General features: G+C 35.7%; 8 protein-coding genes and 3 pseudogenes across 14 annotated transcripts; 4 read left to right on the top strand and 7 right to left on the bottom strand.

The window, feature by feature from the left end:
• Positions 1-37,096: 37,096 nt before the first annotated feature.
• Positions 37,097-44,612, top strand: LOC120124296 (transcriptional corepressor LEUNIG-like). 3 transcript variants are annotated; one of them, XM_039143001.1, is made up of 19 exons: positions 37,097-37,185; positions 37,402-37,526; positions 38,000-38,097; positions 38,257-38,366; positions 38,860-39,297; positions 39,372-39,460; positions 39,792-39,870; positions 39,942-40,017; positions 40,183-40,232; positions 40,387-40,680; positions 40,819-41,010; positions 41,417-41,662; positions 41,746-41,890; positions 42,398-42,507; positions 42,631-42,780; positions 43,132-43,287; positions 43,393-43,521; positions 43,648-43,854; positions 44,232-44,612. In XM_039143001.1, exons 2-19 carry the CDS (start codon positions 37,495-37,497, stop codon positions 44,385-44,387), a joined length of 2,757 nt encoding a protein of 918 aa, XP_038998932.1. In that variant the 5' UTR covers positions 37,097-37,185; positions 37,402-37,494; the 3' UTR covers positions 44,388-44,612. The 3 variants fall into 3 exon arrangements, with proteins under 3 accessions (XP_038998932.1, XP_038998931.1, XP_038998933.1); XM_039143000.1 differs by lacking the exon at positions 37,097-37,185 and having other exon boundaries at positions 37,250-37,526; XM_039143002.1 differs by lacking the exon at positions 37,097-37,185 and having other exon boundaries at positions 37,251-37,526; positions 41,773-41,890.
• An 11,227-nt stretch (positions 44,613-55,839) lies between these two features.
• Positions 55,840-59,501, top strand: LOC120124237 (annotated as a pseudogene).
• A 512-nt stretch (positions 59,502-60,013) lies between these two features.
• LOC120124136 (dnaJ homolog subfamily B member 4-like) lies at positions 60,014-65,171 on the bottom strand. Its single transcript, XM_039142871.1, has 4 exons — positions 65,032-65,171; positions 64,742-64,941; positions 60,774-61,174; positions 60,014-60,504 (listed from the first exon to the last, which is right to left on the bottom strand). The coding sequence occupies exons 2-4, from the start codon at positions 64,904-64,906 to the stop codon at positions 60,066-60,068; spliced, it is 1,005 nt and encodes a 334-aa protein (XP_038998802.1). The 5' UTR covers positions 64,907-64,941; positions 65,032-65,171; the 3' UTR covers positions 60,014-60,065.
• Positions 65,172-65,541: 370 nt separating this feature from the next.
• Positions 65,542-69,229, bottom strand: LOC120124135 (putative pentatricopeptide repeat-containing protein At1g12700, mitochondrial). Its single transcript, XM_039142870.1, has 3 exons — positions 66,734-69,229; positions 65,970-66,599; positions 65,542-65,691 (listed from the first exon to the last, which is right to left on the bottom strand). Exon 1 carries the CDS (start codon positions 69,013-69,015, stop codon positions 66,844-66,846), a length of 2,172 nt encoding a protein of 723 aa, XP_038998801.1. The 5' UTR covers positions 69,016-69,229; the 3' UTR covers positions 65,542-65,691; positions 65,970-66,599; positions 66,734-66,843.
• Positions 69,230-86,796: 17,567 nt separating this feature from the next.
• Positions 86,797-89,586, bottom strand: LOC120124168 (polyadenylate-binding protein-interacting protein 5-like). Of its 2 annotated transcripts, XM_039142894.1 has the most exons (4): positions 89,477-89,586; positions 88,283-88,719; positions 87,116-87,322; positions 86,797-86,962 (listed from the first exon to the last, which is right to left on the bottom strand). In XM_039142894.1, the coding sequence occupies exons 2-3, from the start codon at positions 88,709-88,711 to the stop codon at positions 87,134-87,136; spliced, it is 618 nt and encodes a 205-aa protein (XP_038998825.1). In that variant the 5' UTR covers positions 88,712-88,719; positions 89,477-89,586; the 3' UTR covers positions 86,797-86,962; positions 87,116-87,133. The 2 variants fall into 2 exon arrangements, with proteins under 2 accessions (XP_038998825.1, XP_038998824.1); XM_039142893.1 differs by having other exon boundaries at positions 86,797-87,322.
• A 921-nt stretch (positions 89,587-90,507) lies between these two features.
• On the top strand, positions 90,508-94,417 carry LOC120124125 (annotated as a pseudogene).
• Positions 94,418-97,756: 3,339 nt separating this feature from the next.
• LOC120124291 (arf-GAP domain and FG repeat-containing protein 1-like) lies at positions 97,757-110,745 on the top strand. 2 transcript variants are annotated; one of them, XM_039142995.1, is made up of 14 exons: positions 97,757-97,895; positions 106,004-106,146; positions 106,742-106,803; positions 106,974-107,061; positions 107,141-107,202; positions 107,281-107,371; positions 107,466-107,930; positions 108,393-108,962; positions 109,097-109,258; positions 109,331-109,438; positions 109,533-109,607; positions 109,898-110,069; positions 110,157-110,199; positions 110,343-110,745. In XM_039142995.1, exons 2-14 carry the CDS (start codon positions 106,042-106,044, stop codon positions 110,467-110,469), a joined length of 2,130 nt encoding a protein of 709 aa, XP_038998926.1. In that variant the 5' UTR covers positions 97,757-97,895; positions 106,004-106,041; the 3' UTR covers positions 110,470-110,745. The 2 variants fall into 2 exon arrangements, with proteins under 2 accessions (XP_038998926.1, XP_038998924.1); XM_039142993.1 differs by having other exon boundaries at positions 110,154-110,199.
• LOC120124294 (syntaxin-32-like) lies at positions 99,041-103,298 on the bottom strand. 2 transcript variants are annotated; one of them, XM_039142999.1, is made up of 6 exons: positions 103,105-103,298; positions 102,693-103,023; positions 101,413-101,660; positions 101,117-101,289; positions 100,398-100,595; positions 99,041-99,531 (listed from the first exon to the last, which is right to left on the bottom strand). In XM_039142999.1, exons 2-6 carry the CDS (start codon positions 102,934-102,936, stop codon positions 99,372-99,374), a joined length of 1,023 nt encoding a protein of 340 aa, XP_038998930.1. In that variant the 5' UTR covers positions 102,937-103,023; positions 103,105-103,298; the 3' UTR covers positions 99,041-99,371. The 2 variants fall into 2 exon arrangements, with proteins under 2 accessions (XP_038998930.1, XP_038998929.1); XM_039142998.1 differs by having other exon boundaries at positions 102,693-103,007.
• Positions 110,580-123,309, bottom strand: LOC120124292 (transmembrane 9 superfamily member 11-like). Of its 2 annotated transcripts, XR_005516266.1 has the most exons (3): positions 120,950-123,309; positions 118,228-118,233; positions 110,580-110,590 (listed from the first exon to the last, which is right to left on the bottom strand). XR_005516266.1 is itself a non-coding variant. In XM_039142996.1 (2 exons), exon 2 carries the CDS (start codon positions 122,957-122,959, stop codon positions 120,995-120,997), a length of 1,965 nt encoding a protein of 654 aa, XP_038998927.1. In that variant the 5' UTR covers positions 122,960-122,979; positions 123,121-123,309; the 3' UTR covers positions 120,741-120,994. The 2 variants fall into 2 exon arrangements, 1 of the variants encoding a protein (XP_038998927.1); XM_039142996.1 differs by lacking the exons at positions 110,580-110,590; positions 118,228-118,233 and having other exon boundaries at positions 120,741-122,979; positions 123,121-123,309.
• Positions 110,824-111,795, bottom strand: LOC120124236 (annotated as a pseudogene).
• On the bottom strand, positions 112,292-118,455 carry LOC120124293 (adenylate kinase 5, chloroplastic-like). The gene is made up of 19 exons (XM_039142997.1): positions 118,250-118,455; positions 118,049-118,150; positions 117,510-117,638; positions 117,280-117,414; positions 116,684-116,830; positions 115,850-115,924; positions 115,681-115,771; positions 115,261-115,313; positions 114,864-114,992; positions 114,507-114,542; positions 114,345-114,425; positions 114,128-114,266; positions 113,736-113,815; positions 113,590-113,655; positions 113,334-113,363; positions 113,021-113,130; positions 112,608-112,745; positions 112,482-112,511; positions 112,292-112,398 (listed from the first exon to the last, which is right to left on the bottom strand). Exons 1-19 carry the CDS (start codon positions 118,427-118,429, stop codon positions 112,374-112,376), a joined length of 1,776 nt encoding a protein of 591 aa, XP_038998928.1. The 5' UTR covers positions 118,430-118,455; the 3' UTR covers positions 112,292-112,373.
• Positions 123,310-125,972: the final 2,663 nt, after the last annotated feature.

The following is a 125,972-nucleotide window of genomic DNA, read 5'->3' as shown; positions in this document are numbered from 1 at the left end:
AGTTAAAAATGATAAATTATATATTTAGTATTTAAATTATCACTTTTGATTCGTTTTAGTACTTAAAATTTTAAACTTAACGTTGAATTTTGAACGGGGTATTAAAATTAAACAAAAGTTAAAGTTTTTAACTGTGGCGTATTAAAATGAAACAAAAATTAAACTTTAAGTATGTTTTTGAAAAAAATTGAAATCTAAGTATTAAAATGGACAAAAATTGATAATTTAGATATTAAATATGTAAAATGAATTAAAACTGATAATTTATGCACTAAATATGTGTTTTACCCTAAATAATTATTGATTAAATTGTATATGAAATATAAATATATATATATATATATATATATATATATATATATATATATATATATTGTGTGTGTTTTTGGGGGTGGATATGTATATCCAAAGAAAGGGGCAAATGGGCATTTAAAGAGGTGCAGAGTGGTAAGCAAAGGTCTCGTCCAAAATTCCTTCTGGTAGACGTAGATGGATGCATGCAGAGCTGATCTGCCCAGCTGCTGGATTCCGTTCGGTTTCAAGGTCAAGGGGGACCCTTCTGCCTTTACTATTCTCCTTAGGATATGTTAATGTCATCTCACATTTCACAATACTCTCGCTCGCTTGTCATCAAGGATGGGTCTCGGTTCAAAGTTCGACAAGTTATGATTCGGTTATATAAGATTAATTATTTAAAAAACATAAGGTGACCGAACACCACCTTCGGCCGCTGATGACTGTAGTAGATGGTGGTCGTTTGGTCTCAAATTTCATAGGTCGGTTCGTATCGACCCCCTGGGTTCGAATTAGGTCTTTATTTTGTCGGAATTTACTCCGAAGTTCACGAATTAGATATTGAGAGTGAGGAAGCCGAAACGTTTCAGACGAGATTCACGGGGTTTGAGACATATTTTCAACTTATTCACTAATTCTGTTAGCATATTAACTGAACATATATGTATGAATCACAATTCACGTAATAGTTAGAAGTTGATTCTTACCATAGTAATTCCGTCACTGGCTCATCATAAGCCAATGTTTGTTCGATAACACAAATACGAATTAAATATGCACTCACCAAGTGTCCTTAGCTTGTAAACCTTCCTAGCACTTCACATTACGTCCTTAAGGTTCTCCTTAACTTTAACATTGCTTGATCTTGATTTTAATCATAATCTAAATGAACAACATTTACAAAACATACACATTTCAAACCATATATGTTAGATTCTTACTAACATAGGCACACAACATAAAATAAACTCCTAAAAAAACCTTTCGATGCTCATTCGATATGAATTTCATATCACATCATCAATGTTGACATTAAAACTTCAAATTGACCAATAAATCCCTTTTTATCCAAATTCACCCAAACTTCACATAATATTTTTCAACTTTTCATTTTAACTATCATTTATGAATTCTTTTAGAATCCATCTAAACTTTCCATTTTATTCTAAATAATCCTTTGTTTTTTTAGCTTTAATTCAAGTTTTAAACAACTTAAATAAAATTTCAGCATCTAATTTTTAACCCAATACCTCAATAACTCCACATTTACCACTTAAGTCACTAACTTTCTCAATATTTTCCATTTAGTACTCAAACTTTTCCAACTTTCCAAAATAGTCAAATTTCACATTCTAACATCAAATTCAATATTATAACTTTCAATTCCAGCATAATACATCATCTTTCTAACATTTGCACATAAACGCCATATTTTTTTCATAATTTTCAAACAGGTCCCCCAACTTTCATAAAATTACAAAATGAACCAAATAACTTTCTAGAGCTTGTAGAACTTTTCAAACATCATTTCTAAGCCTATGGAAATTATATGAAATATTTGAATCTTTAAATATATGAAAGGGATGGGTGTGGTGATGAATAGTAGTTGAGGGTCATATTTATAACCCTTCTCGTATCTGGGGAAGCGCGGTTTTAATTGCAACTCGCGTCCTGCAAGATGCGAGTTACACGAAATTTATTTCGTTCCCAATACCTCGTTGTTTGCAAGACGCGAGATTACTACCAACTTTTATCTTTTAAATTTCAAAATATATTATAATTATAATATTATTAGTTATTTGTTATATTTAATATTTTACACATATAATTTTTCATTATTTCAAAATTTATAATTTTTTTAATAAAATATTTATTTTAATTACTATATTTATATATTATTATATTTTAATTAATTATTATATTTAATAATTAATATTATTATATTTATTTATTATATTCATTTAATTTCTATTTTTCAAATTAGGTTGCTATGCCGAATTCGAAAGAACCTCGCGCTTTGCAATCTGCAAGATCCCCACAAATCTCGTGATATTTTGGATCATAGAGGCGCTATATCGCGCTTCGCAATGCGTAATGTCATTTTATTCAATTGTTTTATTAACTTAACTAGAAAGTGCGTATCTCGCGTGTTGGAGGGTGTGAGGATTTAACACGTGATTTGCAGGTCGCGAGGTCGTATGATGTGGACAATTTAGGGATTATTATTTCAAATAATTTATGGAGGGTGCTATTTATTTAAATAATTATTTATTTGAGGTTTTTAATATAAAATTGCTCATTTAATCCATATTTAAATACGTTCGAGCCCTCTCGAACTAGACTCCTACAGATAGTATTTTTTACTATTATCTGATCATTGAGGCAATGATGGAGCAATCTGACCTCTCCTCCATATACATTATATGCATACTGTCGGAACCGTCTTTCGGTTGGACCCGGAATTGGGCTTCGACTTGAATGAATGGGTTAGGAGTCGCCACCGATCATTTATTTTAAAACAAATGGGTTGATCGGATACCTTATTCCTTACCTGATCTGCGTCTTACCAGTGATATGTCGGATTCGGGAGTCGGTTACAGTCAAGGAAGGGTTAGCACCCTTGTACTGCCCTTTCGGTACTGCGTAGTTTCCAGTTGTCTTTAATTAAGAGAATTTAAAGTTTAACTTAAAAGGTAAAATAGCGATCCGAATTGCTTACCTTAGATTGATTTGAAATCATCCCTTAAAAAAGTGTCAAGAAACGTATTAGATAAAAAGGCGATGGAAATAACTACGATATAGAAAATAAAGGAGACAACGAAGTAAGACAAAAATTGAAGGAAAGGGAAATAAAAACAAAGATGCGATGACAAAGAAAACATATCAAATGAAGGACATAAGAATAATATAATAAATAGGTGAATAAAAATAAAAAATAAATAAATATTAAAAAATAAAATTAAAATAGTAAATATATATATATGTAAATAATATCGATAATAAAAAAGAAAGAAATAATATATATATATATATATATATTAAATAAAACGAATAAGGGAAAGGGAAAAATAAATAAGTAAGGAAATATAAGAATATAAATAGAAAAATATATCTAAATATATATATAACATAAATATGAAAGAAAGAAAACAAACTATAAAATAAAAAAACAAATAATAAAACAGTAAGAATAACAAGAAATGGAAAATAATAATAAAAGATAATAAAATAATAATGACAAAATAATAAAAGGTAAAATTAAATATATAATAAGGGACTAAAACGAAAAAAAACTAAATTTAGGGACCAATATAAAGATGATTCGGGTTTTAAAGTCAATTGTGGGATCAAAATAGAGGTTTGAGGAGCCAGGGGGACTAAATGCGTAGTTTACTCATTTAATCTTGAAAACGTGTGGATCTGGGTGCTATGGGTCGGATCATGGACAAATTCGGGCCTGCTATAAAACTTAAAACATTTTTATGTTTCTTATTTCTCTTACTTGCAAACCGTATGCTCCCCCCTTTTTCATTCATTTCTCTGTTCTGTGTTCATCCAAGGATGAACGGTCGCCTGGGTTCTTGATGAACCCAGAATCCGGCCATCGCAGCGCCGCCTCGTCGTCGTCGTCGATCGACGTCGGCCTCCAGTCATCAGCGGCAAAACACAAAAAGGTAGGCTTTTTCCAAAAGCTTTCGACCCCCCCCCGGTTTCAAAAATAAACATTGTTTTTGCAAAATGGCCTCAGAGGAGACTAGATCTGGGTTTTAAAACCCCGAACCTTCCTCTAGAGTTCATCGGCCGAGCCTCCTTGGAGGTGTTTTCTTTGGTTTCAAATGAAATGAAAACATCAAGCATGCAACGAAAGCCAACTAAAAACGAAGGTAAAAAAAATACCTTTCTCTTTTATTTATCGTTTCAACGAGTACAAGTATTTTAGCCTTTGGTCGATTTGTTTGCTTGTATTCTTGTGCCTAATCCTCTCTGTCCCCCCTTTTACAACCATTTATGTGTTCTATTTATAGTACAAAAATACCTTAAGTTTAGCCTATTTGATTCCGAGTGAAACTCGGTTTCTTATTGTTGACTAACACACGGCGTTGCTTTGCGTTTCACGTGTTGGTGACGAGCGAAACGACCGGCGGAGTCTTCGGTGCGGAGGAGTCTGTAGTGGAAACGGCGCTAGAACGAGGAAGGGGCATGCGGCGCTAAGGTTCCTGAAAACCCTAGGTTTGGCTTGAGAGCTGATATGCACGTGGGTTTGGGCCTGGTGCTGACTTGGGCCACTGTTTGTTCCTGTAAACGGGTTGGGTGACCTGTACAAAATGTAAAATAATAAAATTAAATAATGTATATGTATATATATATATATATATATATATATATATATATATATATATATATATATATATAACACATAAATGGATGAAATGGGGGTGTCTACAGCTGCCCCTCTTTGCTTATTATCGTGCAACGAAAATTGAGAAAAGATTAATAGACACAAATTTCATCAGTATCGAATGTCCTCTATCGTAGAGTTGAAATCCGATGTTGAAACTGGTTTGTCAAATTGAATCGCAAAATGACTCCCTCGTCGTGAGGTTGAGTCAAAAACTGGAAAATTCTGAGCACGATATCCTTCGTCGTGAAGTTGAAATCGAACTCAAACTCTTGGCAAGTGCCTCTGAATCATCTTTTGGCTCAAGACACTTCGTCGTGAAGGTGACACTTGACCTGAAGACTTTGGTGTTCTCATTCGTCGTGAAGTTGATCCTGAGAATTGGATATCCTTCGTCGTGAAGTTGAAATCCAAATATTGTTCCGAGTCCAATATCCTCCGCCGTGAAGTTGAAATTGGTCCTGGATTTGGGAAATTGTTTGTTGACAGCCAGCCCCCCCTTCGCCGTTGAGCTTGTGCTGTCTCGAGTCCAATATCCTTCGATGTGAAGTTGAAATTGACTCTGAATGAAACTTTGTTGACAACCAGCGGTCCCTTCGTTGTGAAGTTGAACTTGCGTTGTCTGGAGTCCAATATCTTTCGCTGTGAAGTTAAAATTGGCTCCAAAATTGGGAAGTTGTTGTTGACAACCAGCGGTCCCTTCGTCGTGAAGTTGAACTTACGTTGTCTGGAGTCCAATATCCTTCGTTGTGAAGTTGAAATTGGCTCTGAAATTGAGAAATGTTTGTTGACAACCAGCGGTCCCTTCGTCGTGAAGTTGAACTTACGTTGTCTGGAGTCCAATATCATTCGTTGTGAAGTTGAAATTGGCTCTGAAATTGAGAAATGTTTGTTGACAACCAGCGGTCCCTTCGTCGTGAAGTTGAACTTACGTTGTCTGGGGTCCAATATCCTTCGTTGTGAAGTTGAAATTGGCTCTGAAATTGAGAAATGTTTGTTGACAACCAGCGGTCCCTTCGTCGTGAAGTTGAACTTACGTTGTCTGGAGTCCAATATCCTTCGTTGTGAAGTTGAAATTGGCTCTGGGTAAAACCTGCAAAGATATGCATATATGTGATGTTATGGATGTCATGCTCTTAGGTATGCCTAAAATGCATATGCAACATATGTTATTCTGAGCTCTGGAGAGTAATCTCGATCTCCGGTGGCCTGTCGTTGTTGACTCTTGAAGTTCCGATCTCTGATCTTAAATTCTTCAAATGTTTGATGATTTTTTTTTGAAGATGCTCCTCAACCATCTCAAGCATGTGCATGAGCCTTGATTGGCTTCTGAGTACCTGTACTTTTCAATGAATCTTTGTACAACAATATGCGATTATCTTTCATAAAAATAAATAAACCATTAGGTTTAAATCTAATTCAAGATGCTCAAAAGGTATTGGAGGAAAGATGGTCTTTATTCATAAGGGAGGAGAAGAACAAATAATACATGGCAAACATTCTAGAAAACGAATACACAATGATGTGTAAATGAATGTCTTAGATCTCGATAACGGGGGCACTTCTGAGTTGAAAAGCCGGTTGGTGACTTTGAGTGCAGCCTTTGCCAAAGGATCTTTGAAAATGCGACAACGTTTGGGAGGGTGCAACACTTCTCCGATTTGTTGGGTTCGTAGAAGATTCATGTGCCGGGATGTTTCCACCGTTGATATCCAAATTGCCCTTTCCGGGTTTTCAACTTGGACCCATCCTTAGTTACAAGACGCCCTTTGCGGGTTTTCATCTTGAACCCACCTTATTTTCTCTTCTTTTTTCCTCTTTTTTCTTTTTTCAATTTAGGGTGCCCTTTCGGGTTTTCACCCTAAGCGTTCTTTTTTTTTTTTTTTTTTTGAACTTAGGACTCCCTCTCGCATTTTCATCCTAAGCGAAGTATTTCTTGACTGCGTCCGAGTTAATGGGATGTGGCAGCTCAGGTCCGTCCATTTCAGCCAGGATAAGGGCTCCTCCGGAGAAAGCCTTCTTTACGACATAAGGTCCTTCCCAATTTGGCGTCCATTTTCCTCGGAAATCTTTCTGGACTGGCCAAATTCTTTTTAGCACTAGATCCCCTTCACGGAATATTCTCGGGCGTACCTTTTTGTCATGTGCTCGGATCATTCGTTTCTGATAGATTTGACCATGATGAATGGCTTTCAGTCTTTTTTCATCTATCAGATTAAGCTGATCATATCTGGATTGTGCCCACTCTGCATCATCCAGTTTGACTTCTGACAAGACTCTGAGAGACGGAATCTCAACTTCAATGGGTAGCACTGCTTCCATTCCATAGGCTAGTGAAAATGGAGTTGCCCCAGTCGAAGTTCGTACCGAGGTTCGATAAGCGAACAAAGCAAAAGGCAACTTCTCATGCCAGTCTTTGTAAGTTTCAGTTGTTTTCTCCACTATCTTCTTAATATTTTTGTTTGCTGCTTCTACTGCTCCGTTCATCTTTGGTCTGTAAGCAGTGGAATTGTGATGTTTTATGTTGAATTGTTCGCAGGCAGCACTCATCATCTTGTTGTTCAAGTTTGTTGCGTTATCGGTGATAATCCTTTCGGGTAGACCATACCGACATCTAATTTCTTTCTTCAGAAACTTGCAAATAGTGGATTGAGTGACACTGGCGTAGGACGCAGTCTCTACCCATTTCGTGAAATAGTCAATTGCTACGAGAATGAAACGGTGACCATTTGAAGCCTTCGGATGGATTTGCCCGATAACGTCCATGCCCCACACAGAGAAAGGCCATGGTGATGTCATTACATGAAGCGGATGGGGTGGAACATTTATCTTGTCTCCATAAATCTGACATTTATGACATCCCCTAGCATAGTTGATGCAATCACTTTCCAGCGTGGACCAAAAATATCCGCATCTCATTATTTGTCTTGACATCATATGCCCATTTGCATGTGCTCCACAAACCCCATCATGTACTTCTTCCACTATCATTTTTGCCTCTTCAGCATCAACGCACCTTAACAGAACTTGGTTATGGCTTTTCTTGTATAAAACCTCTCTGTCAAGGACATATCCAGCTGCCAACCTTCTAAGGGTTCTCTTCTCTATTTCAGTGGCTTTTTCTAGATAACTCCGATGCTTGATATACTGCAGAATGTCGTAGTACCAAGGCTTAGTGTCTTTCACTTCTTCAATTTGGTAGCAATGAGCTGGGTACTCATACGACTGCATGTTAATTGGCATCATTTCAGACTCCCCACCAACCCTGAATGCGGCTGCCAATGTAGCTAAAGCGTCAGCCATCTGATTTTCTTCTCTAGGCACGTAGTGGAAGGTGACTTCGTCGAACTCTTCGAGCAGATCCAACACTAGTTTTCGGTACTCTAACAGCTTTATATCTTTGGTTTCCCACTCTCCTCGGAGCTGATAGATTACCAAGGCTGAGTCTCCATACACCCGCAAAATCTTTATATTTTGCCCAAATGCAGCACGAATTCCCAAGACACAGGCTTCATATTCTGCCATGTTATTGGTACAATCAAAGTTTAGTCTGCTGGTAAATGGGTAGTGACTCCCTTCTGGGGAGACTAGGATTGCCCCGATGCCATGTCCTAGTGCATTTGATGCCCCATCGAAGTGCATTCTCCAGGAACCATCCGTTGAAATGCTTGCTTCCTCTAAAGATATGGCCATTAAGTCCTCGTCTGGGAAATCAAAGTCCAGCGGCTCATAGCTCTCATCAGTTCTGCTTGCCAAAAAATCGGATATGGCGCTGCCTTTTACCGCTTTTTGGCTCACGTATTCGATGTCAAATTCAGACAAAAGCATCTGCCATCGGGCTAACCTTCCGGATAGAGCAGGTACACCCATCATGTATTTTAGAGGGTCTAACTTGGAAATCAGCCAAGTGGTGTGATACAACATATATTGTCGAAGTCTTTTTGTAGCCCATACCAGGGCACAACAAACCTTCTCAATAGGAGGATATCGGACCTCACAATCGGTGAACTTCTTGCTTAAGTAGTAGATGGCTCTTTCCTTCTTCCCAGACTCGTCGTGTTGACCCAGGACACACCCTATGGAGCTCTCGAATATGGAGAGATACAAGAATAGAGGTTTTCCTGGGATAGGGGACATCAGGACAGGAGTGCGAGATAAGTACTCTTTTACCTTCTCGAATGTAATCTGACAGTTTTCATCCCATGCCCCAGGGCTATTTTTTCGAAGAAGGCGAAAGATTGGATCACACTTGTCGGTTAACTGAGATATAAATCGAGCTATGTAATTTAATCTACCCAGAAAACCTCGGACTTCTTTTTGGGTTCGTGGTGGAGGTAGATTCTGGATAGCCTTAACCTTATCAGGATCGACCTGTATGCCTCTCCTGCTGACTATAAAGCCTAGTAGTTTTCCAGATGTTACCCCGAAGGTACACTTGCTAGGGTTTAGTCTCAGTTGGAACTTTCTCAATCTCTGGAAGAGCTTCCTCAGATTCTTGACATGTTCACTCTCGGTCTGTGCCTTGACAATCATGTCGTCGACATAAACCTCGATTTCTTTGTGCATCATGTCGTGGAACATGGTCACCATAGCTCTCTGATATGTTGCCCCAGCATTCTTTAATCCGAAGGGCATCACTTTGTAACAGAAAGTTCCCCACATTGTGACGAAAGTGGTCTTTTCCATGTCTTCGGGATGCATCTTGATCTGATTGTACCCCGAAAATCCATCCATGAATAAAAGTAGGCGTTCCCGGCCGTATTGTCCACCAGAGTGTCTATGTGTGGCAGAGGAAAGTTATCCTTGGGACTGGCCTTATTAAGGTCCCGGTAATCGACACACATGCGTACTTTCCCGTCCTTCTTCGGTACAGGCACTATGTTGGCCACCCACTCAGGGTATTTGGCCACTTGGAGAAAACCGGCCTCAAATTGCTTCTTGACTTCCTCCTTGATCTTAAGGAGCATTTCTGGTCGCATTCTTCTCAGTTTTTGCTGCACAGGTTTGAATTCTGGTTTGATTGGCAGTTTGTGAACTACCATATCTGTGTCTAGTCCCGGCATGTCTTGATACGACCAAGCAAACACATCTTCGTACTCCTGAAGTAAGGCTATCAGGTTTTTTCTTGCTTCAGTCGAAAGAGTTGTGCCGATTTTAACCTCCTTTCGATCTTCCTCAGTGCCCAAATTTAAGATTTCGATCGCCTCCTCATGCGGCAGTATTTGCTTTTCTTCTTTTTCTATCATTCTCAACAATTCGGTAGGTAAGTTGTACTTTTCTTCATTATCGCATTCTTCAAATTCCCCAAGACAAATGGTTGATTCAAAATCCACCTCCGGATCAGGGTCATTAGTGCCCACATTATCGTTATCTGGGAACCTGAAAGGAGGAAGATGTGTATGTGTGAGAGGATAATATCCCACACGGAATGGTCAAGAACTAACTTTGAGAGTAACTGGAAATGAAATACTGAAGGAGATAGATAATGAATAAGAGAAAACTTTGTTTGCCATGAAAAAGAAAAATGCATCTTTTATTAAACTTAAACAAAACATTTATTCACCCTTACAAAAGATCACCTATTGCCCCGGGTATAGGCAAATAGGGATAGTTCGAATATTACTCTGAAAGATTCTTGTAAACCACAGGTAGTTCTTCCACCGACCAACTGCTAGGTACGAATCCATGCAGCAGAGGGCATATCCTGGATCTATCTTCGTTGTCAACATCTTCTGTGGTCACGGCATTAACGTTCAGATCTTCCAGAGCCGTTTGTAACTCGGACATGGTGGTCTCAAACTCATAACCACCTGACTTGAATGTTCTGAAGAGCGGCGGGAATGTCATAGGCTTCCATTGGAGTTCGTTTCCAGTCAATCTGGCCAATCTTCTCTCCCGGTTCTTTTGGATCTCCTTTCTTTTTTCATGATAACTGGGCTGAAAACCGAGCCCAAATTGGTCTAATTTTGAGATAGGAATGACAGGATTGATCATCCCTTGCAAATATTTCCCAAAACCTCTCCCGGTTCTGGCGCCTCGGCCTAGGGTTTGCTTGATCTCCATCCTTGTGCACTTGGAGAGTCGAGGTCTTGGGATCCTCTTTCCTTCTGCCACGAATGTGGCATTCACAAATTCCAAAGAGCGGAACGAACATTCTACCGCTTCCTCGTCTACTTCGATGTACGGAGCCTCTGTGGTCACGCTTGCCACGATATCTTCCTCAGCGTTGACAATTACTAAGGCCCCATCAATGACAAATTTAACTTTCTGGTGCAACGTGGAGGGTATTGCACCTGCTTGATGAATCCACGGCCTTCCCAAAAGACAGCTATAGGACGGCATGATATCCATCACAAGGAACTCAACATCATAGGTGGCTGGTCCAATGGTCAATGGTATCTCGATCTTTCCGATTACCTCTCTTTTGGTCCCATCAAATGCTCGGACCACATTCTGACAAGCTCTCATATGAGAGGTATCTATTGGTAGCCTCTTCAATGTAATCGAAGGCATCACGTTCAGGGCTGAACCATTGTCGATTAAGACACTTGGTAAAGCGTGCCCCTTACAGTAGGTAGTAATGTGTAACGCCTTCGTTCGGCCTCTTCCTCCTGATGGAATCTCATCATCTGAAAATGAGATGAGATTATCAGCTTGAATATTGTTCACCAGTCGATCCATCTTGCTGACTGGTATGTCTTGTGGCACGAACGTTTGACTAAGGACATTCAACAACGCTTCTCGGTGTGCTTCCGAGCTTAAAAATAGTGCTAGCATTGAAGTACGTGTAGGTAAGTTGTGGAGCTGTTCTACAATGTTGTACTCGCTGTGCTTCAAGATCTTGAGGAACTCTTTAGTTTCTTCCTCCTTTATAGGTTCATTGACGACTAGCACATCTTCTTTGAATGGCTCCAGTGGTCTTTGCCCCACTTTACTATTACCTCCTCCGGAAGTACTCACCTGACATTCGTACTTCCATGGCACTTGCCGATTGTCCTTATATTGAAAAGGCCGCGGTGCGGAGATTACCACCTTGGCTGGTGTTGTCACTGTCATGCTTGCCTTAGGGGTAATTATCAAAGGACTACCCCTACCAAATTTTCTATCTGATGATTCTCCGGTGGCACAAACATCTGCTTCCAAAGAATCTTGAATTTCTTCGTAAAACTCCAACTCCTTTCGATCCATCATGAGCTGGACTAACAATCTGAACTCTGGGCAATCTTGCACTTTATGCCCTTCTTTGTTGTGGTAACAGCAATGGATACCATCTTCATTTTCTGTCGTATCTGGATATGGTGCAAGAAATCCTGCCTTTACTATTTGGCTCCATACCCAAGCCAAAGGAGATTTAATTTCCGAAACACTTAATTTAATTCTCCTTCCCCCTTCAGTAGTAATGGCATTGATTCCTGTCTCCTGATGATTGGGCAAGGGATTCTGGGCGACGTTTGGTGCTCCGGAGTTGAAAGTGATCCAATTCTTGTTTCTCATTCGTTGCACAAGTCTCTTGAATGCGAGACAACTTTCAATCGAATGCCCCTGCACACCACCATGGTACTCGCAGTGAGCGCTCTCGTCATACCATTTCGGGTAGGGGGGATTTATTGGATTCATAGGATAAGGCGACACTACATGAGTGTCGAAGAGCTGTTGATATAATTCTTTGTACGTCATGGGAATGGGGTCAAACTGTTCCCTTTCCCTTTCTCTTCTTGGTTCTCTCTGGTTCTGTCTAGAAGTACCGGATGGTACAGCTGCTGACATTGTAGGTGTTCACATTGTTGATCTCTCGCTCCTTGTTTTTCGTGGGAGGCTTTTTACTGGAGTCTCCTCCCTCAATCTTTCCTTGTTTAATGGCCAACTCGATCATTTCGCCGGCCATGACTAAATCTGAAAAACTCCCCGACGTGATTGCTACCAAATGCCCGAAGTAAGGTGCCCTCAGGGTCTGTACAAACAGCTTTCTAGTTTCCTTTTCATCCAAAGGTGGATGAACTTGCACAGATAAATCCCTCCATCTCTGTGCGTACTGTCGGAAACTCTCATTGTGTTTCTTCTCCAGGCTTTGTAACATGACCCGGTCTGGTCTCATATCGTTGATATGCTTATACTGCTCCAAGAAAGACTTGGCTAGGTCTTTCCACGTCTTGATATGAGTTCGGCTAAGCTGGTTGTACCACCGAATAGCTGAACCGGACAGGCTCTCCTGAAAACAATGGATCAGGAGTTGATCATTCCCTCCATATCCTGTCATCTTTCGACAGAACATAGTGATATGGGCTGAAGGGCAACTGTTCCCGTCGAACTTCTCAAACTCAGGAATTTTAAACTTTGGTGGAAGCACCAAGTCTAGAACTAGGCTTAGCTCCATTGCGTCCACTCCATAATAATCATGGTCTCCCTGGACCATCTTTATTTGATCTTCTAATATTTTTATCTTTTCTTCCATCTTTTTGGCTTTATCTTCCTCGTCAAAGTCTGGGACATTATAATCATCCGGATGATCATCAGGGATGATTGTAGAAGTTTGTATCTTCACAGCAGGTGCAACTTTCGCTTTGGTAGCGAATGAGTCCCCGGGTAGTGCTGCTTTCCCTTTAGTAGCAGATGCGTCCCCGGGTAATATTCCGGGTGAGAGAACCACTTGCGGGGTTGGTGGTATGGCTACCCCCTCGGAAGAGATGCCCTCTGATGCACTAGCTTGCTGTAGACCTGACAACTTGGCTACGATTTGGTCGACCAAGGACTCCTGATTTTTCTTGATGGACTCAAGAGTACTTTCACTGTTCTGAGCCATCTTATCTTCTAGCTCCTTTTGAAGTCTTGCCATGTGTTCTTCGATCTTCTCCATTCTGGCTTCCATTTGTCTCTTTTTTGCTCGAGTATTGTGCGGGTGATGTGTATCTGATGCTTGCGGTGGTAAGCTCGGTGTCTGAGACATGTTCTGTTAGTTAATATGAATGTAAAAACATGGAAAATATAAAATAAACAAACATGAAATATAAAATGCAAGAAATGCAATGTATGATGTATGCAATTGGAGGCATTGATCCAGAAAAGTGTTCATTATTATAAATAATCCTTATTCAGACAAAAATGTTTTATCTTTTTAGAGACATAAAAACAGATTAAAGGTACATTCGGACTAAATCCTCTAGACCCCGAACAGCTTCCAATAGGTTGACAAGTCTTCTGCCTTCATCTGTCACTGGTTGAATGCCTTGTCGAACCACACCAGCTTCCCTTGCTAGGCCGTGAAGATGACGGGCCGCTTTTTGCACTTGATCCAGGAAATCTCGGATGGTTGCGTCTCGGGCCCTCACCCTTCGCTGTGCTTGTTCCCAACGAAAACGCCATTGTAATCCTCCGTCGAAGGGCACCATCTGAAGCTCGTTTGCTTGCCTCTTGAACCCATCTACAATAGCTTCTAACTCAGCTATTGTCTTGCCATCTTTCTCGTGTTGTTTTTCTAAGTCAGCTACCCGAACTCTCAAGCGCTGGTTCTGATATTGACTATCTGCCAAGCGTCTTTGGGCAGTCTTCATCTGTTCCTTCCAAGCTTTCTCATCAGGCCCCTCAAACTTCCTTTTCAGGCTATGAGCTTCGTCTTTCCAGTATTCAGAGGTTACCTTCAACTTGGAGTTATCATTGACCTTATCTTGATACCCCTTTCTCAAGTCTTCAAGCTCAAAACGGACTCTTTTTTGTTCTCTTTCCAGTTTTTCTGCCCGATCTTTCTGAGAGTCAGCATCAAGCTTCCACTGATAACGTTCAGCTTCAAGTTCCTTTATTCTTTGCTTCAGCTCATTATTCACGGCTTCAAACTCGGTCTTGGCTATCTCGAGTTCAGAAGGGACATGCCTGAGATGTTCCTCCATGGTCCGGGTGTCATCACAGTCTGGCACAGGGATATTGTCATTCTTTCTCAATCTTCGCCACTCCACATAATCCGGAGTGAGCATGCTTCTGGCAGCTACAACATCCATCCGGAATACTTTCCTCCACGAATCGGCTGCTTCTTTGATCATCTTTTTATAACTGTCGCCGTGATACTCAAACTCTGACCTAGCCAACCCGCATGTTGCTGGGACAAACTGACGTGCTCCATATTGTCTAAGTGCTAATAGCGGAGCATACCCGACTGCTCCCCAAAGTCCAAGTAAGGTCACAGTGTCGGAGTCACCACATCGGAAAAGAACGTCACTGAGAAATAGCCAGGGGGGCTCTCCAGACAATATCCCGGTCCTGAAGATGCGTAAAGACCTTCATCCATTTTTCTTTCGAAGCGCATTCATGCCATTTCAAGGTGATGAATTCACCTAGAGGTGAATAGGTGGTGCTGAAACGGCGGTAGGCAACTCCGTTAGTCTTCCAGAAGTGGCTGTGAATCCAGACCTGAAGGAGTTGAACACACCCGGAAAATCTTTCTCCGCCAGTTCTCCGGCAATGATTGAGAGATCGAAAGGTCTCAGCCAAGATGGCTGGTGCTGGATTGAATCTTCTCGAGAGTTGTTCGAATAGCTCCACTACGGTGGCATCGATGTATCCTAAGGTCTTTGGAAATAAAATTAGACCATACAGACCTAATGCAAACAGGTCTATTGTCTTCCACTCATCGGGATGGTGCTTCATTAGTTGTTTGATATGAAGCCAAGCGATTCATTCTCCACTACCCTTACATCGAGCTCGGTCAGTTACCCATTTTTCATCAACTCCGGCAACCTTAGCTAGTGCATTTTTGAAAGGTTGACTTTTAATGTGCTTAAGGTAGGCCCGCTCGAGTTTGATGTTTTCACAATGCAGCAGTGTAGTGTACTCTTCTATGGTGGGCACCATGTCTTCCCGGTTAAAGGTGAAGCAACTGTATCCCGGGTTCCAGAATTGAACCAAAGCTCTAATTAAGGACTCATCAATCTTAACATGAAGCAAAAGTGCAACATCACCGTACCGTTGGCTGAACTTCTGTTTCACCTCATTCTTCCAACTATCCCAGATGTCCCGGAGCTCTTGTACGTCATTCTGCTTTAGGCTGATCGAGGCGTAGCTAACCAGCTCTGACACATAGCTGCCTTGAAGACTGTCTCCCTTTTCCTTCTGAGTCTTCTCGGACCATAGTCGTACCTCAGGGTTTTTAATCTCTTGTATTACAACACCTTTATCCATTAATTCAGATTATTTTGTGTGTAATGAACATCTTTTTAGGGATCAATGGCCTCTTGTTATGATGCAAATGCTAAAAAAAACAAACACAAAGGTAACAAGTTAGTAAAAGTAGAAATAAATAAATAAATGAAAAAAGAAAAAAACGTCAGAGGGGAAAAAGCATAGGGACAAAAACATGGTTAGGAAAACAATGCCCTAGGTTTTGGAATGTGGTTTTGGGGTAGGCTTTCTTCAAAAGTCTCCCGGTTTAGGTTCTAAAAGGTACTCGAGTTCTCCTTGCCGGTGCCCCCTTGGGCTTACCAGACCCTTAGTCCTAAACCCATCACAGGCTTGTGTGGACTAAGTTAAACTCGAGGGGACACATTCCCTTATGTCTATGCGGAGAATAAATTCACACGAAGACATAAGGTATATGAATCCCGAAGGCTACTTGCTAGGCATATGCGGTGAATAAATTCACACGAATGCGTCGCTTTCACCCCCACTTAAAGGGTTCGGAGCTCGGGTATAGAGCCTTTGGATGAAAACGTTTGGAAAGCTGAAATCATTAGAAAACGGTCAGTCCAACTATTTACTCGAAAAAATATATAACCAAAAGTAAGTAATAAGGATCGAAATGTTACCTTAAAGTTCAAACTTACCCTTTTCATTAAAAAAGACAACTGGAAATTACCTTAGCCTGACTCACTTACCTGTGTCCCCAGCGGAGTCGCCAAGCTGTCGGAACCGTCTTTCGGTTGGACCCGGAATTGGGCTTCGACTTGAATGAATGGGTTAGGAGTCGCCACCGATCATTTATTTTAAAACAAATGGGTTGATCGGATACCTTATTCCTTACCTGATCTGCGTCTTACCAGTGATATGTCGGATTCGGGAGTCGGTTACAGTCAAGGAAGGGTTAGCACCCTTGTACTGCCCTTTCGGTACTGCGTAGTTTCCAGTTGTCTTTAATTAAGAGAATTTAAAGTTTAACTTAAAAGGTAAAATAGCGATCCAATTGCTTACCTTAGATTGATTTGAAATCATCCCTTAAAAAAGTGTCAAGAAACGTATTAGATAAAAAGGCGATGGAAATAACTACGATATAGAAAATAAAGGAGACAACGAAGTAAGACAAAAATTGAAGGAAAGGGAAATAAAAACAAAGATGCGATGACAAAGAAAACATATCAAATGAAGGACATAAGAATAATATAATAAATAGGTGAATAAAAATAAAAAATAAATAAATATTAAAAAATAAAATTAAAATAGTAAATATATATATATGTAAATAATATCGATAATAAAAAAGAAAGAAATAATATATATATATATATATATTAAATAAAACGAATAAGGGAAAGGGAAAAAAATAAGTAAGGAAATATAAGAATATAAATAGAAAAATATATCTAACTACATATATATATATATATATATATATATATATATATAACATAAATATGAAAGAAAGAAAACAAACTATAAAATAAAAAAACAAATAATAAAACAGTAAGAATAACAAGAAATGGAAAATAATAATAAAAGATAATAAAATAATAATGACAAAATAATAAAAGGTAAAATTAAATATATAATAAGGGACTAAAACGAAAAAAAACTAAATTTAGGGACCAATATAAAGATGATTCGGGTTTTAAAGTCAATTGTGGGATCAAAATAGAGGTTTGAGGAGCCAGGGGGACTAAATGCGTAGTTTACTCATTTAATCTTGAAAACGTGTGGATCTGGGTGCTATGGGTCGGATCATGGACAAATTCGGGCCTGCTATAAAACTTAAAACATTTTTATGTTTCTTATTTCTCTTACTTGCAAACCGTATGCTCCCCCCTTTTTCATTCATTTCTCTGTTCTGTGTTCATCCAAGGATGAACGGTCGCCTGGGTTCTTGATGAACCCAGAATCCGGCCATCGCAGCGCCGCCTCGTCGTCGTCGTCGATCGACGTCGGCCTCCAGTCATCAGCGGCAAAACACAAAAAGGTAGGCTTTTTCCAAAAGCTTTCGACCCCCCCCCCGGTTTCAAAAATAAACATTGTTTTTGCAAAATGGCCTCAGAGGAGACTAGATCTGGGTTTTAAAACCCCGAACCTTCCTCTAGAGTTCATCGGCCGAGCCTCCTTGGAGGTGTTTTCTTTGGTTTCAAATGAAATGAAAACATCAAGCATGCAACGAAAGCCAACTAAAAACGAAGGTAAAAAAAAATACCTTTCTCTTTTATTTATCGTTTCAACGAGTACAAGTATTTTAGCCTTTTGGTCGATTTGTTTGCTTGTATTCTTGTGCCTAATCCTCTCTGTCCCCCCTTTTACAACCATTTATGTGTTCTATTTATAGTACAAAAATACCTTAAGTTTAGCCTATTTGATTCCGAGTGAAACTCGGTTTCTTATTGTTGACTAACACACGGCGTTGCTTTGCGTTTCACGTGTTGGTGACGAGCGAAACGACCGGCGGAGTCTTCGGTGCGGAGGAGTCTGTAGTGGAAACGGCGCTAGAACGAGGAAGGGGCATGCGGCGCTAAGGTTCCTGAAAACCCTAGGTTTGGCTTGAGAGCTGATATGCACGTGGGTTTGGGCCTGGTGCTGACTTGGGCCACTGTTTGTTCCTGTAAATGGGTTGGGTGACCTGTACAAAATGTAAAATAATAAAATTAAATAATGTATATGTTTATAATATATATATATATATATATATAACACATAAATGGATGAAATGGGGGTGTCTACACATACATGAAATAAAGTGTAGGAAGTTCTGATAAACCGTAAACGGATTGACAACTCTGCCTCTTTCCTCTATTTCTTCACATTTCCGTGACATTTCGTCCATTACACATTGCTGATGCAATCGTAAACGCAAATGCTGCCGCTGCCGCCATGAGACAACTTTCGATAAGAATGAGAAGTGAAATTCTACATAAATCAAAATTCCTTAACCACAAGAGTTGATTTTTTTTTTTCCTGATCGAGAAAATCCCTATCAGACGCTTCCGGTGCGGGCTTTACGGTATTCAGTCACTTACGTTACTCTTTCTTTTCACTGACATATTCACAGTCAGGTGGCACGCAGAATTTGAATGGTTTAATGATCAAGCAAATGAACGCCTTTTTGGTACACGCACTACCTTTTTTGGGTACTTATCAAAAGGGTGGCGCGTGGGAAGAACTCGCTGGGAGGTAACGATGAAGAGGGGAATGTCTATTCCAAGTATAGATTGTGTAACCCCAGACCACTGTAAAAATAGCGGAAAATTTAAAACTTTTATTGAAATATGTAACTTATAAAATCAGTTGTCACTATTTAAAAATAAAACAGATTTCTAGACTCGTATATAAATCAAAATACAATTACATGCCCCCTAATCACATGTACCATACTCTGCAATAACGCCGGAAGAACTCCCTTACTGAAGTCGATAGATGCACTGGTACAATTCTTTTAACCTGAAAAAGGTGAGTAATAGAGTGAGCTTCGAAAAGCTCAGTAATACAGAACTACCAGATGATGCTGATGAACGTGCAGATACAAATAAATATATATTTCCTTATTGTTTCCGAACATTTATAGATTTTTATGCTGAGCAGAGATCATACTGATATTTCAGGTGGTAACGGACAATGAGCTTTCAGTTCAGAGAAATATTTAGGATGACTGAGTTCAGGAGATCAGAATAGGTTTTCTAGTGTGTTCCCAAAAACCATGTAACTTTTCAGATCTTTTTAAAACATATATATATATATACATATACCCCCATCCCAACACAACATAATGTGTAGGTTCCCCAGAACCATACACCCAACCCAACACAACATATAAGGCCCTGAGCACAAAGCCGAGGAACCTGCGAAAATTCTTCCTTCAACAATACCCCCCAATTAAAACATTTTTCCGTCATTAAACGGAGATATCAGAAATCAAAACAGAATTCAGAACAGATATTAGAACAAAATCCATATCAGAAATCAGAACATAATTCAGGTCATGTATCAGAACAGAATTCAAATCGAAAATCAGATAAAATAATTATATGATTAGGGAACACACCAGAGTTTACAATTATTATTCGGAGGTACTGGATAATCTTATCGGGCAGAGAAACGCAAATATTCAGTTTACTAATAGAATGCCGGAAATTAGAATCACTATTAGAAGAGTTTGTTAACTGACAAAATCATCGGTTATTCAGGATATGATTCATCGGGATCATCTTATTCGTACACTTTTCTGAAGCTCTATGAAATTTGAAGGTATTCAGAATCTTTACAATCTATGACGATTAATCCGATTATCGAACAACTCCAGATTAATAGCTTCTAGAACCAATACTTACCAACTTGTCAATTCATTAACCTTTCAGGGTATTTACTCTTTAATACCAAATATTCTTATCCACAAATCATCATCTGAGTCATCACTGAATAGATCTTAAGGAGACAAGCAAATATTCTAATGGTCTTTATTTTATTTCCATGTTTCAACTATACCATGAAATGCTGACGTACTTGATTTGTGGTTCATAATCTATAGGGATGATACATCATATAAGTTCATCCGAGTTTCCAAACTTATTCCAATCTCTTACTTAATCCTCAGTCATTGAGGTTACTTAGTTCATTTAACATTCAAGTCCAATCCAGTTACTTCAGGATTTTCCAGAATAATTTAAACGTTCCTGAATTTCAGATACATGTTGTACTTCCATTCCATTCAATTTGGTCTTCGTGGTTGATTTGTCGAACAAACGTCCAATTCTTAGTACTGAATACGATCAAGATCTTAGCTGAACTGAATACTTCCAAAATTTGTCATCGAGCCAAACTTGAGAAGACGAACACATATTCTAGTAATATCTATGCCATTCAGGTATTGACATAGCTTTAGGGTTGATCTACTCACTTAAATTATTTTCCATTACCTTTAAAGGTAGTCCAATACCTATGCTTACTTGGATTCCTTAATTAATCCAAGACATTTACTAAATTTAGGCCATAAGGGTATTTTGGTAATTTTGATGTTCAGTTTTATTCCATTCATTTCAGAGCTCGAGGATATTCAATCATTCCTGAGCTTGGTGATATTCTTGGGTCATTTCCATTACAGGGGTATTTTCGTCATTTTACAGATATACAGTATTTCAATCTTTTCCTTCCATCTGATCTTATTATTTAATTCAATCTTATCATTTACTTCAGTCATTTCGAACAATTCTGACGGCAGAATACCCCCGATAAATTACTCTTCAAGTATTTACTCATTATTCAAATATTTTCAGGTCAAGAGTCTTCTCAGACTTTACAAACGGAATATCAGGAATTTTCCTGCACTAAGTCGGGATCTTAATAATTAAATTCGTACTTAATCGAGTTAAGTACGAATCCTCTAAGTATTTTCTCATTCAAAGTCATCTCAGACTATTCTACCTCTTAAGGGCATTTCCGTAATTTCTTAACCAGATAAGTTCGATATTAGCTCTTAACGAAAATAATATAATTTAGAGATCCTATGATTAACTGCTTTCTTGAACACTCTCTGATCTTGAAATAATTCCCTTAACACACTTCTAGTATCTTGTATAAACCCTCTTGGGGTTAAAAACCATAATTTCTAAGTATAATTATCATTTCTTATGCACATCAATATTTTTATCGTATCAATATGTCTTTTCAGATTTATTAATCCACTTCCAGGGATAACTCTTATCATTTTCCAATATAAGGGTAATTTCGTATTTTTACCATACCGAAGTATTCTCATAATTTCCCATCCAAGTACCTTTAACATTTAACCTTTGATGATATAAAATATAATTTACAAATCCATGTCTGATTTCTTTATCACTATTCACAAACTTGTAATTTAATTCTAACAATCTTTCAATCTCTTATATTAGTCATTCGATCTGTATTCAGTTACAAAATTTCTACCACATTCATATTGAGTGAATAAATTATTCAACTCCACAAAAGTGACCAACATTATCTTATTCATGCATTTACCAATATCAACATGTTCCATAAAGCATAAAGAGGTAGTAAAGTATTATCTTGATTTCCGTGCAATACTGATCGACCATAAAATTCCATTCGAATGCCTTTGATCTTCAATTCAACTTCCAATAATCCCTCAGATACATATCAACATAAATTATATCAGAAACGGAGCTTAATTATGATAAACGGATTGAATCGGGTGATAAATCAGTGAAAGATGGCTTACCGGGTTCGAATTTGGTGAAACGGACTTCGGATTCGGATTTAGGACGTCGAAAGCATAAAATATGACTTTTTGGAAATTTGGAATTTTTGGTCAAAATCAAAGTCAACGGGTTTGACCGGCAATTTCGAGGCCTTTGGGTTCAAATTTCTAAAAACAGACAGCGTAATCGGATTTGGAACGTCGAAAAATGTCAGGATAGGTATACTCGGTCGAAGTCAAAGGTCGTTTAATACCCGGTCAAAGCCGGTCAAAGTTTTGGTCAACGGGTCAACGGTTAACGGGTCGGGTCAACGGGTCGGGTCGGGTCAACGGGTCGGGTCGGGTCGGGTTGTGACCAGTCAAACCGGTCAAAACAGTTCCAAAACCGGTCAAACCGGTCACATTTTCCTTCCCCACGCGCAGTGGCGGCGCGTGAACAGTGATAAAATCCCGGAAAAATTTCTAAAAATTATTTTGAGCGATTTCGAGATACTTACAAAGCTCGGTTCATAATTTTGAACGGCGTAGAGCTCGATTTCAACAAATCGGAAACTTTGACCGCTTCACCTCCTTACGCGCCGACGTCGACGGAGACCAAGGATGACACCGGCGAACTCGGAACGATGCAACGAACACGATGGTGCGGGAGGTGTCGTAAACGGATGACCCAATCGTCGCGAATCGATAAAAAACCAACTAAAACCGAGTTATTACCGACGATACTTCCGATTGAAATTTACGACGAACGGCGACGATTCACGACAAAAGGTTTGAGGGGTTTTGTTCCTTGCTCGACAACGAACACGATTGTGGTTTCGGCTCGTCGATCGGATGTCGGACGGTGAGTAAATCGGAGTTGAAAGAAGGGTTGATGAAGGGGAAAATCTGGAAAATTTTCCAGAAAACAAACGAGAATGGGGGATTTATAATTCAACTCATAATAAAAATGGCTAAACCATGAGTTTAGTCACTGAACTTCCTGCATTTCTTAAAATGGTCTGCCAACTTTAAAATATTACAATTTAACCCATTGTTTCTTTCAAAATACCAAATTAAATCCACCACTTTATAATTTATTAATTTTAGCCCCTAATTTGGGGTGTTACAATTCTCCCCTCCTTAAAAAGAATTTCGTCCTAGAAATTCATTCATGTCACATAATTGCATAAATGAAACTTCCAACAGTTCTTTCAAATCTTTCAATAGCTTTTACAAAAGTATGATTCCTCCACTTATCCTTAACCAGTTGAGTATACATTCTTATCATAAATTTTCAATATTTCAATAAAAGAATCCGAACGAAAATTTCCTTGAGTAATCAATTCAGTCTTTGTCATGAGAATAGGCTCATAGAGCAGTAGCATATCCCAATTTCATTTCCGAAGTCAAGTCAGAATTTTTCAGATAAATAACTCTCACATGGATCGTGAGGTACTTCACAGCGTTTAAACTGATGTTACTGGTATTACTTTTTGTACAAGTATAGCCTTAACAGATAGAAACTTTGGTTTATTTGTTACAGATAGGGACTCAGCCTTGGTGTTCCGGCTCAGAGAGGTATGATTGCAGTCTAGGGGCATGTACTGATTAGACATATTTTGACATTCGACCGGCCGGTCTATCTTGAAATTTTTTTGACTCAAACCATAGCTCTGATACCACTAAATGTAACCCCCCAGACCGATGCGGGTAGCCCGATCCGATCCGGGAAGTCACATTAGGGCCACCGGAGCGACCCACTGTAAAAATAGCGGAAAATTTAAAACTTTTATTGAAACATGTAACTTATAAAATCAGTTGTCACTATTTAAAAGTAAAACAGATTTCCAGACTCGTATATAAATCAAAATACAATTATATGCCCCCTAATCACATGTACCATACTCTGCAACAACGCCGGAAGAACTCCCTTACTGAAGTCGATAGATGCACTGTACAATTCTTTTAACCTGAAAAATGTGAGTAATAGAGTGAGCTTCGAAAAGCTCAGTAATACAGAACTACTAGATGATGCTGATGAACGTGTAGATACAAATAAATATATATTTCCTTATTGTTTTCGAACATTTACAGATTTTTATACTGAGCAGAGATCATACTGATATTTCAGGTGGTAACGGACAATGAGCTTTCAGTTCATAGAAATATTTAGGATGACTGAGTTCAGGAGATCAGAATAGGTTTTCTAGTGTGTTCCCAAAAACCATGTAACTTTTCAGATCTTTTTAAAACATATATATATACATATACCCCCATCCCAACACAACATAATGTGTAGGTTCCCCAGAACCATACACCCAACCCAACACAATATATAAGGCCCTGAGCACAAAGCCGAGGAACCTGCAAAAATCCTTCCTTCAACAATACCCCCCAATTAAAACATTTTTCCGTCATTAAACGGAGATATCAGAAATCAAAACAGAATTCAGAACAGATATTAGAACAGAATCCATATTAGAAATCAGAACATAATTCAGGTCATGTATCAGAACAGAATTCAAGTCGAAAATCAGATAAAATAATATATGATTAGGGAACACACCAGAGTTTACAATTATTATTCGGAGGTACTAGATAATCTTATCGGGCAGAGAAACGCAAATCTTCAGTTTACTAATAGAATGCCGGAAATTAGAATCACTATTAGAAGAGTTTGTTAACTGACAAAATCATCGGTTATTCAGGATATGATTCATCGGGATCATCTTATTCGTACACTTTTCTGAAGCTCTACGAAATTTGAAGGTATTCAGAATCTTTACAATCTATGACGATTAATCCGATTATCGAACAACTCCAGATTAATAGCTTCTAGAACCAATACTTACCAACTTGTCAATTCATTAACCTTTCAGGGTATTTACTCTTTTATACCAAATATTCTTATCCACAAATCATCATCTGAGTCATCACTGAATAGATCTTAAGGAGACAAGCAAATATTCTAATGGTCTTTATTTTATTTCCATGTTTCAACTATACAATGAAATGCTGACGTACTTGATTTGTGGTTCATAATCCATAGGGATGATACATCATATAAGTTCATCCGAGTTTCCAAACATATTTCAATCTCTTACTTAATCCTCAGTCATTGAGGTTACTTAGTTCATTTAACATTCAAGTCCAATCCAGTTACTTCGGGATTTTCCAGAATAATTTAAATGTTCCTGAATTTCAGATACATGTTGTACTTCCATTCCATTTAATTTAGTCTTCGTGGTTGATTTGTCGAACAAACGTCCAATTCTTAGTACTGAATACGATCTAGATCTTAGCTGAACTGAATACTTCCAAAATTTATCATCGAGCCAAACTTGAGAAGACGAACACATATTCCAGTAATATCTATGCCATTCAGGTATTGACATAGCTTTAGGGTTGATCTACTCACTTAAATTATTTTTCATTACCTTTAAAGGTAGTCCAATACCTATGCTTACTTGGATTCCTTAATTAATCCAAGACATTTACTAAATTTAGGCCATAAGGGTATTTTGGTAATTTTGATGTTCAGTTTTATTCCATTCATTTCAGAGCTCGAGGATATTCAATCATTCCTGAGCTTGGTGATATTCTTGGGTCATTTCCATTACAGGGGTATTTTGGTCATTTTACAGATATACAGTATTTCAATCTTTTCCTTCCATCTGATCTTATTATTTAATTCAATCTAATCATTTACTTCAATCTTTTCGAACAATTCTGACGGCAGAATACCCCCGATAAATTACTCTTCAAGTATTTACTCATTATTCAAATATTTTCAGGTCAAGTGTCTTCTCAGACTTTATAAACGGAATATCAGGAATTTTCCTTCACTAAGTCGGGATCTTAACAATTAAATTCGTACTTAATCGAGTTAAGTATGAATCCTCTAAGTATTTTCTCATTCAAAGTCATCTCAGACTATTCTACCTCTTAAGGGCATTTCCGTAATTTCTTAACCAGATAAGTTCGATATTAGCTCTTAACGAAAATAATATAATTTAGAGATCCTATGATTAACTGCTTTCTTGAACACTCTCTGATCTTGAAATAATTCCCTTAACACACTTCTAGTATCTTGCATAAACCCTCTTGGGGTTAAAAACCATAATTTCTAAGTATAACAATCAATTCTTATGCACATCAATATTTTTATCGTATCAATATGTCTTTTCAGATTTATTAATCCACTTCCAGGGACAACTCTTATCATTTTCCAATATAAGGGTAATTTCGTATTTTTACCATACCGAAGTATTCTCATAATTTCCCATCCAAGTACCTTTAACATTTAACCTTTGATGATATAAAATATAATTTACAAATCCATGTCTGATTTATTTATCACTATTCACAAACTTGTAATTTAATTCTAACAATCTTTCAATCTCTTATATTAGTCATTCGATCCGTATTCAGTTGCAGAATTTCTACCACATTCATATCGAGTGAATAAATTATTCAACTCCACAAAAGTGACCAACATTATCTTATTCATGCATTTACCAATATCAACATGTTCCATAAAGCATAAAGAGGTAGTAAAGTATTACCTCGATTTCCGTGTAATACTGATCTACCATAAAATTCCATTCGAATGCCTTTGATCTTCAATTCAACTTCCAATAATCCCTCAGATACATATCAACATAAATTATATCAGAAACGGAGCTTAATTACGATAAACGGATCGAATCGGGTGATAAATCAGTGAAAGATGGCTAACCGGGTTCGAATTTGGTGAAACGGACTTCGGATTCGGATTCAGGACGTCGAAAGCATAAAATATGACTTTTCGGAAATTTGGAATTTTTGGTCAAAATCAAAGTCAACAGGTTTGACCGGCAATTTCGAGGCCTTCGAGTTCGAATTTCAAAAAACAGATAGCGTAATCGGATTTGGAACGTCGAAATATGTCAGGATAGGTATACTCGGTCGAAGTCAAAGGTCGTTTAATACCCGGTCAAAGCCGGTCAAAGTTTTGGTCAATGGGTCAACGGTCAACGGATCGGGTAAACGGGTCGGGTAAACGGGTCGGGTCGGGTCGACGGGTCGGGTCGGTTTGTGACCAGTCAAACCAGTCAAAACAGTTCCAAAACCGGTCAAACCGGTCACATTTTCCTTCCCCACGCGCAGTGGCGGCGCGTGAACAGTGATAAAATCCGGAAAAATTTCTAAAAATTATTTTGAGCAATTTCGAGATACTTACAAAGCTCGGTTCACAATTTTGAACGGCGAAGAGCTCGATTTTAACAAATCGGAAACTTTAACCGATTCACCTCTTTTACGCGCCACCGTCGACGGAGACCAAGGATGACACCGGCGAACTCGGAACGATGCAACGAACACGGGTGGTGCGGGAGGTGTCGTAAACGGATGACCCGATCGTCGCGAATCGATGAAAACCCAACTAAAACCGAGTTATTACCGACGATACTTCCGACTGAAATTTACGACGAACGGCGATGATTCACGACGAAAGGTTTGAGGGGTTTTGTTCCTCGCTCGACAACGAACACGATGGTGGTTTCGGCTCGTCGATCGGATGTCGGACGGTGAGTAAATCGGAGTTGAAAGAAGGGTTGATGAAGGGGAAAATCTGGAAAATTTTCCAGAAAACATACGGGAATGGGGGATTTATAATTCAACTCATAATAAAAATGGCTAAACCATGAGTTTAGTCACTGAACTTCCAACATTTCTTAAAATGGTCTGCCAACTTTAAAATATTACAATTTAACCCACTGTTTCTTTCAAAATACCAAATTAAATCCACCACTTTATAATTTCTTAATTTTAGCCCCTAATTTAGGGTGTTACAATTCTCCCCTCCTTAAAAAGAATTTCGTCCTCGAAATTCATTCATGTCACATAATTGCATAAATGAAACTTCCAACAGTTCTTTCAAATCTTTCAATTGCTTTTACAAAAGTACGATTCCTCCACTTATCCTTAACCAGTTGAGTATACATTCTTATCATAAATTTTCAATATTTCAATAAAAGAATCCGAACGAAAATTTCCTTGAGTAATCAATTCAGTCTTTGTCATGAGAATAGGCTCATAGAGCAGTAGCATATCCCAATTTCATTTCCGAAGTCAAGTCAGAATTTTTCAGATAAATAACTCTCACATGGATCGTGAGGTACTTCACAGCGTTTAAACTGATGTTACTGGTATTCCTTTTTGTACAAGTATAGCCTTAACAGATAGAAACTTTGGTTTATTTGTTACAGATAGGGACTCAGCCTTGGAGTTCCGGCTCAGAGAGGTATGATTGCAGTCTAGGGGCATATACTGATCAGACATATTTTGACATTCGACCGGCCGGTCTATCTTGAAATTTTTTGACTCAAACCATAGCTCTGATACCACTAAATGTAACCCCCCAGACCGATGCGGGTAGTCACATTAGGGCCACCAGAGCGACCCACTGTAAAAATAGCGGAAAATTTAAAACTTTTATTGAAACATGTAACTTATAAAATCAGTTGTCACAATTTAAAAATAAAACAGATTTCCAGACTCGTATATAAATCAAAATACAATTATATGCCCCCTAATCACATGTACCATACTCTGCAACAACGCCGGAAGAACTCCCTTACTGAAGTCGATAGATGCACTGGTACAATTCTTTTAACCTGAAAAAGGTGAGTAATAGAGTGAGCTTCGAAAAGCTCAGTAATACAGAACTACCAGATGATGCTGATGAACGTGCAGATACAAATAAATATATATTTCCTTATTGTTTCCGAACATTTACAGATTTTTATACTGAGCAGAGATCATACTGATATTTCAGGTGGTAACGGACAATGAGCTTTCAGTTCAGAGAAATATTTAGGATGACTGAGTTCAGGAGATCAGAATAGGTTTTCTAGTGTGTTCCCAAAAACCATGTAACTTTTCAGATCTTTTTAAACATATATATATACATATACCCCCATCCCAACACAACATAATGTGTAGGTTCCCCAGAACCATACACCCAACCCAACACAACATATAAGGCCCTGAGCACAAAGCCGAGGAACCTGTGAAAATTCTTCCTTCAACAATACCCCTCAATTAAAACATTTTTCCGTCATTAAACGGAGATATCAGAAATCAAAACAGAATTCAGAACAGATATTAGAACATAATCCATATCAGAAATCAGAACATAATTCAGGTCATGTATCAGAACAGAATTCAAGTCGAAAATCAGATAAAATAATTATATGATTAGGGAACACACCAGAGTTTACAATTATTATTCGGAGGTACTGGATAATCTTATCGGGCAGAGAAATGCAAATCTTCAGTTTACTAATAGAATGCCGGAAATTAGAATCACTATTAGAAGAGTTTATTAACTGACAAAATCATCGGTTATTCAGGATATGATTCATCGGGATCATCTTATTCGTACACTTTTCTGAAGCTCTACGAAATTTGAAGGTATTCAGAATCTTTACAATCTATGACGATTAATCCGATTATCGAACAACTCCAGATTAATAGCTTCTAGAGCCAATACTTACCAACTTGTCAATTCATTAACCTTTCAGGGTATTTACTCTTTTATACCAAATATTCTTATCCACGAATCATCATCTGAGTCATCACTGAATAGATCTTAAGGAGACAAGCAAATATTCTAATGGTCTTTATTTTATTTCCATGTTTCAACTATACCATGAAATGCTGACGTACTTGATTTGTGGTTCATAATCCATAGGGATGATACATCATATAAGTTCATCCGAGTTTCCAAACATATTCCAATCTCTTACTTAATCCTCAGTCACTGAGGTTACTTAGTTCATTTAACATTCAAGTCCAATCCAGTTACTTCGGGATTTTCCAGAATAATTTAAATGTTCCTGAATTTCAGATACATATTGTACTTCCATTCAATTCAATTTAGTCTTCGTGGTTGATTTGTCGAACAAACGTCCAATTCTTAGTACTGAATATGATCTAGATCTTAGCTGAACTGAATACTTCCAAAATTTGTCATCGAGCCAAACTTGAGAAGACGAACACATATTCCAGTAATATCTATGCCATTCAGGTATTGACATAGCTTTAGGGTTGATCTACTCACTTAAATTATTTTCCATTACCTTTAAAGGTAGTCCAATACCTATGCTTACTTGGATTCCTTAATTAATCCAAGACATTTACTAAATTTAGGCCATAAGGGTATTTTGGTAATTTTGATGTTCAGTTTTATTCCATTCATTTCAGAGCTCGAGGATATTCAATCATTCTTGAGCTTGGTGATATTCTTGGGTCATTTCCATTACAGGGGTATTTTGGTCATTTTGCAGATATACAGTATTTCAATCTTTTCCTTCCATCTGATCTTATTATTTAATTCAATCTAATCATTTACTTCAATCTTTTCGAACAATTCTGACGGCAGAATACCCCCGATAAATTACTCTTCAAGTATTTACTCATTATTCAAATATTTTCAGGTCAAGTGTCTTCTCAGACTTTATAAACGGAATATCAGGAATTTTCCTTCACTAAGTCGGGATCTTAACAATTAAATTCGTACTTAATCGAGTTAAGTATGAATCCTCTAAGTATTTTCTCATTCAAAGTCATCTCAGACTATTCTACCTCTTAAGGGCATTTCCGTAATTTCTTAACCAGATAAGTTCGATATTAGCTCTTAACGAAAATAATATAATTTAGAGATCCTATGATTAACTTCTTTCTTGAACACTCTCTGATCTTGAAATAATTCCCTTAACACACTTCTAGTATCTTGCATAAACCCTCTTGGGGTTAAAAACCATAATTTCTAAGTATAACAATCAATTCTTATGCACATCAATATTTTTATCGTATCAATATGTCTTTTCAGATTTATTAATCCACTTCCAGGGACAACTCTTATCATTTTCCAATATAAGGGTAATTTCGTATTTTTACCATACCGAAGTATTCTCATAATTTCCCATCCAAGTACCTTTAACATTTAACCTTTGATGATATAAAATATAATTTACAAATCCATGTCTGATTTATTTATCACTATTCACAAACTTGTAATTTAATTCTAACAATCTTTCAATCTCTTATATTAGTCATTCGATCCGTATTCAGTTGCAGAATTTCTACCACATTCATATCGAGTGAATAAATTATTCAACTCCACAAAAGTGACCAACATTATCTTATTCATGCATTTACCAATATCAACATGTTCCATAAAGCATAAAGAGGTAGTAAAGTATTACCTCGATTTCCGTGTAATACTGATCTACCATAAAATTCCATTCGAATGCCTTTGATCTTCAATTCAACTTCCAATAATCCCTCAGATACATATCAACATAAATTATATCAGAAACGGAGCTTAATTACGATAAACGGATCGAATCGGGTGATAAATCAGTGAAAGATGGCTAACCGGGTTCGAATTTGGTGAAACGGACTTCGGATTCAGGACGTCGAAAGCATAAAATATGACTTTTCGGAAATTTGGAATTTTCGGTCAAAATCAAAGTCAACGGGTTTGACCGGAAATTTCGAGGCCTTCGGGTTCGAATTTCAAAAAACGGACAGCGTAATCAAATTTGGAACGTCGAAAAATGTCAGGATAGGTATACTCGGTCGAAGTCAAAGGTCGTTTAATGCCCAGTCAAATCCGGTCAAAGTTTTGGTCAACGGGTCAACGGTCAACGGGTCGGGTAAACGGGTCGGGTCAACGGGTCGGGTCGGGTTGTGACCAGTCAAACCGGTCAAAACAGATCCAAAACCGGTCACATTTTCCTTCCCCACGCGCAGTGGCGGCGCGTGAACAGTGATAAAATCCCGGAAAAATTTCTAAAAATTATTTTGAGCGATTTCGAGATACTTACAAAGCTCGGTTCACAATTTTGAACGGCGGAGAGCTCGATTTCAACAAATCGGAAACTTTGACCGCTTTACCTCCTTACGCGCCGCCGTCGACGGAGACCAAGGATGACACCGGCGAACTCGGAACGATGCAACGAACACGATGGTGCGGGAGGTGTCGTAAACGGATGACCCGATCGTCGTGAATCGATGAAAAACCAACTAAAACCGAGTTATTACCGACGATACTTCCGACTGAAATTCACGACGAACGGCGACGATTCACGACGAAAGGTTTGAGGGGTTTTGTTCCTCGCTCGACAACGAACACGATGGTGGTTTCGGCTCGTCGATCGGATGTCGGACGGTGAGTAAATCGGAGTTGAAAGAAGGGTTGATGAAGGGGAAAATCTGGAAAATTTTCCAGAAAACATACAGGAATGGGGGATTTATAATTCAACTCATAATAAAAATGGCTAAACCATGAGTTTAGTCACTGAACTTCCTGTATTTCTTAAAATGGTCTGCCAACTTTAAAATCTTACAATTTAACCCACTGTTTCTTTCAAAATACCAAATTAAATCCACCACTTTATAATTTCTTAATTTTAGCCCCTAATTTGGGGTGTTACAGATTGGCACTATATGACATGCAAGTGTTGTGATCACAGAGACTGATGGTCTGGTGCATCCATGCATGGCCCCTCCCCCAATGGGGTTCTCTCTTCTTTTGTTCTGGATTTTTATATATCGATGGATGAATATGGAGTTTTTCAATAATGTAGATGCAGACTCTGAAAAGGACAAATTTGATTTACTGTTTAGAAAAATTATCTTATTCTTCTCTTAATCTTGATGACAATGACGATGATGATGGAACCGATAGCAGAGTAAGGGGGGCCACTCGATCTGAGTGGTACGTTGCCTGACATTATGAGAGAAGTTTAGGAAGAAAGAGACATATTATTTGAATCTAGATGATATCGACGATGACGATGATATGGAACCGAGAGCAGAGTAAGGGGGCCACTCGATCTGAGTGGTAAGTTGCCTGACATTATGAGAGAAATTTAGGAAGAAAGATACATCTCTATGCCTACTTCCTCTGTGTTTCATTCTCATTTTCTTTTAATTTATAATAATTCTGTTTTTACATAATGTTTTCGATGGTTTGATTATATTTTTAGGGTTAGATTTGTCATCGTCTCAACTAATCAAGATAACGCTTATTTGTCATTATGTTGGATCTTTTTGTTTTAGACCCTCGAATGGACTTTGATACATGTTTGCATTCGTAGATAGTTTTCTCATGACGTTCGATCTTTTAGTAGTTTAATTCTCAGTTGTAGTTCATTTGCCAATTAGATCAAGTTTGTTCGTATCTATCTAGTGTTTGAGTTTTTCATATAGGTTTTAAACCTTTCCATTATATGATCCTTAAATAATATCGAGTGATTAATTTATTGTGTCAATGGTTAAAAAAATATTCTAATCATGTGTTTAATTTACTAACTTCGTTATAATTTTAAATATTATTTTTTTAATAAAACTAGTGATTCTATTTAAATAAAAATATTTTATTTTAATATATTACTTATCTACAAATTTAAATTTTTAAATTTAAATAATTACCTAAAATAAACCAAAAACTTTCAACCCAATTACTATCTTAGCTATATGGACAAGGTGATACCTTTAAATAACTGGGCATGGCCATTCGGAACCAAAATAAATGGGCTAGATCTTTATCAAAATTGATCCAAACCCTTAAAGCCATAAGCAAACTTACGGGCCTTTAAATTAATTCCATAACTTAATCATGCTTAACTAACGGTTTTTCCCCTGATACGCAAATACTTTAATTAATTAGCCCAATAGGACATATAGAAGTTTATTTAGAAATTTAAGATATTTATGGTAATGATTTGAAATTCGTCATGTCGAGGTGGCGAGTTCTAAAATTTTTTATTTAAACTTTTTACCCCAATATAATAAAGTTTAATAAATCTTTTTTATTTAAAGTCGTCACATCAACGTGATGAGTTTAAATAAAAAAAATATTTGGGTAAATTAATCATCTCGACGTAACGGGTTTCTTGAACACTATAACAAATATTATAGATCGCAGACTATATACTTTATTGAGCTATTTAAAACAATTTGCCCTATTAGGCAAAAAAAACCCCTAACTAACGTCCTTAATCCTGAAAATTTAACCCAATTTCGCCATCGAGTTTGGGGAGGAATGACATTCGAATTTTAGATCTATTAAAAGTTATAGGGTAAATTTTTGGTTTAGTCATTCAATTATTAGACTGTCTTTATTTTTACAATCGAACTAAAATTTTTATAGTTATTTTGTGTGCATTATTTTGCACTCCACCATGTTTCAATGTTCACAGGAAATTTGTTTGACTAAAAGAGATTTTTAAGTAATTATTAATATAGAATAAAAATTGGAGTACATTTTTCTATCCACTTATTTTTTATTTATTAATTAAAATAATAGGCTATTGTATTTAAAATTGATTTTAGTAATAAAAATATTATTCTATATAAATAATAAAACAATCGAATATTGTTAAAATCCATTAGAAATAATAAAACAATAAAATATTGTTAAAGTAAAATATAATTTTAAAAAATTCAGTTTAATAGATTCATTATGAAATCAAAGTTCAAATATTTCACGCCCGCAATCAGAATGTTATTATCTATTCTGCCGCCTTGTTTTAGGTTTAATTTAAATCAGACCCTTAAATTATATATTTTTTTCATTTCGATATTTAACTTTTTATATTTACTGTTTAAATTATCAATTATGTCTCAATTATTGTAAAAAAAATTATTGATGGTTAATATGGGCTGGTAATTTATAGAGATTAAGTAAATTAGAAATAATAGAGATTAATTGGTGATTTATGATTTACTTTTTTATTATAAATAAAGAATTAATTGATTATCTTCCGTTAGTCGGGATTTATCTCATAGTTTTTTATTAAGTTAATGTAATTATAAAGTAATATATTTTTAAATACTCTCAACCATTATACAATGAACACTCAATCACCATGTTGCAACCGCTGGTGTTCGAAGTTCGAACCCGTGACCTATAGAGATAACAACGATTATGATATAATATTAGAGTTGGTTTTGATGGGTTTTTTTTTATAGAAAGTGCTAGTTTTATTAAAAATAGAAAATATTCAAAATTACAATGAAGATTTACCAGCATAACCGTAAACCTGAAATATAATTATGACATTTTCCTATTATCATTTAGACAAAGAATAGTCACCTAAATCACATAAGGATCAAAGAAGGAAAAAGTTAAAAAAACCTAACAAAACACTCGAATAAAATATTAGAGCTGGTTTTGATGGTTGATGCATCAAAACAATATTTTGAAAAATGAAGAGTATAATAAAATTGATACGGATATCAATTATTTGTTCGTCTAACGGAATGAGGTGTTAAATTTATTAAGCAAAGTCAATAATTTAAAATTTGATATAAACAAATGAATTTAAAAAATTTTTTATAACATTTTTGTAATACATAATATAAATTAATTGGTTAATAAATTAAAGATTAGTAATTATAGAAATATTGATGTATGCTTTGGGATAATATGTGATTCAGATTTTAATGAAAGTGTTTTTATAAATACATACTAAAAGCCTAAAAGTTGTTATTTAATAAAAGGGTGAAGTACACAAATAGTGCATCGATAATAAAATATTACTTTATTAAGTCATTCGACTATTAGAAAGTTACAAATTGGTCTCCTAATTATAGGACTTTTTTTAAGTATTCAACTATTAAAAGTTACAAAATGGTCACCCGACTATTCATTGTGTTCTAAATTCTCCCTTTTTCGTTAAAAATGCTGGATGTTAACCAGCTAGCTGAGATATGATAGTCGTTTAAGATTTTAGGATCATATTATATAATATCTCACTCAACAGATTAATGTCAAACTCAAACTGTCATCGATTGTTTAATAGAAAAGGACGAGTTGGAAATATAATGAATAGTCAAGTGACCATTTTATAACTTTTAATAGTCATGGGACTTAAAAACGTCTTATAGTCGGAATACTATTTTGCAACTTTTAATGGTCGAATGACTTACTAAAGCAACACCCTATATTCAGGGGATCATTTATGTACTTTACCCTTAGTAAAAATTCATATATTTAACTTATTATAAATTTTAGTGTAAACCACATATTTAGTACTTAAACTATCAATTTTGATTTGTTTTAGTACCTAAACTTTTAATTTTTTAAACCATATCTAAAGTTTAGTTTTTATTTCATTTTAGTACCTCGTCGTTAAAAATTTACCGCGTTTAGTACCTAAACTATCAATTTTGGTCCGTTTTAGCACCTAAACTTTTAATATCGAAACTTAACGTTAAATTTTGAACGATATTACTAAAATAAAATAAAAACTAAACTTTACGTTTGGTTTTGAAAAAATTGAAAGTTTAGATACTAAAACATATCAAAATTTATAGTTTAAGTAGTAAATAGGTAATTTACCCTAAAAACTTCCCACCGTCGCATGAGAAGCCCTAATCGTAGATTCAAAGTCAAGTCGTTGATTTGTGAATAATTAAGCAATAGAATTTTATATAATTTATTGTACTAATCTAATTTAAGAAAAAAATACGTCATAACTACAATTCCCCTTATATGCGTTGAATTTTAAAGTATAATAAATTTAAATATACTCATCTCATAATAATTCATTTTATATAAATTATGATATATTCATAAAATTGTATAAATTTATCTAAAAAATAAAAAATCAATTTCCCGAAAATAAATTTATATTTCAACTATTTTTTACAGAAAAATTAAGACCAAGGGTACAGCTGAAAATGGAAATAAAATAAAAGGGTAGAGATCACAAAAAAGCAACAATCTCGGCGTTAATTCTCAAATATTAAAGAGTACAAGTCCCACGACGAAAAAGGAGCAGAATTTTATTTTCTAGTGAATTTACCCATTACTCCTCCACAGTCTCACCTAACCCGTATCCCTACATAAAACACGTCGTAATGTGAAGCAAACGCTGAGGACACAATAGTCATTTAAGCTTAAAGCTGTCTCTCGAAATCGGTCTAGTTTTGGAAATTAGATAGATTAAAAGGGCTTTTGCTGTAAATTCAACTAACAAAGCCATTATGATATCTGGAGCAGCAAGCCAAATCGAACCAAAAGCTACAGAAAAAAAATGAGAAAGTTCTGAAAAAAAACACCACCCAATAAACGTTTTATGGATTGCAGTTTTCTCTATCAATTCATTCCCTCTCTTTAATTCTCTGTTTCTTTTATAAACAAATTTTTATAATTTTCATGTTGCTAAAATTAGAGAGGCTCTGCTCCTTTCCATGTTTTTTATTCCCCAGCATAGATTCTTCTCTTCCTACCACTGTAATAATTTCTTTTATGGGTTAATGGCGTATTAATCAGTTAGTGTTTTGATTTTATTTTTCTGGGTAGCCATTAAAACTTGGAGAGAAGCTGTTTCAGACTAGTACTTAGGAATCTGGAGCTGTTCTAAATTGTTTTTGGGCAGTTGTTAGGCTCAACAAGATGTCTCAAACCAACTGGGAAGCTGATAAAATGTAAGTCCTTTCTTGTTGCCCCTTTTCTTATTACAGTTTACTTTTTTGGGGGTTTCAATAATATTTTCAGTTTTTTTTTGGGCTTGATTTGAGTTCTGGCTATATATGCCTTTCTGTGTTTAGCCTTGTTCTCTATGAAGTGTTTTAGATTCCAAGTTTAATTCGTTGAAGCTGGTAGTTCTTAGGGCTTGATTCTTTCTGGCACTTGTAGTTACCCTTTTGCTGTTTTGCATCATTTGTTTTCTTTATTTTTTATTCAGGGTATTTTTTATGTTTATGTTTTTGAAGAACTCTTTTGGTGCAATAGCTTATTTAAAATCCAAAATTTTATGAAGCTGTTCATCTGATTTTCATTGAATATGGGTTACTTTTTTTTTGTTGCTATAGATTCGGTTGCCTTTGCTAATAGGGTTGTGAAATTTGATTTGTTGCTGTAATTAGTGATTTTTGGCTATTTATTTTCTCAATAACAGGTTAGATGTGTATATCCATGATTATTTAGTGAAGAGGGATTTAAAGGCTTCAGCTCAGGCATTTCAAGCTGAAGGGAAAGTATCATCAGATCCCGTAGGTAAGTAATTAAGTGGGGTTCACGAATTATGTAAAAGCTGAAGAAGACTTTTCTTACTTGTTTGGGCTCTCTTCTTTTTACTCTTAGCATCAAATTTTCCTGTAAAAGATATAATGTTTTTGTTGATTATAATGATGATTTTTGAATCTGGATATCCAGCTATTGATGCGCCTGGAGGTTTTCTCTTTGAATGGTGGTCCGTTTTCTGGGACATATTCATTGCCAGAACTAATGAGAAGCACTCAGAGGTTGCTGCATCTTATATCGAGGTCAGTTTTGATTTTGTTTCTCTTTCTCAATTTAAACTGTCAATTTACTTTGATGGCCTAGCGTCAACATTTTTCCTTTTGCATCTTTTGTTGGGTAGAGGGGGCAAATGAGAAAGAGTTGGGTTCAAGGTTAACACCCATCTCGCATGCCTTACAGTTTATCTGGAGTGTTCACCCCTTTAGCTTGTTGTTGTATTTCTTGCTATATTGTACTGATTATTTATTATTTAGTTGTTTGTTGATAAATGAAAACTTAGAGACACCAGTCAGTTGCACATTGTATATTGTACTTCTACACGGAAATTGTTTTTTTCCTGAATCCTGAAAGGATGTTGCATTATGAACTTAGTGACGATGGCTGGACAAGTATCACTGTTGAATTCTGCTAAATTTGTTAATTATTTACAAATATAGTATATCAAATCCTTAACCATTCCTAATGATATTTGTCTTTAAGATATAGTGATGCTTATGGTGCATTGTGGTATTGCAGACGCAGTTGATTAAAGCTCGAGAACAGCAGCAACCTCAACATCAGCAACAACTGCAGATGCAACAGCTTTTATTGCAGAGGCATGCTCAGCAGCAGCAGCAGCAACAACAACAGCAGCAACAACAGCAGCAGCAGCAGCAGCAACAACAACAGCAGCAGCAGCAACAACAGCAGCAGCAGCAACAACAGCAGCAGCAACAGCAACTACAACAGCAGCAGCAGCAGCAACAACAGCAGCAGCAACAACAACAGCAGCCGCAGCCGCAACAAAGAAGGGATGGGCCTCATCTCCTGAATGGCAGTACAAATGGACTTGTTGGAAATGACACTCTCATGCGTCAGCCTGCTGCGACTGCTAATGCCATGGCAACAAAGATGTATGAGGAAAAACTGAAGTTGCCACTTCAAAGGGACTCTTTGGATGATGCGGCCATAAAGGTAGGTGAATCATCTTTATTTTCTTAGAAACATGTTATTCTTTTAGTTGTTAACTATCAAGGAACTCCCTGCAGCAAAGGTATGGTGAGAATGTTAGCCAGCTCTTGGATCCAAATCATACCTCACTGTTGAAGCCTGCAGCAGCAACCAGCCAAACGTCAGGGTGAGTATCTTTCATATTTTTTATCACTCAGAAAAGCCTTTGGCTGCAGATGATTTTGTATTGCAATCTGAACAAGGTCATATGGATGTTAACTAAGACCGTTTGCAAAAATGCTTTGCAAGGTATTAGATTTAAAATCTAGGGTAACTCCCTTCAATCTTGTGGTTTGTCTGCTCTAACATGAATTTGAGCCACAGAACAAACACAAACAAACGGAATTGTTTAACCTTCTTTTTATCTGAAATAGCCAGTAACACATTTAGGGGTTGTTCTGCATCCAGCACTTAGTTGTTTATACCTATAAACTTGTTTGGCATCTTGCAAATCCCAGGCAAGTGTTGCACGGTACTGCTGGTGGCATGTCTCCACAAGTTCAAGCTCGAAGCCAGCAATTGCCAGGAACAACACCGGTAGGGTCACATTATATTGATCTTAATTTGTTGCTTCTGTTAGTCATTTTCTAAAATTTATCTGGTTGCAGGACATAAAGAGTGAGATAAATCCAGTATTGGATCCCAGGGCTGCCGGTCCAGATGAATCTTTAATAGGAATTCCGGGTAGGCTTGTGTCCCTTTCTTAGGTTCTGTTTCAATTGCATCTTTACTTTGAAAATGGAAGAAAAATTACAGTATTAACTCAACTACTGTTTTCTTGTTCTTGTGATATGATCGGCCCTTTTGAAATTTGGAAAATAAATTGTTAATGTTAAGTTTTTTTTTCAGGCTCGAACCAAGGTGGTAATAATTTGACTTTGAAAGGATGGCCTTTAACAGTAAGTTTTATAAAGAGTTGCTTTGCTCTAGAGTGATAAATACTATAGTTGTCTATTTGAAATAATATTTTTTTCTCATTTCGTGTATTTATGAATTGTAAATTTTACCTTTCATGTATTTCTTCTGAATGGTCATCGTTTTATCCATTTGTAGGGACTGGACCAACTGCGATCCGGGTTACTACAACAGCAAAAGCCTTTTATACAGGCTCCTCAGCCCTTCCACCAGCTTCAGATGTTGACACCACAGCACCAGCAACAACTCATGCTTGCTCAGCAGAATCTGACATCACCATCTGGAAGCGATGAAAACAGAAGATTGAGAATGCTGTTGAATAATAATCGGACCATGAACCTTTCAAATTCTGTTGGTGATGTTCCCAACATATCGTCTTTGCAGGCAGGCAGTCCGCTGATGCAGCGGGGAGATGCAGATATGCTGATGAAGGTATTATTGCCTCTATGAAGTGTCTTTTCCTACTCTTTCTCTTGAAAAGAAAATTTACATTTCCCTTCTCGTTTGTTTGGTGTTTTGTTATAAGTTCTATAATCTTCCAATTTCTAAAATATTTAATCTGCCTTGCAGTTAAAATTGGCTCAGTTTCAACAGCAGCAACTGCAGCAGCAACAGCAACAAAACAGTAACTCACAGCAGCACGCACTCTTGAATCAGCAGCCACAGAGTTCTAATCCAAGTCTACTTCAACAAGATAAAGTTGGTGGAGGAAGTGTCACCCTGGATGGTAGCATGTCTAACTCATTTCGAGGGAATGACCAGGTCTTCCCTTTTCTGGTTACCTTGAATTTATCTTGCTTCTATGTGGCACTCTTCTGGGTGTTGTGGTGCATGGTAGAGATTTGCAATGTCCCATTTTTATTAAATTTTTTTGGATGGAACCATGAATGTTTTATTTCTGTGTTGCTCTTCCCTAATATTATAATAGATTAGCTTAAAAACTTCGCTTTTACCGCCTTCTTCTCCTTTTCTTTATAATACTTATCTCATAGAATCATTCCAAGAATAACCTGTAGGGTATGGTCTTAAGCTTTATTGCTTATTTTTTTTTCCTGTTCAAGCGATTTTGGATCGCATTTATAAGTTCTATTGTAGTACACTGCGGCCTGCGCTTAAGTAAATATCTGAGCCGGTTCATTCCTAACATAGTTTCCTTAATTATTTTTAGGTTCCAAAAAACCAGAATGGAAGAAAGAGAAAACAGCCGGTATCTTCTTCAGGCCCTGCCAATAGCACAGGGACAGCGAACACAGCTGGTCCTTCCCCAAATTCAGCACCTTCCACACCGTCAACGCACACCCCTGGAGATGTGATTTCAATGCCTGCAATGCCTCATAGTGGTAGTTCTTCCAAGCCTATGATGATGTTTGGCGCTGATGGCACTGGCACACTTACATCACCATCAAACCAGTTGGTGAGTACATTATCATCTTTGCATGTTGATGAAGGAATTTAAAATTTATTGATTGAGTTCTCATTGGAATTCCATTTTGGCAGTGGGATGATAAAGATCTTGAATTGCAGGCTGACATGGATCGATTTGTGGAGGATGGATCACTTGATGATAATGTTGAATCTTTTTTATCCCATGATGATACTGATCCTAGAGATGCAGTTGGCCGATGTGTGGATGCCACTAAAGGTCTATAAAATAACTTTTATGGCTATGACTTGTTAAACTCTGCTGTTGGGAATCTTATATCACCACTTTTCTTGAATATTGTTGTTCTGTTATCTTGAATTATTTTTGTCCATAGTTAAATTGTTTGTGAAATGATTATGGCAATTGATGCATGATCATTGGAATCCGCCAAATGTTTTTTGGTGTTATTCTTACTGAATTGGCATCTTAATTGTTGGTTATTGTTACTAACTTCGTTATCTTGCCACATCGATATATTTTTTTTGGCATTTGAGGTTACAAGGGATTGAATCTTGATAACTGGATCTGGAAGCAAGAGTTCTGCACTTTACTAACTAATCACACGGCTGTTTGCCACATAGGTTTATATGTTAAAATGCTAATTGAATCTGACCAAAAGAAATTGAGCCTATTGTATGGGCGCTGATATTTATCCTTTATATGCAATCATCATAAGTGGATTACTTCCATGCTTTAACAGTATACCAAATTTTAATTTTTCTTCAGGTTTCTCATTTATGGAAGTAAATTCTGTTCGAGCAAGCAGTAGCAAAGTTACATCTTGTCATTTCTCATCTGATGGCAAGTTGCTTGCTAGTGGTGGCCATGATAAAAAGGTGAGTTCCCAGAGGAGAGATGGAATTTGGTTACTTCTGAAATGTTCATAACTGGTTTTCGTTTTCAAATCATGCTAAGAATTGAAATCCTTTGCGTCTTCTTTTTTTTTTCTCCCAACACAGGCTGTATTATGGTATGCAGATACTTTGAAGCCAAAGTCTACACTTGAAGAGCATTCCTGTTTAATTACTGATGTTCGTTTCAGTCCAAGCATGTCACGCCTTGCAACATCTTCGTTTGACAAAACTGTCAGAGTTTGGGATGCTGATAGTGTTAGTAGACATTTTTCCTTTTCTTTTTCTCTAAATTGTTTTAACTTTTGGGATAATGATGTCTTCAACTCATGTATGATGCCCACGTGCTTTATTGTAATTCTAAGTTTCTTTCTTCTGGATACCCATTCAATTGCATTGAGATAACTTAAAGATGCCTTGTTTTGCAGATTTTATGTCTTACGTCCTTTATTAGCATGGTGCAGCCAGTTATTTCTCATAATTTCTGGTTTATTGCATTTCTAGATTGTCTTTTGATGAAAATCTCTAATTTTTTGGGAGCTTGTTTGCGTCAGAAGGTTCTTGTCTTTTTTTTAATTAACATTTGCTTTTTCTTGACTTCTTCTCCAGCCTAGTTACTCACTTCGTACCTTTATGGGACATTCTGGTAATGTTATGTCACTTGACTTCCACCCGACTAAGGATGACCTTATCTGCTCTTGTGATGGTGATGGTGAAATCAGATATTGGAGTATCAACAACGGAAGCTGTGCAAGAGTTTTTAAGGTATGATTTTGCATCAGATTTCCTTGCAGTGTGACTAAATCGAAATTAGGACTCTCCTTGAGGTTGATATGCACCTGTTAAGATTGTCTCCTTTGTGTGGATCAGGGTGGTACAGCTCCTGGTACAGCCCAGTTGAGATTTCAACCTCGCCTTGGAAAATATCTTGCTTTAGCTGCAGAGAATGTTGTATCTATACTGGATGCAGAAACTCAAGCATGTCGACACTCATTACAGGTGAACCATGTGGATTAATTTGAGAGATTTGCTCTTGCTGAGTGTTGACCTATTTACTCTCTGAAATTTTATATGTACATGCATACAAGGATATTGATTTTTTTTTTATTCATTTTATAATGATAGGGACATACAAAACTGATCCATTCCGTGTGCTGGGACTCTTCGGGTGAGTTCCTAGCATCTGTCAGTGAGGACTCCGTCAGAGTCTGGAGCTTTGGATCAGGAAGTGAAGGGGAATGTGTTCATGAATTGAGCTGTAGTGGCAACAAGTTTCACTCTTGTGTTTTCCATCCTACATGTCAATCATTGCTGGTCATTGGATGTTACCAGGCAAGTAACTTTCTTGTTTGTGTTGTATGGCCTGCATTTACAATGCCGGTTTCTATTATGACCATATATATTTGTTCTTTAAAGACTAACACTCCGTGATTCGTGAATCACGGTTGCGTGAATAGTTGATCACGTGTGTGCAAAACTTACATGAATAATCAGGTGAAAATCTGTTGTGAACTTCTCAAAAATATTCTTGGTAGTAGACGGGATCATTTTACTAGTTTTTGGGACCATTGATTTTTAGATCCTTGTTTGAAACATCTGGAAAATGTTTCTAAAGCTTCCTCATGTCGCTCATGGTTTTCATTTTTCTCTTCATCATGATTTGGTTCTAATTACTTGGCAACTATTATGATCCTCTTTGTCTTCGACAGTCTTTGGAGCTGTGGAATATGTCGGAGAATCAGACTAAGACGATGCCGGCACATGAAGGACTAATAGCTGCATTGGCAGTCTCACCCGTGACAGGGCTGGTTTCTTCCGCTAGTCATGACAACTTTGTTAAATTGTGGAAGTCGTACAATTGTTAGCAGAGATCGAAGTTAACAGCCTGATAAAATTCCCATTAGTTTTGTTTTGTTTTTCTACTTTTAATCTGCAACGATCGCTAGTCTATGGTTGGTGTGGTTCAAATGTGTCCATGTTGTGGATTGTACTGATTTCGGCTTCCCTAAACCCCCCAACCCCCGGTAGCTAACCTTGTCTGTTGTATGATACACTGCATGATATGTAACCTTGTATGTTTAACTTGGACATTCCTTATTCTCAGACCTTTTGTTTGTCTTATTTGGTGTTTTGAATTGCATTGTCTTGGTTTTATGCCCAACCCTATGTTCCACAAGGCTCATACTCGTCCACTTATTCATGCCCTGAAGTGGTGAGCGAGGTAACCTGACATAGAAAAAGAACAAGGAAAATCATGAAGTTTAAGAATTGGTGGTTTAAAAACTAATGGTGCTGAAGCATTTTTTGGGGGTAAAAGATAATGGTTATGTGATAAGTAGGACGGATTAAGGTTTTTTTTTGTTGGGATGAATTCGAACTTATAAAATTCAAGATGAAAATAATTTTTTAATATAAAATATATAGTAGTTTTGAAACTTTTAGAAAATTTATAAAATATATAGGATGACTGTTTTCACCAATCCCTAGGTCCATTCCTAGTGATAAGTAACAATATAGCAACTCTTTGATTGTTTGATTTCATGTCCGTTTAATATGAATATAAAGTAGTATCTGTTCGAAAAATTAGGTCTTGAAAAGGTTGTTTGATTGTATATTGATTTTAAAATAATAAAACAATGTTGATTTACTAAAGAATTAGTAGTGTATCCTCCGTATTATGCTCAGGGGTGATCGTTGGTAATTCTTGGTAATTCTTGAAGTAGGTGGACATCATTTTCAAAACCCCTTCATGATTTTTCAATTCTCGAGGCAATGTTCGTTTATTGGGGGCAATAATTGAGCTTTCTCATTCATGCTATAAGGTGAATATTATTGGTTTCAATAAACGAATATCATTTTCAAAACCTTACATACATAATAAGTTTTAAATTAAATAAAACCTCGAACTCAAAATTTTCGATTTTAAATATAAGGTAATCGACTAGGTACAAATTTCTGGGCCCTGTGGGGGTGCTAACCCTTCCCCACGCGTAATTGATTCCTGAACATGTTTTCTGGTTTTCGTAGACAAAATTGGTATTTTTTATAAAATAAAAATGTTTTTATTAAAATTACCTGATTTCTAGTGTTCCAGTTGCACTTTAAAATGATTGGTGGTGAGTCCAAACATTTCATTTCAAAATCTTTTAAAAAAACCCATATCGTTGCAACTAGTTGGCCTTTCCCTTCGAGGGGATGGTTGCGACAATTAGGTTGTATATGTATACGTTGGTTTTCTATTCAATAAAACATATCTTGCCTGACTTTACAGTACAACTCATAATGCCATCAAAATTTTGATGAAAAATGACGAGTTAAGGACATAATGAATAATCGGGTGATCATTTTGTAATTTTTAATAGTCGGGGGACTCAATAAAGCAACTACCAATAGTAGAGGGGTCATTTTGTAACTTTTAATAGTCAAGGGACTCAATAAAGAAATATCCTATAGTCAGAGAATTATTTGTGTACTTTACCCAAGAATTAACTATTTATATTTGACTACAATTTGTAACATTCAGTATACTTTTTTTTTATTAATATGGAGTAAGTATATGTTTAAATATAGTTCTCAACCTTTCGACATTGAACGCTCGCACTCTTAGTATCTATGTTGCTCGAACCCGGGTCTTCAAGGAATAATAACAATTCATTTACCATGGAGACCACTTAATCCGTGTGCATACTCGTATTTAATATTTTGATACGTTTAATGTACACGACATGGGATGCACATGCCAAATAAGGTGCAATAATTTACATATTGGATGGCTATAAAATAGGTAAAAAAATTTTCTTTGCCGGTTGGGATTTGTGTGTGGTTGATGTTATGTTGGTGCATGAATTCCACAACCTTAGATGGAAAGTAGTATTTGAAAAATATTTACTTTTATGTTACACATAATACAAAAAGAGAAAAAAACCTCATTGACCAAAAATGTCTTATAATATATGATTTTAATCAATTTTTTTTTGGATTTGTCAAAATGATCAACTAAATCGCAATGCGATCGATAATTTGCAACGCGATATCTGGTATCGCAAATCAATTTCCAGATTCGCAATGCGAACTTCGACTATCGCAATGCGAACTTGGACTATCGCAATGCGAATATGTAAATCGTAATGCGATAGTCCAAAATCGCAACGACTGGTGGTATTGCATTTGTTTCTTAAGAATTTTCTCTAAAAAGATAGTATTCGCGCGGACGTGTCGAAGACACGTATTTCCACGACCACGGCCACGACCCGAGACGAGACGAGACGGACGGTGGCGGCGGCGGCGCGCAAGAGTCCCCCTTGTTCTCTATCACTCAACAAGGAAGTGGGAAAGCCAAGCCTTAAATACCATTCCCAATAGTGTTTCCAATACTATGTGAGATTGAACATTACCAACACTTGTTTCCAATACAATGTGATTATTCAGGAAACAATTAACAATCATTCACCTTAAAACAACTGAATCAGCAACCAATTGCATTAGTATTATACGATTAAATATGTCATAATTAAAAGTCAATATACAATCAATCGCGATTATTGTAATTTTAAGCAAAACATTCAAAAATAATATCACTATTTAAGACTCAATCCCACATAGTATTGGGAACAAGTGTTGGTAATGCTCAATTCCACATAGTATTGGAAACACTATTGAGAATGGTATTTAAGGCTTGACTTTCCCACTTCCTTGTTGAGTGATAAAGAACAAGGGGGACTCTCGCACGCCGCCGCCGTCCGTCTCGTCTCGTCTCTGGTCGGGTCGGGTCGGGGTCGGGGTCGGGGTCGTGGTCGTGGTAATACGTGTCTTCGACACGTACGCGCGAATACTATTTTTTTAGAGAAAGTTCTTAAGAAACAAGTGCAATACCGTCGTTGCGATTTTGGACTATCGCAACGAGCTTGAAATAAATCGCAACGCGAACTTGGACTATCGCAACGAATTTGGAATAAATCGCAACGCGAACTTCGACTATCGCAACGAACTTGGACTATCGCAATGCGAATATGTAAATCGCAATGCGATAGTCGAAGTTCGCGTTGCGAATATGGAAACTAATTTGCGATACCGGAGATCGCGTTGCGAATTATCGATCGCATTGCGATTTAGTTGGTCATTTGACAAATCCAAAAAAAGTTGGTTAAAATCGTATATTATAAGGCATTTTTGGTCACTGAGGTTATTTTCTCATAAAAAAATGCATTTATAGTTTAATCTTGATTGTTAACACGGTTTATCAATTTGAATTAATTTATTAAGTTAATATTTTTTTTATGCAAATAGAGTTATCGGTAAAAGATGAAATATTCAAAATTACAATGAAGTTTGTAAATTAAACACATAAGTGTACCGGACATTCATAAACTATAACATTCATTTTAAATTCGTCTCTAAGTTTTTGAGCATTCTAACTATGACTCCTGTTCTAAATTGGTTTCTAAACTCTTAAACTTTTCAAATTCATCCCCAAACTATATCTCTCATTCTAAATCGATCCCGAAACTTTAAAACATTCTAATAACATCCCCATAAATCATCCAAAAGTTTAGGAATGGAATTAGAATATTCAAATGTTTGGGGGAAAATGTATAATATCGATGAACATAGTTTAGGGATGAATTTAGAATATTTAAAAGTTTGGGGATCAATTTAGAATATGAATCATTATTTGATGGTGAAATTAAAATATTAAAATATTAAAAACTAATTTAAAATAATTGTCATAGTTTAAAGATATATTATACAATTAACTCTATTATTTTTAAAGTATTTATTCACACAACATATAAGAAAAATATTGTACCCTGTCACATTAATATTATTAAAATTTTACCATTTTAGTTAACATTTTTAATGAAAAAATTTATATATTTAAAAAAAATCAAACTTAGCTCAGAAAATATTAAGAATCAATTTGACGAAAGATATTATTGTTAAGAGCTACATTTATCTATATATATTTTTTTATACCAATGAGGATTTGAGTTTATGGTCAAGTGCTAATATCTTGAGGGAGCCTTTGGTTCACCGAAAAAATCATTGTCAAGAGGAATGATATTTTTTGAAATTATATTTTCATGTTTGGTTCACAGAAAAAATTATTATTGGGTAGTAACTTATTACCAATAATAATATTTTTTTATTAAAATGGTCTAGATTTTATATTGGTTTAAATTTTATCATATATAAATTATATTTAAAATTATTATAACTGAGATAAAATATATTTAAATTATCATAATTTAAAAGTTTTTATCATAATTAAATTACTCATTAATTTTATTTTGAGGTTAACTCATTAACTTTTATTTGAATTCAGGTGAGACTTTAATTTTTAATTTATCACAAAATAAACTTTTAATATAAATGGATCTTTTATTTATGATAAAAATTTATTTGAAAACAAAATGAAAATATTAGATTTTATTTGGGTCTAATTTATTTATCCAAATAATTGAATATAAATTGTAGCTGTCAAATGAATTATAAAAAAGTTTATAAGAAAGTCATTTTTTTAATTTTTGGAAATTCGTGGCGCAATGTGATTGGGCAAGGAATCAAAATTCACGGGTCAACTAAAATAAGTCAAATAAATGAAAGCATGGGTGAGGAAGAAGCAATCTGGTTTATTTATTTATTTATTTATTTTTAGGGATAAAACAACTTTAGTCCTTGAAGTTGGTAACTTTCTATAACTTAGTCCCTCATTCTTTGTCCATATTTGTCCTCAATTTATCATTTTAGTCATTTTTATGACGTGGCACTTGATATTATCATATTATGACATATGTAACAGCCTTAGAGTTTTACATCATCAAAATTACCAAGTCCAGGACTAATGTGGAAAATAGTTAAGGATCAAATTGAGAAAAGTTACTAAGTTTAAGTACTAAATATTTGTTTTATCCCGTAAATTTAAAGAATTTTAAACTGTAGCGGCCTCCCGCCCAGGAGGTACGCTCCTCTCTGTTGGGGAAAATGGGTTATTTCCCACACGAACGTAGTTTTAAAATTGACCTAAAATGTCAAGATTAAAACCACCAAAGGTTGCACAGCGGATAAACCTGTCAAACTATTGAATATTGAAACACAATGGAAAAGAACCGAATAAAAAACAATAAAGGAGAGAACACACCAAATTTACGAGGTTCGACGAGAATATCGTCTACTCCTCGGGCACCACACCGAATGATAACTTCACTATATCGCCAATATTACAACAAATGGAATTCTTTGGAATTCCCAAAGTGGGAGAATGAAGAATACAAGAGGAAGAGAGAACTTGTTTTTGGGATGATTTCTAATGTAAATACTTAGGCCTATTTATAGTTGAGTTTCAAGAACAATATGTTCAAAGTTTGGCCACCTACCAAAGAATTTTCCAATGTGTACAAGTTAGCCACCAAATATGAAATTCACATGTTCAAAGTTTGGCCACCAACCAAGATGAAATTTCTAATAAGTTGGCCACCAACCAAGATGAAATTTTCAACTTGCCAACTTAATTTCTAGACAAATCTAACAAATCTCCACCTTGGCTTGAAATTACCAAGCCTACTCAACTTCTTCAACTCCCCAAATTTGTAGTGCCTCTAATTGCGCTCACAAGCGCCACACACCCGAAGGTGTTCATGCTTTCATGATGTTAATCAAGTTCAAATAATGATTGAACTTGATTACTGTTACCACCTTGGTCATCATATCTGCAGGATTTTCTGATGTCGCAATTTTCTGAAGTAGAATCTTTCATTCTTCAAAGATCTCCCGCACAAAGTGATACCTCACGTCGATATGCTTAGTCCTTGAATGGTAGACTTGATTTTTCGCTAAGTGAATAGCGCTCTAACTGTCACAATAGAGACTAATGTGACTTTGAACAACTCCCAAGTCTTCCATCAACCCGTTAAGCCAAATTGCTTCCTTTACAGCCTCTGAAACTGCCATGTATTCTGCCTCTGTAGTAGACAAGGCCACCGTAGATTGCAATGTAGACTTCCAACTTACTGGGGCTTTAGCAAGAGTAAACAAATACCCAGTAGTTGATCGACGCTTATCCAAATCACCAGCATAATCGGAATCAACATATCCAACCATACACTGACCAAGTGCTTCATCCTGTTCAAAAACTAAACCAACATCCACGGTTTGTTGGAGATACCGTAGAATCCATTTCACAGCTTGCCAATGTCCTTCTCCAGGATCATGCATGTACCTGCTCACAACTCCAACTGCTTGTGAAATGTCAGGACGCGTACACACCATTGCATACATCAAGCTCCCAACTAAATTAGCATATGGAACTTTTGCCATATACACTCGTTCTTCGTTAGTTTTAGGAGATAATTGAGAACTAAGTTTCAAATGAGAAGCCAATGGGATACTTACATGTTTGGTATTTTCATTCATGCAAAAACATTGTAATACCTTTCTCAGATACTGCTTCTGTGTTAAACAAAGCTTCCCTCTATGTCTATCTCTGCTTATCTCCATACCAAGAATCTTCTTGGCCTCACCTAGATCTTTCACCTCAAACTCTTGATTCAACTGAGCCTTTAATTTGTCTATCTCCTTTTGACTCTTCGAATCGATCAACATATCGTCAACGTACAAGAGAAGATAAATGAAAGATCCATCTTTGAGCTTTTGCAAATATACACAATGATCATATTTGCTTCTAGTATACTTTTGCCTCCTCATAAAGCTATCAAATCGCTTGTACCACTGCCTCGGAGATTGCTTCAATCCATATAGCGATTTGTTCAGCTTACAAACCCATTTCTCACGACCACCATCTTTGTATCCTTCTGACTGAGTCATATAGATCTCCTCTTCTAAATCACCGTGCAAGAAAGCTGAATTTACATCAAGTTGAGCTAGCTCCAAATTCAACTGTGCTACCAAGGCCAACAATATTCTAATGGAGGTATGCTTCACAACAGGGGAAAATACTTCATTATAGTCGATTCCCTCCTTTTGAGCGTAGCCTTTAGCTACCAATCGTGCCTTGTAGCGAACATCTTTCTTGTTATGAGATCCATCTTTCTTTACAAATATCCACTTGCATCCAATGGCTCTTTTACCTTTCGGTAATTGTGCCAGTTTCCAAGTGTCGTTCTTTTGGAGAGATTGCATTTCTTCATCCATGGCACTTTTCCACTTATAACTTTCCAAGCTTTGTATTGCTTCTTGGTAAGTGATAGGGATATCATCATCAACAACTGGAAGAGCATAGGCCACCATATCAACAAATCGATCAGGTCTACGAATTTCTCTCCTTGGCCTTGTAACTGCAAGTGTTTCTGGTGTCTCCAATGGTTATTGGGTTTGAACCTCTTCATCTTCTGATTCTTCTATTGGAGTTGAAGAATCAGCTGCATCAACTTCTGGGATCATCATCTGCTGAAACTCCACCTGCTGCGGAGTACTACTTATCTGGACAGCTTCACTTGTTACTTTCTTTACTAGGGCAGATTCATCAAAGGTAACATCTCTGCTACAAATTATCTTCTTGGTGTCTAAACACCAAAGGCGGAATCCCTTCACTCCATGGGTGATTCCCATAAAGAGAGCCTTCTTTGCTCTCGGATCAAGCTTGGATTCCTTTACATGATAATAAGCAATGGATCCAAATACATATAAGGAATCATAATCAGTAGCAGGTTTTCCAGACCATACCTCCAATGGTGTTTTTCTTCCTATTGCTGATGACGGCAGACGATTAATGAGATGGCCAGCATATGTCACAGCCTCAACCCAAAATGCCTTGCCTAACCCAGCATTAGACAACATACATCGAACTTTCTCCAATAGTGTTCGATTCATACGCTCTGCCACCCCATTCTGTTGTGGTGTATGTCTAACAGTGAAGTGTCGAACAATACCATACTCATGGCAAACGTCAAAGAATGGGTCACTTTTATATTCCCCTCCATTGTCCGTCCTAAGACGTTTGATCTTTCTACCAGTCTGGTTCTCGATCATATTTTTCCATTTCAGGAAATTTTGAAGCACTTCATCTTTAGACTTCATCGGATACACCCAAACTCTTATGGAAAAGTCATCTACAAAAGTTACAAAATAATGGTTTCCTCCCAAAGACGATGTCTTTGAAGGACCGCATACATCTGAGTGAATATAATCTACAATACCTTTTGTATTATGTATAGTGGTGCCAAACTTCACTCTCTTCTGCTTTCCCAGAACACAATGCTCGCAAAAGTTCAATTTGCAAGCCTTTGCACCTTTCAACAATCCTTTCTTTGCTATAATTTGCAAGGATTTCTCTCCAGCATGTCCCAACCGCATATGCCACAACTGGGTTGCGTCCAAATCATCACCTCCGGAAGCTGCTGCAACTGCTCCAATAATTGTACTACCTTGGAAGTAATACAAATTATTTTTCTTGATGCCCTTCATCATCACAAGTGCGTCATATGTGACTTTTAAAACTCCATTTCTCATAGTGACTACTGAGCCTTTAGATTCTAAGGCTCCCAACGAGATGAGATTTTTCTTCAAACTGGGCACGTATCGGACATCCGTCAGAACTCTGGTTGATCCATCTTGATTCTTCAATCGAATTAAACCTATCCCAATAGGTTTACAGGCATTGTCATTGCCCATATAAACAACTCCTGCAATTAGTTCCACTAAATCGGAGAACCACTCCCGATTAGGGGACATATGATAGGTGCAACCCGAATCTAATATCCACTCATCGGAATGGAATGTTGTTGATGAAGCAACCAATGATATGTCAGAGTCATGTGCATCATGCTCTGCAACACATGCATCTGGAGCAGCTTTTCCTTTATTCTTCAGCTTCGGACAATCTTTCTTCCAATTGCCTTTCTAATGACAAAAGGCACATTCATCTTTTCCCAGTCTGGACTTTGACTTTGATCTCCCTCTCCACTTTGGCTTTTGACTTTTCGAGCGACCTCTTGCTACCATGGCCTCTGCTGCTTCGTACTTGCTCTCCTTCTTGGTTTTCTTCCTGAGTTCATAACTATACAAAGTAACAGTTACATCTTTAAGGGTAACATTATCCTTACCATGAAGTAACGTTGTCTCAAGGTGCTCAAATTCATCTGGAAGAGATGACAACAACATCAAAGCCAAATCTTCATCTTTGAAGGTTTCATCAATGCCCAATAAGTCTTCCACTAGATCATTGAACGCAGTGATGTGTTCATTCATACTGGTGCCTGGTTGATAATCAAATCTGAACAATATTTTCTTCATGTAGAGACGATTCTGAGAGCTTTTCTTCAGGAATTTTTCCTCCAAAGCTTTCCACATCTTACTTGCAGAAGTCTCGTTATTGTAGCCATACTTCTGCTCTCTGGAAAGACAAGATCGAATCGTGCTGCACGCCAAATGATTGATTGTTCCCCATTCTTTCTCCTCCATATATTCGGGCTTTTCTTCCTCAATGGCGATGTCTAGACCTTGTTGGAATAAAGCGTCTAACACCTCGCCTTGCCATATGCCAAAATGACCGGATCCATCGAACAACTCCACCGATAAATTTGCATTTGACATCACCCTCCTCACCGGTCCAGATGAAGAGCTTGATGTCTCAACTGATCCGTATTTTGGCATTTTAATTCTAACGAACAATATTCAATATCACGAACTGTATCTTTTCAGCAACGGAACCACCAGGATAACCTCAACCGAAGCTCTGATGTCAATTGTTGGGGAAAACGGGTTATTTCCCACATGAACGTAGTTTTAAAATTGACCTAAAATGTCAAGATTAAAACCACCGAAGGTTGCATAGCGGATAAACCGGTCAAACTATTGAATATTGAAACACAATGGAAAAGAACCGAATAAAAAACAATAAAGGAGAGAACATACCAAATTTACGAGGTTCGACGAGAATATCGTCTATTCCTCGGGCACCACACCGGATGATAACTTCACTATATCGCCAATATTACAACAAATGGAATTATTTTGAATTCCCAAAGTGGGAGAATGAAGAATACAAGAGGAAGAGAGAACTTGTTTTTGGGATGATTTTTAATGAAAATACTTAGGTCTATTTATAGTTGAGTTTCAAGAACAATATGTTCAAAGTTTGGCCACCTACAAAAAAATTTTCCAATGTGTACAATTTAACTACCAAATATAAAATTCACATGTTCAAAGTTTGGCCACCAACTAAGATAAAAATTTTAACTTACCAACTTAATTTCTAGACAAATCTAATCTCTGCTTATACCAGACAACAACCTAATGCTCTTAGAAGCCTCAGCTCACTGTCCGTCGCTCTCGCCTTTTCACTTTCTCTGAGAAATAGAGGAAAAAAAAGGTGAAAAAAGTCTGAAAAAGGTGAAAAAAGTCTGAAAAAGGAAAAGAAAAGCAGAAAAGAAGTAGAGAAAATCTCTGCAGAGTTCTTCATTAGCAGTCTCGAGGAGCTCCCCAAAGCACAGTAAGCTTCTTCATCTTTGAAAAATCTTTTTAGCGGTAGCTATTTGTTTTTGCATTTGAATTACTATAGTTAATTATAATGCTGGTTTTCGGATTGATAGAGTTCGACGAATTCAAATTTTAGATCTAAGACGGAGCTGTGTTTTGTTTTTATTTTAGTATTGAAATTTATCCAAACGTTCAAAGGGCATCATGTTTTTCTTATGAATCTGTAGTTTTTTCCCCTGAGAAATTATAATGCATTCGGTGATTTGGACTCTTTTAGTCTTCCTTTATTATTATTTACTTGCTAGCTCAGAATTCGGATAGGGATCGGAGTTTTTTTCTTCTTCAGGAAACAGCATAAAGGCTAAAATGCATCGATTTTTTAAGGATTTATGTTCCAAAAAGAAAATGAAGAACTTAACAATGTTTAGAACCCTCTATTTGGCTTACTCGGAGAATATCGTTAAATGAATTCGGTTTTTTTAACCGCGCATTTTGAGCGGGAATTTTTAAATAGCGTATCGATTTCTAATTTTAGCGTTATGGAGTGATTCAGTCTCCCATTGGTGTGTTAAGAATCTGTTATTGCTAGTGCGGAAGTATTGCAGAGATGCTATAGCTTAAGGTAATAAATCCAAAATCCCCTGTCTGTTAAAACAAATGGTATTTTATGCAAGAGGCTAAAGTTACCCGAGTCAATACATTTGTCATATTGTTGCAGAGCTTATACTGTTTTAGAATTGATTGAAGTAATTTCTTTAGAAAATTGTAATTTAACGCGCTCATTGTATTCATCATGTTGCATTGATTAGGTGTTAGAAATGCAGGGTCAATGAAATTTTTCTCAAATTGAAAGTCGTGCATTGTTCTTCCCAAAGGCAAGCAAGTATGAATAAAGAAAATGAACCTACTGAAAAAGTTGAAGAGCCTACCGGAAGAATTACTCGAGCACAGGCTAAAGCACAGGGGGGAGCAGCTTCAAAACCATCCTTCAGACAGGAACCACAGGATAAAAAACGTGTTCTTCGAATAAACTCCAAACGTGCATCATCAGATGAAAACAGAACTTCTATGACTTCCACTGCTGGTCTTAAGCCGAAAAGAAGGGCAGTGCTTAAAGATGTAACGAATGGAAGAGTCGAATCTGCTGATAGTATGCACATGGAATGCTTAAATGAAAACAAAATTCAGGTGAAGACATCTTTTGAATTTTGATTTCGTCCTGGGGTTCAGTCTGCAAACTTCTTTTGAAATTTAGGAACTTCCTATGCCCTAATAAAATAACGAGAAGACTAAGTTCTTCCTGAAAGTGATCTGAAATGCCGGGATGGATTTTGCTTATGTTTATTCTTATACTGGAAAAATAATTTGTACGTAATGCATAATCTAAGTTTCTGTTATTATTATTGGTTGACAGGCCTCCAAGCAGATCATTAGAGATCCTAGGGAGAAGAAGCAAGAAACGGCTGAAGATATCTTCACGGGGATTCCAGCAGTTGAAGAAGATGTGAATGCCAAGTTAGCAGAAGACTTATCAAAAATAAGGATGATGGAGGCACAAGAAAACATTTTAACAGTAAAACTGGAAGAAAGAGAAGTAGCGGAATCTACATGTCACAGTGCAAGAGAATGTGCTGTACCAGAATCAATGCCTCCAACCCAGGCTTTTACGGTGCCTGTAGGATACCAAGGTCCTCAAAGAAAGGTTTTGTACTCTTTCTAAATCATCGAAGGAGTGGCATAGATCATGCAGTCTACCTGTCTAAGAAATTGCTTACTTCTGTTTTAGAAGTATTAAGGTATTAATACTGCTCTAAGGTTAACAGAAAGTAAGATACTGTAAAGTATTATTACTATTCTGGTTTTGTATTAAACATTCACACTTTTTAATTCCGTGTCATGTCTATAGAACCTATGAAAATACAGCATTGAGTGTGTGTGTGTGTGTGTTTTCTTTTTAAGACAACTTTATTGGAAGAATATAACAAAGCTTTTGGAAGAAAAGAGCCAGTTAGCCCTTAAAATATTATGCTTGTAAATTTATGTTTGTTGTGGTTGGATACTGCAGAAGAAGATGGGGTTTGCAAGAGAGTAGGAGGCTTGAAAGATGTTGTGGATATTGATTCAAACCTAAAAGATCCTCTAGTATGTAGCTTGTATGCCCCAGACATATACTACAATACGCGTGTTACTGAGGTTGGTGCTACAATTTCATTCACTAAATGCCAAAATATGATTGTCATACTTTTCAGTAGGAGCTCTTCAGTTTCATACTGAACAATTCTCTTTCCTATTATTCTGTAAATTTTATTTGATGCTGCTGCTACTTTTTTCTCTTTCTTTCATTTTCAGAAAGTGCATTATGGTGTGACTTGTGACAGTGACTCTTTGTGCACTCTAGTATCAGGATTCAGATGTGATATTCTCTTACTGTTGTTGGCAATATAATTTTTGTTTTTGCTTTGCCGAAGGATGTCTCTTAGGATGCAAGTTTTTCTCTACCAGCAATTTGTTGCTACTTATTTCATCAGATTATCTTCTGCAGCTTAATTGAAGAACTTCAACCAATTATATGGAGCAGGTGCAGAGGGATATTACCCCAAGCATGCGAGGAATTCTGGTTGACTGGCTAGTGGAGGTAAGTCAATGTAGTTAATTTATAGCCAAATAGTTGCAACTCCACCTGCTTGAATGTAGGATAAGAAGTCGAAAAAGCTGCATCTGCGTAGTATGAGATATTATGATGCTGTTCTATTTTTCTTGTTTACCAGAACTTTTTTCTCAGTAAGCAGGGACAAGGTCTACTGTTCATTATTCTCCTCACCCGAAAGAACCATATATTTATCAACTTCTGAATAGAAGGATATTCTGTTTGTTCTTGAAGTGTGCAAAGAGTTAGTTTGTCATACTTTTTTGTTAGTACGAGCTAAACTTTAGGCTATTTGATGTGCTTGCTGCTATTTATAGTTTTTCACAATGTTTCAGGTTTCTGAAGAATATAAGTTAGTCCCAGACACACTGTACCTCACAGTGAGCCTCATTGATCGTTTCCTCTCTCACAATTTTATAGAAAAACGAAGACTCCAGCTACTTGGTGTTACTTGCATGCTAATTGAATCGTAAGTTCTTTAATTTATTTCCTCGGAATTAAGAATTATGTTCCATAGAACCATACATCTGTCTTACTCCGTGTTATTGAGGATTCTAAGCGCTTTACTTTTACGGCTTGAAGAAAGTATGAAGAGATTTGCGCACCAAGAGTGGAAGAATTCTGCTTCATCACTGATAATACCTACACAAGAGGAGAGGTACGGGTTTTCAGCTACTTATACACAGCATTCGTGTGTCTAGCAGAACTTAGAAAAAAGAACCTAAGCCAAATATTGGTCAATAGATCAAGTTACATTGTAAGGCATTTGATAAAATCATGAAAAATTCCCGTTTTAGACAGTAATGTTAGTAACATATTCTGTTGACTGTGGCCACATGGCAGGTGCTGGAAATGGAGAGAAAAGTTCTGAATTTCTTGTATTTTCAGTTATATGTTCCAACCACAAAAACATTTCTCAGGTAAATGCTGATAATCAATAACGAACTCGGGGTTTAGCCCAAATGGTTTGCCTGCGTCCCTTCGGAGGTGGATTCCGCTCCTAATTTTCGTTTTCTTTTTCAGGAGATTCATTCGAGCAGCACAAGCAACTTACAAAGTATTGTATCTTGGAATTCTTATCTACACCTTTCTCTATAAAATTCAGTATGATCCGAGTAAACAAAAAATAATTTGCACTTCAATTGTGTTGTACAGGTTCCTTGTCTGGAACTAGAGTTCTTAGCAAATTATTTAGCAGAGCTGAGCCCTGTAGAGTACAGCTTCTTAAAGTTCTCACCTTCACTCGTAGCTGCATCTGCTGTATTCCTTGCCAGATGGACCCTCAATCAATCAGTCCATCCATGGGTCTGTCCGTCCTTGTTCTGTTTTCTAGCTTGTCTCCTTTTCTTTCTTACAACTGGAACCACTGTCTGAAGGGCACATTTCCCATGTTTCTGTTTTTTTTAGCAGAATCCAACGTTGGAGCATTATAGTAATTACAAGGCATCCAAGCTGAAAGCTACCGTACTTGCATTGGAGGACTTGCAACTCAACACTAATGGTTGCCCCCTCATTGCCATTCGCAACAAATACAGACAACAGAAGGTACATTATGTATATTGAGGGATGGACACGTGATTTTATGCTAAGAGAGGAGAACTTATAAAACTTTAGAGGAGTGTTAACATATTATCAACAGAAAATATAATAATAATATCTAAAATATATGAAAATTTAAAATTTCTAAAAGGACACCTCCTCCCACCCGCCCTCGGTTAGTCACTATATGTATAAACAAAGATACGGAATTCATCTGATAGAATGATTTTCACCTTTTTTTTTATTGATGTTACACTTGACAGTTCAAATGCGTAGCGACGATGAGTTCCCCTGAAAGAGTTGTATCAGTGTTCTCAAGAAGATGAAGGAAAGACCATGTGTGTCTTCTAAAACGTAAGACAATGACCATTTACTCCTTACCGCCAGTGCCTCCTTGGAGATTCATCATCCAATATTTTCTACAGCTCGTATTTATTTTTTATTTTTTTCAAATTCTTTTAATTTGTTCCTCCACAATTCAATTCTGTTGTAAGTTGTAAAATTGTAATTTGTCACTTTTTCTACCGCCGATTTTAGAGGTTTTATCAATAATGAATCTTTGTAATTTAAGTCACTCTAAATTTTTTTCCTAATGATATCCGATTATCCTTATTTTAAATATTATTATTATTATTGTATTTTCATCGAGTTGGTTATGGTTATTGATTTTGATAATATATATATATTTGTTGATTGTATTTGTAGTTCTATTTATATATTGATTGATTAATTCCAATTGTAGTGTATTGGTTGTAACAAATTATACTTGTTGCATGGAAAGTACAATGCACCAAAAATGAAGAGACGGTTAAACTATGATACACAGAACTCTCTACCTGATTGAAGAACCAAGAAGCAAGTGAATGACTAAATCGAGCAACATTCGACGTTCCTGTGGCAAGGCAATAGGGAAAGGTTTCCTACATCAACTCCCAAGAACACGTTTCAGTCCGGCTCGTTGCTGCGGTGTCAACTTTGTAGGGAACTTCACATCAAATTTGATCCTAAGAGCACCTCTATTACCAGGCTCCTTTGCAATTGGCATTCCTTCCATAGCAACAACGAGCTCGTAACCCGGGTGGATAATGTCGGTCACCGGCAACGACAAGTTACGGCAATCAAGAGTAGTTAGATTTACTGTTGTGCCCCCAAGTGCCTCTGCTAGTGACACCTTTTTGTTGACAATGAGATCGTTGCCATCTCTTTGGTAAAGATCATGTGGCTTCTCGTCGATTACAAATACAAGGTCTGCTGGAAGCTGATTTGGCTGTTCATTTCCTTTATCTGGGAAAGTGATCTTTGTTCCTTTCTTCCACCCTGGCTTCACATCAATGGTTAATATTTCCGATTCCTGTTCCTGCCACCTGTAAGTATCCGAATTATTGTCTGATCACCGAGATCAAGGATAGAAATTTATTGGAATTCATCGAAAATGCATGCTTAGCAGCGTCAAATTGCAGGAACCAAAAGATATACAGTAAGCTTCCATCTTTGATCAAAGTTTCAGTTGGTGTAACAGAGAATTTCATCAGTTCCATCCCCGTAAAACAAAACTGTATTTCTGAGCGTACCGAATTGAAACTTTGGTCATGAAAATGCTATAGAGGATCATGCATGAGATGAATATTCATACCCAGATGCATTGACAACAGTTCTCGAGATCTTCATCTTCCTTGTTGATCCAGTGTATAGCTCTTCCAGGGTGCAAGGCAATTTGCTCTCAACTGGGGGTGGCTTCCTGGGCGGAGTTGTATCATTGTAAGTTCGAAAATTGTTTTCGGTGCAACCAAATCCTCCAAACTTCCCTCCATCAGAATGGAATCTTGCGGACCTACCAAGTCCTGCTGACCCGAACTCGAAAGGACTACTTCCAAAGAACTCAGCGAATATGTCCTCGGCATTCCTAGGATTGAACCCACTCGACCAACCAGGGCCATTTCTTGATGATCCGCCGCTTCCCGGTGGAGGCATGTTTTTCAACCCTTCTTCACCTTGCTGATTGTAAATCGCTCTCTTTTGAGGGTCACTCAAGACCTGAATCACAAAATTAACATAATTCCCATATGAAATCTAAGAAGACAATGGATACCAGCTCTTACATCTCAGTGTTATCTATACTATAGTGATTGAATCTATTGTATTCATGTATCATTAGGCACATGCCAGGTCAGATCAATCATCAAAATAAACAAGAAAACAATATTGTAGTGAACATAACCCGTTCTAGAGAGGCCGACCACCTTTTGTCTTTGCGGTTACACAGCAATCTGCTCTCGAGTAATATCTGGTGATTAAAATAAACCATATTATGGGGCCTCTAATGTGACTACCAAGATAACATGAAGATTTTCTCCCAGTAATCCCAAAAATTAAAAATCATATTTACATGTTGAAGGAAATAAGGAGCACGAGGATGAGGCTTTCATGGCAGAGGTGACCAAGGACGATGGCTTCAACGTCAGGGGAGAAGCGGCCTGAGGGATTTCGGAGAGAGGAGTTCCAAGCTCGGTGATGAATGGACTGCTTTCATAGATAACTTGAGTAAGAGAGTTTCAAGAGGCGCTCTAAGGGAGTTCTTTAATAACTATGGAGAAGTGAGACAGGTTTTTATCCCGAGAAGCATCAGGAACCCAGGTATAAGGATTAAGGAGTGTAACTTTGTTTTTGTGAGGTTTGCTCCAAAGGCCGATATGGATAATTGCTTAAGGAGTACGAACGATGCAAAGATCGATGGGAGAAGCATATTGGTGTCCAAAGCGAAATTTACCAGGTATTCTCAGGCTGGTTTTAAAGAAAAGTGGGGGGAGGGAAAGGTGATGAAGAAGTCGAAAGATCGTCGGGAGTCTACTATACAAAGGAAAGTAGGGGTGGAGAAGGAAAGGGATGAAAGGTCTTTTGCGGATGTACTGAAAGGGAAAGAGAAGTTGGAAGATGGACCAGTGGCAGAATCACCGAATGATGTGAATAAGGTGGTGGAAGCGGTGGCTTATCTTGAGCCCACAGCAGAAGATGAAAAGGTGGAGGATAGGGAGTCACCCCCGAACGTGTTAGATTTCCAGGTGCCTTCTGAAGATGTGGAATGGATTGAGCATTCGTTAGTGGGGCTTACAAGAGGAAATTTTGATCTGGATCTTGTTCAAAGAGCATTGGAAAGAGAAGGAGTCAATGCGATAATTGTAAAATAGGGGAACTCACAAAATTCATGTATTATTATTTTTAATTCGAAAAGTGAGATGGAAGAAGCGTGGGAGGAAAAGGATGACGGTTGGGACTACTGGTTCAAACAAGTTGCTCCCATTAAAGATAAGTCGGCTCATGCTTCTGCTTATTAAACTTGCGTTCTCAAAGGTGTTCCTCTGCAATTGTGGCACATCAATTTTTTCTCGGCTCTGGGGAACAAGTGGGGATCTTTTATTGATGTAGACGAGTCAACGAGAGATATGGAGAATTTTTCATCGGCAAGAATGGTAGTCAGGGCAGCTTGCAGGTTTGATATCCCGGAGTCGGTGACCATCAGATCAAAAGGGAGATTTTTTGTTATTAAAGTGGAGGTTCCAGAGGAAGATAGTAATATGCCGAAGAGTCCAGTTCAAGGAGTTGAAATTTTTGCCGATGTTTGGCCAACAGAAGCGAATCCAGTGCATGAGAATTCTGATTCAGATGGTGGCGGTGGGTTTGAGAGCAATGCGCCGGCGAGAGAGAGTGTCCCAGCGGTGAGTAAAGCTCGATTGGAGGTTGGAAATGTGTGTGCCGTTTCGGGTTCTGCTATGGCGGCGGGCATGGCGGCTGGGGGTCTCTTACCGTTAGAAAATTTTAACAAGTACGTGCATGAAAATGATGAGAACTCCAACATGGGCGGTCAAATCGATGAGAGGCGTTTGAACGAGGATGGTTTAATTGAGAATGGTAAAAGTGTTAATGGTGGCTGTCAGGAATTGTCTGCTGAGGTGGATATCCACTCTCAATCGGGTTTTATGGTAAATGGGCCTAAGGTGACACATGATGTTATGAATGGGCCTAATAGTTTAGTGGCTACTGCTGATTTAAGCGAAGAGGAGGAGGTTGGGTTGGTAAGGTCCTTTGTGGGTCAGAAAGTTTGTGGGATAAGATTAAGTCGAGACATGAGTTCTATGGATTTTGTCCCTGATAGCGTAAGTATGGGTTTTTCCGTTCAAGGTAATATATCATCGTGGAGTGGTGCGAAAGTTAACTAATCTCTAGTAATTTTGGACTCGGTGATGGTTTATAAGAGGAAGGGTGCGCCGATCCCTAGAGCGGTGATAAGGAGGGTAGTCAGAAGGTTAACTAGAGATTCGATTGAAGACAGGGGGCGTCCGAATGGTGTTTCTCGTGAGGTCGCGATAGCTAAGGAGATCAGTGCGGAGGCAGAGGCGGTTTGGGAGGGGTGCAAAGTTCTTCAAGTTTCTTTCAAAGGCGGTAAAGAGGCGGTTAAGAAACGAATTCGATCGTTAGAGGCAGAGCTCAGGCGGTTGTCCTGATTGCTAGGGGATGGATTATTTAAGAGGCTAAAACAGTACTAAGAAAGAAACGTCAGGCACATAAGAACTGAAATCCCTCATAATCTTTAATTAAACTAGAATATTACAAACAGGTAATATAACGTTCGATCATAGTAACAATTTAAGCCATGAAAAAAAGGGGGGAAATAAAACCGAGTAGCTGAAAATCCTAGAACATATAGGATTACAGTTCAGCTTAATATAGTTTCAAGAAAACCTTGAACTAGGTATGTATATGACAAAAATATGTAAGTTTCGCTTCCCATGTCAGAGGGAATAGTCGACCCCTTTGTTACTTAGTTTTGCTTCAATCACAGATATAGGTATGTATATGACAAAAATATGTAAGTTTCTTCGAGTATTTGGAGGATCCGAAGGTCGCATTATCATATTCATGTGTCAGACACAAGTACTTCAACAAAAATAAATCAAGAACTGCCTAATTATAGAAATTTATTAGCTAACCTTATAAGTAAAACCTACTGAAAATTGCAATCCCGAAAGAGCTTAAAAGCTGCCATGTCTTCCTATCACGTAAACTGGTTTATGCAAATGCAATGCATTATTAAGTTGCTCGGACTTTTCATTTTCTTTATGTTCATATCCAACACATGGATATCAGACTGTGGCCTCTTAGGAACCTCTAAATACATGAAAAAAGCTTTAAACGGATCCAACTATACTGTGACAGATACTCGTACCCGACACTCACGTCCGAGTAACACAGGTGCATTCATATTTTATACCCCTTTTTATTGTCATTTTCTTACAATAACCACTAATTCCCTTTCAAGAAAAGCAATAGCAATAAAACATCTCTAATACCGTTAAACAACTATGCTATTCGAAGATTGAAGCAAATACATTAATTTCTCCCGGCCTTCCTCTATTAACAATAATTCATTCAAGACTATTTCTCAGCCAAAACAGAGTCAAGATCATTGTGTTTCTTTCCAGGCAAATACCATAATCAAACGACAAAAGAACATAAAAAACGAAGAATGTAACAACAAATTCCATCATTTTCTTCTTCTATCATAAATTAACGATCAAAGAGAAACAAACTGAAGGGAAGACTTGCCTCATAGGCCTCTGAAATCTGCTTGAAATTGGCTTCGGCTTCCTTTTTATTGTTTGGGTTCTTGTCAGGATGCCATTTCATTGCTAGTTTCCTATATGCCCTTTTCAGATCATCGTCTGTTGCATTCCGGTCCACTTTCAACACATTGTAATAATCCACCCCCATTCTTCCTTTATTTCCTCTTTACAATCTGACCCAAATCCTATAAAATCATTAAAAAAAACCTTTTAAAAATTTGACAAAAAACCCGCAACACAGAAACAACAAATTCCCCCCCTTAAATCTCTCTTCCTGTCGGTAAATCCAAATTCTGCAGGAGAAAATCTATGAATTTTTAATGTTCCATTGATTGGAACATGGAAAATGGGAGATTTTGTCTGCAGACAAGATTAACACAAAACAAGGAACACAGATTCAAATTTCTTCTCTGGAGGAATCAATGTGCTTGCATTTCTTTGGTTTAAGAGTTGAAGACCCTGTTTGTTGACTTTCTTCCCATATAAAACGGAACTAACAGAGATTAAATCATTATCACTAAAGATTGTTGTTAGCTCTCTTAAGTACAATATATATATATATAACTATGGATATATTTGAAAACTGGTAGTTGGTTTTTCTTTTTCTTTTCTCCCTATTCTTGGAAAAAATGGAAACAATGGTTTGCATTTTGGCAATAAAGTTGCTGCATAAACATTCCTTATGACAAGAATGCTTCTTTTTACCTACAAAATATGTTTTTATATTCAAGCTAGATGCATATATTAAACTCATACGTATAAGAATATTAATACATTAGTCGATTGAACCACATGTTGACATCAATCCAAGTTTGATCCCATCATTCCGATCCTCGGATAGATCACTCCATTGTCATTCCTAGACAAGATCGAAAGATTATACTTGTAACCGAACACATTTTCCCTTTTAATTGCCATCGAATTCCAGCTTACCTATAAAAACAATATATGCATATGTATGATATATTAGGTAATATAACAATGTGCTTTGTTGTGTATTCATCTGGACATACAAGAAATGCTAATCAGATAGTTTTTGTGATTTTATATAAAGAGATGATATAATCAATGATAAAGCAAAACATTGGCATTAGCATTAACCCTAACCCATATCCTGCCTCTTCAGTTGAAGCAATGAAAGAAATTGGATGGGAACTCGATAGATAGATAGATAGATAAATGAGCTGGCCATGGTTAACTAGCTAGCTCACCTTTTTGCAAAGCTGATTCTGACTTATATACCATGGTGGTCAGTACCATACCCGTACTGTCCACACCACTACATATAGTTTCAACACGAAGCTGGTCCGATTCAATCCCTGATCTGACCCTGAATTTGAATCAGTGATCGTGCTTATGCAGTTTCATGCCACAAACTGTTTATCATCATAACCTCGTTAAAACCAAAATCATATTCCAGTAAAAGAGGATACTAGAAAGTAGAATCAGGTTCATATTCATAGCTACGAATCCTACTAGAATAAAAAAAGATACCGAAAGAAATGTTTTCTAATGAATTTGAAGCAAATTATTTGACTACACATCTAGACAGCATAAACAAGAGACAATTGAAGTTCAAAGCAATTCATCGTTTAAGTTGCAGAATGATGCATAAGAATAAGGCCACTGTTCTGCTATCGTCTACCAATAAGAAAAAATCATGTTAGTTAAGAGTTCCTCGGGTAAATATTACAGTAAGGGGTGATGCCAAAAGAAAAGAATTAGAGAGAGATAGAGGGGAATAAACACACATTACCTACCGCACATTCAAGATGTTTGACACGAGATGCTCTGGATGCAAGAAAATAGATGTCCCTGAAAGCAAGGATTTTCCCAATCCTCTGCACATGAAGAACAAGAGAAAACATGTGAGGTTGATTCTCGATATTGATGTTTTGGGTAAATTTGTCTGTTGAAACATAGACTCAATACAAATTATCTTCTTGTTTTGGCCATTGCTAAGAACTTTTCATACCTGATTCATACTTGAATCATCTTCTTAAACATTTTTAGAAGGTACCGAGCGAGCCATAATTAAATGCTTAAAGCAATCATTTGACAATAAACTTCAAAGCACAAAATAGATCAGCCAGCAACTGCCCTTTGATCCGTTTCTTTCTGAATGTCATTACATATCATCCACTCTAGAACTTTAGCAGCTTTAGGAAATTTATTCACCGAACCATTCAAAACTGCTTGGTTAAGGATCCGTAGAGTTACATCATCAGGTTGAAACCCTTCTACTACCATGACTTTAAGTAACGAGAGGATTTCCCAAAACATGCCTCTCCAAAACATTGCATGCAATAGGGTATTGAAAATTGCAACACTAGGAACAACACCCCTCAGTAGCATTTGGTTCCACATTTGGAGAGCAGCTGATATCTTCCCTTCTTTACAGAGGCCATTAATTAATGAACCATAGGTAAAAACATCAGGTTTCAGTTTCTGTCTTCTCATTTCCCCTAACAATTGACCAACCAAAAGGTGATTGTGCTCTCTCAGGGAAGCATGGATAAGAATGTTGTATGAAGTCATGTCAGGAAGGACCTCGGTGTTTCTTACGCTCTGGAAAATCCGATATGCAATTCCAAGTAACTGATTCTTACAAAGGTTATGAAGCAGCATATTGATGGTGACTACGGTTGGAGTAGGACTGCAAGGCATCATGTACTCCACTAACTTCAAACACTCAGAAAAGTTTCCACTTCTGCAGACATATTGGACCAAACACGTCGAACTTAAAACATTAAGCTTTAAGTTTTCATACCTCATATGGTATAAGATCCTTTGGATTATTGTAGAGTTTCCTAGCCTGCAGGCAGTACACAAAATTGCATTGAATGAAACTGCATCGGGCCAATTTACATCCCACTCAAAATGGTACAAGAGCTCAAAAGCTTCTTTAAGATTTTTTTCTGTACAAAAACCACTCAAGATTGTATTATAAGACGCATTGTTTGGTTTAAAGCCAGCCTCCATCATGCTCTTCAACAGAGATAATGCTTCTCTTGATTTATTCTGTCGACATAAACATCGTAAGTAAATATTATAAAGAGCAACATCTACAGTACATCCACTGGAAAATATATCCTGCAATAGTTCACATGCGAACACTGTTTTTCCTATTTTTAGTAGGCCTCCACACAATGCAGCATAAGAGTACGAATCCAGGTAAAGACCTTTTTGAACCATCACCTGAATGAACTTAGATATGACATCCAGACTGTGTCTACGACAAAGCTCACGAAGGATGACATTATAAGTAAGCAGATCAGATTGACATCCTTCCCTTTCCATCTTACCAACATAGTCCATAGCTTCCTCAAATTTCCCATTATCAAAAAGAAACTTGACAATTATCGTGTGCGTAATCACATTAGGCTTACACCCATCACTTTGCATCAAATCCAGCCATTGGAAAACATCATCCTGCAGGCCCTCTCGACAAAATCCATAAATCAAAGCGGTATACGAACACACACTATGAACAAACCCTTTCTTCTTCAGCCAACAAAACAATTGCAAAGCAACACAACTTTGACCGGACTTGCATAAAGCCCACAGAATCTGGTTGTAACAAAACACATTATAAACACAACCCTTTCTCAAAAGAAGAGATAACACGAACCAAGCCTTGGAAACCATCCCAACTTGACAAAGCATCGAAATAAATTTATTCAAAGTCGGTTCCGACGGGTGATAATCATACCTCAACATAAGCTCAAAAACAGTAACACCATGGACTAAATTCCCTACCTTGATCGCCATTTTCAAGGTTTTCGATAAAGAAGTAAACGATGGCACAAAATCGCTCCTACACATCTCTTCAACAATAAAAACCGCATGTTCTAAATTACCAAGAACCGACATTCCACGAAGAAGAGTATTAAAAGTGGACGCATTAGGTCGAGGCCCAAACCTCTTCATCCCCATATATATTTCAACCAACTCTTGCCAACAAGCGTTGTTAGACTTCAAGTAAAAGTACAACAAAGCGTTACAATCATACACGGTGGGCTTCCCATCAAATATTTTCATCAAATTAAGAGTACAAAGGGCACTGTTAAAGTCACCTGAGATAGCATAACCCCACATGCTGCGCTGCAATTCGGGATAATCGGAAACATGGCTGTCAACTTCTTTGAAGCAATCTACTGTACTTAGAGCACATGAAGTGGAGAAACTGGCTAAAAAACGGAATTTTCTGCAAAGTCTACATGAATAAGTAAGTGCAGGAGATAAACTAAAAGGCATGGAAATTTGAGGTTGGAGTTTGGAGATACAATTGCATTTAATAAATATTTAGAGGTAAACTTTTTTGGGTTGCTGGGAAGCTGGATGAATATAAAAGGACTATGTTATGAAGCAAGGAGCCAGCAGAAGACTGGGAAATGGGAGAAGAAAGGGTTTATGGAAAATAAATGAAGAAAGAAAAGGAGGGTTTTAGTCGGCTGAAGAGCAAGAGGGCGTAAGGCCTTGTATTGTGAGTTTGGCCTGTTTTTCTTAGGATATTTTTCCCCTTTTGTCCCCGTAATGCTCATTGTTGTTTTACTTAAGTCACTAAAATAAAAAAAAAAATCATTGGAATTAATGTTAGGATAAATTACACGTTTAATACTTTAACTATCAGTTTTGATCCGTTTTAGTATCTAAACTTTCATTTTTAAAATATACCTAAAGTTTAGTTTTTGTTTCATTTTAGTACATCTTCTTTAAAAACTTTAATTTTTATTTTATTTTAGTATCCTCATTCAAAACTTAACGTAAAGTTTTGAAAAAATAAAATTTTAGGTACTAAAACAGACCAAAACTGATAGTTTAGGTGTTGAGTGTGTTAAATTTTTAACGAAAAAGTGCTAAAATAAAATGAAAACTAAACATTAGGTATGGTTTTAAAAAAATTAAAAGTTTAAGTATTAAAATAGATCAAAATTGATAGTTTAGATACTAAATTTGTAGTTTACCCTTATGTTATTAATAAAAAGATTTCGTTTCAGTGATAGTTGAGTCAACATGCTCACAAGTCGTTTTACATAAATATTAATGCAATCCAATAAGATATCAACACGTTTCGTCAATTTATTGATAAGAGAAATAAAAATAAAATTATCTTAGATGAGGCTCGAATCTATCTTTATAGGGATTTAAATCTCTCAATTTATATTTATATAAATTTTTATTTTCTTCTCAATAAAATATGATACATGTGGGTGTGACCATCTTATTGCAATAGCAGATCCAAAAATTTTAATACTCTTTTTTTTAATAAAATAAGTACGCAAATTTTTTTATTTTTTCTCATTCACTTAATTTATTGAACTATATTTAAGAACTTATCCGAAACAATAGATATATACTTTGTCCCTAGGAGGCCAGGTGCATCTACCGCAATCTAATAATCGGATGGCATCAATTTAAGAAAATAGTATGCGAATATTCTGATCCAACTTTCGATCAACTGCTATTAATGGTTTAATAATTCAGTGACCAAAATGAAAATTTCCTTAACCATAGTAATTTTTTTTTATTTTAGTGATCAAAGTGAAAATATCTTAAAGAATTAATGACCATTAAGTGTAATTTACCTTAATTAAAATTGTGGTCATACTGAGCAAAGTTTTTCTAAGGACCATTAAACTAAAGTTTCCATATTGTTAATTATTTATTACATATAACATTATAAAAATTTAATAGTTTATATCATATGGTTTGTGCAATCCATTTTAGATAAAATATTACGATTTTATAATAATTTATCACGCAAAACATTACAAAATAAGCAATGTCATGTGAAGTTGCATAAGCCATTATTAAATTTATAATGATTCATGTATAGAGATAGGCATAGGACCCGAATCAACTCGACCCAATCGGGTCGCGTTTTTTTAAATTTGATGTTTGGATCGGATTCGGGTTTAAGGTGAAAATACCCGACCCAACCCAAAAAAGATAATTTTACCTTATATATTTAGGAATAATTACAATAATACTCATATATATATATATTATTTTTTCAATTAAGTCACTATTTTTATTGAATAAAAATAATATATTTTTATTATTTCGAGTCGGGTCAGATTTTTAAGTTATACATCGGGTCGGGTGAAATCTTATTTCATGCAAGTCGGGTCGGATCTCGGGTGGAAGAGTAATTGTTCTCGGGTTGGGTTGGCGGACCAAAAATCGACCCAACCCGACCCATGCCCATCCCTGTTCATGTAATTGGATAAATTATAAAAATTATAAAATAGTAATAATAATTTATGTTATTTGATGATATTTAATAACCCCAACAAATACAATCATATCAGTTTTACTTCACAATTAGAAATATTTATTTGAATTAATTATAGAATTATTTTCATGTTATAATGAAGGCTTGTTTTTGGTGCCGAATACATTTCCAATAAGAGGTCTAACTGAAAAAGCGGCATCTCTTCTCCACCACCACCAAAAGGAGAAATAAACTTCCCAAGTGCATTCGCAGATCTAACGTGGGCTTAACGACACAATACGAATATACAACTGTAGACATCATTTTTTTCATTTAAATTTTATTATTATTATTAAATTTATTATTACTAAATATTATTATTATTATTAATATATATATATATATATATATATATTACAAGCCCAAAGGACCCGGAGGCCTGTTTTACAAATATGGAGGCCCGATTATCAAATCCCAAACCCAAATGGAAACCCTGAATTGATTTGGGTTTTCAGTTAGGGTTTTCAAACCCTAACCCCCAGCCGCCTCCAAGATTCCATAAGGCCAGCCGCCGTCAACCAAAAGGGTTCCAGATTGAAAACCCTAGGGTTTCTAACCCTAGCAGCCAGCCGTTTCCAGATGCTTCCAGCCGCCTCTGATGATTCCAGGTGGTCCAACAGCTGCTGCCGACACTCCAGAACGTCACGAAGCAACCCACGTCGAGCCCTATGGTGAGTCACCACCATAGCTATGGTGACTCACCGGGCCTTTTATCCTTTGGACCGGTCTGAAGCCATCACCGGTGGTGGCTATAAAAGCCACCGTCCTCTGCAAGAAAAAAAGAGAGGAGGAAGCCACGAGAGAAGAGATACACAGAGAACAAGAGAGGACAGCCAGCAAACGGGAGACAACAACACCAACAACAAGCAATCCAACCACCATCAAACACCAAAATAACGAGATAAAAATCGAAAGAAACCTTACCGAAGAAAGCCACACCACCACCGGAGTAACCACGCGCCTCCACGCTCCACAACAAACCTTCGAAAACCGAAGGTATTTTTATAGATTTGCTCCGATTGAGAGCTTTTTAAGGTAAACAAATACCGGAATCGTCATTAGGACGATCCGATCTATGTTGTGGTATAAAGTTTTATTTTCCGGCCACCGGAGGCGGTGGCCGGCGGTGAGGTTGGCGGTGGCTATCGGCGCCGGAATTCCCTCCGGTGAGGGAATTAAGAGAGAAGGAAGAGAGAGCTTCTTCTCTCGTTTTTGAGAGAAGAAGAAGAAGAGAACAATGAGGCTGCTGGCCCTTCGGGCCAGCTATGAAGGGGTATATATACCCCTTCCCGAACGACGTCGTTTTGGGAAAGGGTATATGCGTAATTTACATGTATGGCTAAACCCCTTCCGTAGCCATCTAAGTTTTGTAATTATTCATTTTAGTCACTAAAACTAATTTCTGAATGTTCTAATTCAGTATTCGAATTTTATTTTATTATGTTTTAGTCCTTACCAGTATAAATAATATATTTAGGATAAATATCACATTTAGTCCCTAATAATTTTAATATTTCTATTTAATCACCTATTAAATAATTAATGGCTAATTATACTACTAGTATTTATATTTATGATAATTCTAACCATGTCTCTTAAATATTTATATTTTATAATTTGATCATTAAATTTTATATAATCTTAATTTTAACCATAAGTACTATTATTTTTACATTTTAGGTTCATATTTATGAATATGATCCAATAGTTTTAATATTATACTTTGTTTTCTTTCATTTTAATTATTATTATTTTATTTTATTATTACTTTTGATATATGTTTAAATTATTATCTTCATGATTATTTTATTATTATTATTAAGTTATATAATATATATAATATTTATTTATTTATTCTATTTGTTTATTAAATAAAAATCCTATTTATAAATTTAATTTTATAAATTACTTTTAAGAAAAAAAAAACTATTTTGATATATATTTATTTTTAATATCTAAGAAAAGAGCTGTCTTAAAATACCTAGAAGTCATTTTCTGATATTCTTAAATAAATAAATGTCCTACTTTTATAAATTGTATATATTAATCTATTTTTTAGATAAATGTTTTAATATTTATTTATTTTTTAATATCAAAGGAAGAAACTGTCTTAAAACACCTAGAAGCTCTTTTCTGATATTTCTAAATAAATAAATATCTTATTAATAAATTTACTTAAAATTATATTAATAAATTTAAATTAAATATGTTTTGAATTTTTAATTTTTAATAATAGAGACAATTTATAATTAATAAAGTACCAATTTTGGGCGTTGTAGGGGTGCTAATCCTTCCCTAAACGTAACCGACCACGAATCCCTTTTTATTAATAAAAAGAATGAATTTTTGGTTAAACGCAGATCAGTTTATCTTTTAACTGATGTTTTCTTAAAAACTCTTTTAAAAGATAATTTTTAGGTATTCGACCTACCTGACTCAAAAGGCCGATGGCGACTCCCAAATTATTCTAAAAACCATTTATTCACATTACTTTTCCCGCCAAATAATAAATATTTCGTGCCCGGACGAAAACCGGTTACGACAGCTTGGCGACTCCGCTGGGGACTGTCAAACTTTAAAATCAATTATAAATTGTCTCTATTAATTAGAAATTAAAAATTCATTTATTTAATTTTAATTCTTTTCTTTCAAATTTTATTATTATTTTTATATTAATATTGTTTTTTTATTCAGGTATTAATTATTTTATTTATCTGTTAGAGATTTGAATATTTCTCCTCACACACAACACTTGCATTGTATAACATAAATCTCTATAATTGAGTTCGTCCCTTTTAAGTGGGAGTGAAAGCGACGTCTTCGTGAGAATTTATTCTCCGTGTCAGACCTAGCAAGTAACTTTCGGGGTTTATATGCTCTATGTCTTCGTGAGAATTTATTCTCCGCGTCAGGTATAGAGAAATGTGTCCCCTCGAATTGAACTCGATCCGTTTAAATCTGTAATGGATTAGGATTGATGGTTGACAGCCCAGGGGGCATCAACAAGGACAATTCGAGTACCTTTACTCCTAGAACTGAAACTCTGCATATAATAAACCCTAGAAATTCACCTAATCTAAGACAGTATTGAACCTCTGTTCATAGGTGTACACAAAGGAGAAATAAGCTCTAGCTTTTAATTTATTTAATTTATTATTATTTTTTCTCCCTGAATAAATGCATGCGAACTAGAAATCATGCGGTTAGGTTAAATTTTCCAAACAAATCATGGAACTAGAAAGCATAAGGTTAAGATTTATACCTTGATAGATAGATTTTTTTTCATTAGTTGGTACTAACTATTTTATTTTTTTCTCATGTCTTTTGTTTGCATTGCATGATCATAGCATAACCAAAAGGTGTTTACTTGAAAGACTGTCCATCATATTGGAAAGAAATTATAAATGGACAAAAAGTTTTATGATCAAACAAAATATGATGCGGCCAAAGAAAGACATCCTGAGAAAACTCTGAGGATAGAAGCAAGCTATGCACCCAAAGATCGTATGACCATTGAAGAACAAAAGGAGATACGAGAAATAAGAGAGCAGATGACCAAGATGATGGATAGAATATCTGTGTTGGCCAAAGGAAAAGAGATTCCAGCACAGAAAGAGAGAGAGCTCAATGAACCTAACTCTGCAGTTTCAGATACGCAAGGGACTTCGATTCTTAACCAATTTGAGAAATTACAGACAGTCATCATTCGTATTCACAAATCGTCTGGAGATACCAAAGAAATGGTGACGACCGTACAAGCTCCCAGAGAAGAGAAGAAATCATGTAATCAGAAATTATCAAAGTTTGGTCTGCTCCCGATGTCTAAAACTCAGGTTCAATCCAAGACAAAAGGTGGTTCTCATCTTGATACTATCCCCATATCATATAAAGAGTTGTATGAAAAGCTATTTGAAGCACAATAAGTGGATCCATATTATATAAAACCGTTCCAACCTCCGTATCCAAATTGGTATGACATCAACGTTCATTGTGAATATCATGTCGGAGCTCAAGGACATACCATCGAGAATTGTCTTGCCTTCAAACGCCGAGTCCAAAGTCTTTTGGATCAGGGAACCTTACAATTTATGGTAAATGATCGACCTAGTTTGGTAATCGAGGGTCCTGATAGATTAATACCAAAAGTCTTCAAATGTAAGAATATCAGTAGGGGCGCCCAGAGAGAAGAAGATTTGCTGAGGTTTGTAGCTCAAATACGTCATTTGAAGATTGAAAACGATAAATTGAGCACCAAAATGGAAACCATACATGAAGATTTCCAGAAGGTCAGTCAAGCCTTTCAAAATGCTAGTATAGGAAACACCCCAGAAGAGTGGATAGCAGGGGTCACCAAACTGAAAAAGAGTTGCAACATACATGAAGATCTTGTCCAAAAATTTTTTGAACACAAATGTTCTCTCACAAAGGAAAATGATCAACTCCAAGAATTGACATAGGAGATGAAAGAACACCAGAATGTCATGGAAGAAGCTGCAGTCCATACAAGCAATATGGCCCATAAGCTGATAAACTAACTTGGTTTTAGAGAAGAAAATGGGAAAGTTATTCCCTATATGTAAAGTTTTGTTGAAGTTAGGACTGAAAGTTGTCCCCTACATGTAAAAGTTTTGTTTGATGTACTGAAGCTTTTGTGTTCAATGAAATCTGTTCTAAGATGATCACTCTTAAGTAACACCTTTTCATACATGCATTTACATTTTGTATCTGTGCATTTTCATTTTGTATTTTTACTTTTTATATCTTTGAATTGCACATTTTGCATTCTTATTTTTCCATTTATGCATTTTTCACATTTTTATTTAAATATTGTTATGTACTTTAATTATAAAAACATGTTAATAATTAATGAAAGGTTTTGTAACAGTAAAACCAAGGTCATTCATTCATATTACTTTACTGTCATCATGAAAACAATGGAGCAATCTTATAAGGGACTACAAGACCAGTGGCCAGAACAATTGACAGGGTTACCTCCGGATATAAGGAAAGAAACATCAGATTCAGTACCAGATGGATCAAATCAAATCATTCGGTATGTGACATCTGATAAAGAAGAGATAATTGATAAAGAGCAATCACGCTGTCAGATTGAAGAGTCAAAAATGGTAAAACCCTCCGGGGCATCCCAATTGAACCCAAAGAATAGCCTTGTTCATTATTCGTAATATGAGGAAAGATTCAAGAAGATGGATGAAGCAATCAAAAATATGAAATGCGTTGATACTTCCCACAAAGAATTAGAAGCAAGAGAGCTTAGCTTGGTTCCAGATTTGATTATTCCCCATGAATTCAAAATGCCTGATTTTGAGAAATATGATGGCACAAGTTGTCCCCTAATCCACCTGAGAATGTTTTACAGAAAAATGGGAGGATATTTAAATTCTGATGACCTGTTAATTCACTCTTTCCATGATAGTCTTGTTAACCCAGCAGTAGTCTGGTACAATCAGTTGACCCAAGAACAGATCAAAAAATGGGTAGATTTAGCTGATGCATTTTTGGGACAATATCGGTATGTTAAAGGCTTAGCTCCAACACGTATGGATCTTAGAAGAGTAAAAAGGAAAACCAATGAAAGATTTCAAGAATATGCCTTAAGATGGAGAAGAGTGGCAGCACAAGTTCAACCTCTCATGTTAGAAGAAGAGATATCACATATGTTTCGTGATTCTCTTCCAGCGCCTTTCTTCGAGTTAATGCAGGCAAATCCGACAAACAAATTCGAGAATCTTGTGACAAGTGGAGATTTAATTGAGAATGTAATCAGTGAAGAAAACTCAAAAGTCACATCCAAGAGCCCGATGGATCAAAAAGCAAAAGCTGATCATGTGAATGAATGTTGCATCCAGAGTCCTAGTAATTACAAAAGAAAAAGAGCAAGTAACTATTCGGATCGACCAAAGAAAGTCATGCGATCAAGAAAAACTTTGGAAGTATTCCAAACTTCCATTTCAGACTTGTATCCTCATTTGGTTAAAGGTCAATACATCACACTAAGACCAACTAAAGTGACATCAAACCCTTCTGCTCATAGCTATGATCAAGATAGTGTTTGTAATTTCCACTTGGGGGTAAAGGGGCATTCTACAGGCAATTGTAGGTCACTGTTAAAAGAAATTGAGATGCTTGTTGACAAAGGGGTTTTTACACAAGAAATGATCAAGAAATGGGAGGCAAATGAAGAAAAGAACCCTGATCCTATTACATACCATTATAGGAGTAATGAGGCATAATAAAATAAATAAGTGGAAGTGCTATCTACCATTGTAGTACTTTTCTACTTTCAGCATCTTGTTTGAACTTGTTTTTTTTCCTTCCTCCACCTTTTGTGCAATAAATAAATATGTATTGCTTTTATGGTTATGAGCAAGGAATCAAATTTTAATCTTGAAATTATTGAGTATCAAGTAGATTAGATATTCTTTTAATTTTTCAAGAGTTATAGATCTATTGGCAAGTGGTAAAATTATATCTTCAATATCCCATCCAATGCCAATTACTCAAACTAAATCTTGACACTACAAAGATTCCGAAGAAATGTCTCCACCTGTTTTTGAGACACCTACTCCAGATGTTTACCTTTTCGGGTAGAGTTGATTGATGATACTACCTTCCACCATATACATGACTTTAAAAGTCACACATTTGTCCTTCCAAACACAAAACCATCATAAACCAAAAGACCTCAAAAGAACCAAACTTTCAATTATCCATGAATCTTGCTGCAAGAAGAGACGAGATGAGGTATCATGGACCAACTCATTGAAGATGATTTCGGGTGATTAGGGCATACTCAAGAAGAAGGGGAAAGTGATTGATTGAAATAAATATATCATGCATTAATTACATTTTTCATGTAAGTAAAATTAATCTTGAATATTCATCCCCCTGGAGATACCTCTTTTTACAAAGGTTTCTGTGTATGAGATGATGAACGGCATTGTTTCATTTATCCTTTAATATATATATATATATATCCTTTGTTGTCCCCATTTGAGCCTGAATAATTTTTCTTCTATTTCAACCCTAACCAAGGATCACCCTCTACATTGGGGGGCAAGGTAAAGGATATTGGCTCACAAGAATAAAGGTTATTAATACAGTTTTATTACGAAGACAAGTTTCCATGAAGTCATGAAAGTTTTGAACTACAAAGTATGTCAAATACAGAGTTCTTGAAGATCAATCCAATCAAGAATAATGGAAAACCTCCAAAATGCAAAAGTAAAAGGAGATGCTCAAAGCAATTGAAGTATTATACTCATCCAGCAAAGAAAGAAGAAAAAAAAAAGGAAAAAAAAGGAAAATTGAATCAAGATGGCTGACTTATTGAGCCTCAAGTTACAAGGTTGATCAAGTACAAATAAGAAGAGCAAGAAATGCTGGAGATATGAGAAAATGGAAATGAATCCAAAATTTGGCAGTCTAGAGGGATCCAGATGATGGAAAATTCCCCAGCAAGGCAGATCCAAGTCAAACAAAACAAGATTGATGGCATCAGAATGAATTGATCCTTGGTTTGATTACCCTTAAACATTTATTTGGGCCTTTTTATCCCTTTCTTTCGTAACCATAAGCCATGGCCTACGTTACGTACCTGAAAAGTCCATTTTAATCATACGTGGATTTCTAAATAAAAGAGAATATCTTCAGAATTCATTCCGCCTCTCAAGATTAATTTTTATTTACAAAAATTGGTTTTAAAATCTTTAATGCATGATATAAAAAATGATAAAAGGTGGGTTCAAGATATAAATTTTTAAATAACATCTTAAAACCAAAGGAGGATTCGAGTTGAAAACCTGAAAAAGCGGCTCGAATATTGAATGGTGCAACAACGACATAAGAGACGATTTTAGGTTCTTAAAAGAAGCACCGCATATCCTAAAGACGTTTCTGACATTTTTGGAAACGAGAAGCATCTCTACAAGATGAGCATAACAACCTTTTCTTCAAGTTAGTAGAAGCCGAAGTGGCATACTGAACCAACTTGAAAGAACCTACTTTACCAAAATTAACCTACACCTCAAATCAGTCAATAATTTTGACACTTGCCATAGGACTATGATTTTTGAATGATTTAAAAGTGTAGTTGATTTATTGGATATTCATTAAACTCATTGTTTATAATTTTGATTATATTGTGAACCTGAAATGGGTAATACTTTGCAAGATTCTTTCATTCTTCAATAAAGAAAGGAGAAAAAAAACATTTTCAAACACGACAGTCTCAAATAGAGAAGGTCCTTGAAGCAAGTTGTTGCCTAATCTACCTCTATTGTAGAAAAAGTGATGCCAGAATGATGAAACACTTCACATTTTTGAAGGCAAGTGGACCAAAAAGCCAGAAAGTCTGGAGAATTGAACTTTTGACACTCTCCTATAACATTATTAGCAGCTCATTAAGAAAGATTATCGTTTATCTCATGATGAGGGCGATAAGCATTACCAGACAGATTATTTTCCCCAACCATCAATTCATGTTCTCTAGAAGATTACATTATAGAACCATGAATAAGTCACTACTTGCACTCTGGTTATACCGTGATGCTGGCTCAAGTCTTGATACATCATGGATACTTCTTCTATGCCGATCACTTTCTTTGTCAAGATGATACCCATTATGTCTTTCAGAAGATTGCTGAATTTGAATTTGAGGACTTATGGCACAGAATAAGACATTGGAACAAATTCTACATTTGTATGCCGTACAGGATTCCAAAAGTTGAGATAACCAGTTTTACCATCAACTAAACCTTTCCATGGTTAGGGAAGAGTGAGATATGACAGTGTGTATTTTGGAGCAGCAGAAGAGACGGTCACTGTGGTAGTCATTGCAAGGAAATGCACCAGTAAAAATCTTCTATTTCATCATGATGATGTTTATTTCTTCCAGTAAGGTTGTTACACTGGATGTCATTGGCAACGAGGTTGAAATCGACAAATCTACTCATCAATTGCTCCAACCGATCATCATTCAGTTCTTGTACATCTGTTTTTAAAGGTATGCCAAGACAATAGAAGGAAATCTCTGCATCACTGATTCCATAAAAAAAAGAGACAGGACATTGATATCACCAGAGAACATGTCTCTAGCAGCTCCTTATGTATGGTTTTTAGGGAAACCTAGAAGCATTTCTACCTCATCAGGTTCAAGTGGAGCAACTTTATCCCTTCCAACCCATACTAGATTCCATTTTCAGTACTCATCAAGAACATACTTTTGGACACTCGAATATGGCTCTTTGTCATAAGCTTCAAGAGCCTTAAAGATTCTTTCTGTCAATTTGGCATTTCCTGTACATGTTTATAAATAGTTCAACTTTGTTCTTGGATCCCAGGAAAGCCATCATTTCTTTGTCAATGGAAAAGCATCAGCATATGGAGGAAGCAGAATAAGAGAAAATATGTTCTCAATTAGCAGAATTATGAATATAGCCCTTTTCAGTATAGCAGCATGAAAATGCTTTGAATCTATAAATTTTGGCTCTACATCGAATAAGTATTGTGATATTCCAGTCCAAACATTAATTAGAGCAAGTGCCACGTTCTCATAGTAGAAATAAGGAGATCCAATAGCATCTTCTGGAAGTGTTCTTTGAGTTATCTGATCTGATTTGATAGGAACCCCAGAACCAAGCATTGGAATTGAAAGATGAACTGCATGATCGTCTTCATTAAGAAGCTTCTTTTCAAGCTTCTTCTGCTTCTTCCTTTTCAAAAATCATAGCCCGAGTGTCGCCTTTGCTTGTAATTGGGATCATTGCATAATGGCTTCCTATCTTCTCCTAAAAGAAGTGCGTCAGCATCATTAGCCATTTGAGCAGTACATATAAAATCTGTCAATTCTGCAATTGATGAATCTGAACCACATTTTTTCATGGCTATTGAAGCCTCAGCCTCTGAGAATCTCATTTTTGTCAAGTATAACAGTTTACTCTCTTCATCAGAATCAGAATACAGGATTTCCTCGGTATCAGAAGAACTATCAATATCTGTGAAATCATCCTGAAAAATCACTTCATAATCAGATGAGTTGTTATCAGAATCAACATGTTGCATGGGTGCGGATTTTTGATAAGCCTGTACCACTGTATATATAATCTTGCCATTGCATCAGATTACTATTCGCATAAATTGGTTTCTCTCCCACATAAAAGTATATTTCAGAGATGACCTTCACTGAAAGATGATAAGCCACTGTGTCAACCTGGAATGAATAATTGAATACTTCTTAAGTTTATGACAACATAAAGAGAATTTCTCCAGTTACTTGACAACATTGTTGTTCAGTAACACCAGAATGAGAGTATTCAAGATAAACAGATTTGGGGCATGAATAAAGCCACAAGTACCTACAAAAGTTCATTATCAAAATTGGACCTCGTGGGGATTATGACATTTCAGTCAAACAGACATTGAGAGTGAATCAGAAGCAGAATATTGAGGCATCTTGAAAGCCTATTTCAACCAGAAATAGAATATTGGGGCATTTTGAAGGCTCACAGCAATATGAATATTTGGGCATTCTTGGAGGCTCATCTCAACAAGAAGTAATGTTGAACACACTTTTAACATCTGTATCAGCAAATATTGAGGCATTTTAAAGCTCACTTCAGACAGATCCATGTGGGGTATTTTGAAGACTTAGATTAACAAAAAGCAAATATTGGGGCATGCTGAAAACCCATTTCAATCAGAATCAGAACTGTTGATGCATTTTGAACACTTGTATTAGCCAATGTTGGGGCATGCTGAAGGCCCACAATATCCTGTGTAAAGATCATTGACTTGAACAAATATTTCCAATGAGATACAAAGATATGAAGAATGAAAATGGTGAAACAATAACAGTCAATCTGACTACACATAATTGCTTCGTTCATCAGGCAGTTGCATTAGAATCTTGTTGTTGAACAAATATATACTCATCAAGTATGGTTTCAAATACAATCTTCTTAAACCATATATTACATGACAGTGTGTTAAACTACATCATGAACAAAGATGGTCCCTTTGTAGACCATTCAATCCAAGGATCAGTTCCTCGAGACCTCGAAATCTGAATTTGGCCTTTTGTGTGTCGGTGATAATTGAAAACATTTCTTTGAGATTCCTGTCATTTAGTTTCAACCATACTGTTGAGGTTACGAAGCTGTTTTTCACATCAGTTTTGTTTAATTGATGACATTGAAGAGAGAAGCTCATGTATATTGCTCTTTCCCGATTGTTACTGGGGTTATCATTGCCAGCTAGACTAAACCGAGTTTTCATCTATTTGGTTTATCATGTGCGTTTCATCCCCAGCATAAAGAATTCTATGGATGTCTTTCCATACATGGCTCTTATAGTGGGTGTGTTTCTAATTCCTACAACGCTCATTATAGAAGAAAACATGATCAGTATTACACTTGCCCTTGCCCGAGATGATATCTAAATCAATTAGTGTCTCCTATTCAATTCGAAACCAGCACATTTTGTGAATTTGACCAACTTTTTGGTCATACCAGTATTTCACTTGTATTCCCATTGAGTTTTATTCTCAAATGGTCTTGTGACATCATACAAAAACTTTGAACACCATGCAAAGAGCAGAAGCCACATGAGATGATGAATGTATTGACAAATGTTTTATGAACCAGCTATTCTGATGTTGAACTAATGTTGCGATCATATGGTTTCCATTTATTGATCCAAGATGAAGTTTGTCTTCTTCAACCTCAAGGATAGAAGTGAGATATGATGAAGATTTCGTTCCACAGAAAGAGAGCTGAAATTTTAACAAACAAGAAACTAAGGCTGAACTATAGGTTGTTGTTAAGCATCTCGACATGTTATAGTCCAAGTTGCCTTATTCAAGATTTGATTTAAATGTGGGGACATGAAAGGAATTGAGATAAATTCTCCTTGTGATGTGTTTCAAGAGTTAAATTAGAACATACTCTACTCTCCTAATTAATCCCTGCTGAGTCAGACATATCTACATCTACACTCTTCAAAGATGATAGATTCTCTTTTCAAAGATGATAGATTCCCTTTTTAAAGATGACAATTTCTCTTTTCAAAGATGAAAGCTTTATCGGGTTTCTGCACAACTCCAAGCAAAGAAAGTTGGTTTTATCCAAGACAAAATGGGGCATCAATGTCATAATTCTGACTACAGCAAGAGTTCCACAAATGAAACATTTCTTCTGAGACTTTCATGAAGCAAAGAAGACAGCAAAGATACAAGTTGATCAGATGATTCTACAGAAATGTAAGCTTGATAGCATAAATTGCTACACTGACATCCAGAGGTAACCCTGGCAATAAATGATGAACTAGAGGAAGACCAAGTTCACCACTTTGAAGACAAATAAAGATTGTATCAGCATTCATGCATTCATAAGAATATCATTTACACAAAAGACAATGCATTACATTGATACATCTGAGTGCATTCAATCTTTTCTAAAATGAAATTGTTGAAAAGTAAGAAAACGATTTCCTTAGTTTTTTACTTAGTAAACTATTTCCCACATCTGTAAGTCCTTCAGTGCATGATGTTTCCAAAAAGCCTTCGGGAGCTTTTTGATGTTTTCAAAGCCTTAGGGTCATCTGTAAGTCCTTCAGTGCATGATGTTTCCAAAAAGCCTTCGGGAGCTTTTTGATGTTTTCAAAGCCTTAGGGTCATCTGTAAGTCCTTCAGTGCATGATGTTTCCAAAAAGCCTTCGGGAGCTTTTTGATGTTTTCAAAGCCTTAGGGTCATCTGTAAGTCCTTCAATGCATGATGTTTCCAAAAAGCCTTCGGGAGCTTTTTGATGTTTTCAAAGCCTTAGGGTCATATGTAAGTCCTTCAGTGCATGATGTTTCCAAAAAGCCTTCGGGAGCTTTTTGATGTTTTCAAAGCCTTAGGGTCATCTGTAAGTCCTTCAGTGCATGATGTTTCCAAAAAGCCTTCGGGAGCTTTTTGATGTTTTCAAAGCCTCAGGGTCATCTGTAAGTCCTTCAGTGCATGATGTTTCCAAAAAGCCTTCGGGAGCTTTTTGATGTTTTCAAAGCCTTAGGGTTATCTGTAAGTCCTTCAGTGCATGATGTTTCCAAAAAGCCTTCGGGATCTTTTTGATGTTTTCAAAGCCTTAAGGTCATCTGTAAGTCCTTCAGTGCATGATGTTTCCAAAAAGCCTTCGGGAGCTTTTTGATGTTTTCAAAGCATTAGGGTCATCTGTAAGTCCTTCAGTGCATGATGTTTCCAAAAAGCCTTCGGGAGCTTTTTGATGTTTTCAAAGCCTTCGGGTCATCTGTAAGCCCTTCAGTGCATGATGTTTTCAAACATTTCCATCATGCTCAAAAGAAGCCAAATGAAAAAATTATTGTCCTTTTCGTCTTTGCTCTATTCTTGTTAACACAAGGATGAGCAAAGAGGGGCAGCTGTAGACATCATTTTTTTCATTTAAATTTTATTATTATTATTAAATTTATTATTACTAAATATTATTATTATTAATATATATATATATATATATATATATATATATATATATATATATATATATATATATTACAAGCCCAAAGGACCCGGAGGCCCGTTTTACAAATATGGAGGCCCGGTTATCAAATCCCAAACCCAAATGGAAACCCTGAATTGATTTAGGGTTTCAGTTAGGGTTTTCAAACCCTAGCCCCCAGCCGCCTCCAAGATTCTAGAAGGCCAGCCGCCGTCAACATCATCAGCCGTTGGATCTGGCAAGATCCAACGGCCCAAAAGGGTTCCAGATTGAAAACCCTAGGGTTTCTAACCCTAGCAGCCAACCGTTTCCAGATGCTTCCAGCCGCCTCTGATGATTCCAGGTGGTCCAACAGCTGCTGCCGACACTCCAGAACGTCACGAAGTAACCCACGTCGAGCCCTATGGTGAGTCACCACCATAGCTATGGTGACTCACCGGGCCTTTTATCCTTTGGACCGGTCTGAAGCCATCACCGGTGGTGGCTATAAAAGCCACCGTCCTCTGCAAGAAAAAAAGAGAGGAGGAAGCCACGAGAGAAGAGATACACAGAGAACAAGAGAGGACAACCAGCAAACGGGAGACAACAACACCAACAGCAAGCAATCCAACCACCATCAAACACCAAAATAACGAGATAAAAATCGAAAGAAACCTTACATAAGAAAGCCACACCACCACCGGAGTAACCACGCGCCTCCACGCTCCACAACAAACCTTCGAAAACCGAAGGTATTTTTATAGATTTGCTCCGATTGAGAGCTTTTTAAGGTAAACAAATACCGAAATCGTCATTAGGACGATCCGATCTATGTTGTGGTATAAAGTTTTATTTTCAGGCCACCGGAGGCGGTGGCCGGCGGTGAGGTTGGCGATGGCTATCAGCGCCGGAATTCCCTCCGGTGAGGGAATTAAGAGAGAAGGAAGAGAGAGCTTCTTCTCTCGTTTTTGAGAGAAGAAGAAGAAGAGAACAAAGAGCTTCTTCCCGAACGACGTCGTTTTGGGAAAGGGTATATGCGTAATTTACATGTATGGCTAAACCCCTTCCGTAGCTATCTAAGTTTTGTAATTATTCATTTTAGTCACTAAAACTAATTTCTGAATGTTCTAATTCAGTATTCGAATTTTATTTTATTATGTTTTAGTCCTTACCAGTATTAAATAATATATTTAGGATAAATATCACATTTAGTCCCTAATAATTTTAATATTTCTATTTTAATCACCTATTAAATAATTAATGGCTAATTATACTACTAGTATTTATATTTTATGATAATTCTAACCATGTCTCTTAAATATTTATATTTTATAATTTGATCATTAAATTTTATATAATCTTAATTTTAACCATAAGTACTATTATTTTTACATTTTAGGTTCATATATTTATGAATATGATCCAATAGTTTTAATATTATTACTTTTGTTTTCTTTCATTTTAATTATTATTATTTTATTTTATTATTACTTTTGATATATGTTTAAATTATTATCTTCATGATTATTTATTATTATTATTAAGTTATATAAATATATAATATTTATTTATTTATTCTATTTGTTTATTAAATAAAAATCCTATTTATAAATTTAATTTTATAAATTACTTTTAAGAAAAATAAAACATATTTTGATATATATTTATTTTTTAATATCTAAGAAAAGAGTTGTCTTAAAATACCTAGAAGTCATTTTCTGATATTCTTAAATAAATAAATGTCATACTTTTATAAATTGTATATATTAATATATTTTTTAGATAAATGTTTTAATATTTATTTATTTTTTAATATCAAAGGAAAGAACTGTCTTAAAACACCTAGAAACTCTTTTCTGATATTTCTAAATAAATAAATATCTTATTAATAAATTTACTTAAAATTATATTAATAAATTTAAATTAAATATGTTTTGAATTTTTAATTTTTAATAATAGAGACAATTTATAATTAATAAAGTATCAATTTTGGACGTTGTAGGGGTGCTAATCATTCCCTAAACGTAACCGACCACGAATCCCTTTTTATTAATAAAAAGAATGAATTTTTGGTTAAACGCAGATCAGTTTATCTTTTAACTGATGTTTTCTTAAAAACTCTTTTAAAAGATAATTTTTAGGTATTCGACCTACCTGACTCAAAAGGCCGATGCCGACTCCCAAATTATTCTAAAAACCATTTATTCACATTACTTTTCCCGCCAAATAATAAATATTTCGTGCCCGGACGAAAACCGGTTACGACAACAACTTTCTAATGCACATTGGGAGAAAGATTCGAGTGGCCGGAATACGCATCGCCATCTCGTGCTCGAGTCATCTCCTCGTCTCGAGCCTCGACGACTACACAGCTAGAGTTAGTGCGTTAAAATCGATCTCAAACGATGCACGCTCGAGCAAATGGAAACCCGCAACAAACTTGTAGAACCATTTTCGATTCTGAAGAAAACTATACTTTGCAATGTTAACTGCAAAAGGAGCTTTTTCACCAAACAATAAAAGCTCACAACAGCAGCATTAGTTTTAGGCGAGCAGCAGCATACAACTATACAACATAAACACTTCACATACCATATTTCTCAGCCTTCACTAAAATATCCTTCGAGAAAGTCGATCATGATGCAACAACTGATTTCCAGTGCCTGATGAAGAAGCACTTGTTTCGCCTGCCATGTTCTTCAGTTTAAGAGGACTGCAGGTTGCTGAAGACCCAGACTCAGAGATGTCACCGATATCCAAAGTGTCGGGAAGCAATTCAGAAGATTCTACAGCGTGCATCTGGACAAGATCACAATCCACTATCCATGAATACCGAGAGAAGGCATATGTTTATCAAAATTAATCGACTAACTATAAAACATGACATACTCCAGAAATTATTTCCAACGAAACCAATCACCTTGAGAAACAAAACATTTTCTTTTACTTCTTTCTAAGCCTGGTTTATACAAATTAAACATTTTGACTCAGTCTAAACCTGTAGTAAACTACAGATAAGCTGAAGCAGACTGCATAAAGAATTTTCCATACAACAACCAAAAACCTGACCCACACTACCGCCTTAATCCGACCAATTAACAGAAATTATCAATGGGTTATGGAGTAAAGAAATGTTACAAACAAATTTACAGAACAAAATGACCTAATATACAACCCTCACGTTGGATATATTCAACCAACAGTGATGTGATTGTGAATAAAAACAACAGAAGCATGCACTGACATGTTTATGGCAAGAACCAAAAATTTGTACGAAAAATCAATCACATAAATCAAATAATTAGATCATATGAAAGCCGATGGAAAGATCTCTTTCACTTTCAGTAACCAGAAACACTGATGTGGTCAGAAGTTGCACAAAAGAAAAGACTTGAGCAAATGAAGAAGAAAACAATGGCTATGCCACAATGGGCCAGAAAGTGGAGTAAGATCCTAAACTCTTTGATCAGACAGTTATCAGTCAAATCCAAAAATATAAAATCACGTTAAATATGTCATTAGACAATAAATCAGATAAAATTTCATAAATTCAATTACTTCACTATTAGCACCCTTCATAGTGGAATAATCGGAGCTGTGCTTGAAGGAAAGGAGCTCAAACATTCATCCTCCCATGGCTTAAGAAAAGAAAAAGTAGAGGTAAAACTCAATTTGAAAAGGAATGAAGGAAAATAATCCAGCAACATCACTCTGACAATGATAATTATAATAACAAAATAAACATTAGGCAAAATTTACCTCAAGTTGGTTCAGTATGTCAACAGTGGCTTCAAAGTCCCCATCATTAGCCAAGTAGGCATCCATAAGAGACTCATTGGATAAATCAGGGAATGTCATGCGAAGATACTCCAAATCCATGTCAAATTCTTCATCCATAAACTGCTTGTCAATCATCTCACCTGGATTTTGCATCAAAAAACCACAACCAGGGTGGCTTTTCACGGCAGATCCTTCGGCAACCTGATGCTTTTTAGTACCATGGGCAACAGATTCGAGAGAAGCACCGCTATAATGCGGCTTATGTGCAAAGTGCAAGGAAGGTTCAAACCAAGCATTTTCATTGCTGTGTTTAGCTGTCACATTATCGTTGGCCTCCCTTTTGGCAAGAGGTATGTATGATGCTGCATAGGGATTCAATGAAGAAACTCCAGGCTTCATCGTCTTCATGGAAAACACTGGAAAAAAACACAAAAGAAACCCCGTTAGAGTATGAGGCACATCATTCATTTTCCAAGAATAACCCACAAGAATGGAAGTGTAATAAGAATTCAACCTATCAGCAAAGCACTATAATTAAAGGACATGACTACTGAAAGCTCCAAAGAACTAAAAACGAAGACGAGATTGTTCGCAAACTGCAATAAACAATGAATTTGGGTAACCTTTACTATAAGTCCCGGATATAAAGTAGTAAGCTACTGTTTACAGTATGTTAGGCATGAGTAACGAAAATCACAAGATTACTTTAACCAAAACAAAAATCAAATTTATCGATTAACAGGCTTCTGGTCACTCTCTCTCTCTCTCTCTCTATATATATATATATATATATCAATCAGCTCGATCATACGAATTTTTTTACAAAAGCTTTCGCGTGATGTAAAAACCAAAAAAAAAGTATTTTGGTCAAACTCTTGGGATTAAAAAATATATATAATCATCAAACAACTACATAGAGCATTAAAAAATTGATCAAGAAAGCAATCTAAGTAACCAAAATTGCCTTAAGCTTCTAGCTCTTCTCTTACGATCTCGAATTTAAAACGTCACGAAGATCAAGCAGAAAAAATGTCAAAACATCAAAAACCAAAGATCAGGCAGAAATTTTGAAAGAGAAATAAAGCCAAAAAATCGATAAAAAATACTGCTAGAGAAAACAAAGACTCCCCGTTGATATGATCGGAGAAGAAGGAAAACTGCAGTAGAAATTACCTGAATGTTCGGAGCGGTTGAAGATCGTCTGAGAAAAAAAAAAAGATGATTGAAGAGATCTGCGATTAAAATGGAAGGCAATAATAAAATGCTTTTTAACAAGGATGCCACTTGAAGACAAGTTGAAGGCAGTGACGTCCTCGTCTTGTTTGGAAACCGACTTAACATCAATCCGACGTCGGATATCGAATCCTTGAGTGGGAATATGCTTGAAACGAGTAACCCACCCGTCTATAAATGTTAGGATTAAATTTCAAATGGACCTTTAGGGAAAATACATATAGATCACTCAATTATCCATTCAATTATAAATGTGTGTTTTTTTAATAATGATTATAAGATATTATATTCGATATATGTAGACATATAGTTGTTAGAATTTTAGATTTCTAAGAAGAATACTATTTTCCTTAACTACACACTCCCCTCGATAAAATTGTTAGATACAAAGGATCATATTTATTAAATCATGAGTAAGTTACGTGTTTAATATCTAAACTATCAGTTTTTGTTTGTTCTAATATTTAAACCTTCAATTTTTTTTAAAATCATACCTAAACTTTAGTTTTTGTTTCATAAGTACATGCTGTTAAAAACTTTAGTTTTTGTTTCATTTTAGTTCACCGTTCAAAATTTAAAGTTACGTTTTGAAAAAATTGAAATTTTAGTTACTAAAACGGACAAAACTGATAGTTTAAGTACTAAAAACGTTAAATTTTTAATGGTGTGATACTAAAATGAAATGAAATCTAAATGTTAGGTATGATTTAAAAAAATGAAAGTTAGATACTAAAATGAACCAAAACTAATAGTTTAAGTACTCAATGCGTAGTTTACCCAAATTATATTATAAGAAGTGACCCATTTGTGACAGAGCTAATAATTGTGTGACCTTTAATATATTTTACCCTAAATTATGACCTTTTCAAAGCAAACATTTGACGTGGCGGGAGTTGTACGATAACATTACCCATTTGAGAAGGGTAAAGAAAATCCAAGGGGATGTGTTGAGCCAACTGTTGAGCTAAGAAGGAAAGCTGAGAGCTAATCTCAGTTAAAACTAAAATGGTGGTTCTTTCTCCTTCCGTTCTTCCCGTCCCAACTCTCCACTGCTTCAGGTTTTTCTTTTTTTTTTCTTCTTTCTCTTTATCTCTCCACTTGTTGGCTTTGCTTCTTAGTAACTTGGTTTATTAGTTTTCTCAGGCATGAACCAGGTAGTACTGGCAATGGAATGCTAAGCCATAAGAATAGTAATTACATCAGAAGATTCCATGAGAATATCACAGTGTGCTGCAGTTTTGCTTCAAAACCCACTTCTCAAAACGTGATATGGAGAAGGGATTTGCTGCTCTTTGCTCTTTCTTCTTCACTCTCCGCACATTTTCCATCTTCAGGTACATATTTATTCCTTTCATTTGTGAATTGTTGATGCAGGAAAAAATGGTGTTTGACCAGTTCACCTTATGTATGAAGCAAGGACAGTATGAAGCAGGGACGTTGGGGGTGAACTTATAAAATTTGGGGGGTGGGGGGAAGCGAACTTATAAAACTTTAAGGGTGAAAACAGATTATCAATATAAAATACACAAAAAATCTGAAGTTTAGGAGAATTTCAAAATTTCAAAGGACTGCCCTCATCTGCTCCCTCGGTCCATCCATGGTATGAATAATCCATGGCTTAGCTTAGCTTGGTTTTATTCCGAAGAAAGAGAAAAACAATTATTTAAATCTATTAAGCAATTGAAATGCTATATTTCTTGATTAAGCTGTCTCGCATGTCTTTCTATCGTCAGTGATGGAAAATTCTCATGATCGGTTATAATTAGATTATGCAACTTTCGTTTTGATTTTGATGAACTTGAGTTCACGCCTGTGGCCAAAGTAATTACATTGGTTAACTACGGAGAATAAATACATATCACGAAATAGTCATTATAGTGCTGAATTTGCAAAATATTAGGTGGGGCATCCCAGTTACGACTTGAGCTTGTCTAAAGGATTTTGAAGTTTGATTGAGTTTAAGCAGTTTATAATTCCCCCAAGACCAAACAGCATGCTTTAGAAACTGATATATGTACAGTGATTTCTTCACTGTAGCAATTTGTTTTGGTAAAGCCTTCTTCTCTGGTCTATGGAATGACCTTTTGTTTCTAGAAATTCACTGTACCCTTCCATGTAATGTTTATCTAGAGGATCACAAAGGGAACTTTTCTTTTCTTATTGTTCCTATACGAGACTTGACAATTCCCCACTGGAAACTACCAACTTCTTCAAGAATTGCCAAAGATGCATTGCATGCTATCTAGTTTTTCAAGAATTGCTATATCCACACTTTTTTCTTCTTCTCATTTTCTCTGAGTATTATGTTGGGCTTATTGCAGGATGTCTTGCTTCAGAAGATGTAAGAACGACTTCATTAGTTGATGAGATAAATTCTTATACCTATTCATACCCAGTGGAGCTTCCATCTAAGAAAATTTTTAAATGGTTGGTTTTCAGCATCAAAATTATGTGATATGACTTGCCACCTTTTTTATTTTATCTGATGTTATAATAACTTAGAAATTTGTTAAAAAACATGTTGACTACCTCTCCATCACTCTCATTCCTTCTGGAAAAAAGATCCCCTCATTTACTTGCTTTAGATCAATTGACGGTACATAAGCAGAGAACTGACCTTGTAGTATATTACACCTTAGGTGGATTCAAATTACATATTTGTTTTAAAGGTGTCATATAGTTCTTAGAGTCTATTACACCTTTCATATCACTTTTGGTTTTACTCGAGGAAGAGCAAACCAACTCTCTATTAATTTTTATCTATCAATGGCCTCAAATTGTTGGAACCTCACTAATTTTGCACTTTTCTGAAGGGTGGAATCTAGAAAGCCTGAACGCTATTCATCAGCAGCGCCGTTGTCTCATAAGCTTGATTCAATCCCATCACTTGAAAATGAAAAGTTCTGCCTGCTAAAGCATTTTAATCAGTATTACTTGTAGAATTTAAAGTTTTCTTGCAATAATTGTAAAACACGATTCGATTGTGGATGCAAACCATATGGACTAACTCTCTCATTTACACATAATGCATCTGATGCACGTCTACGCATAGTTACGTGTGGACATTGCCGATAATCTCATCATTTCTGTTTCGGTAATTTTATAGAACTGCAGTTCTTAAAAGAGATCACTATTAGTTAACTATTCAGTGTTTTATGAAATTTATTTCATCCTTTGATTCAGATAGGTCCCCCGAATATTCAGTTTTTGAAGTCAAAGGATAAGGAGACATGGGCAGCAAAAGATGTTGCTGATTCTGTATTGTCTGACAAATCTGCACTGGTAATTCAAATGATTTTCTTTTTTTGGCAACTAGTGCATTGTTCATATGTATAACTTACATTTTAAACTTTTTGCTCATTCACCCAAAATTTGGTCCCAAATATCCAATTAAGATTGGAATCTTTCTGATATGGAAATTTGCAAGAGAAACCATAAGCAACCTCAAAAAAATGTACAGGCTTTAAATAAAATGCATGTCTCCAAGGTGCATGTTTGAACATAGTGTGAACCATGCAATCAATTTATTTACATATATGTTCTTGGTATGAATATATATGTTTGAACATAGTCATTCTACATATCATGAAAACTTAACCCCACTAAGTTGATTCTTTGACATTCTACATTGTTTTGAAGCGTGTCACCTCGAGCCAGCGGATGAGTGAGAGTTCTGTTCTTGATGCGCATGCCAGCAAAGTAAGCTTTAAAGACCTTCCTTTAGTTTTTCCATTTCCATTTTTCATGGTTTATATGTGTTATATTTCTTTTCCCTTTTTCTCAGATTGACGGTGAGCTATATTGGTACTATGAGTACCTTGTTCGCAAATCACCAACTAAATCCGTAAGTGCTCCCTTTCTACAGTGACAATCAGTGCAAAGATGCATCATGCTTCCTTTTTTTTTGGAACGTCGATGCATTTCTTCAGGCTCAAGAAGCAAACCTATACAGACATTATGTTGCTTCAACCGCCGAACGAGAAGGTAGGATCATAAAAACTTCTGTTTGTTCCTCATTTTTCCGAAGTTGTAGTTGTTTTATGAATCCATTAAAATCTTTGCAACCCAGTTTGTGTTCTGATTTCTCATTAGTTCCAAAATCAAGTTCGAAACTTCCTTGGTAGAGCCATGATGCCCTACGATTTTAGAAAGAAAATAAACCACTTAATCCAATTTTTGAGGAACAAAACTCATCTGCCAGTATCTCCAACATAGTGAAGAGGAAGGAGAATATATACAAAGATGTCTCGTACATTTAAGCACAATATCCTTTGCTACTGTGGTTTCATAGTCGATAAATGAGACTTGAGGTAGTCTCTTCCAAGTGCTTCACGACATATCCGGCTTATGTATCTATACATGGGGCTTCTACATATCATCTTCCATTGCCATTCAACCATGCTAATGTCTATTGCAGGTTATCTATACTCTCTAAATGCTTCAACTCTTAGCAAGGAGTGGACTGAGGTCATCCTCTCTCTCTCTCTCTCTAACAATAACAAATGAAGAATGAATGAACACCGGTGAACTATTTCTAATAAAACGACATAATAACGAGAAAAATAAATGTATGAGATGGTCATGATAGAGTCTTTACGTGTGTGTATCATTCATCCAAAACTTACCAAGTGAATTTTGCATAATACAGATGGGCACCTTTTTGGAACGGACTGTTGCATCATTTCGCCTTCTTCCTCCCACTGATAATTATGTTCCTCCATACAAGGATCCATGGAGATTTTGGTGACAACCCCGTTTTTCCCTTTTTGTTTCTATTGATGTCGATAACAAGTGAAAATTTTTAAGGGTTTCAACACTCTGTTATCATTGATTCTCCTCTTCTTTTTTTTCCTCTTATTGCGGACCACATTTTGAAATTGAACTGAATGAAGTTCTGGTTAAACAAGTCATATGTTTCAAGCATGTACTAGAAAATAGCTAAGAAGCTAGTGTATTTACGTGTATAAAATGTGTTTTCTGTTTTCAAGACTGGTAGTTACACGAATGAAAGAAATTTGGCTTAAGGTGTTCACGAAGCCCTTAAACTTACAAAAAATAATAACTCCTTTTTTTTCATCCAATCGAAGTGTCGAGCCGAGAAAAGTAAATCAATTGAACTTTCGAATCGAGAAATTGAGTCAATTAAACCCATTGATCAATTTTGATGGTTAATTTTTTTTCAAAATCATACATAGCATTAGTTTTTGTTCAGTGTCCTGTTAAAAACTTAACCTTCAATTTTGAAAAAAAAAATAAAAGTTTAGATACTAAAACGGATCAAAACTGATAGTTTATGTATTAAACACGTAGTTTGTCCTAAAATTTAATATTTAGGGTCCTACAATCTTTCATCAAATTATAAGAAGCTGAGGAGGTTAAGGGTCGAGAAAATTCCAGAAAGGGTTTAAAAACCGCTAAACGTTTCTTTTTACCCTTGAAACAATGAAACTGCATCACTCTAATGAATTTTATATCTGTACAAAAGTTGAAGGTGCTGCAAATATAAACAAGCTCATTCCTCTCGAGCAAAGAATAAGAAAATGTAATTAAACATACATTTTTAAAGAGCAGCAGCCTTTGCCACAAAGTGCTACATATTTGGGTCAATAGTCTGCGTAGTCTGTCTTTGTAATATTTGTAAATGCATGTGAAGGGATATTTGAAGCAAAAGAAAAGGTGGATATTCATGTATAGTTGGGCGGCATAGGTATAGCAATGTACATTTTGTAAAGGTATACAACAATAATCTAATACGTATACAAGTATCATGAAGTCCATAACTCGATATTTATTTTTTCAGATGAAAATAAAATCAAGAAATGACCTCGGTCCTCATCAGATTTCTTCTTCTTCCGAAGAGTTTCGAGAGCTGCGAACACGTTCGTGTTATTGATCACCAACGATCCTTCGTCTCTCCCGCTTCCTCCTCCTACCATTTCTATCTAGTCACCCCCAATTAAACAACAACAAAAAGAAGTAGAATCGACAAATATATTTTGAATCTTTAACAAAAAAGACCCGGCGATTAAGAAGTTAAAAACGGGGTTCGCTTACAAACTATGTGAAGGAGGAAATGATCATTTAGGATTTGATAAAATCGAAAGCAATCAGATGCCGGGGGTCAGAGAGAAATGTTTGTTCCCCGGTAAAGAAAAATAGGCTTTGAAATGCAGCGTGTTTTGGCTGCAGAGAAGGAAGGGTAGGGGTTGAGCTCTTTCAGTAGAAACGGAGATAAGGATTTTATAGTAGAATCAGTGCGGCACCTTAAAACGACCTATAATAATAAAATCGGTAGAAATAATAACGTTTTCGATCATCTTTTACTAATTTTGTTATTTAAATAATGTCGACACCGTTTTTCGCCCGGGCGGGGAAAGACCGATACCGACTCAGGGTTTTCTTTTTGAAAATCGTTTCAAAATGTGAGGAGTCGCCACCAATCATTTAAGGTGAGATTGGAACACCGTAAAAACTGGGTGATTTTAATAAAATATTTTATTTTAATAAAATATCAAGTTTTGGGGTCTGCAAAAATCCAAAAATCAGGTTCGGGAGTCAGTTACGCGTGGGGAAGGATTAGCACCCCCACAAGCGCCCAAAAATTGGTACATAGTTGATTACCCTATATTTAAAATCGGAAACTTTGAGTTTGATCTTTATTTAATTTAAAAATCATTAAGGATGCAAAGTTTGAAAAGGGTATTCGTTTATTGAGACCGATAGCATTCGCCCCCGAGCGTAAATGCGGGAGATCAACTATTGTGTCTAATAACTGAACATTGTCTCGTTTTAAAAAAATGATGTGGTTTTGAAAATGATGATGACTTAATTAGGGAATTACCAGTAGTCACCCCCTGAGCACGATCGCGGAGGATATACTATTAACTCCTTAATAAGTGAACAGTTCCTTAAAGTTTAAAATAAAATGCAGTCAGACAAAATCTTATTCAATCCTAATTAATCTAAGATAAATTAAGGCCTTTTCTAACTTAAGGTATCAAATTATGATAATTAAAGAACCCAGGGCTTAAACCTAAAGATGTAGATTCTAATATTAATCCTAAAAATTATTAAATCAAATAACCGAGATGGTCCCTCGAGCGTTTACGCGAGGGCCAACTCGAATTATCCCCTAAATTAAAAGACTAGTTTGAAATCTAACCTAAAATGGAGGCTCTATTTAACATATTTAATTATGTCAATATTAAAAGTCTAATCGAAGTTTGGGGATAAAAAAAAATTAATGTCTAAAGTATCGAGTTATAAAAGACTTAAAAGAATAAGGACATAATTGCATTACAATGATTAAAATGCAAGAAAATAAAGATAGCCAAATCCAAAATTAAAATGAGACTAAAATGAATAATCGTAAAAAATAATGATTAAAATAAAATGAAGTGTAGATTAATATGCTTAAATACAAATACAAAAAATGTTGAAAATAATAAAAAGGGCTGAAATAAAATACAACACAAATAAAGGGCAGAAAGATAAAATTCTAGAATTTAAAGTGCTAGAAAAAAATAAAATAAATAAAGCAAGCATTTATATTCATAGTTATAAAAGACAATTCCACTTGCCAGCCTTTTCCATTCAACTTTTGTGTACAAGTAGTTTATTTATTCAATTTAATTAATGAAATCTCAATCCACTGGTAGCAGCTAATACGATAGCTTCCCTGCATTGCCCACCACTACTTGCTTTTATTAATGAATAATGTAATAAAGTTAAGAAGGATGGTGACTCTTCACATGCAAATATAGATTTATATATTAACACATGCACATAATAAAATGGAATAAAAGACATTTGTTATATATATATATATATATTATTTAAATATTATAACATATATTTATAATGGATATATATATTATTTAAATATTATAACATATATTTATAATGGATATGCACGTATATAAACTGTAGGACCTAAACAAAATAAAACAATAAGTAAGTTGCATATATAAAACATAAGGGAAATTAAATTTTAGAATTTTAAAGATTAAAGGACCAAAATAAAACAACACAAAGTTGATATTTCGAATTCAAAATGAAAATAGGAAATTAGTGACCAAAAAGTAAATAAACGGTAAAGATAAGGGGACCTAATGGAGATTTACCCTAACACCCTAACTAAAACATAAAACATGTTAAAAATGGATGGCCTGACACGCTGTTTACCCAAAATCAAAACAAAATGCTATTTCCTTCCCCAAACTGTGTTCTGCCCGAAAATAATTAAACTTCAACCGGCTCTCTCTTCTCCACTTCACCTCCCATGGCAGCCATTCACCAAGGAAATCGAAGCATCACTGACTCGGCCACCCTACTTACCGAGGAGCACCAGAAACTCCAGGTAATCTTTTCCCTCCTAATTTATTTTAGTATTTACTCGTAATAGCATAGAAAAAAAATAAAATCAGTATTGTAATACAAAAATTAAAAAAGTTTACCCTTTAATCTGCTTGTTTATTTCTCTGGAAAAATCTGAGAGAAAATCCTCCTCTGGTGATTACATGCATTTGGCTTTTATAGCCAATTTTACAATGCTTTTTCAGTTGATTATGCCTTGATTTTCGCAGGGAACAAGGGGTGATGGGGTTGGTGTTGAAAAAAATGAGATGATGGGTGTTGGTGTTGAAAAAAATGGGGTGTTAGGTGTTGAAAAATGGTGTTTACAAATAATAACAAAACCAATAGTATTTTTTTAACCGTATTTTAAGACTGTCACACATAAATATTTTCACGTAATTTTAGGCATAATAAAAAAATGCTATAAAAATTGTACCATTTTCCGCTGAACGCATTATTATTTTAAGTATCTAAATTGTTATTATCATTAAATAAATTAATAGGTTATTAAATTTATTAAATATATAAATAATCCCAATGTTTTTATTGAGTTAATATAATTGGCCTCTGAAGCGTGTTCATATTATTAATTAATTGTAAATAGAAATTGCTAGCTATCCGATTAAACATTTGATTATACAAAATTAGAATATTAGCACACAAACACACGCATATAACAATACTTTTTTTACTCTCAAACTCTTAAATTAAAGATAATTATATTCAAATATATTCAAATCCACGTTTCACGAAATTTACTAACCAAATTAAAACTCTATCATACAAAGTACCAGTAACGCTATATTTGATGAGATGGTTATTTTTCTCATGTTATGGTACATGAAATAATAATCTTTAACCACTTTACATGTCTTATTTTGAGCAAAGAGAATTATATTGCTTAGCTTGACTAGATTGCATTTTTATTTGAATTTTTACCAATTATCTAGTTCCGAGTTTAGATTTGTACTAATTTTTCGGAACGTTACGACCAACTAGTCATAACTATTTTTTTATAATTGATACCTGTGTAACCAAACATAGCAGGAATGTTAACATAAAAGAAAAACATACAGAGTGACCAGGTGTTAAAAAAACTAAGCCACATTTCTTACTTCTTTAGGTGAAACATACTTATCCCAAGGCAACTAAAGTGAACCTCTAAAGGTTGATATTATTGATAAGAGTGGCACATTGAGAGACATTCTGTCAAATAACACTCGCAATGAAAAGGGAACAGTTCAGCCATTTTCATTGTTCCCAATTCATTGTGCAATTCACATGTACCCACCACCCATACATACACACACATCATGGTCGACAAAAAAGGGTTGAATTACACCTCTGAAGGACTGTAGCTAAAAACCAAAAAAGGAGTGAAAGATGGATAGCATATATCAAAAGAATAGAAGAGTACCAAAAAGGCACTAACATTTCCCTTTCACTATCTTTTCAACCAGCCGTCTTACTTTTGTATTGACTATGCCACAAAGAATAGGAAAACCATAAGGAAAACAATCAATACAAAAAATATTTTCATCATTAGCCACCTGTTAGATGATATGCTGTTTAGGTACTTGAGCAAAGCCCCCTGCGCTCCCTCAACGTTCGCTAATGTGTCATCCATGTTCTCGTCGATCCTGGAAAGAGAACATTATAGTTAGGTTGTTCACAAATTGATTAAAAGTAATACAGAATGTGATATACAAGTAAAACTATTGTAGGATAATAGGGAAATTCTGAAACTTTTGACAGTTGCTACTAATTGATGGATTTTATCAATGAACCTATCTAGTCTGTACAACCCATTTACTCTCATGTGAGGATCAATAATATCTGAATAAGAATGCCCATAAGAACCAAGTTGTTGGGCCACCAAACTTTACAAGCACCAAGTGTTGTTGCCAATGTTGGGTGTAAACATGTAACTTATGCTAGCTAACAATAGGATCCTCAAGATGTTCCATGCCAAACCTCACCACAAAATAGGGGGAAATCACAAAAATGTTTACTCTAATGAACAAATGACTTCTCAAATAATCCCAAGAACCAAACCACGATGCTTAACTGCATAATTACAAGAAACGCAACAAAGCTGAAGCCAGGGAGTTTTAGACAGCCTTGAAAAACTATTTGGTCAAACTCATCAAATTTACTCATGACAATATACACTGTTAAGGCTGTCTAAAACTTCCAGGCTTCAGCTTTCCTGTGTTTCTTCTAATTATACAGTTATGCATAATATGATATAAAACACCTTGCATAGCAAGTAATATATCAGCAGCTAAAATAAATTTATATGCAAACTCACCCCCAACCCTGAAAATTTAAAATTACCATATATTTTAATTTTTTCTATATATTTTCTATTGAAAATCTGTTTTCGCCCCCTGGAATTTTATAAGTTTGCCTCCCCAAACATAAAATCCTACATCCGTCCTTGTTTATATGCATCCCATTGCCAAGGGGAATTGCTCCAGAGGAGGGAAAAAACAAAACAAAAAACCTGATAGCTATCTCTCCTTGCTGAGAAACCAGAGTAGCTAGCTGATTGAAGATGGTGCCAAGCTCATGAATAGTGGATTCTACATTTTGAAGAGCTTCAGCTCTGCTCTGCAAGTAAGTGTCTTGCAATGGAACCATTTGTTGTTGCTGCTGCTGTTGACCCTGGAGCAATGGCTGACTCTCCCCATCCATCTGCTTTCTGTATAATTAACCAGAAATGACTTTCTCAAACATAATACACAAAAATGTAGTTTCAATAGTGTACAACTTTTCAATTAATATGGTTCACACAATAAGTTAAAGCCGCTAGATTGATACAGAAGCAACAAATAATAGTTGAATCCAGAAGAGTTACAAGAAGAAATGATTTTTTTTCAAAAAAAAAGAATGCATAAAAAATACAAGCAAATGCAGAATATCGAACATGTGAGCACTGCACGTAGCAAAAAGAAAATAGAATTTTGTGGATATTCTGGAGGAATGACAATGCAATCGTTACAGGCTGCTAAAAAAGTAGAAGAGCAATGTTAAGAAATGTTCCATGGCATTCAGTGACAAATTATCATTAAATGATCTTGAAAGTTCCTAAATAAAATTCAAGACTTCTAAGAGCAAAATTGTTTTCTCCAGATAATCACGGTACATTACTAATACTAGCAGGAAAAAAAAAACACAAGGGCCATAGGTATATTACTACAAATCATCTAAGTAAGCTGTTACCTGGGAAACAACTGAAATGAAGATGCAGATCCATTAGCCCACTGAGGAAGCTTGTTTGAAGCTCCAGCTGCTGGTTTAATAGCCAGAGGGTGCTGCCGTGTAAAGGGATTTGGGGAATCCTTTGAAGCAGTGGAAGAAAATAATTGTCTTCTATTCTCATGAACCTTTAAATTCTGTCGAGCCAAATTCAATTACCATCAATTCTCAAGGGAATGAATTACCAATGACAACTATAAGGAATACTAGCAAAAAAAAACATACAAATAAACTCAGTGAACAGACTGAACAACTTTTACCCCTGTTCGCATTGTAAGGACATCTTTGAACTCTTTTGTGGTGCTCATCAAGCGATTCTTCAAGTCATCTACAACTGTGGTTGAATGACTAGATGTGTCACTGGAGATACCACCTTCATCTCTAGAATTGCAGAAAAGCTGAAGGTCTACCACAGCAGAATTAAGGGCAGTGATATCCTGTTTGATAACTGCAGTGAGCTCTTGGATTTCCATAGTAGGGTCATCAAAAACAGAAGTCCTCTTTGCCACTGTAAGGAAAATATAGATTTTTTTTTTACTTTTACATCATACTCTAAAACATATGTGGGACCATCATAACTACAATAACAACAACAATGATTATGAATTCCTACTAATATCAAATGTCTTTTCCTATATCTGTCACTGACAACTTGTGTACATTGGATTTCATCAAGTTCAGATACAATCTAAACCAACATCCAAGACAACCAAACAACAGCAATAATAAACTCCTAATAGTATCTAGTCAGCTAATTTTTCTCCTATATCTGTCATTAACAAATTGTGCACATTGAATTTCATCAATGCTTCAACAATACTCTAAATCAAGACAACCCCAATGGGTATATTCTCTACTACAGTTCTGATGGTCATATTCTAACATTTGTTAGTTCAATTTCTATCAAATCACAATCAGAAAATGGAGGACGCTACCATCATTGGATATCCAAATTAGAATTAGTATGCGAGTGATGGAGCATGGTAGAAGGAATCTTACACACACACACACACAAAGAGAGAGAGAGAGAGAGATACATACAGAAGTATGCGAATATACATATGGTATGCCTTACTTCACTACGGGAGAACATTTTTTCTGTCCTGTACCTAAGGCAATATAAGGGTTCTAGTTCCTAGAATGCACCTAGTGCCCTTAACATTACCAGACTTAATAAATGCCAGATATTCAAAAGCCCAAGATACAATCATTTTAATTATGGTGCAATCAGACAACAAATTACAAGAGGAAGACGAATAAAATAAATTAGGAAATTCATTTTAATTATAATTTGCCTTAGATAATGAGCTAATAGTAAACCAAAAATGCATTTCAATTAGTACAGCTTCAGTTAAAAACTCTTAAACTCTAAGCTATACTCCCTGTGAAGCTAAATTACAGGTTGCAAATAACCGATGCGTGGTTCATCTTTCTAAAAGCAATACGCACAAACCTCAGTCAATTATTGTGCAAATCCATTCATTAAAAATAAAAGAACAAAGACAATTATAATGCAATCGAAACAAGTATAAATACTTGCATTTTGCTAACTTAGATAGCTTCTGCGAGGTCTGATGAATCCCAAACCCAATCTTAGAAGCCCTCCTATTAAACTCCGATTGATGAGCAACCACAGATCTCTGTTCCTTCGCCCTCGACGTACTGCTGCTACTCGATTCATTTTGACCCGGCCCAGAAGAGAACGACTTCCTTAACCTCTCCGCCACGCTTTGAAATTCTTGCGTCCGATCCCTAAATGACGATTGTGCCACTTTCACATGCATTTTGTCCTATTGTTAAACCTCCTCGATCTTCAAATTGAAATCCCAAAATACCTAACCGAACATTTGATTCCCTGAGAGAAAAACAAATTTGAAACGTTTAAAAGTTCAATTTCCTCGATTTTCTTTGAAATTAGGCAAAAATATAAGGATATGAACATAGATTCTTACTTCAAATATGAGAGATCTCCAAACCCTAATCTACCAGATCGATCTTCATTTGGAAAAGAAACGCTGCCGTTTATACTGGAATCGAAGATCGATATCGATATGAATGCTTACAAATTGTGACTTTGTGAGGAGTACGCTTCTTTTTTATGACATGAATGCGATCGGAAGATGGTCGCCTTTTGAGAGAGAAAATTCCAGTACTTATACTTTTATGTATTGTGGTTCATTTTCGAATTTTTTACTTAAAAAAAATTAATATAAAAAATAATACATATTTACACGCGACCTATCCGCCATACTTGTGCTCGTTTTAACAGTTGCATTCTGTCTTATGTAATTATGTTTGTAGGGAAGGTAATAAAGTCGCTCATAATTGGGCTAATCGAGCCGATCTAGCTCAGTTAGTAGAGCGCAAGCCTTTTAATCTTGTGGTCGTGGGATCGAGTCTTACTGAGGGCAATTCATAATGGAGGTCTTCTACGGAAGCTGCTCTCAACCTAGCGTTGGGACAGCCTACTATCTTACATCCCCTTATCCCATTATATATGAGAATAGGATCAGCTAAAAGCTAATATAATTGGGCTAATCGAGCGTAAAATTCAAAAGTTTCTTTTTTCTTGAGATTGAATTATCGGCTTTCACGGCCATATAGAGGTGTGAAAAAAATAATTTTCTCATATAAAACATCTACCATATTATTTCTTAAATTAAGATTTTTTATTGGTCTGAAGATACCGTACACTCATAGGGCATTCTCAATTTACATGAAGAAGTCATGCAGTCGTAGAGTATTCTTTATTTACCTAAATATGTCATGCAGTTGTGGAGTCTTCATATTTAACTTGAAGACGCGTGAAGCACCTGACGTCTTTAGTTTGGTACTGCTCAATGCACCCTATATAGGGAAATAATTCCCGAAGTGGACTATATTGAGAATTAAAAAATCTCACTTATATTATCTCAACCATTTCTCCATGAATTATCTCGAGTTTATTGCTGCTGTAAAGAACGATTTGTTACCTTCCTGATTAATAGATAGTCGGATACTCATTTCCCTTATAGGATTCTAACCTTACATTGGTAGAAAGAGTTTTTAACGATGTCCGTAACTTAAAAGAAAATCATATTAAAGAGGATGGTTGTTTGATTTGCCTAATTTTAAAGTGAGCTTATTAATTTACTTTAATAAGTTAATACATTTATTTATAATTAAAATAAATTATTTTTAAAAATGATCGAATTTATAGGATTTTAAATACTGAGGGTTAAATTTATTAGATTATTTTAAAATATATTAAAATGATAAAATGTATGAATTTTAGGACTAAAACAATTTTTGTATCAAGCCACGTCACAATCTCCACTAAAATTTAAGGAAAATTTAGGTTTCGTAATCCAAATAACGACAAAACATAATGTTAAGTATAATTTTATAAAAAAAAATTAGATGATTAAAATAAAATAAAGTGAAATGTCGAATAAGTGGAAAATAATTCTAAGTTCTAATCATTTGATAATAAACATTCTTATCTTTACACACGTGAGGCTCGAACTCATAACCTCATGGAATGATAACATTCTTTTACCACCAATATCATTTAATTCGTTATTCTAGTTAGTCTTTTAAATACTCTTATTTTTTTTTGAAATAATCACCGATATCCGATCTATTGACAAACTAATTCAGATCGGGTACTACAGAGATGAGGGTGACCCTTCCAACCCAGTTTCGTAAATGTTAGGATTCGAACCCCTAAACTTAAGGGTTCAAAAATACTCTTAGGATGCGTTTGGTTCACGGAATGCAAGATTACCAATGGGAATAAAAGAGTACCAGAGAATATGATTATTGGGAATGTTGTATTTTGTGTTTGGTTGGTTTAGCAGGAATGTAAGATTACCGTGTTTGGTTAAATGAATAAAAGATTATTGGAATGTATATTTATCAAATTATCCTTATTATATATTTGTATAATATTACAAGTTGTAAAATATTTATATATTTTCTTTAAAAAATTAAATTCATAATATTTATATAATTTTTTTACAAAATTAAAAATATAAAAATGGTTTAATGAAAAAGTAAAATTTTATTTTAACCCCTGAACTTCATATAAAATTTTAATTATATATATTTTTTTTGTAAATCTAAAATAATTTAAGGATAAATTTGTAATTTAACTTTCGTAGAATTTTTATTATTCAATGACAGAAGAATGATATTTTTGAAAAAAAAATAAAATTTTAAGGGTATTTTAGTCCAAAACGGCGGTAATGTTACAATACCTAAGGGAATAAAGGTAATGACATTCCCGGTAATATACCTAAAAAAATCTACTATTGGTAATAAAACATTACCGGAAATGACATTCCCGACCAAACCAAACGGGGAAATGTAGATTTCATTCCCGATAAAATCTCACATTCCCCAATCCAAACGCCCTCTTAAGTATTACACCACTTATTTTAAAAATAATTTTAAATTTATTATTGATTATAATTATGAGAAAACGGATTCAAGTTCAACGGTTCAAAACTGTCTTGAAACCACTTTTTCCGGGAAAATTTCTCCTTTCTCCTTTCTCTAATATATAAATTTTCTTCTTCCTTTTCTTCATCTTTTGATCTCCCTGTTTTCTCTACCCCATCCTAAGGTGCATTTTACATTTATTTACCATCCTCCTTTGTTTATGAAGAAAATTAGGAAATTTTGAAAACAAATTTCAATTTTATGATAAAATTCGGAGATTGGTTTGATATTGTTGTCTCAGTTTTGTCAAAGCGATGTAATAAGCTTGAACATATTATTATCGTTATCATCATCATTATTGTTACGTTGATTTTTATTTAAATGATTGTATCGCTAACGGTTTGTGATGTTGGTTCTTTGCGAATGGAGGAGGGTGAAAGTTTGCCATTCATTTCTTTACGGAGAAAATGGGGAGTAAGAAGAAGGTAAAGGATGATGAAAGGATGGAGAGGACGATTCGGGGTCTTCTCAAACTCCCAGAGAACAAAAGATGCATCAACTGCAATATTTTGGTAAGTTTTTTGCTTAAATTTTTTGCTATTTGTTTACATTTTTCAAGCTCGATTATTTTCATGTAAGGAATCATCGTCTGCGTTAGACTTTAATTCTCATGGTTCTAATTTCCCCATAATGAGTTGATGAGATTCTAGCATTTAAGAAACCATAAAATAGCTCTGAAAATATTCCAAGATAAAGAGAATCGATTGCTGATGTTAGTCAATTGCTTTGAGATTTTTTTTAGAAAGAGCATTCAGTCAATTGCTTTGAATTTTTTTTAGAAAGAGCATTCGAATTCTTTAGTTCAGCATTTAAATTCCTACATGTTTGAGAATGAAAAATGATCCCCATAAGAAAATTGTTCTGACATTCGAACTATGGCATTTAATTCTATTTCTTAGGAAATTCATCCTTCAAGGAAGTCGTGTCTCAACTCGAAATCAACACACCTGTTCTTATACTCCAAGTGCATGAATATATATGGATAAAGTTAGAAAATTTAATTACAATATTAGAATTAAAAAAAAATACAATTTCTATAATTTGAAGAATACATCGATTGAAAGAAAATTCAACTATTAACATTAATTAATGCTTTCTTCTTGGCAGGGTCCCCAATATGTTTGTACCACTTTCTTGACTTTTGTTTGCACCAACTGCAGTGGAATGCAGTAAGTTTTACCTTATGTTGTGGCTTCTGTTACCTTATTTTCTTGAGTTAAATTTGCCCATATTATATATATACACTTTTTATGCCAATTACAATGAGGGTCTAATATGGTTTTGTAAATATTCCTAGTTCAGTTCATATTTTACAATATGGATTGTTGATTTGTTTCAGTCGGGAATTCACTCATCGAGTCAAATCAATATCATTGGGCAAATTTAGTGAAGAAGAAGTGACTTCTCTTCAAGCAGCAGGAAATGAGGTCAGCATGGATAGTTAGATAGTCATATGACAGTTTTTCTTTCTTTTCCGTTATCTAACTTATTTCTTAACTTTCGCAGCGGGCAAGACAAATTTACTTCAAAGCATGGGATCCTGTAGTTCATTCTTTTCCTGATGGCAGGTTATCTAACATCTTTCTTTTTCTTGTTTTGATGCTCCATTAGGAAAGTGCTCTTGATCAGTATATGTTTGCTTTCAGTAATCTTCCAAAGCTCCGAGATTTCATCAGGCAAGTCTATGTGGAAAGGAGATACGCTGGTGAGAGTGAGAGGGGTGACAGTCTTCCGAGTGTAAGATTGGTATCCCTTTAATGTCATATTTAACAAGATTGAATATCTGTGTTATTTATCTTTTAATTCTGCCTCTCTCTCTCCTTTTATACAGTTACGCAGGGCGAATTCTTCTGAAAGCAGGAAAGGGAGTGTGTTTAGTGGTAGATCCAGAGGTCCACTTCATGAAGATAAACGGGAATGGAGTTCAAATGAAGGGTTTAGTCCTCACGGAAGAGGTGCTGTTAGAGTTTTCTATAAGGAGGGAAGAAGTCCTCGATATCCTGAAGAAAATTCAAGATTTGGATGTGGCCGTAGAAATTCTATGCGCATCGAGATTGTTGACAACAGGCTCAGACCTGAGGATACTAGAAGTGTCGGGAAACAAGGTAAGCCGGACTTTTCACATAGAGAACCTGTGAGACGAAGCCAGTCATTTAACCTAGAATTAGAGAGGTCTGGTTCTCCAGTGGAGCAGCCAGTTAGAGATAACTTGGGGGAGACTGCTTCTGCCATTCAGGTGGGTGAACATTCAAATGAAAATGCAGGAAGGGATCCTGGTGGTTCTGCTGAAAACCAGGTGAAACTGTTGCTTCTACTTTTCCATTTATGATTAAACTATGGCTCTAAGAAATACAACTGGTTTCTTAAACGCAAGTGCACCATATGAATCAACCGCATATGTAGCGACTGCTTAGAAACTATGCCAGGCCCTTAGTATTCCTCGAACTAGAGTTTCTTCAATTCCTCTCAAAAGAGAATTTTTTTTTTTTTAATTCGGATATGAAACCTGAGTAGGATTTCATGTGCATATTTGAACCATTTACTGAGTATTGCTTAATACATTCAATAGATTTTTAATGAACTGGTTTCGTAGATTAAGTTTTTAAATTTTACTTGTGAGATGGGCCGAAAAAAGTTATGAGAAGCTGTCAATTTTGTTACACCCTATTGTTAGTTCAGCAGTTTACCGTACTGTATTTAGATGTAGCTCTTGAGAACATTCTTATGCACTCTATCTCTTATTTTTTTCACTTCACAGAAGAATGCATCACCTGGTTTTGTGGAAAGTTTGATCGATTTCAGTATGGATTCTGAGCCGTCCAATGAGTTGGCTGCACCGAATTTGCAAGTGCCTCCATCAAATGATGGTGGTAGACAGTCCTCAGATGACTTCTCTTCAAAGGGAAAAGCACCTCCTGCCTCTAAGCCAAATTATTTGGAGGCTTTGCTCTTTAATCTGTCAGACTTATCTGTGGTACCTGTTGATAATGTCTCTGCAGCACCAGATACCACAAGTACTCCATCAACTGCACCCGGACAGAACATTTCATTAGATGGTTTTTCTACAGCAACATCTGCACCACAATTTTTGGCATTGACAAGTAAGGATGATTCTTCAACAGTTCCACAGGTTGTAAATATCCAACAATGCTCTTTCAATCCAGGCTTTCAAGCAACAACTGATGTTAATGGTGACTACAAGGTCAAAGCTTCTGAGGGGAATAGCTTTCCCAACACGAAACAAGATCAGCTTTCTCTGTTCTCTGCTTCTGATAATAACTTTTCTACACATCCATATACTCAAGCAGTTGAAGAATTAAATAGCCAGGTTATCATTGGAGTTGATCGGAAGTTGTTGGAAACTAATTATACATAATGATATATCCTGTATTTTAGTAAAATGTGGGCTGACTGAACCCCATTTCACTTGCTAAACCTATTGCTTTGTGTTGATATTTGCAGCATGGTACTTCATTCCTGATGCATAATTCTCAACAATTGACCAATGTATCTACTCCACAGTCATCTCAAGCCACCTCAACATCTGCTATAGTAACAACATATGGAGTTGGAGTGCAGCCTCCAGCAGAAACAAAATCTAACGAAAGAAAGGAACTTCCACAGGTGATGCTTTTGCCTTCGGCTTTCTTGGATATTCATGAACCCTCTTGACAATATATTCTGCTTTCTCAGCAGGATCTCTTTACAGCAAGCTATGGATTAGCCCCTGCAGCATTTCCGAGTTGGCAAAATGCCCTACCATATGGAATGGGATATGGCTTGCAATATTATCCTAATGCAATGGTATCTTGTGCTCTTGGAACTTCGAATTCTGTAACTGCTACGTTAATTCTTGCTTGTATATTGGAGATTTTAAACTGTACCTATCGGTTCACAGCATGCGGCAGCATTCCCAAATACTGTAAAGACAAATCCATTTGATAGCGATACGACTCCAGCAAAAGTCCCAGAAGTACACATCCCATACAACTTATTGCTCACAATTACATTGCTTTCGTTTATCTTTTAAAAACTAAAAGTTGCCTCTGCTCCACTTTCCTTCTTTTAGTTGCCTTAACTAACTATTATTTATTTAGTTGATGATTAACTTCTCATGAATATAACAATAGTTTTACATAACAAAAGCTTATTGACAGTTTCAGGATCCGCTAACATGGCTTCCGTTTTTCAAACAGTACTAATAACTTTTGTATTTGTGCACTTGCTCTAAACTTCATTTGTTAACCGTGATATGTTCTGTAGTTTCCTTCAATGGAATCTTATCTAGGAGCCCTCCCTAGCGTCCAAGGTCCGACTGCCATGTCTCATGCATCCGGTTTGAACACCTATTCTTCAGGAACGGTGTATCATTCATCATATACTGCATCATCTCCAATGACTATAGGGTCACCTTTCATATCAGCTATGCCTTCTTGTAAATTCACTTCTCTTCTAATTATGCTAAAATTTAATATTAATATGGTTATTCTGATGCTTATTATGATTTTTATGATGTTAGCAGCATGCATGGGAGATCAATCACACATTCCTTTGCAACATTCGAGGTGACATTTTAATTTTTCTATTTTATATTCTCTACATGCATCACATAGTATGAAGACAAAATTTTGCATTTAGTCAAGCGTATAAGAAATGTTTTGTATATTATGAACTTTTCTGGGTAAGTTTTTGTATAATATCATTGCAGGCTACAAGGAAACAGTGGCTTTGATGGTAGTAACTTTATATTGAGCACCTCGAGTATAGATCAGAGACCTACGAGTGAACTTTCGGCACCTCCGAACTCCTTTCGTACAAGAAATCCATTCGGATAAAGGAATAAGTTGATGCTCCAAAATTCCAATGCAGAATCAAAGATAATCCGAACAAAGCTTGAAATCGACATTTCGGGACCAATACATTAGTAGAATCCTCTCAGCAAAATTTATCATTGTCCTTACTTTTCTTCTTCTTTCCTGCTTGTTTTGATTCCCCTCCTTTATCCTTCTCTTTAGGTGAGTTGTGCATTTTTTTATCTTCTGTAATGTAATCTCCATTCTGTATACATAAACATTACAATTCCTGCAATCCAGTAAGGAAATTCTGCATCTGTGGCTTCTCTGGTCTCGAGAAGTAAACGATCAGAAACAGAATAATCGCAAATTCCAGACAAAAAGGAAGAAGAAAGAATCTTTAAAAACACTAATAGTAAGGAAATTCGATTGAATATCATACAGTTATTCATTTCAAGGCACACATAGTGCCCTTAGCTTAAGAAGCACATGCACTAGTATTCCACAAACAAAACCAAGTGCTGCACTTGACCCTACAACTGAAACCGCAGCACATATTAACATGAAAAATGACTCCTCCTTCGAATTCATGTCCCTGCAAGTCATTGCTAGTTCGATCCCTGCAAACAAGAGTAAAACACCCAAGATGCCTACCGGCTACCGGAAACTGGTGCACTATTGTCACCAAAGAAGTTCCTAATATCAAACCTAATATCAACTTGGCTGCACCAAGAATGGCTACACACCCGCCGCTCCTGCCCCCAAACTTGTACTGCCCAGCTAGCCCGCCTGCACCATGGCAGCATGGCATGGCATCAAACCAGCATCCTACTAAGTTCATTAGCCCCACGGTTACTGAAACTGAGGTGGCCGAGAACTCCCTTCCTGGAAAAAGATCCGACAACAACTTGCAGACTGCAATCACCGAGTTTAGTACCGATAAAGGCAGTTGAGGAATTGTCCCCTTGATAAATCCTTCCTTCCATGAATGACCATGTATTTTCACAACCTCCATAACCGAAGGTCCAAACTTGATGTTATTCACCACTTTAGGCCTCCTTTGAATGCCAACACTAATCCCGACACGAAAGCGAAGAAAGTTGAAGGGATGGTAGCCATGATTTTCCTCATTCTTTTTCTTCTAACATTCCTTTCTTCGTCAACATTAGTCTCACTTTGATTTCTTTCTTGACCTGCACCATTGACAACAATTATGAAACAAGCACAAAAAAGCGTAAACCATAGAGTAGTAGCTAGGATCGTGGGGCCAAGAACCTCAGTACCATGTTTATTTGCTCCGGAAGCTGCTCTTAGGGATAAGCCGTATGGAGCGGCGGAGCAACTTGTGTATGCGGAGAATCCAGCCATTTACAAAGCAACAAGCTTCCGTCAATATTTCCCGTATTACAAGTCCAATGGAAGAGATGGCAGACTAGTCCTTCCTCATTTTAAGATGTAGTTTCCAAGCGTTAAACTGTCATATCTGGCATTGATTAAGTATTATTATTTCGGCCTAGTGCTTTAGATCTCATTTTCATTAAATTATTCAGATTATAAGGTAATATTTGTTCAAAATATTTCTTAGGTTATTATTAATATATATACAGATGTAATTATTTGAATCTAAAATCTTTGAAAAGAACAATACGCATTTTTACCACTTAAATCATTTATAAGTTAGTGGGTGATATTATTATTTTTTATATAAATTTAAATATTATAGATTCAAATAATTTGTGGGTTTAGTTTGTTATTTCAGTTTCAAATATGAATAATTAAATATACAAAATCAAATAGTTGTGATTACAAAGGATAGTAAGATGAACACAAAGCTGTATTTATTGTACTTATTAATATACAAATCGCCATTAATATGGTACTTATTAATATACAAATTGGCTTTTGATGTCTGCCTTGCTTTGTGGTTAAACACCCTTCAACTGTACTCAAAATACACCACTCAGAAAGCCCCTGCAACAGCAACATTTGGATCGTTCAACATCAGGAGAGAAACCACAGTTAATGTAACGAGCGAGCATTCGTGTCGAGCTTACCAAAATCCGGACGCTTTCTTATCTTTGTTTCTGTAAAGCGAAAACCCGAATGAGATGATCACATTCGAGAGATTTAAAAAACAACACAAGAATTTACAGCCATTTCTAATGTTTACAGACGAATACCTTGGTTTTCTGAGGAACGCATCGTTGATCTCATCGATGGTCGGCCTTTCTGTAAAAGTCGACAACGGAACATACTTCTCCTTCCCTGATGGTTCGTCCACCCTCTTGTACAGTTCGTAACCATACGGGTATGTCATCCTGAAATCACGATGTGATAGTACTTTACAAAGGCTAATTCACTATAATTTCAACAGATGAAATGTTTGGACATAGGTAATGCCTCCGATGTTTCGTAGCGAACGAGAACGACATTGTTTATGCAATAACAAAGAGAATAAATCAACTCAGACTCTCAGAGAATGGAAGATTGCATTTTCGATCATCAGTTGCATCGGCGAAATATCTACATTAAGCAACATGTTCTTGTCCTTTGTCATGCAATTTTACGGATCTCGGAAAATGATAACCTATACCTTATTGCACCCATGATTGGATATTGGGTTCCGGCATAATAAAGAAGCCTGAAAAAGTAGCAACTCTCGAAGGAAGCTGCATACTCCAGTCTCTTATCTCGACCCATCGTCTGTAACGAAAATATACAGTTAGGAACTCAGAAGGTGCATGTTAACATAAGTGGGTAAAGAAATGTCTAATTAAATGTTTTATGCTACTATAATAACAATTGGTTACTTTAAAGAATTTTAAATAATATTTCCTTTTATATCCGAAAGCGTACTCGTAAAATTTAAATTTAAAACGAATGACTTTGAAGAAAGGTTAACTTACTTGCATAATGCCACTTGAACCAGGCAGATCCTATCCCAGAGAAATTCAAAACTAAACAGGTCAGAAATAGAAGTGAATACCGCTTACACAATACCAAAAACGTAGCAAGTTGAGTTCACCGAGATGGATCTTTTTCCGTGATAAAGCCGAAAACGGAACAAGGCATTTTCCAATGAGAAAGGAGATTTCATCTTTGATTACATTGTGTAAGCATCATTAATTTAACTTAGGAGTGAGTTTGATATATGAACCCAACCTTGAGTCTGGGATTGATGAGTATAACCGGACGTTTTCCAGCAGCATCGGTCATCGCTTTTAAATCCTTCAAATTTAGGAGATTGGTTAGAAACAAAAGTGTCACGTATAAGGCTCTTAGAACAGCATACTAATATAGATTCTTACATCTATAATGCAATTACCAACGGCATTTTGAGGTGCCACTAAGATGAACATATCATCTTCTTCACCAACCTCCCTGGCACCTGTCGATGCAAATAAAGCAAACATTAAAAAGAGAATCATATCATCATGCAAGTTGTAGAATGATACTCGAACTGATCCGCAAATCTGTCTTATCTAACCATGCTTGATATTTCACAAAGCTACTGTTGAAGTGATTGACATAAATTTTACAAATTTAACAGATCTATCCAGATACGTTCATCTCTGTAATAGTCAAGGCAGTTCAACGATAAACACGATACATATGAGATGGTAGTACTTCACATAACTTTGGCATTAGCAAGCAGTATCAGAAAATCCACAGAAATATTTTCTCCGAAATTGTTCCATACCTATTGAACCAATATTGATAAATGTTCCCATAGCACCATAATTACCCCAATCCATGAATTCCAAGATCTTCCGGGTACCAGCAAGTTGTAGGGGCATTCCTGCAAGTGCACCCTGTCCCATAGAGCCTTGTACACAAACCTGAAAGAAGAATTGTTGGAAATTCTGGACAAATACAAGAAGTGTTTCCGGAAATATATCATTAACTACTAATAGTACCTTCACACGTTTTCCATCATCAGCAAACAAGAGAGCAATTTCTCGAACTAGCTCCATTAACGTACCTATACGGTAAACATCCTGTCCATCATAAGATTGGTTAGCCCTAAAGTAACTTACCGGGAAAATATGAGAGCAAAAGAAATAATGATAATCTCTCACCATTTCTGGATTCAGCTCTGGAATATTAATCTCCACCTGTTGATATATATAAAAAAAAGAATAAAAAACTAATCAGACTTGCTAAATCTTGTGGCCAAAACCATGACCGTGGTGCCATCTATAGTCATAATTAATTTTTCCGCATCTTCACTAAATGGAGAATTAGACCTTAGTTTTTCTTTTTGCGAAGAGAATAAGATTCAGTTAAACATAAAAAATAAAGTTATAATCTTGATTCAGAAAGACAGTGAAATTTGAAGGAAAAAAACCCTACCATTCATGTGCTAGTCATAAAAGTTGCTTTGATTTCTACAGCAGGGCAATTCAATTCAACTAAATCAAGTACCAGTATCTGACCTTCAATCGAGTTCTTCCATCATTTACAGCTCTCTGTGTGGCTTGTAGCACATCATCATAGAAATAATTCCGGATTTCTCTAGAATGAGGAATATTATTCAATCTAGTTGGAATTCCTCTCCATTTTTCCTGTCAAAAGCTTAAGAAAGTAAGAATAAAACTGAAACTTCGAGTGAAAATGATTCTTTTTATTTCCTGCCTTTGAATAAGCTACACACAGGATAGTCCTCTATTTCCTTTAACCTTCCTTACCACGGTGAAGGCAGGATTTTACTCTAAGGTCTTTATACAGTAAGAAAAGAACAAATATACTAAACTAATTGACACCTTTGTTAGATTGAAAGAGTTTGGATATAGAAAAGTTGATAATGACTACATAAATTGTACAACTCTTTACCTGGTTCGGAGATGCCTGATCTAAACGGCTCTCGGTTTGAAGCACTGGCTTTACTGAAACCAAGAAGGAACCAGGAAGAAGTCAAAATAGATAACTGAAGCTATAGTTAAGTGCAGAAAGTACAAGTCGGCTCAAAATGAAGATACTTCGTAAATGTGATAATCATTATGCAATAGACAAACAGTAGAATGAAGTTAAAAAAGTCGTGAAAGTGTCCCCAAATAAGAAATTCAATAATCTACAAACAAACCTTCAAAAAAATCTGTAAAAAAAAAAAGCTTTTAAATATTGCACAAAATTTCAGTTCCTGAATAGCCTTCGATAAAGCTTAATAAGAATAGGAATTTTTTTTATCAGTACACCAAGACAGTGCAAAGTAAGACCATTACCCTCCATAACTTGAAATTCATTTCCACTTACCTGATTTTGTTGTTTTATCCTTCTGCAGTTGAGATAATAACAAGGAATCTATATCTTTGAAAACTGCTTCTTTTGGACGGCTTCCATCAATCTTTGAGGGGAAAATTCACACAAATATGATACAAGTAAGAAGAAATAGGACTAGAGAAAGCATTTTAATCTACCAAACCTTGTTCATTATGCTTTTGTAAGTAGATGAGATTGCTGCAGCATTTTGGTTGTATATTTCTAGTCGTGACTTCACCTAAATAACAAATTAAAAAAAGGAAGGGGGGAATATTAGGCAGCTAACACAGAGAACACGGTAAATTACATAGCATGAAATGAAGCAAACATTTATTAGACAAAAAATGGTACATGCGGCTTTCCCCCCATACTTCACCATATCTCTTCTTTCCTTTGGTAAGAGAGATAGATGGAAGGGACAACGTCCTTGCAGACCCTCCAATGAGTTACATTAGCTTCAAGTAACTTGGGGGCATAGAAGAAATGATAGACATTGCAACAGCATGCACAATTCTGATCAGTAACTAAGTACTTTGAAAGCTCAATTCACTGGAAAATTCTGCAGGTCATGCCGTTATGTAATGAAGGCTGAACTACTGACATGTCGTTTTACTTCCGCATAGGTTTATTATGATATGTTTCACAGTCAAGCTCCATGTAGGGCCGTCCAGGTTTGTCTAGTTTAAAATCAAGATATAAGATTTGAATTTTCTCCATGTCCAATTAGTACTTTGAAATGGTCATGTGTATATCACCATCAGTACAGCCTGTTATTAGTTTTTAAATTAGTGCCATGCAAGAAGATGAACCCTAAGCCAGATGTATTGTTAAAATGCAAATGTATCTGCCATGTTACATTTCTGATGTATTGTTAAAATGCAAATGTATCTGCCATGTTACATTTCACAGTTTCACACATCTTGAACCTCTGTATCTAAGCCTATGAAAAGCAACATAATAAAAGAATATAAATAATAACGGCATAATAGAATCATACTTTCTCTTCTGTGTCATCAGCACGGGTAACCAGTCTTGCTTTAATTTCTTCTGAGTTGGGAGGGAAATGTTTCATATGGTAAATTTTCCCAGTCACTGGGTCTAGCCTTCTACCAACACATCTGTCGATTAGAATTTCATCAGGAACCTGAATGTTAAGAAATAAAATAAATGTAAAAAGCATGTTTTTAAGCCATATCTGTCTACTTAAACTGAAAACGAAAGACATAGATGCATTAAATTGAGATCTTATGCACATATATAGCCCCTTTATGAGCACAATTTATTACCAGTCTCATTTGATTGCCAAGTAACAACATACATGTGTTCGTGTGGAAGGAGGCTGTAAAATATCACTTTACATAGAATCAAAGATTTTCAAGTACTATGATGGAAGTCTATGTTGCTTGGATGTGGGTGTAAATGTTGGACTTAGGTATGTGTCTAGCACGGTACCATTTGAGTTTCTCTTTCAATCTTTTACCCCTAAATTCTCTGTTCCTAGGCTGTTGTCCAGAGCCTTACGGTGATTAATATACTAGGAAACTTTCTATTGAGAAGATAAGCAAAACCAACATAAGCATATAAGATACATACATCTAATACAATGTAGATATCAGGTCTAATTTTCAATTCTTCCAAACTTTGTGCCTGGGCAAAACTCCTTGGGAATCCATCAAGAAGCCATCCTTTCTCTTTAGCATCTGGACGTGATAATCTGGCTGTAACCATCTGTAAAATGAAAAAGAAATATTTGATATCTTCAGCATTTAAGGAACGAAAGGATAAAGAATAATATGATTGAAGAAGGAAGGTTGATGTCGTACAGCCGTTACAATTTCATCAGGAACCAGGCGCCCAATATTCATGAATTCTTTCGCTTTATTTCCAATTTCAGTTCCGGATGATACTTCTGCTCTTAAAAGATCCCCTGTTGATATATGCACCAACCCGAACTGCCAAAATGAAGAACATAGAATAACCATTTACAGGGAGAGATCAAGGCATATGAAGAATTTCTTCAACAAGATCAACCATCAATAGGAAACTCATGTTATACTATATATATCATGTTTTTTTTTCCATTTAAGCATAACAAATTTTACTATTGAATACTATTAAGGATCCAAACCCTGAAAAGAAAATCAAATTCAACCTTCATAAAATTAAAACTCGTAACCATTAGAATAGACAAGGAGTGCAAAGCAATCAGAGGAGTTATAAACATGTGAATATTTAATTCCTTAGCATCATAATAATTAAGAATATTGTACTATACAACCTACAACAAATATTACACAGATTTTTATTGAAACACCAATCGAAATATAGAAAATTAAGTAAAATTAAGCATAAAATCAGTTACCTTCTGTACAATTAACTCACACTGGGTGCCTTTACCTGATGCTGGGGCACCTGATATCATCACTTTCAAATGTTCACTCTTCGAACAACTCACCCTCAATCCCTGCACAGAAAGAAAAAAAAAAAGAGTAGAGGAAAGAAAATGAACAGTTTAATATCTTTAAAACCAAACAAAAGAACCCATTTCTGTGAAGTGAAAAACCTTGGGTTTTGGGCTAATCCTGAGATGGGTTTTGCCATGGAGACGAAGAGTGAGAGACGAGTAAGAAGAAGAGAAAGAAATAGAAGATGGGTTGAGAGAGGGAGTTGCAGAGGCATTGTAATTGGTAAGCGGATGAAGTGAAGTAGCTGTACAACATGAAGAAGAACAAGTAGCCAACATTTTTTTTGCTGCTGCTTTGACAAGTGAAACACAGAATGAAATGAAGTTGAATTATAGTTGCTTGATACTAACGGATCAATGGACACCATAGGTTTTTCCATTTTTTTTATATATATAAATATATATGATATATTATTTGCTTAAAATATAATTTTTAAGGTTTTTTTTTTAAGATGTAAGATTTTCTTTATTTTTTAATCTTTAAAATGTGTTGATATTGATTTATTTACGATATGAAGTATATATTCCTTCATAAAATTTACACACACAAGTACTCTACTATATCAATAAAAATTCATTAAGTTCTACTAGTATAAAGATTTGTGTCCAAATGTAATCAGATAATTTTTCTAAAATTATATAATATTTTATATAATATTTAAAATAATCCAAAAAATCATTAAAATATAATAAAAATTATAAATATATTAAATTATTATAAACTAAATAAAATAGTATATAATACTAGAAACTAATAATAAAAAATTATTTTTCATGATTATAAGTTGCATCCTATGTTTTTTTATTTATTTTAGCTGTCTTTAATTTATTTTTTTACAACCATGTTAACTATGTATTTTTCTCTATACAGTTTTGAATTGTTTTAAAGTATTTTTTATGATTACGAAGTAGTATTGGTTTTAAATACTCTTAATCATTTGACAGTGAACGTTCAATCACCTTATTGTAGTTCACTGGTGTTCGAAATCGTGATCTCAAAGAACAACAACAATTCCTTTAACCACTGAGGTATAATTTTTATTTTTAATTCTCGAGAATGTTGTAAGATTTTTGTGGTTGAAGATTAGTTTTTTTTTTGTAAATTTTTAAGAAATTGCACATTTTTAAAATTTTATCATTTTTCTTTTTTATAATTTCTTAATAACTTTCCTCAAAATTTTGGAAAATTTATATAATTTTTAAAAAACTTGAAAATTTTATATTACTCCATATATATTGTGAATTTTAATAATTAAAATATTAAAAAATCTATAATATTTTTTAACTATGAACGGACCTTAGGCTGGATCAAGTTGCAGCCCAAACTTTTTCTAGTTTTCTTGGCCAAGCTTTTTTTTTGGTCCGACATGCAGGTTAAAATTCACTATTTATCTAATATTAAAAAAAAGTAAAATCATTCTAGCACTGATATATTTCACAATTAATTTTTTTTAAAGAATCAACTAATTTTATTCGAATAAAAAAATATCTCAAATTACAATTTATTCTAAATAAAAAATATCTTAAATTACAATAAAGATTTAGTAAATTAAACACATAATTATAATTTTTTTTCTATAATCATTAAAACAAAACTACTAATTTAATATCACATAAGGATCATATAATGAAATATTAAATATAATCAAGAAACTCGAACAAAAATAAATACAAAAAGATCTGATTGCATAGGCAAACAAACCATAAAAGGAAATCAAACTATTGAAAGACCACAAACAAACCACAAATCAAAATCGAGTGACGTGAAAAGTTATCCACAAACACAAATCGGGTATCCAATTTCAATATGATGGTCCAAAATAAGGAAGACCAACAAGATATCATATAAGCGTCATATTGTTCAGTCATGACGATATCAAATCAATCCTTGGAAGAAGAAAAAATATAAATGAAAAAACGGTCAAACAACAAAAAAATGTCAAAAAGCATAAGAATATATTTCATAAAGACAGATGAAAATATGATAATATATCATACAAGCATACTTGTTCAAAATAAGAAAAAAAACTCGAACAAAAATAGATACAAAAAGATCTGATTACATCGGCAAACAAACCATAAAAGGAAATCAAACTATTGAAAGACCACTAACAAACCACAAATCAAAATCAAGCAACATGAAAAGTTATCCACAAAAGCAAATCGAGTATCCAAATCTAATCTGAGAATCCAAAATAGAAAATATCAACAAAATATCATACAAGTGTTATATTATTCATTCAGTCATGATGATATCAAATCAATCCTTAGAAGAAAAAAAGATAAACGAAAAAACGGTCAAACAACAAAAAAACATGTCAAAAAGCATAAGAAAATATTTCATAAAAACAGATGAAAATATGTCATACAGACAGACTTGTTCAAAATAATAAAAAAATAAAGATACGATATAAAAAAGAAAAAGATAATAAAAAGTATCGACGATTGGCAACCAATATTAAAATTAGTACCACCGCCTATCAATAAAGACATGGAAAAAAAAATAAGCGGCACACCTATGAAAGAGCACGTTTCCCTTCCACTTATTTCACAATTAAATCTAAATACATATGGCATTTTAATTAGCATGAATAACGGATGATAAAATAGTAATTATGCCATAGCAAAGTTTACCAACACAACCCAAATGCCAAATCGGCCAACACATTCAGAATGCAAATCTATATAACAAAGAATTAAGTTAAACTTGGAAATTATTATTATTATTAATACATTAAGATGCCTAAAAAAGGTAACAGATGACTGACTGATGTAAGGGTTGAATTCTTTCCTCAAAACACTCTTCAGTGTGCCATTTTTTCTGTGTTTGGAGAAGAACCTTCTTCAATCCAGCTTTACCGAAGAGAATAGATAATGCACGAACCAGAAAGAAGAAAGGAACCCGACGGTGCCGGTTGCAAACATGATTGCGAGAACCATGAAGAGAGAATACCCCAAGTAGAGAGTAGCCGAGACCGGTCCGCTCAAGCTCTTCAGATCGAAGATGAGATAGTTTATGGAGTACATGAAGATGTAGATGGCGACCGAACCGGATGCAAAGAACGATTTCCACCACCATTTCCAGTCCTCCACGCAGAGATGCATGTAAGTTAGCACCAACGATACTTCGGCACAAACCACGACTAGTAAGATCAGAACAATGAATAGAAACCCAAAGACGTAGTAAACTCGTCCCATCCAGATGCTAGACATGATGAAGAAAAGCTCGATGAAAAGGGTACCGAAAGGTAGAGTCCCTGCGCCGAGAACTAACAGCCAAGATGGGTACCTTTGAGCCGGGATTTCCCGGGGGATCTGGTTTGTTCGAACAGGGTATTCGATATGAGGTGCCTTAGCCCCAAAGTATCCACCAATTAGGGTGAGTGGAACCGAGATACAGAACCAAAGTAAAAGTAGAATAACAAAGAGAGAAAATGGAATAGCTCCTGTGCTGTGACTTCCCCACAACAGGAAATTCAAAACGGTTAGAATCGAGAAGGCGATACCAGGGAAGAAACAAGCAGCCTTCCAAGCAACGGAAATCCATCCTTTGGGATCGCCAAAGCCTATTGTTCTCCAAAGACGAACTGCGACGTAGCCCGCTGCAATACCGAGAATCATGTAGATAAATAGCATACCTGTAATGAGAGTTCCACGGGATGCTGGAGACATAAATCCAAGAGCAGCAAACAATATTGTCACAATTGCCATCCCAAGGAGCTGAACTCCATCCCCAACCATAATACACAAAAAATCTGGATTGGACGGCGCACGGAAAACATCCCCAACAACTAGCTTCCAACCAGATAACTCCTCGTTCACCATTGCTTGGGCCTCCTTATCAAGCTCTTCGTACCGGGTCAGATCCCGCCTAACAGTCCTTAAGAAGATTACAAGGACTATACCAGCGAGGAAAGTGATCACCATGAGAGAATTCAAGATCGAGAACCAATGGACTTTGGCTCCCTCCATCTTCAAATAAGCATCCCAACGAGATGGCCACTTGGTATCACTCTCCTCAAAAGTAACTTCATAGGTGAAGACAATCGGCTCACCTTCCTTGATGGGCTTCGACACAGTAATCGGCTCACATTTAATTAGAGAGGGGTATTTTTCATACATTTTCAAGTTATTAACCAAGTTACCATCATGCATGACACTGCAAGGAACCACCTCAAAGCCAACGACCATATAACCAGGAACGTCCGATCCCTTGTTGCCGACAGTGGGGATAACCTCCGCACCATCCACAGTCCCCATAACACGTGCCACATTAGGTTCTTCATACTTATGAACAAGCACCTTAAATTTCAAATGATTAAACACATAATACACATCCTGAATCTTAACACCAACCGGATACCCAGTCCACCTCAACATAAAACCCTCTGTTATCGTATACCTTATCGCAGGCAAATTATCGAGAATCAAGTTAACTTGATACATCTCATCAATCCTTTTCGTTAACAACTTAAAATCATCAGACGATAGCTTACCGGTTTGACACAAGAAGATCTCAGATTCGTTAGTGTACATCTTAAACTTATATGGCGAGTTCTCGATCCGATCTCCCATGAGAAGCTCACCCAGATTCTCAGCACTATCCTTAACACCCTCTAAAGGCTTACAAAAGGGTAAACTGTAATAGCTAAAGGGCATTTCAGTGTCAATGGAAGTAAGGGAGTTCACTTTGACAGATAAAGAATTCCCAACCACATGCTTCAGAGGGTAACTACCAGGCAAATAAAACCCATATCCAGATTGAAAAATCAAGCAGATTGTTAATACCCAGATCCCGAAATTGCCCATTATTCCGAATTTTGCCAGATCTGAACAGCAACGATTTAAGTGAATTTCGATCTGGGTTTTGACTAAACAATGGGAATAGCAAAAATCTAGCAATGTTTATAACAATGAAGAAATTATGTAAAAAAAATCTAGAGGATATTTGGGAGTAGAATTAGAGTTACCTGATGAGAGAACTAGGCGAAGATCCTCTATGAGAAAACTTGAAGTCCAAGCATAGAGAGATCTTCAAATTGTTTCGATTTTTTCCCCGTTTCCAATGAAACTGAAGTTTGGAGAGGAAGAAAGTGGCAATGGCGGGTCTTATATTATTGCCGCTCTAACGATCACCGACACCATATTTAGAGTTCTTTCTTTTTGGAAGCTTTCTTGAATAATAATTCACGTTTTTTGTTTTTATTTAAAAAAAATATATCAATTCTCAATTAAATATTAAACATTATTAATTTGCTGTAATCTAATATTTTTAATAATAAATTTTCTAATATTATGCAGCTACTTGATGTTAAAACTCATAACTTTTAGAGATAATAATTATTTATTTAACCAATGAAATAAATAAAATGAAGTCACACGTTATTATGTTTAGTAGGGGTGCGTAAATTCGGATACCCGAAACATTCGAGTCGGTGATTTCTCGGCCCGTGTCCTAACCCGGATGTTACGGGTACCCGGATTTTATGGGTACCCGATATCCGGATTTTACGGGTACCCGATACCCTTTTTTTATTTTCAAATTATTAATTTTAAAAAAATATATACACAAATTTAAATGCTCGAAACTTCGAATTACATACTCTAACATCCGAATATAAAATTTAAAAGTTTGAAATACAAAATCTAATAATTCATAATATAAATAATTCATTATATTATATTATATATATATATATAAAATAAAAACTAATCGAGTATCCGGAAAAACACAATTTTGTAACCCAAACCCGACCCAGTCGGATAATATTTTTTAAGAAAATTACCCCATTTTTTAATGTTCTGATCGACGGGTCAGAATATTTTTGTACACCCCTAATGTTTAGTTGTGAAGTCGTCTTCTTTCTTAATTATAACAATAATAAATCTTTGATTTAGACAATAAATTTCTGATTAAATGCGTAAATAATGCGCGAAAGGTATACCATACAGGCCATGATGCACACATCTTACCAATAATAAATAACAAGAGAGAGTTTAAAGAAGGAAAATTACGTGAATGGAACAAGCAACAACGATTTTCACATTTTCTCACATGGGAAAGCACTCGAGAACAAATGCCATATTTGGTCATTTATAATGTTCTTGCAACTTGATTAGTGTCCGTTTTATCCATGTCTCCATCCTATAAAGTACACAAGTCATGGCCTTTTTCGCCACGAACTAGGGGTGTTCATTCGGTTAATTCGGTGGTCGAATCGACCGAATTACTATTTTTGAATTAACTGAATTTTTTTTTTCTTTAACCGTTAATCGAACCGAACTTTTTTTCGAAAATATTAATCGAACTGAATAAATTTCGGTTAATTCGGTTACTTTTTGAATTAACAGAAATTTTTTAGAATTTTAGAATTTAATATTCTTTTAATTAAAAAAACAATTTACAATTAATTTAAATAATATCTAATTATAAATAATATCTAATTAATTTGATTCAAACATTTTGCATTTAGTTTTTATATTATTTTAATTAATTAATATTGATTTGGGTTTTAAATGGATTTTAAATGGATTGTGCCTCTTAATATAATTATATTTAAAGGTTAATTCGGTTAATTAACCGATTTTGAACCGAATTAACCGTTAACCGAATTCTAAAAAAATCCTTAACCGTTCCCGACCGAATTAATTCGGTGGTCGACCGAATTAACCGAACTAATTCGGTTCGGTCGATTAATTCGGTTAAAACCGAATTTTAAACACCCCTACCACGAACAATTAAAATCCGGAACAATCGAATCTATTGAGTGATATTAGTGATTAAAAAATATTTTTTTTAAGGTCTGAATTTGAATAACTGTATTTACATGTGTATGCATTATTAACATGCTAAAAGATACTACGAAAGAAAAATAACAATCATTTTTAGAGATGGGCATGGGTTGAGTTTTTGGTCCATCCGACCCGAACTGAGAACAATGAGTCCTCCACCCGAGACCCGACCCGACCAAAATAAGTTTTCACCCGACCCGATATACAACTTAAAAATCCGACCCGACCCGACCCGAAATAATAAAAAAAAAATTATTCAATAAAAACAGTGACTTAATTGGAAAAAAAAATATATAGAAGGGTATTATTGTAATTATTCCTAAATATATAAGGTAAAATTATATTTTTTTCGGGTCGAATCAGGTATTTTTCACCCTAAATCCGACCCCGACCCGAACATCACCTTAAAAAAATCAGACCCGAACCTGAATTTTTTTAAAAAAAATCTAATCCGATCGGATCAGGTTGGGTCGGTACGGATCCTAATCATTACATTTGTTAACTTGAATGGCATAGAAGCAAAGTTGAACAAGTACTCTATTGCTCCTAGTTGAGCCAGTACATTTGTTAACTTGAATAGCATAGGAACAAGTACTCCTCTTCCTATATTTTTTTATTTATATTTCTATTTTATTTAATAAAATATTTTTTTAAATATATATTTATGATAAATTAAGTTAAATATAATTTTTTATTTTAAAAATCGAATTAGATTTTGAATATATAGAATCTCCTTAAATCAAAATCATATCACGTATGAGTTTAGAAATATATACCATAATTTTGCAAGCTTCCAAATGCATACAAAGACTTGAAAATTGGAAAACATAAGAATAATCTGCTGTCTCACCAACATAAACAACAAAGCCGTTAAACTATCATTCATTTTCATCTCATTACCAGTTGGTCAAAACCGACGTCTTATCTCCGACAACAAACCCAATTAGAAAACAGTCAACGAACAAAGACAGACGAGGAGACCCTATTTACATATATAATTGTGTGTGTGTGTGTGAACAGTCAATGAACA

The sequence above is a fragment of the Hibiscus syriacus genome, unplaced genomic scaffold, assembly GCF_006381635.1.
Source record: "Hibiscus syriacus cultivar Baekdansim isolate YM2019G1 unplaced genomic scaffold, ASM638163v2 tig00110415_pilon, whole genome shotgun sequence".
Classification (NCBI taxonomy): Eukaryota; Viridiplantae; Streptophyta; class Magnoliopsida; order Malvales; family Malvaceae; genus Hibiscus; species Hibiscus syriacus.
This window is presented reverse-complemented; position numbering and strand designations above follow the sequence as displayed.

Coding starts and splice junctions, on each gene's coding strand:
- LOC120124294 (XM_039142999.1), bottom strand. CDS start 102,936: ATGCATGTGAAAGTGGCACAATCGTCATTTAGGGATCGGACGCAAGAA. Junction 101,661..102,692: donor GCTATCTAAGTTAGCAAAAT/GCAAGTATTTAT, acceptor TTTTCCTTACAG/TGGCAAAGAGGACTTCTGTT. Junction 101,290..101,412: donor TCCTTACAATGCGAACAGGG/GTAAAAGTTGTT, acceptor TTGGCTCGACAG/AATTTAAAGGTTCATGAGAA.
- LOC120124135 (XM_039142870.1), bottom strand. CDS start 69,015: ATGCCTTTTAGTTTATCTCCTGCACTTACTTATTCATGTAGACTTTGC.
- LOC120124136 (XM_039142871.1), bottom strand. CDS start 64,906: ATGGGGGTGGATTATTACAATGTGTTGAAAGTGGACCGGAATGCAACA. Junction 61,175..64,741: donor AGATTTCAGAGGCCTATGAG/GCAAGTCTTCCC, acceptor TTTGTGATTCAG/GTCTTGAGTGACCCTCAAAA. Junction 60,505..60,773: donor ACTGTTGTCAATGCATCTGG/GTATGAATATTC, acceptor GGATACTTACAG/GTGGCAGGAACAGGAATCGG.
- LOC120124291 (XM_039142993.1), top strand. CDS start 106,042: ATGGGGAGTAAGAAGAAGGTAAAGGATGATGAAAGGATGGAGAGGACG. Junction 106,147..106,741: donor GCATCAACTGCAATATTTTG/GTAAGTTTTTTG, acceptor TCTTCTTGGCAG/GGTCCCCAATATGTTTGTAC. Junction 107,931..108,392: donor GTGGTTCTGCTGAAAACCAG/GTGAAACTGTTG, acceptor TTCACTTCACAG/AAGAATGCATCACCTGGTTT.
- LOC120124292 (XM_039142996.1), bottom strand. CDS start 122,959: ATGGGCAATTTCGGGATCTGGGTATTAACAATCTGCTTGATTTTTCAA.
- LOC120124168 (XM_039142893.1), bottom strand. CDS start 88,711: ATGAAGACGATGAAGCCTGGAGTTTCTTCATTGAATCCCTATGCAGCA. Junction 87,323..88,282: donor ACATACTGAACCAACTTGAG/GTAAATTTTGCC, acceptor GATCTTGTCCAG/ATGCACGCTGTAGAATCTTC.
- LOC120124296 (XM_039143001.1), top strand. CDS start 37,495: ATGTCTCAAACCAACTGGGAAGCTGATAAAAT. Junction 39,461..39,791: donor GCAACCAGCCAAACGTCAGG/GTGAGTATCTTT, acceptor TGCAAATCCCAG/GCAAGTGTTGCACGGTACTG. Junction 43,522..43,647: donor CATGTCGACACTCATTACAG/GTGAACCATGTG, acceptor TTATAATGATAG/GGACATACAAAACTGATCCA.
- LOC120124293 (XM_039142997.1), bottom strand. CDS start 118,429: ATGTTGGCTACTTGTTCTTCTTCATGTTGTACAGCTACTTCACTTCAT. Junction 114,267..114,344: donor ATGATGGAAAACGTGTGAAG/GTACTATTAGTA, acceptor TTCTTCTTTCAG/GTTTGTGTACAAGGCTCTAT. Junction 113,131..113,333: donor GTTCAAGTGGCATTATGCAA/GTAAGTTAACCT, acceptor TTTTCGTTACAG/ACGATGGGTCGAGATAAGAG.